The sequence below is a fragment of the Micromys minutus genome (genome assembly GCF_963924665.1).
Source record: "Micromys minutus genome assembly, chromosome: 2".
NCBI classification, from domain to species: domain Eukaryota; kingdom Metazoa; phylum Chordata; class Mammalia; order Rodentia; family Muridae; genus Micromys; species Micromys minutus.
In genome coordinates, this window is record NC_137971.1 from 83,232,911 (window position 1) to 83,377,089 (window position 144,179).

The following is a 144,179-nucleotide window of genomic DNA, read 5'->3' on the forward strand; positions in this document are numbered from 1 at the left end:
AAGAGGGAATGAAGCCTATGCTTAGGAATCCTAACTTACAAGGCTAGTTTCTAACTCTTAATTCAATATCTTTCCCTCAATCTGTGCTGTTCCATTCAGTAAACTGTTTAAATATTTGATGGTTTATAGCAAAGAATATTTTTAATGCTTTTGGGTCTTAGATCACTTAACTTTGTATAGTCATACAAATAGTCCAGGACTGTCCTCTGAACGACTGTTAATAACCGCCCCCCTTCCAGGGAAGTATGGAGAAAATCACAAGACCCTCCTCACTGAGTATCTAGCTGTTCCCACCTCCAATTATATACAACTCTGCCCTTAACTAGATATGACCTCAGAGAGGGAATAAGAGTATATATATATATATATATATATATATATATGGCTGGGGAATATGAGGAAAGGGGTTAAGGTTCCATCTGGATGCCTATGGGAAGCCCACTTTCTCAGCTGGGTAAAGGCTTTCTAGTGTGGCCTTTGTGAGTAGGAGCACCCCTGTAGGGAACCTCCCACCTAGGTGGTTCTGTATGGAAGCCCAGTAAACCCATTAGTTTCCAGAGTGAACTTAGTTTGGTGGAATCACATCTCAGTTTGTCGATGGGACCATAGAAAGGGTAGGTAAATGTTGCTTTTGTCTGTCCTTGGGAAGGGACTTGAGCAGCACCATATAACTGCAGATCTAGAGAAGCTAGCTTGTAATCTTGAACTTGAAATCATAGCACTGAAAATTGGAGTTGGTATCTTTGTTTTCATATAAGTTGAGGTGGCTACGGTTTGGAAATGAGCTATTTTATAACATGTCTAAGCTTGGAAAAGTCATTATCAGAGCAAAGGGCATGTAACTGTAACGCAGGCATGTGCTTAGACCACAGTGGATGAAATGCAGCACATGAAGACCTCCCTAATTACCAAATGGGAGCAATAGTTATAGAACAAGGGAAACATTTATTAAAAATATTTAACTGTCTAATACATTATACTTTAACCCATATTTATAGTAAAGGATTCTTACAAGGAAGAATAAACAGCTTTATGATACAATTAGTATAAGAAATATCCACATGGGGGACTTCTTTGTAGTGTAAAAACACCATACATCTGAAATGACCATTTTGCATATAAAAGCTACCAATGATGCTTTTGTGCACAATGATTAAAAAATTCAACACAAACAAAATCCAAAATATACAATTAATGCAAGCTATCCACAGCTAGCCCAAACTCAATGATGAGGAAACACTGGAGCAGGCTTAGTTCCACTTTGTCTGAAGTTACACATGGTAGATTGACTTGTATCAATGGCTCTGAGATGGCTTTTATGGAGTCAGTACATAAAAGCTGTTCTCTCCCTATCCAGTAAGCTTCACAGACTGTAAAACTTCACCAATAATGCACTTTGATACTGTAGCTGTTGCCAAAGCAAAATGTAGTGTCTACAGTGGCCATGGCAAGTCACTAAAGTCAACGGGACCACCCAGCCCCGCATCTGCTTCCAAGAGGCTCATGATGACAGCCATTGCTGCCTCATCGTTACTGGGACTACTTGATCCTTGGTCGTTGTCTATCATATCGATGCCTATGTGGGGGTTCTCTCCTGTGGAAGGAAGAAAGGCTTGTCAGTAAAAATACCAAAGAAAGCACACTAACAAGAGTAAGGGGCTGTTTGGGAGATTCTTTGCCTTAACTTTTCATTGTTACTACCTTTCAGAAAGAATACCTAAAACTTAAATGCAAAAGTCCTTAAAATTCAATAATAATTTGAGTTGAGCCAAGTTTAATATTTTGGTAATGAGTTAATCAGTAGCTGGTTGTAAGAACAGTGGCAACTAGGAAAGGAGAAGGTAGGGAAGCAGATGGAGAAGAGGCTGGATGCGCTGAAAGTCATTGGGTAACTCAACACTTCTGAAGCTGTGTGGGCTCTCCCTCTGAAAACCTATTTCTGGGTTGTTGTAGAGGCACGTTGGTCACTGAGTATGTAATCAGCTCTTAAACCCTCTTTGTAGTAGACGTTTTGCAAACTCATCGTCACTCATGGAGGTGAATGATAATACGACTTACCAAGAATAGAAGAACTATCAGAATAGGGATAGCCTGGGGTCTCCTGAGCCTGCCCTGGTAGTAGACCAGTGGAAGGAATGTCTGGAGTCCCTCCATTTAGAATCTGCAAATAAAAGAGGAAAATGTAAAGTTTCCCACTCAAATAGAAATTTTAATTACTACCATACGCAATGTTACTAAGAAGATGAAAGACATGGGTTCAACTTCCTATTTTCTCCCCTATCAAACAAGGACCTGTTAGAACAGTCATCATAAGGGAAAAGCCTCTCCCCTATAAACTGTTTTCTCTACGTAGTATATTTTCTCTACACAGTCCATGAAGCTAACAAAAGCTGGGGAAATCGGCTCACTAGGATCACACTGCCCATCTTTATTTAAAGCCAACATCAGTGAGCCCAGGTTGCCCTGTAAGGGAGCACACATGGCGACAGATAACCATTAAAGTATCTGAGGGCAGTGACAATATGTGAAGAGAAACAACTAGGGCAAGAAAACACTAAGTAAATCTATATCAGGTATACCAGAGGCACTAAATTAAGTAGCCTGGTTTTCTCTTCCTAGGATGTGATCATTGCTATCATTCCTCAACAGGAGAAATCTAACTGTCTTAAAATCCCACGCCACCATCACCCCCCACTAGCAACATCCCAATCTGGGCTGCCAAGCTTCCCTGCCCTGGGCTAAGCTTCAGAAAGCCTTGGAGAGGTATTTATACAGGATAAGGAAACAATGGCTGCTGGGTTTCAGAAACACTGGTTCCAGACCTTGCCAGCAGATGGCACTACAACTTGGTTCTTTACAATTATGCAGGATGGGGATCCCTGTACATTCATAAAAATGACTAAGTCACCCCCACCCTCAAAATGTTTTAGGTAGGGTTCATTCATATAAATAACATGACTTTTGAAATATAAACTATGTATTAACATGAATAGAAGTATTTTAATGAAAATAATCACATTACAAAAATACTTTAGAAGTGTGTTAATATTTCATAGCATTACAAACATACAAACTGGCTTAAGAGAGTTCAGTTAGATTCTCACACCTGCCCCATTCAGTCTGTGTAGATGTAATTGGGTATGTATGATGAAAATTTTAGCCCCCAACAGATACGTGGTTGTATGAGGTCTCCCCTTTTCACCAATTTTAACATTCTTTGATGATGCCTGAGCACTTAAATGTATGTCTCATAAATGGTCACTTTAGTGTGGAATCCTGTTGAGTGCCTACTATGTTAAAAATCCATGGGTTTCAGAAAGGATATTCCTTCCCTTCGGTGATTTTGAAAGTCTACACTGATCACTTAGAGTGGGTTGATCTTTGGTGACTGTATTGATCACTTATAGCAGCCTTTCTCAACCTGTGGCACCACCCCTTGAGGGTCGACTCTTTCACAGGGGTTGACATTAACAACCAGTAGCGGCAAAGTGACAGTTATGAAGGCTGAGGGCCACCACAACATGAGGGGGAGCATCAGGAAGGTTGAGAACCGCTGACTTAGGTATAGGTCAGTGAGTTAGTAGATGTTTCAAGGTAACATCACCCTGCCATAGTGCAAACTCAAGGAAATGGTTAAGCTCCACGTAGCAAGTACAAGCTTTCTGAACTTCCCAGTCTTCACTGAAAGCTCAAACTTATCACTGCCACTTGTTTTCCGTGCAGTGGCAAATACATGGAAAAGTGCAGCCAGTTTAGCTTGTGATAGAACCACACAAACACACTTCCTGAAGCAACTACAACAGTAGGTATGCAGTGAAGCTCCGTCTTTTTTCATTTTAATAGTCTTTTCAATTTTTATGAGTGTTTCGCTTGTATATAAATATATGTTAAGTATATCAAGTGTACAGTGCCCATAGAGGCCAAAAGAGGATGTCAGATCCCCTGGAACTGGAGTCACAGACTGTTGTGAGCAGCTATGTGGGTGTTAGATCGAACCTGGGTCCTCTGCAAGAATAGCCAGTGCTCTTAACAGAGTGGAGCCACCTCTCCAGGCCCCCTGTCAGTCATTGCTGAGGTCTCATTGAAGACACTGTGAAGCTGGCTTACATTTCATTGTGTGTGGTGGGGAAGAATACAATGGTTTTTTAAGAGTTTGGTGACATGAGTGACAGGCTTATCAGTGCTAGAAGATACACAGTGAGAACAACAGGTAACTTTTAACACTCATGAAAATAGCTTTGACTTGGCAAATCCTTGAAAGGGTCTTGAGGGTCTCTCAAAAGGTGACATCTGTAGAATCCTGTGTAACTGAACTTGGCTTGGTGCCGCTGCTTGTCCTAACTCCCCCGGGGATCTACGGTGGCCCATCAGGTCTCCCCTTTTCAGCTTGATCCGCATGAAGCAATTTCAGGCTAAATGACAAGACTGAAATTGACTGAAGGGCCACCTCTGCCCTGATTTGCTGAGCCACTTAATGCTGCAGTTATTTTTAACTCAATCATGCTTCCTCATGAGTCCTGTTGCCAAGGACTTTTACAAAAAAAGATTCCATTTTTATCCTAGACTCATTTTTAAAAGCCAGTGAAAGAGGAAAAAAAAAATTTTTTTCAGAAACACCTCAGAAACACTTCAGGCTATATGATATGGGGTGTGGTAGCTGCTGCTGATCAAAAGACAGATTGCTAGAATTCAGGAGAGCTTGGATTTCCCATGTGTGTGTGTATATATATATGAAAGTTGTCCCAGGGATAAACACAGAATGTACCAAAAAGCCTGAAACTGAAAGGAGAGTTAAGTCAAAGGGGGGCAGGGACCAGAGCTCAGAGCTCAGTGGGGAGGCCCTGGGTTGGCAGCCCACAGTACTCTGATGGCATTTTCTTAATCACTCCCAAGAGCCAGGCACTTCCACAGTCACTGTCAGAGAGAAGAAGGTTAGGGACAGAACACGGCTATCCTACCAGAATCAGCCTTGTAAGGAGCACAGAGGTGGGAGCAGCTGCATAAGGAGCACATGGCAAAGCCAGGCTTCACACCTGCCATGGCTTCACACCTGCCATGGCTTCACACCTGCCATGGCTGTGCTCTTACCCACAATGGGAAACTTTCAATTTCCCAGAGGAATCAACACCCTTTTCAAATCAGTTGTCCTTCTTGCTCTCATCTCAGCCACCCCCTCCCTCACCCATCCTGACAGCACCAGACCTGGTTAATCTGAGCCTATAAGGAGCCCAGTTTTGAGGAAAAGCTCTGCTTTGCTTCTGGTATTTGTCTCTTGAGAATCACACCTGAGTTCATTCCTGGTAGTCTCTGTATATGTCTAGGGAATAGTGGAAGGAAGATTTCATGTACAAAGTCCCTTGTGTGGTCCTGATCCTAGGTGCTATGAATGGATTTTTAACTTACAATTAGTGTAATTTACATAGATTTGCAAGTTCTCTAGTAAAGAGGAAAATAGGTGTTTTCCAAACCTCTAAATCTATAGTGTCAGGGTTGGTGACTGGTGAAGCACTTGAGGCTGTTACTATCACATCATGGGGACATGTTTTGGTGACAGATTTCCAAGTGTTCAGCTCTAAAGCCTGCCCTGACTTTGGATGTGTGGCTAGTGCTTTGCTTTTACTAAACTGATATCCATTCACTTGAAATTCCTGGCAGTAAAGTTCCATGGGTCCTTCCTAATCCTTCCCTCACAGGAAGTCTTGAATTGTTCCCTCAGTGACTGACAGTCCCCCTTTCCTCAGAATGTTCTTCCTGCTTTCCCGAATGTGCACTGAGTACAACCCCCCTGAACAAGTCAGCAAGCCTCCCTGCATGCCAGCTGCACACAAGGAGGAAAAGAATGGCTTGACTTAGAGCAGAGATCCCAGCAGTTCCGTAGTGCAGTCTAGCATTTCAGGATGTGGGCAGAGGCTCTCTTAGTTTAAGCCATCAGCTTACCTTCTTGCCTCCTGGAGAGGAGGCATCAGGGGGAGGCGTACTTGTGATGTTCAGCGGGCTGGAGCCACAGCTAGAAGGCGATGACCCTCTTATCCTGTTGGAGAAGAGCTGGTTACCCTAGTTACAAGGCCTTTCAGGGTAGTGGGACTGGGGAGATGCTAAGGAGTGAGGATAGGGAGAATAAGGAGCTAAGGTAAATGTTCTGTAGGCCAAGTAACTCGGTTCTGTAAGCCATACTGTCTCGGTCACAGCAGTCGCACATAATATACAGGTGCAGCTGTGCTCCAGAAAAGCCTCATTTCCAAAGCTGGATTGTTCTGAGTGTATCTGATCTGGAACGTAGAGTCCAAAAGCAGTAACTGCCAAAGCCTTTGGGTTAGAGTTTGGATTCAGGTAGATTAATTTTAAGTGGCCAGCTTTATTTCTTCGTAACATACAGGTGAGCTGGAGACCTCAGAGTTTAGCCACCATCTTTGCTACCATGAATTGGATATGAGAGCAAGAGATATGTCCTCTTCTCAGCAAACATTTACTAATGAGTGTCCCTGGGAAATGGAAGGTAGCGGTGTAACCCAGGCACACCTACAAGGGAAACTAACAGTCGGCAAACAGTAGCAGTCTTCTTGGGTAGTGAGTAGTTAGAGATGGAGCTGGGACCTCTTCGACTATCCCACCACAGTAGAATAGGAGACTCAGAGCTGTGACTTCCCACACCTGTGAGGCTGGCAACCCTGGGGACAGAAGCTGTGGCTTGGAGCAGGAGTTTTTGTGCTAGCTGTGCTCTTAAGAGTCCTTGCTCCCATCTGAGCTGGAGGCGGAGTGTAGGGGATATGGAGGCAGTTCTGTTCCCACCAGGCTTTCTGCTCCTCCATAATGAATAAATACAGCCTGTTTTGGGACACTATGCCTCAGTCTCTATGTCTAAGAATTGGCTCCCTGCCTGCACTGACTACTTGTGAGAAAAATTTTCTGTCTCCCAGACTAGAAACTCCTCAAAGTCAGGTACAGACAGCTCTGTTATGGACAACACCAGACATGCAGATGGCAAGAACCCAGAAACTGCTAACTTTCATCCAACACTGTCTCCTTAGGACACAGGCCTGTGAAGCCACCTTTCCCAGGTTCCCCACACTGGAACCGCCTTTTCCCCATTCCTCATTACCTTCAGCACCTGGCTCTAGATGCCGATTTCTCTCTAGGACAGAGCTGGGTTAGGAAGCACACCCACCTTCATCTATCCCGAATCTGGTGAGCTCCCAGCAAGCATAGCTTAGCATTTTGGATATCTGCTCAGTATTCCACAGTGGGATTATGCATTAGCAGTCTTTAACCCTCTCCCTTTAAAGCTCTACACTTCCTTCCTACAGGAAGTCTGGCCAGTTAGACTGCCCTGAACATCATTCACATGCTCACAAGCTGAGCAGTCCTGACATTTTAGCATCATTTAGCTGAGACCAAGTTCAAAGCCCTTACTTGCTGGCCTCAATTTGTGAATCCCTATTACCACAAAGAAAATATACTTCTAAAGAATATTAAGATCATTTTCAATGAGGCTCTGATACCATGTTCCAATGGTTCTGCATAGAGACCAGTGGCTGGTCTGAAGCTGATCATGCTATTTCCCCATCTCCCTTCCGAGGTGGAATCAAGCAGCCAAACCCACCTCTGTAGACTGGAGGAGAACTTACAAGCATGGAACAGAAGCCCCTCTGGCTGACCAGAAAATGGACTAAGTTGGTGGCTGCAGAGAATATTGGTCTTTCTGGGTCCCCCACCTCTTTGCTTACAATTATGTTCTATTAAAATTATATTTTTAAGTATCTGGTTGACACCTTCTTGATTCTCAAAACTCAGGTGGACTTACTAGAAAGCTGCCTCTGTTGATAATTGAGCTGCTTGGCCTCTACTACTAACTCTTCATAGCCTGAAGAAGTGTTTTTGTTAAGGCTCAAATCACAGGCTGCTCAAAGACTTACTGCAGTCCTGTAATGTACAACCATCCTCACAAGGAAGCTCCTTGGGATACATTCAAAGTCTCAGGAACTGGGCTTTCCCAAGAGTGTTCTTAAGTGCAGGCCTGTTTGGTCTAGCTTCTTTATTTAAGACATGGCTTATATTTTAGACTGGGCCAGAGGAACAGAACAGTCCTGTGTGGCTGATAGCAGCATCCCTGGCTGACCAGCAGCAACCTTCTACCCAACCGTGATGACACAACGTGCCTCTACACACTGTGACGCACCTGAGAGGGTGAGTGCAGATGCTGAGCCCCAGCTGGTTGGAGGGGCAGCCCAAGGGATTACTTGCCTGTGGATTTCCATGATTTCCTCAGCAATCATTCGACCTATTTTTCCTGCTCCAGCTCTGGTTCCCCCTGGAATGCCTGGAACAGTGGGATGAGTCCTCTTTGGGCCACCTACAAGAGAGGAATCTGAGAGTAGGAAAGGAGAAAAAGGAGCACAAAATGCTATCGAGTGTTAGATGAAAACCTCCCGACCCACTTGAAGTAGAACGTCCAGGTTTTACCTTGTCAGGAAAACAGTTCTAGCCAGAAAGGCTCAAGGGTCTACTCGGCATCCAAGGACAAAGTTTCAGATCATGCACTACTGGTGACATCAGACAGGATCCACAGGAGATAAGGACCAAGGGACTTAGCACAGAGAACACACTGGCTGCAAGGTGAGTTATTAAAACTCCACCATACAGAGCACGAGCTGCAGTTACGTTCCACTTAAATGACAGGGATGCACCTGATAAATGTGTCCTTAGATGAATTTGTCATGTCGATCGAACCTAGACATAATACCCTATAGGGTATAAATTGTAGGCTATAGGGTGTGGCCTGTTGGCCCTAGGCTATCAACCTAGATTACTGTGTTATAGGTGACCACATAGGTGGCATTTGTGGCTCTAAACAAGGTTGGGGGCAATGTGTTACTGTAGACATCACAATGATTATGGCATCAGAAGGTAAAATGATATTTGTCACTTACGTGGCCCGATGCTAACCAGAATGTTGTTGTGCTGTGTGTTGTGTAGAATGGAGTATGGACTGAGAGAGGCCAGTGCAGAGGCAAGGGGTGAGTTTAAGAGACAGAAAGGACAGAATGGGGTATTTAGCTGCACAGAGGAATGGGAGGAACCAATAATTCTGGCTTCAGTGCAATCGGATGAAGGCAGTACAGAAGATAAGCTTGGGTTATTCTTTATTTCTGTGCCTCTGTGGTTCTGTCTGAGGAAGCAGAGAGTAGGCGTGGGAGTCGAGAGTGGAAGGGGTCGGCTGAAACCATGCGAGCAAACGTAGTCCAGGAAGGACAAGTACAGAGGAATCAGTGCTGAGCCACAGGGAAGGAGCCCACTGGGGAGGGAATATTCTCAATGCAAATAGACAACTTGCTCCCAAACGCAGGAGCCAGTGAGTCACCAAAGATCAAATCACAGCCCGTGGGCAACAAGGAGTCAAAGGGGAGAGCGCACAGAGCCCCAGGAAGAGCCACATGCTTTCACAATATCCCAGGAGCGTGGCAGCAGCTGCTCTGATTGGGACTCAGCACTTCATGTCAAGGTCTGCCCCACAGAACATGACAACAGGACACCCTGAACACTGGATGGGAGAACACCTGCTCATAAGCAGCTTCTTATAGGCAAGCCCCAATGCCCAAGCAGGACACAGTTACCTTCTCCAGAGGGCAGCATGCTGTCCATGCTGTGGGGGGATGCTGTAAGCTGCGGGAAGGTTGGGTCCCCGCCTTCCAGGACATTGGCTCTGTGAACATCCCAGCAATAAGGAAACATGAGTCAGGCTTGCTCAGAACCGTGCACCTTTCACCTTGGCCAAGGAGTCCGGTGTCCACTCGGGACCTGGACAGGCCAGAAAATGAAGTGTCTGTCTGAGTGTCTGAACAGGTATCCTCACTGTGCTATGACATGACAGACAGCATCCTGGCTTTGGACTCACTGCTTGCCTGGGTCTCCCTAATTTCTATGCAATACAGTTTAGTAGAAGTGGCTGTAACAGTATCCCTACCCTCCGCGCCCCCTGCCTACACTGCTACAGCATTTTTTCTCCTACCTGCCAACAGCTCCAGGCCCCTGTGTGCCTTTAACCACAGGTGCATGAAGGTGGTACAAAGAACCTTGTGCAAGAAGGTTCTTCCCTCCCCCGGCTTACTTAGCAGGTGGCAGAAGCCTTTGAGAGAATTCCTACCAAGACTTGGGGTATAGCCATGAAGACCCGTCCATCCTCAACCGAGACCAGAAAGAGCTCGTACCTATGCAACTAAGTCTTTCACTGATGGTTGACAACCCCCATTCCCTAGCCTAAGCTGACACCCATATTGGGGTTAGGATTTCAAGAATTGGCTCTTTCCTGCAGCAAGTGTCACCAGTGCAGATCACGTGGGAAGACAGCCGAAACCTGTCCTTGGTTAACATAGCTTCCTGGCTTCCTCCCATCAAGAAACACTAGTAAGGTGACATTGAAATGTGGATGCTGCCTATTACCTGCACCCTTTGTCCCAGGTAAGGATCCCAAGGCACCCCCCCCCCCTTTGAAGCAAGGGTATAGCTCAGAAAATACTCACAAAACAACAGTGTTGGTTGAGACAATGTATTCTACTTCCTTGGTCCACGGGTTCATGAAACTGAACCATCGACTTCGTAGTGTGATAAAGGAGCCATCTTTGATCTTAAACTTATAGCAGTTAGTCGTGATCTTTTCTCTTGTCTGTAAAACTGAGAATGCAGAAGACACAAGTGTTGTCCTTTCCTCAAACCAGTGACTATGTTAAACAGGTCACCTGACCCCCAGATCCTAAAGGTGCTCCGCTCCCATGCCATCACACTGGGAAAACCAAGGAGGCATGTGGTCAGTGCACACACAAGTGGCTTCCAAGGGTCTAACTCAGGCAGGCACAGGTGACAAGGTCACAGATAGAACAATCTGGGAAGTGAAACCAAGGAACTGGGTCAGGGCCAGGAGATTTGAGTTGGGACGTTTTGAATCTTGTACCTATCAGAAGTGTTTGGGTTTAAGTCTGAATATTGGTATATTAAGCAGGGATATAATATTATCGGGTTTAACCTTTTTAACAATAAATGAAATAACCACAAATGGTGGACCCAGAGTGAGAGAGGAAGCAGGAGACTTACAGGCACAAGTGCCTGAACCAGAATCAAGGCAGTGGGTGTGGTGAATATGGGGACTCTTCATAAATAAATGCCTGCAGCAACAGAATAAGTTCTGGTAAAAGGAAGGGAGGGGCTTCATAGGTGGCCATAATGTCTGTGATGGTCAACTTTGTCACCCTGACACAACCTAGAGTCACTTGGTAAAAGAGTCTCAATGAGGGGTATATTGAGCTGGCCTACAGGCACATCTATAAGAGACTGTCTTAATAACATTAAGTTATATGGAAGACATAGCCCACTGTGGGCAGCACCATTCCCTAGTTGGGACCCTGAACTGTGTTAAGAGTGGAGAATTTAAGCTGACCACAGCAAGCAAATGGTGAGTATATAAGTATTCACTTTTTCTTTGCTCTAGACTGTGGGTATATGACCAGTTGTCACTCCTGCCACTGTGACTTCCCTCTAGGACTGTAACCTGGAATCATGAGCAGAAATAAACTAAGTTGCTTTTTGTCAGAGTATTTTGTCACAGCAATAGAAATAAAACCTGGGTATCATGAGTCAAGAAAATTACAGGAGGCAATGCAGCCAGGTATGGAAAGAAAATCAGAGAAGTCCAGAACATACGACTTCTAAACAGGCTCAGAGTAAAGCCTAACCAAGAGATGGCTCTATAAGAAATATACCCTCTATAAACCCTCATGCAATGAGTGGGGGCTGAGCATCTGTAAGGGGCAAATGGTTCCTGGAGCCAATAGTCTCTTCTCTCACATGTTTTGTCCTGAAGAGTCCTGGGATGGCTGAGTCCCACACAGTAGGGGCAATTTTCTCTCAAAGACCACCTGGACCAGTGCAGAACAGGATACACTTTATAACATCAGACTCTTCCTATGGCCCAGCTTACCTTGCCTGTGACATTCTGCAAGGTGTCCTATGTCATCTTGATGAAAATACTCATAACATGATGTACCTAGAAGTTCCTGTGGTAGATAGGCCAAAATAGCCGTCGCCCTAAGAGAGAACAAGGGCTTTTTAGACAAGAAAAGGCCATTCCTAGGATGAATGATAATTTGTGGATGAGCAGCCTACTTCTCCCCACCAAAGCCTCCAGGACATCAAGGTCAAAGGAGGTAAAACAACTAGGTGCTCTTCTCTGGACTGACAATGTGGATGACCACCCCATGCAGTTTTCCCGACTTGAATCAGAATTATGAAAACAAAGCAAAGACAACTTAAAGGGCTTTGGTCAGAAATCAAATTTCGGGAGGTCTTTAAATGACAACCATATTATTCAGGTAAAAGTAAGACAGAAATCTAAATGCCAGGACAGGGCCGCTCCTTTTTCTGATGCTTGCTTATATCAGGACAGCTAACACGCAGAGGTTCCTGTAGCTCAGTCCACAAAAGCCTTAAAAAGTAGGTGCCTACTCTGCTGGCATTCTATGGCTGTCTCTAGCAGCTGTCAGCCTGTGAATATTCCTAAGAGAGGGAGCAGCAGTGGTGAGTTTGGGACATTTGGTTTACGGTCTAGATCTAACACAAATTAGCTATGAGTGGAGCAGGAGGTGATTCATAGGCTAGAACTCAAGTCCTCATCTGTAAGATGGAGAGTCTGGGCAAGAGCCGTTCAGCCCAGCAGAGCTTTCCTCAGTAGCACAGTCCGTATGCTGTTAGCCCCGTGTAGTGACTAGTGTGTGGCTGCTAGTGCCCTGGGAAACTGAAGTTCTTATTTTAATTAATTATATCCAAATTTAAACACGCAGACAAGTCCGCCATGACCAACTTTACTGGGATGCTCAGGTCTAAACAGCTGTTTGCATGTCTTACCAGCTATTCAGTGCCATGACCCTGAGACATCTCATAGCTGAAGGCCATACTTGTTTCTTTTCAGAGCTGCATTTTATACCACCCACTTAACCATCGCTATATATCAAAGTATACTCATAAAACTCTGTATGTTTCCATGACATCCCAGTGAGCATGGTTTTTAACAGAGACCTCCCTCCCTCGCTGTATGTAGAGATGTGCAGTCAGAGGCGGGGTGTTCATAAGAGGGTAGGTGAGGCCTGCAGCCATTTGTCTCAATTTTTAGAAAAGATTAGTATTATTCATTTCATTATTTAAGACAAGGTCGTATGTAAGCCAACGCTGTCCTAAGCTCACTATATAGATGACAATGACCTTGGACTTCTGATCTTTCTGCATCTACCACCCCAGTGCTGGGATTTGAGGAATGAACTACCACATCAGCTACATGTGATGCTGGGAACAGAACCCGAGGCTTCGTGCACTCGAGGCAGGCATTCTACCAACTGAGCCACATGCCTGGCAGGAATAACACTCTTAGAAAAGCCATCTGACCACCAGGTCTTCTCAGCTTAGGGCCCTGCTGCAATGGCTCTCAAACTTCCTAATGCTGAGACCCTTAAACACAGCTCCTCACAGGGTGACCCCCAGCCATAAAATTATTCTCTTGCTACTTTATAACTGTAATCTTGCTACTGTTGTGAAAGGGTCATTTGTTCCCACCCACCCACCACCAGCACCGGCACCACCCCTGCCAAGGGGTCAAAACCCCACTGGTTGAGAATCGTTGCTACTGTATTGCTGAAAGGGGAGACCTAGGGTCTTACCTCTGATCTACAAAAACAAATTTCCCATCTATTGCGTGTCGAGAAACGTACTCCATAGATTTCACCCGTATTTCCCCGTTCACTGGTTGTGGAACCATGTGTGAGTGCAGCCGCCCGATTGCAACGAGGCAGCTGAGGTTGCAGCCCTCGTTGTCTGGCTCGTTGTCTTCGTCCAGCCCCATCTTTGTGGGTGGCCAGCTTTTCAGATAGCCTGTGCTGTGGATTGTGCAGAAGCTCTTTCGATCTGCTGGAAAGCAAAAGCCCATGGTGAGTGTCAGTGCTGGGTTGGCAGTGGGATTCGGTCTCACCCTCCAGAAGGAGTCACCTGGGGAATGGGGCAGGCAGAAGTGATCCAGTGTCACATATGCTTAGCAGAGTCATATACCAGAGGCAGAGTCATATACCAGAGGCTGAGTCACATAAAGCACAGCAAGGAGGAACAGACCACAGAGGGAGAAGACTCCTGTGATGGTTTGTGTATGCTCAGCCCGCAGAGTGGCAAAGGTGTGGCCCTGTTCTAGTAGGTGTGGCCTTTTTGCAGTAGGCATAGCACTGTAGGTGCAGGCTTTAAGACCCTCATCTTTGCTGCCTGGAAGCTAGTACTCTGCTAGCAGCCTTCAGATGAAGATGTAGAACTCTCAGCTCCTCCTGCACCATGCCTGCCTGGATGCTGCCATGCTCCCACCTTGATGATAATGGACTGAACTTCTGAGCCTATAAGCCAGCCCCAGTTAAATGTCCTTATGAGAGACATGGTTGCCTTGGTCATGGTGTCTGTTCACAGCAGTAAAACCTTAAGTAAGACAATTCCCTGGAACCAATGCTGGAGGTTAGGTGAGAACATGAGCACTGGCCAGAGGAGGGGGAGGGCTGGAGTGCTGATGGAAAACAAAGGCGCAGATGAAGAGACTGCTCACTGGATAAAAACACTTGCTTTGTGTGGGGCATCCTTATCTTAGCATTCCTACATCAAGATGGGAGGCAGAGAGACAGAAGCTCAGAGGCCAGAGTGCAATGCTGCAGCCAGAAACAAGAGAGACCCTGCCTCAAAATAAGGTGGAAGGAGAGAACCAACTCCTGGAAACTGTTCTCTGACCCACACACACATACACGCCACACCACACACACACACACACACACACACACACACACACACACACACACACACACACACACACACACAATAACCCAAAGAGAAAGAAGCCACGAGATGAGAAAGGTAGGGGAGACAGATTATAAGGGCCTTGAGTTATTTGCTAACAGATGTGTTTAGCAGATAGGAAATGGAGGGTCTCCAATGGAATTTAAATGCAGAAACAGCAGAATCAACTGCTTTGGGTAGTCTAGCAACAGTTATGGGGATGAAAGACAGTAGAAACCAGAAGGAAGACGGCTCAGAGGTACACGGCCAGACTCAGAAAAACAGCAAGGATGGCGAGAACTGAACAATGGCAGGTGGACAGGGAAGCAGACAACATCTCTAGACTTGCTGGGATTTGGTTTGAGTGACAGACAGGAAGATACAGATGGCTCCTCTACTTCAGGGTGGCTTGGCTGCTGCTGCCACTCACTGACTGAAGAATCCGTGAGTCTCAGGTCAGAAAGGACAAAAGCTTTTTTTTTTTTTTAACTTGAGACACACCCACACTGTGGACGTCAACACTGAGCAGCCCCATCACAGAACATTCTTACCAGTAGAAAACCTAATCCAAGCTGCCTGGTAGCCAGGAAGGCTGACTTTATACAACCATGCCAAATAATGGGAAAGGGCTAGAAAGGAGGGCTGTGGGTACCAAAGAAGGAATGAGCTGTCTGTCTCCAGGGAGAAGAAGTCGAAGAGAGCCCAGCAAAAGGAAAGAAATTCCAATCAGAGGCAGAGAGGAGTGTGGAGGAACTTGAAAGGGGCTGGCAGCACTAGGGGAAAGGCAGTGTGGCTCAGATGTACTGACGTGCCAAGGACCTTGTTTGCATCATATGTTAATCATCATAATTCTTCCATAGGAACAATGAAGCGTTTTAAATGGGGAGGGGTGGGGGAGGAAATAAAAGGACTCATTGTTAAAGACCACACCACAGCTTGTACACAGTCTACATAGTATCGACCTCCTCAGACCTGGAGAGAGTTGAGGGTAGCTGGCTCTAAGAGGTGAAACAAGCTCCTGGAAGCTGCCTGGCTGAGAAACCGGCCCTTCACTGGGCATACCAGGACCGAGGCAGGATGACTGCTCGACCTCTCTGCCTTTGATTTGTGTTGTCTCCTGTACTTTGACCCTGAGGGGGACAGTCCACCACAAAGAAGGGTGGTTACCCATGTGGGAAAGGCTGTGTCCTGGAGGTGACTGTATCCCAAGCCTTCCTTGCACCTGCACATCACAGGATGGATCTGGCCCAATGTTTAGGAAGTGAGCTGAGACAGTGTTCAGCCAGAACATGCCCAGACTACAACTAATGAACGAGGCTTGACCCTTGCTCCAATTATTCCTCTACTTCATCCTAAAACACAGGTCAATTCCCCAACAGACAGACTCGGTGTAAGGAAAAGATGACGGGGCACCAATGAAAGGAAAAGTCACTGAAAGGAAGAGTCACAGGGCACCAATGTTGTGAGAGGATAACGATCCGAGTCACGGCACCAATGTTAGGGGAAGGATGAAGAGAGTGGGGGGCATATGGTCCATGGAGGTGCGGCGAGGCCTGTGGGCAAGGGAGATGCCTCTGGGGGGTCCATGTTGGGAATCCCTTCCCTGAGGGACCAGCCACACAATGGTATAGTACAGAATAGAGTTTATTCAGGTCATGGAAGGATGAGGAGAGTTAAGAGGGTGGTAGAGGCAGAGAGGGGGGGGGGAGTAGAGGAGTAGAGGCTGGCCATGAGCATGTGGGAGAGAGGGGGGAAGGGAAAGGGAGGGGTAGGAGTGGGAGAGCAAGGCTGCAACAGCACAAGAGCAAGAGAGGCCAAGAGAGAGAGGAGGGGGCAAGCAGCTCCTTTTATAGTGTCAGGTCACTGGGGCGGAACATACCTGGATACTGCCAGGCAATTGAGGGGTGGGGTTTACAGAATCCCAACACTCGGGGTCACGGGACCCTCTTCTATAAGTAGCTACACTGAAGACGTCCCTCTCTGTCATCCTCACCTGTCTAAAGGGACATGTGGCCTACCCTAGCTAATCATAGCTGCTGGAGCCTAGGCTTTGGTCCTAAAATGTTTGGTTCTATGACTGGAGAGACAGCTCAGTGCTTAGGAGTTCTTGCTGCTCTTGCAGGAGAAATAGGTTTGGTTGTGAGGACCCATACGCTGCTCATATCTGTACCCACATCTGTAACACCAGTTTTAGGAAATCTAATGCCCTCTTCTGGCCTCACTGGGTACCAGGCAGCACGTCATACACAGATATTACACACAAACGAAGCACTCGAATACTTAAAATGAAAATAAATATTATTTAAAAGTCCCTGGTTATACCTGGACATAAATAAAAACATTCAGTGATATTAGCAGATGGTACAGGTCAGGGCCCAAGTGGCCACTCTGGAAACGCCCCTGAGGCTTACTAAGAATCTACTAGGAGTTCAAAAGAAAAGCTGAAGTAGGAATGTGAACTTAGAAGCTTTTGACCTGTGGGTGAATTTCCTATCTACGCATCAATAAGGACGGAGGAGAGTGGCCCTAGGGCAGAGAGGAGGGGAAGCCAAAGGGCCAGGGAAGAAACACCCTCCACCCCCCCCCCCCACACACACACACACGCAAGAAAAAACCATGAATGGGTTCAACAGGTGAGGTCACTAGGGAAATTGGCCAGGAGGGTCCTAGAAGGGTGGGTACTCAAGAGACTGAACAGTGGCTGACTGTGTTTTCCCCCTAGGCCACATCTGGCTAAGCAGAAGTTATACACAGAAAGCCTATTCATGAATCTGTCTCCATGGCAACATGTCAGGGCTCCCCCTGCCCCACTCCAGTTGCCCAAGGCGAGAGGCGAGGCGGCAGGCCAGGGAGCAGATGCTCTGGGGAACAGAAAAGCAGACTCCAGGTAAGCCTCCCCTAAGGCTGTAGACTGTACCTTTTTTCTTTGAACACGTGGAGGCGAAGTCCTTATCTTCCACCTTTACTGAAGGCCTGTTGCACTTCATCCTACAGAAGAAAGAGCGCCGGGCTCCAGAGCATAATCGGGAGGGCCCAGGGGTGATATCCGTTTTAACCGGAAGTCCAGCTGCAAATCAACACAACATGCGGTAAACAAGGGCAGAACTGTCTGGAGGGACAGTGCGACCACAGCACAGCCTTTACTGCCTCACTGTTCTCTCGGGGGCCGTGTTCACGTGGACGGGTTACAGATGGGTAGGAAGTACAATAGCGCAAGTGGCATGAGCCGTCTAGGGGATGAAAAGAAACACACAAAGTGTTCCTGCCCATCAGGAGCAGAGGAAGTGAGGGAAACGGAGACATGAGAGGTTGCTAACAGGGAAACTTAATGATCAGTGCCAACTGGCAGACACTTGCTTCCCAGCAAAAGGTCTGGGGTCCTACCCGAAGGATGCACAGGACTGAGATATCGAAGTTGGGGTGGGGGACACAAGATTGCCTTGAAATTTCAGCTTAACTGGAGTTTTGGTCCCTTGGGAGTCCTGCTCAGTCAACCTCGTTCAGGATGTGGGACAGCCACTAGCTTCACGCTGCTACTGAACACAGAATATGGCTTTTCTGAGCTGAAAGGGGTTGCGAAAAAGCACATGCAGGATTTCAGAGACAGCCCCAGAGAAATGTTAAAGAATTTTAACTCTTTAGTAATAATTACACCGACATAATATTCTAAACTGGTTGTGTTAGGTGTGATGTTATAATTAGTTTTGCATAGTTTTGCTTTTGAATCATGGGGCTACCCAAAACCCCAAACTAGACAGAAAGGCTTGTGTTGGGACTTGTGGTTTTAACCATGGGACTGTGGATGCAACCCTGGGCCTTTGGCACATTCGGTAAGCACTATACCAAGCCACCGTTCTGTTCTGCTGTGCTAGGCTGTGAATTTCCTCTCTGCGGGTAGAGAGGCTCCTGGAAGCTCCTGGGTGACTGACAGACATCACTGGAGGAGCACCGCAGCCAAGCAGTGGCCACTGCCAAGGTCCTCTTCCCACCGCCTTTCCCAAACTGGCTCTGTTAGGTTCTCTAGAATGCCAGCCCAAGCCACATTAGCTCGGCGCCCTTCACTGTATCTTTCTCCCTACTCATTTTCCTGTACAGGCAGCAAACGGGTTCTGGGATGCTCCACACAGGTTCCTCTCCATAGGCTGTTTCCCCTGCCCGTCCCCCTTCCCTTCCTGGTACACATTAACTCATCTTTTCAAACACACCCCCATGCCTGGCATACTGATGTTGCTGCAACTATCCTGCAGGGCGCTGCCTGTGTTGCTGTCTCCTGACCATGTGGGAAGAGCCTCAAGGACAAAGTGCCATCCATCTTTTTCTCCGTCTGTCACTAGAAGGTGCTGAAGCCAGCTCACAGAGGTAACAGGCATCAGGACCAATGTCTGCTTATATGGAGAAGCGCAATTTCCTGAAAGGTGCCCTGTGGGGAGTTCTCTGACATCATCACCATCACCAGTCAACATGGAGAACTGAGCAACAAGAAAGCCATACGCCAACTGCTTTGAGCCCAAGCAGATCCAACACCAGTGTCACACTGGGACAGTGCCCATGCTGGGAACTGGCTACATACTCTGTTTAGCAAGTCAACATCGTTACACTTTTTAACTACCCAATAGGATATGTATGTTTTACAGATGAGGAAACCGAGGCACAGAGAGGTGAACAACTTCCTCACAGCCACACACCCAGTGAATGGTGGGGCAGGATGTGTACCTAGCCAAACACAGGATCAGCTCCTGGGTTTTGGCCTGGGAATAGCTGTGGGAGACAAGGGCTGGGGCCAAAGTAATGCTGATCCTAGGCTGCAGGAAGTAAAGAACCTTGTAAGGAACCAAGAAACAACAGCATATGGGCAACTCAGCAAGACAGAAAGAGACAGAGAGATTTGTTCTGGGAGAACAGGACTATGTGAGCCTTTTTCAACTTAAGAATATACTATTAGAAAGTTATAAATTCTGGGAAAAAAATTATCCTGAAATCAGACAGAATCTAGTCAAAGTGGCTCTTCCCTGAACTAAGTTTGACCATTGAAACCTCTCTCCTTTAGGTAGTCCACAATGCTAACAAACTCAAGTGAACATAAACAAGTCCAGTTGGCCACAGCAAGCAGCAGTAATGGAAAAATATGGCGGAAAGGTAAGAACGGAGAGGCTGGGCCCTAAGAACCTGTCTCTGTCCCTGGGCAGTGTCTGGCAGCAGGGCAGGGAGGAGAAAACACACAGCTTCCCCTGCACTCACTCTTCGCGTCAATGAGTCGCTCCCGGGGCGCAGTGTCCGAGGAAGACAGCTGTTCCTTAACTTTGGCGATATCTTTTGGATGCAGGTAGTCAAACAAACTCTGGCCAATAAGGTCATTCTGTGGGGATGACACATGAATGGACAGTCAGCATGGCTGAGACACACGTGATGCAGCTGCACTCAGTTTATACAGCCCTGACCTCTACTCTGCCTTCTTTCATTTTAAACATTTATTATTTAATTTGTGCATATGAATACACTATTGCTGTCTTCAGACACTCCAGAAGAGGGCATGGATCCCATTACAGACGGTTGTGAACCACCATGTGGTTGCTGGGATTTGAACTCAGGACCTCTGGAAGAGCAGTCAATGCTCTTAACCGCTGAGCCATCTCTCCAGCCCTACTCAGCCTTCTTAACCCTGAACATCTCAAACATTCATGGGACACTGCACACATGTCCAGACTTTTGCCTGGACAGACACTAGGATGCAACATTGGTCCACCATCCTCGAATGCCCAGTAGACATTGAGAGAAAAAGCTGCAGAGAGTGGACTATCTTTAGCCCTGACATTGCGCCCCTTGGTTCATTTCTGAGGGGTACTGTTTGTTTTGACACAGGTTTTCCCTATGACCCCACCTTGCCTGTGTCTATTCAGGTCATGACTTTCCTGTCTCAGCCACCTGGGCACTAGGGTAAGCGCCAACTAGCCAAGTCGTATCTTTGTGTGCCATTGTCACCAGTGTCTGCTCCCAGAGATAACAGACTTCCCTTTATGAGTGCCCTGAGAAGAAAAATTAAAAAGCAAAACATCTTGGAAAAGCTAAATTTACATGAATTCTCATTTTTAGAAATGGCATTTTTACTAAAGACTTCTGCCTACCAGGCTTCCATGCAATTACCAAGACGTGAATGAGTGAATGAATTAACACAGATTCTGAGGACATAATAGGTGAGATGATTATTCTAGAAGCTTTCATACACTACTCTTATTTAATCCTACAGGCAGTTCAAAACAACAATTAAAAAAAAACTGTATATGACAGTTAATGTGAACAGAATTTAGAATCCTCAGGAGGAAGGGGTGGGATTGGGCAAATGAGCGTGCTGGGTATGGGGGTAATCTCCATCAAGAATTGACGTGGAAAGACCCAACCACTGTGCTAAGCACGGTTCCCAGCCTGAAATCCTGTATAAATCGAGGAAGGGAGGTGGGCCATTGGGTAAGTTCCCCAGATTCCTATTCTTGGGTATTGAGTTACCTGCCTACCTTTCTCTCCCTTTCAGACAGCTTCACTCCCCATCCCAGTCCACAGATGTGGGATCTTCATTTTGTAGCAAGAAGAAAACTTAAGCTGCTGATTAGGTCACAGTCAGACATTCCAGTTGGGGGAAATACAGGACATGTTAAAATTCTTCCTAAGTTTAAATTCATTTCTGTGTTAAGAAGTGAAGAATTTTTGGAAAAAGGATTTCACATGTGACCCATTTACTTTAATTCTTCTAAAAAAGAAAAAAAAATAGGTGCTATTTCTGACCACCATGAGACTGCCCACCACTAATAGGAGCCCCGACATTACCTGGCTATAATTGAGGATCTTGAAGACAGACTCGGAGACAAAGAGGATCTTCCCTCGGTCACATCCTACGACAAACAAAAATCCATCTGCTGCCTAATCAGGAGAAATGGATAATCAATTTATCACAGGTCAGGACACAGTGATCTGAAAGCAAAGCAGGGATTCATTTTCTAAGTCTCCTATGTATTGGGTCATGCACTGACACCTTCACTGGGGTTAGAAGAAGAAGGTGGTTACAGGCAATGCTATGTGAGACCAGCAAGACTCTCTCCCATGTAACTAATGATCAGAGGGAAAATGCCAATTAAAGAAAGCTCTGTTTCCGAATGAATTCAACTTAAATTTAATTTTCTGGTTCTATGACAGGCCAGACAAATTACAGTTCACTGCTCTAATTACAGTCCCTCTGTGCTGGTTAACTTTAGCTCTCAACTTGACACAGCCTAGAACCACCCAAGAAGAGAGTCTTAAGGAGGAATTATCTAGATCAGATTGGCTTATAGGCATTTCTGTGGCGAAATGTCTTGATTTATAATTGATACAGTAGGACTTAGTCCACTGTGAGCAACACCATTCCCTCGGTAGGGGGTCCTCAATAGTGTAAGAGTGGAGAAAACCTGAGAGCAAGCAAGCAAGGACTCGTGTATTTATCCTCATTGTTCCCGACTACAACTTGCAAGGATCCACCCTCTTTCACTGTTCCTGCTTTAAGTGCCTGCCTTGACTTCCCTGTAATAATGGACTGGGTGAATTGCAAGTATGAGCCAAATAAGCCCTTTCTCCAGTTATGTTGCTGTTTGCCAGGGTATTTTAACAAAGGGACAGAAGTGAAACTTGAACTGCTACCATGGAGAACATAGAATCTAAGCCTGCAAGGGCCATTTAAGATCAGAATTCCATCTTTATTATCTCTGCTGCCACCTACCCTGAATTTGAACCCCCTCATTTATAGGTAGCAATTCAGACCTTCATGCCTCAACATCCCAAGCGGGGTCATTTTGACTTTTTCACTTTTGCTGATGGCCTGGCAGGGAGGTGGGTCACTTGAGTTCCTTTAAGCAGCACCCCCACACACCTGACGCACAAACATAGTTCAGATGTATGCACATTCAGAAAATACTGTCCTCAACCATTTAGCTCTTCATTCAAGCTAAGCTATCTGTGTTGTAAGAAAAACAAAGCAATAGTGGTGGCGAGATGGTTGTGTGGCAAACATGAGGTCCTGGGTTCAAGTCTCACTTCCAAAAAACAAAACTCTTCCGACCCTTTCTTTAGTTTAAGTACATGTAAACTCTAAAGTGCCAATGAAGACTAGACTGGGAACAATACATCTGGTGGAGAGATGGGGGCAGTTGGTGACAGAGACAGGAAGAGGCTCTGTCGCTTTGTCTGCATGTGTCTAAATCCTACTGATGACCGACCAGTCTTATAGGAGTTTTCAGATGATGTGGCGGGGTTCTCCCCTCATGCACTTGGCCTTAAGACTCTGCTCCTGAGTCCTGAGAGATTCTGAAAGCCAGGCATGGTGGCCCAAGTCTGGGATCCCAGCACCTAGGAGTCTGAGGCCTAGGAGGACTGCAAGAATTTGAGGTCAGCCTGGGCTACATAGCAAGTTCTAGGCCAGCCTGGGCTAGAATAAGATCCTTTTTAAAGGCACACAGAAAAGACACTTGCACTGGTGACAAGGGGAATGAGGACCTGCTGCTGCTAATTACTGTGACATTTGTGAGTCCTTGACAAATTCTAAAAAAAAAAAAAAAAAAAAAAAAAAAAAATCTGTTCTTTTTACAAATAAGGACTTTTGGAACATAGTTTAATTCTAAGAACTGGGGCATAAATTCAAGTGCCAGAAAGAAAAAGGTCAGCACAGGCAACTGTCCTAGGATAAGAAAGGCCATTGCAGGTGACTGTCCTGTGATGTAAAAAGTGCGAACAAGAGGGGCAGATCCATTCACTATGAGAACCTGTCAAGCCACCAGCCATGGGAGACTCGAGTCCCTAGGCTGGGCCAGGGTGAAGGATGACAGTGAGGGAAGTAATTTTCCTAGCACCATCTGCTAGAAGCCTCATTATGTCAAAAAAAATGGATATTAATAACTTCCTCGTTTGCCTTGCAGACAGTCATATCTCCCAGGAGAAGTGTGTCAGGGGTTTTGCTAAGGTGGAAATGGAGCATGAAAGGGAAGAAAGGCTGACAGCCTGGTGGTGATGCTGGGCAGACGCGGGCTTGACCCGGAGATCCGAGCGGAGGCTTTCTAAGGCAGGCAGGACATTCAGAGTCAACATGGACACAGCCGGCGCTGCAGGCTCCAGACGGTGCTGCCCTGTCTGCAGAGCAGACAACAAAGCAAAGGGGCTGGTCCTGGGGGACAGCTTTGTGAGAGCACTGTCACTCCTGAGGGCCACGCAGATGGCCAGAGTTAGCTCCTTCTTAGGAGAGACGGTTGCCAGTGAGCAAATGACTGGGCAGAGTCGGCCGAGGGTTCAAAATGCTGGACAGTGGAGTCACTGAACATTACGGTACGATCAGATCGGCTGATCCTCACACTCTGTTCACGAGATTCTGAAAGGCAGGCATGGAGGCTCAGGTCTGGGATCCCAGCACCCAGGAATCTGAGGCCTAAGAAGACTGTTAAGAATTGGAGGTCATTTTGGGCTACATAGTGAGTTCTAGGCCAGCCTGGGCTAGAATAAGACCCATAGTAAAGGCACACAGGAAGACGCTTGCACTGGTCAGAAGAGGAATGAGGACCTGCTGCTAATTTCTGCAGCAGCATCTGAATCAGCCCAGACAAAGTTCATTGATAAATGCATGAGGGGTGTGTGTGTGTGTGTGTGTGTGTGTGTGTTTGTGTGTGTGTGTGTTGCAATGGAACCTTTTATTCGGTTGCAAAGAGACTAAAATTTGGTCATTAGTAGGACCATAGGTGGGATCAGAGATCATGTTAAGCCAGACTCAGAAAGATAAATATTACATGTTTTCTCTCCTTTGTGGAATCCAGACTTATAATGCACATATATATGTATGTGTGTGTGTGTGTATATATATATATATATATATATATATATATATATATATATATATATATATATGTATGTATGTATGGCATGAACATAAAAGGAGGAGAAGGGATCTAGGGAGAAATGGGGGAATGAAGGAACTGTAACCCCACCCACTAAAAACTAAAATAACATTAATACCATGTGACTGAACCCAACCTTCTGTTGACGCAAGTTCTTACTTAGCAGAGAGACACTTGGAAATGGTAAGGGATAGTCCCCAACATACCAGAGAATCAGGACAAGTTAACAACCACTCAGACCTGGCATAGCCCCTGTTATATCGAATAAATCAGCCAGCGTGTTCACTTAGCCAGCTGTGTGAGCAGGGAGAAAGAGTGTGGTTCTTGCAGCCTTCCACAGCCACCCCGGCAACTCCACAGGGCAGCTCAGAACCAGTCACATGAGAACCGGAATCCTATCTACCCATCAGGTCTGTTCACTGCGGACGAAACCTTCTGACTCAAAGCGGCTCATCCTGTGCTGACAGGCCGGTACAATGTGCCTGGAACAGAAAGGAGGTGGGAGCCAACCTGGGCTTTGCAAACTTCTGCTGAAGGACATGGCTACAGTGCTGTGTGTCGGCAGGCAAGGTTGGCCTTGGTTGTGTGTGGGTAAGGCTGGGCATTCTACCTCTTAGTTACAGTTTTCTATTCCTCCTGCCAACACTATGCCATCGGCATGCTTCTAGATGTAGGTTCTTCTCCTTTCAATTTCTTAGTTCATCTCCCTCTGCCCAGTAGCATGGCTGGAGCCTGAAACAGACCTCCTCTGTGGGAGTTCTATGTTTCCATGGTACCAGCTTGACCGTCTATTGCAGAGAAATGCAAGACAAAGAGAGCATGAAAGCCAAGCAGGTGAAAGCACATCCCCTTTCAGGCCTCCTCCTTGGCAATTCTGGATGGACTCAGGTATAAAGATTTAGATAGAGCTTTGTTAGGTTAGAAGAGAAGGAAGGCCCTCACCCATCGCCAGAATCAACCCGCTCTAAATGCTCCATGAAGGAATTCTTTTATTTCATGTGTTTGAGTGTCTTGCCTGTGTGTATACATGTGCACCATGTATGACTGGTGTCTGGGAAGGCCAGAGAGGGCACTGGAACCTTCAGAGTTACAGATAGTTGTGAGCCGCCATATGGGTGCTGAGAAGCCAACCTGGGTCTTCTGCAAGAACAACAAATGCTCTAAACCTCTGAGCCAACTCTCCAACCCCTCTCTCCCCTCTTTAACAAAATCCTTTTCTAGCTGACAAGCATACTACCATAGATGTCCCCTCTACTGCTTAAGTAAGGTGATATGAGAGGCAGGTGACTGGTTATGTGGAAGGAATGTGAAATGTGGCCAAGACCAAGATAAAGTGGGGGAACCAAGAAAGGAAGTGGGCCCAGGGGATTCAGTGTTCAGATGACAGATTCCCTCAAGCCATACTTACTCTGAAGCTTAGTAAGAAACCAATGCAGTATAAAGGGATCCCCGTAACTGCCACATACCCTGAGAATTAGGTGTTTCAGTTCGTCATCGGATAGAAACGTTGGCTTGTAGTTTGCTTCTGTGTATGGGTTGGTGGCACCTTAGGGAGAAGAAGAAAGAGTGAGATGGGTAGGCTTTCCTATTTGGACAGCATTACACACTCCCCTGCCTACACCCAAGGCTGAACCCACTCCTGAGATCTCTCTCTCTCTCACCAAAATTGCTGCCCATGGCAGACTCCGTTATTGGAAAACAGGCATGGTGGCTCTCACATTCAACCCCAGCTCTAGGGAGACAGAGGTAGGCAGACCTCTGAGATTGAGGTTAGCTTGGTCTATACAGTGAGTTTCAGGCTAGCCAGAACTATAGTGAGATGCTATTAAAAAAAAAAATACCAGAAGTGGAAATCCACAAAAGACCACAGCTCTTTAGTCTCCTGGGTAGGTTTCAAAGTCCGGAGTGAGCAGGCTGTCCCCCAATCTGCCGAATCACCACTTAGCAGCTGCCGGAAAAACCATCCAAGCTGTCTGGCCATGGGCGAGTCAATACGCTTGGCAACCTGGGGAGCATGTTATTCTCACCCACACAGTTCAACCCCAGGACTAAGGGGACCAGACTTTGTTTAAAAGGCTTTTGATCTGAAATTCTCCAGAGCAATAGCTTAGCAAAGCCAAGTGCCAGCTGCAAGGGGCAGGAACAATCAGAAAGTAGCCCAGTGAAGGGCTCATATGAAGCCCACTTCTAATCCAGGGTACCCTAGGGAAGGATGCTCTTCACAGCACTAACAAGTCACACATCAATCTACATCCCTCAAGACTTTCTGATCACTTGCTAATGATTAATTATAACCCATCTCTTCATTACTAAAATCACATTTCAATATCACCCTTCAAGCATGAGGTTCACAGTGTTTCTGTATTTCTGAATCGTGATCAAAAGAACAAAAGGAACTTTCTGTCTCTAGTGACCTTACACAGATACAGAGGCATGCCTCTCTCACCATGGAGGTCATATGGGGCCAAGCACCCTTCCCAATTTTGTCCTGAAGCCTAAAACTAACTGGAAAATTCCAGGAACGACATTCACCAAAATGGGTGATGTATTTCAGATTCCTTCTGCAGTTTGGCAAAGTTGCTCCCAGTTTCCTGCCTCTGTTTTCTCACCCTCCCCACACTTACCAAGAAGGAAAATACTGCCTCCCTCACAAAGAGTCAATCTAGTTCGGGAAAATTCCAAGAAGATGAAAATATCATCAATGTTCATTTCTAATGATAAAACTCTCCACCTGTGACTCATTCATCAGCAGAACCAGGGTAAGTTTTTCTCTTAAAAGTCAGAGGCTCTTTCCTGCCTCCCTGTGTGCGCCTACATTTCTTGATTTTGATCATTGTAAGGGGTGAGATCCAGGCACAGGCAAGAGGTGACATGAGAGGTGTCTGTCCTCTTTGAGTGACAAGAATGTGTCAATGTACATAGGCTATGTACATAGGTGTCTGAGCTCACGTGCTTATATGCTCTGGGGAGGTATGAATGCAAATTACATCTTAATAATACCCACATCAGCTCGTTAATAACCTGATTCAGCCCCTCATCTGCTCCTGAGATGTGCAGGCATTTCACACAGGGCTGCATGTTGAAAGAAGTCGCCCTTTGTATCAGGGACAGTACAGACAAGAGTAGGGTCATACTTGTAGGCAAGGGCACAGGGTAATACAGCCTGAGATCTCACCTCTCAACGTTTTCATGTGCTGAACAGCCATCCTTAGCACGGTGAGTTTATCTAACTTCCTGGACATCGCGTTGCATGTTGGTACCAAAGAAGCCAATTCGTCAATGAAACTGTTCATTTTGTCCCGACGCCTCTTCTCAATCTGACTGTGGGCCTCCCTGAACATGGAAAAAGAGAATGACTTCATTTAAGATGTTCGCCAGCACCGAGGAGGCAACATTGACAAAAATAAGTAAGTTGTGACTGCTTCCAATATTCTCTGACGTGGGACATTGTAGGCTTTTATACCAAAAACCACCGCCCAATGGTCTCAATGACAAGTAAGAATTAGGTAGCTGATTTGTTTTTCCATTTATTTGTTTTTGATGCTTACCCCATCTTTTAAGAAAAAAAAATATGGCAACTGTCCTTTCACAAGAAACTGTATTGTTTATTTTTCCGGATTGTTCTTCGGATTCTATTCAGCCAGGTTTGGGGGTGTGTACTGGAGGAGGAGGAGAAGTAGAGGTTTCGCATACCTCAGCACCCAAAACCAGAGTACCCAGGTATCACAGCCTGTGAGCAGCCACTGTATGGCCTGCTGAGGCCATCACTTCCGTCTGGTGAAGGTAATTAGTACTAACACATTCTTGGATCAACCTGGACCTGGCTAGATGTAACAGATTTTTGGCCTGTCCCTGGGCTTCCTTTGAGGGATGGCATATCATACTCCAGCCCTGGGCTGGCTGCCTATTTAGGTAGGAGGACACTTCCCTGTAAGTTCTCTCCTTGACATAAGTGCACCTGATGCTTTTTATTCATCTTCCCTGTTAGGGCAGCATCACCAGTGGTGAGGTAGATACAGAACCATAGACTACCTGCGTAGGCCTGTTTGCAAGAGAGAAGCTAGACATCTCAGGTCAGTCAGTGTCTGCAGCTTGCTGGTTCTGTGTGCCACAACACAACCTCAACTACAGTTGTGATGGCAGGGGGCATGGAGACCCAACAGGCTAGGAGAGTAGGAATGGGGATGCCCAAGATCTGGCCTTCAGCTGCTCTGTGCAGCACAGTAAAGGCTCCTGTCAGAGGTGAGGCTCCAACTGGAACTGGCACTTCAGCCATATGTCTTCTGGAGGACCAATGAGTAAGAAACCATCTGGGAAGTCTGGAGAGAATGCCAGCCTGGAATGACTTCCTCCCTTCAAATCTCCTCCAGGTAAAATGAGCGTAGACAGCAATGAGTTTAGTCCAGCTTGATATAGGGGCTATGGGGGGGGCAGACACTTAAATAGCTGGAACCCCCTTATTTTCCTAAGGTACCTGAGAGAACTCTACAGACACAAAGCAACAACTCCAACCCTATTGAGGAAAGTACTGTTTTGTCAACAGAATCAGAGGTTGAACTTACCTTGCATTCTTGATCCTTCCTTGGTGTTCTGCATATTCTAACCTGGAAGGGAGGGTGAGAGAGAAAATCAATCCCCTAGATAGGACTGGGAGAGTTACACATTTCCATTTTCTCCCTGCCTGACCCCTGATGCCTCTCCACAGACACACAAGGATTCTTCGTTATTAGCCACACTAGAGACAGGGGAGACAGGAGCAGTCTTGAGCTCACATTCATCATATCAAGAGAATGGCCACAAGAAAACTGAAGTTCAAGTTACTAGGGTATGATACCTTCCATGAGGGTCATCTTTGTCTGTGTCCATACTTTCTCTGCAAAAGCAAGGGGAGATGGCCACGTCAATACAGATGTGCAACATAACATCATCATACAGAAGGCGCTCATTTATCCAGAAAGCTCAAATAACCGTGATATATGTATGGATATGTATAGATGTATAACAGTAACACGAGCAAGCACAATCAAGTGGGCACTGCTATAAAGCCTAGATCAGCACTCCACATTACCAAACAAAAGTTATTAATAGTCTCCATAGGGTATATGTGTTAAATAAACTAGTTTATATTATAAATGCTTGAGAATTGGGGAACTACAATGTTTATGGAGACTCTTAGTTCACCAGAGTAGCCAGACATCTGTACCACCTCATTCCTTGGCTGTTCCAGATAAATGATAGATGAAGTTTACTCCATTTCAAAATGTATCAAACACCATTACTACTTCGTGAGTCTATTTGTTGGGGGTGGGAAGGGGCTGGTGAGGAGGGGCTAAAGAAAGCCCATGAAGAACAGAGCAAGGGCCCCAGGGAGCATCGCAAAGGTGTTGCCACCGCAGGCTGCTCCTGGGCCAAGTGGGCAGCCCAGGTTTAAGAAATTGAGATGAAGAGGAGAGGGGTTTGAGAGCTACAGAGGGCCCTAGGGTCACAGCAGGGCCCACCTCTTTCTCACAGACCCCAGAGAACCCAAATTTCATGGCATTTAGTGGTTCAGTAAACAGAGACAGAAATCCCCAGAGGAAAGAGTTCTAGTCTCTCTGCAGGGTCAGCCTACTCCTTTGTCCAACTCAAACACTCATCAGGAAGGTAGTGACTGCCTCCTGGGCATCTCTCTTGTCTCCCACGTCTCCCAAGAGAAGGACTGTGATTCTTCAAACAATATAAACTACTTTCTGGAATTCTGGATTCATTATGGGCAACCTAAACAGCTGCTTCAACTAGATACCCTGGGTATCTTCATAGGCAGTTTCTCTAGCTACTACTGGGACTTGGCGAGGAATCAAAAAGACGATATGGCAACATGCCCCCTTTGCACCTGGAATCGTGTCTACTGCTGTGGTCAAGCTCAGATCTTAATATAGCAAAACTACGGGTGGGGGGTAGAACTATAAATTCTAAAAGGTAATTGGCAAGAATTTGCAAAACTGGGGTGCACGAGAGAAGCTTGAAGGTTGCCGGGTGACAATGAGGCTGGAAATCACAGGTCTAATAGAAATCGTTGATGTTGGCTCTGTCAGCATCTGCCCAAGACAAAGCTTCACAATGACCTGGTCTTTTTGGATGAATGAGCGCTGAGGCAGAAGCCCTGCGGTCCTCATGCCCACTTTCTCCATCCCCTGGCAGGAACTCTCCATGATCTGGGATGACATTAAACATAGCATCTCCTAGGGGGCATCTGAGCTCCAGCCTCTGTGTTCCCCAAATCCAACCTGTAGACTTCAGCAGAAAGGACATCTGCTACGGGGTGGGGTCTACCTCCTCAGAGATGGTTTTTTCCACTTCATTCAGCAAAAGAAAAGCTCTTCAAGCCCACACAGCTGCCTCAGCGAAATGAAACCTGTCTCTACTCTGCCTCCGTCTCTAGCAGACTACGGGCAGGGGGGTAAGGAGTGAGGAAACTATTTACTCAAAAGCAAAGTCATCACGTCTAAAGAGATACGGAAAGCTACTTAACGCAGGTGCATGCTGATTTAAATAGCGTCCATGTCCCTAACCTGTTGACAAGCTGGTTTCTACTCTTTCCTCAAAGAGGCTCTCCCTGACACTCTCCAGATTGAGTTCTCCTACTCAAAGAATCAAACAAAAGCCAGGACCCTGTGACATAACATAATCTGGGAACAGTAGGTGACACAAACCCCTCAGCAGTGCTGCTGGCCCTCTTTGCTGGCCATTTAGGAGCAGATGAAGCTAAAATCAAATGTGTAGCATTTGGAGGGGACCTTAGCTTCCCTCCCCTTCCTCCGGGGACAATGGCGGCTGAGGGCAGGTGCTCAGCACCCACACTTTGGCATGAGCTGCCGGTCCCAAGGGCCTTACTGGTAGTCAGTGGCGCTGCCTTTCCTCTTGCGATTGCAGTCCACACCACTGGTGCCCAGGGAACCGGAGAGCAGATCAGTGGGGCCCGGCGACATGAAGTCACTGATTGTGGAGGAAATGTCCATTCTCTGGTCCGCCATCGGAAGGAAGGTGCTGAAAGGATTAGGAGAGAACACTTACTTCTTTTTAAATACTTTATTGTTAAAAGCTTTGTTCTCTTTTCAATTGTGTGTGTGCTCGTGTGAGCATATGAATGTGAACGTGGTGCCTGCGGGAGCCTGAGGCTTCCAGTCCCCCTAAGTGCTGGAGCTGAAAGCAGTTGTGAGCTGCCCGCCTGTCATGCGTATTGGAAACTGAGCTTGGTCCTCTGGAAGGGCAGTGTGAGCCATCTCACAAGGCCTGGGAGGGTTATTTCAATATGCTCTTCTGTGGTGGTGCAGGGCCTGGGCACACTGAGAACATGGGTCACTGCGATAACATCCCCCACCCAGCAGCCCAGAAGAGGGCAGACAGGACTGGGGAGTGGTAAAGCATCTCACTCATCTTGAGAGTTTTACTTTGTAATCTATTTAGACATTATGCCTTTGTGCAGGAGTCCAAGTTTAGTGGCTTCTAGGACCTGCACTGGGGGAAAAATAAGCCAGGCAGAGACTTGGGGAGGTGACCCCATGTCCCATATGTACTCAGACACCGGCAATTTCATTCCTCCTGATTAACAAATATATAACCAGTGAAGCCAACGTGAATCATAAGGATGTTTGTGCTTTTGCTATGATTTTTGCTTTTAAAAAGTTGTGGGGAAAGCACAAAATACAGGTGGTATGTAGAAGGCAGGGCATGGTGGCACACACATAGTTCTTGGGGAGAGCGGAAGCAGAAGAAGCAGGGGTTCAAGACCGTCCTGGGCTACATTAGTAAGGCCCAGTATCAACTGCCATTCCTCTCCACAAAAAAGCATAAGTCCTACCATGGAGTTATGGTAGCATGGTTCCTCTCTCTTCCTTATCAAGCAAGGCCTGCCCAGTCTTCACTACCCGACCCTGCCCCACCCTGCCCCCATCCCACCCCTTTGATCTCAGTATTCGCTTACATAATTAATTTCATTAAGTACAGGCCATTTCCAAGTTCATATTTTGCAAGCATGGTGTTAAAAAAAAAAAAAAGTACCTTGCAAGGGACTCTAACTTCAAACCCTGGTGAAGAGGGGTTGCCCAGTGGGTCTCAAAGGGCTCCAAGGTCCACAGGACTTGATTGGGGCTGTCACTCCCACCCTCTGGGCCCAAATTCCCACATCTGCAAGAGAGTAAGGGTGAGAACTGTTTCTCAGAGTCACTATTTTGCCCTCAGCCTAATGCCAACTTTTACATACACTTCTTGAATCTACGTCTTTACTATCCATGTGTCTCCATTCCTTGCTTCTTACAATTAATTTCTAAAAGCAGGACAGCTAGTGAGCAGATCTGGTCATTTCTATCCTTTAAAGAGCTCCTGCCAGTCTCAAAGGGAGACCTAACAGTTTTTCACTGCTTTCCTTATTCTGATGCTTGCTCGTCTCTCTGTAGGCATTCCTCTCCCCAGATAGCTATACTGGGTCCCCATCTCTCTGCCACATGCCTTCCACCTGATTGCAACTGTGCACTTGAGAAAGAGAACACTTTAGAGGCCTGCAGGGCTGCCAGGCTTTCTTCACATTCCTGGACAGTGTTCTTGGGACATCCTGTTGTTTCTCCTGTCCAACTTACAACATCCCCCCTGTTCTTTCTCACTTTAGGTGATAATTTTTCTCCTTTTTCTCTCTCCTTCCCAACCCACCCCCACCCCAGTTCTGGAGTCTGAAGCTAAGGCTTCATGCACGCTGCCAAATGCCTTACCACTGAGAAACACTCCCAGCCCTGCCAGCTAGGCTTCTGTAAGTCAAATGGTGGCTGAAAAACACATCTTTCAGCCTGTGTGGGGATTGCTGTTGAGGATGCTCACACCCTAAGGCCTGCTCTTATCTGACCAAGACTATTGCCAGCCCCCTCCTCCTGGCCAATCCTACATCCGTGTTCCCCACACAACTGGATCATTCTCACTGGGATAAACATGAGTCACATAACTACATATTGGAGGGGAAAAAAACCCAACATATTTTTTTCTACAATGCAGGGTATGGAACCCAAGGCCTTTGCTAGGCAAATGCTCGAACTTAGGACTGTGCCAGCCCCTAGTCCCAAATAAACTGTTTGGGACACTGTCTTCCTACTGTCCCATTTTCTGTCTCTAGTGTTTTCTTGGTTTCTCCATATAATCTAACTCGGGTCAAGAATTTTTTTTAATTTAATTTAATTTTAGTTTATTTTATGTAAGTGAGTGTTTTGCATGCACGTATGTCTATACACCCACGTATGTACTATACATCATTACCTAGTGCCCACTGATGCCAGAAAGAGGCATCAGGTTCCTTGGATCTGGAGTCACAGTGGGTTGAGAGCCACTGTGTGGGTGCTGGGAACTGAACTCCAATCCTCGGGAAGAACAGTTAGTACTCTGAATTTCTGAGTCATCATCTCTCTAGCCCCCAGGTCAGGCATCATCCCTTCAGGACATCACTACAATACTGCAGCTGCCCTTGCTAGTTCAACAGGGACCACCCTTCCTAGAGCAAATGGCTCCCAGTGCATCAGCACAGCTGATCTCTCTCCTTGGATGCTGTCTCTGGCTTGGAGGGGCTATTTTCCCATAATTACCCTCTTTAGAGATTTGCTCTTGTTTGGTTGTTGCTGTTCATTCTCAACCTGGCTTTTCATCTTCTTTGCCTCAACAACCCAATGGGTACTTTGGGACCCTGACCTGTCCATATTCAATCTCTAGAAGCCCCTACTTTGACTGTCTCAAATGCCACCCATACTGTGACAACCTCAATCATCCATCTCCAGCCTGGCTGTCCCCAGAATTCTAGACTTGTACAACCACTCATCTCCCCCATCTCCACCTGAGCATGCAGCAAAGACTCCTTTGACACACTCATGTTCCCCTTACACAAGCCTTCCAGGCTTCCCTATATAGCCAAATGGCCTCTATTCTTCTGGCCCCAGGCTCGGAGCCAAGAATCCATCTGACCTCTCCGTTTGTCTTCTTATTGGCACCGAATTAAAAATACAGAGCAGTGCACTACTAAATGTCACTTCCTTAGTGACACTTCTTTGAGGGACCATAAGCATGAATTCTGCTGACACTCCTATTCTATAACTCTATTTAAAATGTTCCGATGCACATTTCTCCTATAACAATCTCCTTTCTATCCTCCCTAAGAAGTGGTCAGCATTGAAAAGCAGAGGCTCTACTCTACTGACTGCTCACAGCTCAGTGTGCAAAACTCTCTCTGGCACACAGAACGTTCTGGCAGGAGACTGGGCATGAATGAAATAATCTGCCTATGACAAAGAACAGTTTTTTGATTATCACAAATGTAAATGCTTTTTCTTCCATTATCCATTATCCTTTGACTTTGGATTTTTAGACATAGCATTAAAATATTATAAAAATCATAATGTAAATATTCTTCTTTATACCAACATTTTATAGCTTTTAACTAATTGACTAACTAATTAGTTAACTTATTTATTTTTTAAGACAGGACCTTGGTGTGTAGCCCAGGCTGACCTGGAACTCATTGTGTAGCCCAGACTGGCCTCAAATTCCTAGTGGTAAGATTACCAAGCTGGCTTATACTTTAATTCTACTGTGTGTGTCTCTCTGTGTGTGTCTGTGTGTGTATATACATGTCCATGTGTGAACCTATGTAAGGATGTGTACATTCCTGCAAGCACATGTGTAAAGATTGAGGGTGACACTGGGTGGCTTTTCCAATCACACTCCTCATTTTTTGAGACATGGTTTGTTACTGAACTCAGAGCTCGTAGACTGGACTAGACTGGCTATTGGGGAACCCTACATATCTACCTGTATCCTCTTTTCCAGCACTGAGTTACACCACTGCCCCAGCACCGGGTTACAGTGTGTCCATTTCCCCAGCACCGGGTTACAGTGTGTCCGTTTCCCCACTACCGGGTTACAAGTGCATGCCTCTATATTCAGTTCTACATTTTACATTTTTAAAGACTTATTTATTTTTATGGTTGTGGGTGCTTTTGCCTGTATGTGTATATGTAGTATGTACATACATATGTATATGTACCATGTGTGGCTGGTACCCTTGGAGATCAGAAGAAGGCACTGGATCCCCTTGAACTGAAGTTACCACATGTTGTGAGCTGCCATGTGGGGAGGGGAGGGGCGTAGGAACTGGATCCAGGTCCTCTGGAAGAACAGCCAGTGTTCTTAACCACTGGGTCATTGCTTCACACCCCCTTTTTAAATATTTTTAATTATATGTATGTGTATGTATGTGTATGTCTGTGTACAGGAGTACTGGTGCACACAGAGACCAGATGTATTGAATCCCTTGAAGCTAGAGTCAGAGACACCTAATGAGGGGTCTGGGAACTGAAATCAGGTCTTATACAAGAGTAGTGTATGTTCTTAACTTCTGAGTCATCTCTCCAGCCTCTATACCCACTTTTTTATATGGTTCCCATGATAGTTTGTGTATGCTAGGCCCAGGGAATGGCACTATTAGAAGGTGTGGACTTGTTGGAGTAGGTGTGTCACTATGGGTACAGGCTTTAAGACCCTCCTCCTAGCTGCCTGGAAGCCAGTATTCTGCTAGCAGCCTTCAGAAGATGTACACCTCTCAGCTCTGCCTGCACCATGCTGCCATGTTCTCACCTTGATGATGATGGACTGAACTCTGAACCTGTAAGCCAGCCCCAATTAAATGTTGTCCTTATGAGAGATGTCTTGGTCATGGTGTCTGTGCACAGCAGTAAAATCCTAACTAAGACAGGTCCTGAGATCAAACTTTCCCCATGCTTGCCTGACAAGTATGTTGTCAACTAAGTCTTCTCTCTAGCCTCTACTTTTATTCACTTTTTAACTTACAAATCTAATCCTCCTGACACATCACTTATAGTTAGACATTTCTGAACTACTATCCCAGCTACTTAGGTCATGCTTCCTGTTTCCAAAGACCAAACGTGGCGCCTCTGAGGACTCTCCATGTTCACTCGTCCCTTTTTGTCCCCTAATCTGGTTCTTTTAATTCTACAGTCACATCTTAACGTACAGCAGGACAAACTAATCCCCTTCACTACTCTCATTTTTCAGAATTGTCTTGGCTATTCTGACTTGTTCTTCAGGAAACATCATATAAAGTCACAGTGGGTGGCCACTAGTCACATTCATGACAGCCTTCAGAGAAGCAGAGGAAGGGCTGGATCACACTCCTGTCCTCCAGGCCTTGTGGTTTATAGATGCTTGGCCCTTTGCACATGTCAGACCTAGGGTGCTACCAGTGTCTGCTGCTCATCTTTTTCCTAACATCCCAACCTCTGAAGGTCCCCAACAACCATCAGCTACCAAGGGCTTAGGGTAAAGGGGTTTATTTATTACCTGAAGTTACAGTTCTTAAGCTCTGATCCAGCGTGTGAGGTGCAAGGGGCCACTATACTTGCTGGTCACCTCAAAGCGACTTTCATGTTTTGTAACCTCCTTCCAGGCTGTCAGCTTCTTCCAAAATCCTACAGTAGAGACCAGAGAAAAGAAACCCTGAGGGTCACACAAGGATGAGTAAATCCGGGAGTCTCTTCTGAGCTAAGAGGCATGGGGGAACTAGCCCCTAACACACGCAGGACAGGCTCTCAGCCCATCTATTGAGACACCCATCCATCGCCACACCCACTGGCTCAGCAAAGGCCATCTTTGACATCCCTGTGACATCTGAGCTTCAAATGTGTGAAGGGATCTGGCAGATGCTTCCTGTAAAAACCACGTCTTCTAAGCAGACATTCTAAGACACATCCTTAGGAAAGCTAGGTACGTTTTATTGCCTCTTTTACCGGGTTATGGAATGTCTGTGAATGTTCAGTTTTTATTTTACATCAGACACTTACTGACTTAACGTGGGTTAATGTATTTAAACTCAACCGTCATTCTAGGAGGCAGATACACTGCTGTATGCATTTTACAAAGGGAAGATCCATGGACCTGAAAGAGTGAATAACTAGCCAAAGCCACACGGAGAGTGCTGGGCCACCAGAAGCAAATGACAATAGTGTTCAATTCTAAGCTGGGAGTGGTGGCTCTTGGCTGTTATCTCTAAAGGTAGAGACAGGAAGACAAGTTCAAGGTCATCCTCAGTTATACATGAAGTTCAAAGACAGAATGGCTTACAGAGAGACCCCCATCTCTAACAACAGTGGGATGTATAGAAGTTGGGAGCTTGCTGCTCTTCCAGAGTACTTAAACTTAGTTCTCAGCACTCAAGTCAGATTCCCCAGAACCACCTGTAACTCCAGCTTCAAGGGACACCGTCCTGTGGACACTGTATTTGTAAGCACACATACAAACACACACATACTTTAAAAAAATTAATGGTTTTTAAGAAGTTGCTCAGCTCTCAATGCAAGCGAAAGTAGTCACCTGAATCCAGAGGGTCAGAGCAACAGAAAAAGACAGAAGCCATTTTAGCTCAAATGCCAGCAAGACCAGCTCAGACATTTAAAGAAAATCCTTGTGAACACCGAAATGTCTAGACACACCCAAAGCTAAGAGAGACACAAGTCTACCAGGGTTCTTGCCAGCCAAGTGATAACAACGCCACCTCCTGCCAGAACACAGGTCCTACACTCTGCCCTTCAGATCGCGTGCAGCTTTCTGTATTGGAGAGGAGCCGATGAGGAGGGAACACAGGGGCCTCCCACACCTTCGCCCATGCTCTCTGCCTGCAGCAAGCAGAACTGCAAATGCCAGTGCTGTCCTGATCTTCTGAAGCAAAGGAGCTGCTGCAACCATGGCTGGCCCTCGCCGTCTTCAGGAAATGCTGTCTGCCCTGATGGTCCTAAGATCTTGGAATGACTCTCTTCCTCTCCATGGACTCCCGTCTGCCACCTGGCTCAGACCCTTCATGGCCCATCTCTGCTAACTCTAGGCCAGGCACATGCAAACGTTGTATCTGGAAATCTGGCTCCTCTAGCCCCTAGACCACAGTTGATAAAGAAACAGCAAGAACTGATGCCGTCTCCAGGCTTAACACTTAACATATGACTTTACAGCTCTGTGTGATTCCCTGTACACGGTCTTCTCAACTCCCAAGTCAGCAAGGCCTGCTCCACCCTGGGCCTGAATGTTCATGATCTCCCCCCTCCCCCTCCCTCCTTCCTCCCCTCCCTCCCTCCTTTTCTTTCCCTCCCTCATCCCCCCCACACACAGTCCCAAAGCTCCTCTGAGGGATAGATATATCTACTTCCCAGCATGCCCTGCCAATGCTCTGTCAGATGCCCTCCAGATCCACCCCCTCCCACTATGGCCAGTGAGAGAACACCCTCCCCGCTTATTATACTTGAAGCTTCATTTTTCCTTAAGCCAGAAAAATTCCAAACTCCCCAGCAGGGTGTATTGGGCCTCATTCTGTACCAGCCCATCCCTACCACCAAGAGGAAACAGAGAATCTAGGAGACTCCCTAATGTGGAACCCACTCTGTTCCCTGTTAAGGTCTGCATGCTATTTCAGCTGCCTCTCTTCCCTGCTCCATTAGGACCCTGCAGACGGTGCCTCGATTATGGGCATTTGTAACTGTCCCGTGCCTTACTGTCAGTGGCCTATGACCAGACAAGCCCAGATCCTTTCTCCCTTCTGTCCCTTATCAACAAGGTTTCTCTGGATTTATAGACCCTTGGTCCACAAGAAATGCCTCACACTGATTGACTTTTCTAATACTAATTTTACTTTATAGACATTATAAATAATAATTGCCAAACTTAGATGTTGCCATTGTCTACGGAAAACAAAGCCGTGACGGTGTTTCTTACATGTTAGACAAGGTGAGGAGGCTGAGGCAGATTTGACATTATTTCTGGAAGACTTTTCTTTCCAAGAAGGTATTCTTAGACAGAAGAGCAAAAATTGAAAGTGGGGAGCAGAGAGAAAAACAGCAACAGAGACGAAAATCCCAGGCTTCTGTGTTACTTTCTTCTGAGGGGCTCAAGGCAAGGCAGAGAGGGAGCTCCAAGAGACGGTAGGTGTCTGTGGAAGGGACCTTTGCTGGCAGGGGCCTCAAAGAACCTGCTGCTGGCACAAACATGCAAATAGCAAAGGTCATTCTTGGAGACTGACCCGTGTCTTGCAGTCCAGGGCCATATGTAAACCCACCTTTGAGCTAGAAAGTCCTAAAGGTAGAGAGGGCGTCTCACTGAAGAGCCAGAGAATGCAGGACCAGGAATCCTGTGCCGTGCGCCTGGAAAGAACACCAGGTCTCTCCCACTCCCTCCCTCAGAGCACAGGGACCCCCGAGCTCCATTTAAAGAAGCAGAAGGTGGAAGAATCCACACAGCCCAGCCTGCCCTTGCAAATGGTTACAGCAGCTGAGAAGGGCAAAGCCACTAGTGGGCACCTAACGGAGACATGGTGCTTCTCTGAGCAAGGCAAGACAATGCCCAACTCCAACAGTCCGTCCTACCATCTGCAGGAGAGACAACCACATCCAAGCCCTCAATCCGGACCACGGTTCCGTGTCCCTATGTTCCTATCCTTGCCCCAGGACCCCAGAAGGCTACCTACAGATAGGATTTATGTTCCAACCATCAGCTACTTCATGCTAATGAGACAGAAGACGATGTCTCATCTCTCTGGGGTCAAATCACTTTTCAAAATCTGCTAGCAATGGAGATATGGAGAAAGTTCAGTAACACAGCACATGCCTAGCATACCCGAGCACTGGGTGGTGGGGGTGGAGAGAACACTAACTTCTAGCATTAGTGACCCATCCTTCTTTAAAATAGGTTTATTTACTTATTATATAGTACACTGTAGCTGTCTTCAGACACACCAGAAGAGGGCATCAGATCTCATTGCAGATGGTTGTGAGCCACCATGTGGTTGCTGGGAATTGAACTCAGGACCATCTGGAAGAGCAGTCAGTGCTCTTAATCAGTGAGCCATCTCTCCAGCCCTAGAGATACATTCTTATTGTCAGCACTCATGGGGTTCATTTTCCTGTAAATAAGCAAAGAATTTGGGACACTGGGCAAAGCTTCCTAATTGACAGCTTTTAGATGTTCTCAAGCTTCCCTGGCCACCCTGAGCAAATGGGCAGCAAATATGGTGAACCAGCACGCCGGATGGCTATAGGCCAGCAAGGGCTCATTGGAACACTCCCTGGATGCTTTGAGGAAATGGCAATGATGGTTTCTGTTAATTGCTCTGGATTCTGAAGGCACAGCTCCAGCCAGGACAGTTCCAAACAATGTGTAGCAGGCTTTTTGCTATTGCTAGCCTCAGTGAACTCTAGGTGAACCTACAACCATTTCTGTCTAAGCCGAGGAAGGAACACTTCCGCGGTGGCCAAGCAGTGCAGCATTGTGACTGATGCGCACGTCCCTGGAGTTTACTGTGATGGGTACAAACACCCTTCTCCAGCCACAGAAGACTGACTGGTGAACAGACAGACACCCCGCCCGCACCTAGCATCCTGCACTGTCTCTCTTGGTCTTACATTGGGTCTGACTCAAAGCCCCCCTTCAATGGTCGTTACTACCAGCTTTTAGTAGTGACTAAGCCGGTACCAGGCGCAGCAGCAACAACAGTGGGGTGACAGCAACAGCCAAGGCAGCAGAACGGAAGCTGGCACGCCAAACCAAAGAGCAGTGGAGTGGCCTATCTGACAAGAGTCAAACAGCTGAGTCCTTAGCAGGCCAAGCTGCAAAAGCAACACCGGAGCTCACTGCATGGGGGTTCACTGCATAGGGGTTCACTGCACCAGGGCTCACTGCACCAGGGTTCACTGCACCAGGGTTCACTGCATGGGGGTTCACTGCACCAGGGTTCACTGCACGGGGGCTCACTGCACCAGGGTTCACTGCACGGGGGCTCACTGCACCAGGGCTCACTGCACCAGGGTTCACTGCACGGGGGTTCACTGCACCAGGGCTCACTGCACCAGGGCTCACTGCACCAGGGTTCACTGCACGGGGGCTCACTGCACCAGGGCTCACTGCACCAGGGCTCACTGCACCAGGGTTCACTGCACGGGGGTTCACTGCACAGGGGTTCACTGCATGGGGGCTCACTGCATGGGGGTTCACTGCATGGGGGCTCACTGCATGGGGTTCACTGCATGGGGGTTCACTGCATGGGGGCTCACTGCACCAGGGTTCACTGCATGGGGGTTCACTGCATGGGGGTTCACTGCATGGGGGCTCACTGCATGGGGGTTCACTGCATGGGGGTTCACTGCATGGGGGCTCACTGCACGGGGGTTCACTGCACCCGGGTTCACTGCACCAGGGCTCACTGCACAAGGGTTCACTGCACCGGGATTCACTACAGGGGAGCTCACTGCATGGGGGCTCACTGAACCAGAGCTCACTGCATGGGGGCTCACTGCACCAGGGTTCACTGCACGGGGGTTCACTGCACCAGGGTTCACTGCACGGGGGCTCACTGAACCAGGGCTCACTGCACGGGGGTTCACTGCACCAGGGTTCACTGCACCAGGGCTCATTGCACCAGAACTCACTGCACAGACAGCTGCAAACAAGGCAGGGCCTCAATCTCAGCAGTCAGCAGCAGAAGCAGCAGCAAGAAAGGCCAAAGCTGCAGCCCACCAGGACACCTGCCATAGCAACAGGAGGCAGCAGGGAATGGGGGCGGGGCAGTGAAGGTAGAGCGCTGACCAATCCATCTGAGTACTGAAATGTCTGCATCCCAGCAGACCCTTCTGTCCCAGAAAATCTAAGAGTGGGTTCCATTGTAAGTGCAGCTGCATGAAGCTACTAAGGTCTTAGAGCCACGGGGAAGCCAGGCCTGGACAAGACTGACCTTTACAACAACTGACTCATTCAGCTGGCCATGACCCAGCTCTCCAAGGAAGGGATAAAGAACTGACTGATGCAGCGTCACCTTGCTCAGTATGTATAGCCAGGAAGTGGGGACTGAAAGCCAGAGCAGGTCTCCGGCTTTACCGACCGCTGGTTCTTCTGCTCAAACCCATCTCCAAAAGCAAAATTCAAAGACAACGCAAACACTGCAACAAGCAGTCCTGGGGAAGGGAAGGGGGAGCTTACAACAGAGCGAACCTTGGTTCAGAAAAGCCACTGGGAAAGAGCAAACGTCTTCTCTCTGAGCTTGCTGGCAGCCAGGGCAAAGAAGGAAACAGCCTTGGGTGGAGAACACCGGAAGTCTATGAACTAGCTCATTAGGACAGGCCCAAACACAGAAGAGCATCTTCTGAAACCAGGCTGGAGTGATGTAGGATGCCCAGTGCTCCTGAGGAAACAGGCTTTGTAGAAGAGCCATCTCTCTTTAAATAGAGCCCAGTGAAGGCCCAACTTCCTCTTTTCCCTCAGTGTCTCCCACAGAGTGACTGCTAAGAGATGTATAAAGCAACTTTTGATGATATGGTCTAATAACAGGGTAGGATGAGTGCCGTGACTACCCTGTTCACACAGCATGGAGCGTCTGAGAACAGCCTCGTTCACACTGTTACCTCTGCATGCCGACACTAAAGGGAGCCGAGCCCAGGGATACTGTGTTCTGGAGGGTAGCCTTCCCTCCCTAGCTGGAGAGCCTATGCAGTACTGCATGAGATGTCTGCCTTGGTACTTGCTCAGTTGCTCTGATATGTCCAGAGGCTGGGGCTGTGAACAGAGGCCAGAGGCAGATGGGGCCCTATCCCCTCTGCCAGTCCCTCACCGTGTGCCCCACCCCCACACCCTGACACTGACAGACTCTGAAGAGAAACCTTGCTCGGCAACCCCTAAGTTCAGAGAACACTCACCAGTTGAAGCCAGTGCCCTGGGCCTAAGCTAACCGACACCTCTACTTGGGTTACTCAGCAAGCTGCTCTGTCGCCCCTGGTGGAAGCCAGGCCAATACAGACCCAATGGGAATCTAAAGTCATTGCACTCAAGACACTTTCAGTGTAGCTGGAAAGATGGGCTGGTTAAATAAATGCAGGACAGCAAGCCAGCAACAGCTGACCAGCAGCACAACTAACTACAGGAGGGCTGGTGCACTTAGGTGCCATTACAACAAAGTTCCAGCAGGTGGCAGTCCAGTGTCTTGATTCCTCATGAGAATGGAGGAGAAAATAGCTTGGGGTGTGTGTGTGTGTGTGTGTGTGTGTGTGTGTGTATGTGTGTGTGTGTGTGTGTGTGTTGTGGTCGGGATGGCAGGTTAAGGGGTGGGGCCTAGGACTATGTGTTCCAGGTGTTGACTGGGTGGATGTTAAGGGGTACAGAGTAATTTATCCCAAAAATCATTGGCTCTGCAGGTCCTGGGGGACAGATCGTTTCTTACACTTAGATGCCCAGTCCCGCCAACAGCACGAAGTGCTCAGAAACCCAGAGGTTGCACATGAATGAGATCATACTTGGAGCGATGGGGGTCGGACTCGTGAATACAGGGCTCTGTGTGCAGAAAGACAGGCCTCCCTTTGTCAAAAAGCCCTCGGATACATTGGAAGAAGGAAAGTTCACAGAACTCCACTTTTGGATGATGCTGAGGGCTAATCCAAAATGCCAGGGCTCTCGGGAGAGGCGGCAGGCTAGACTGGCCTCACAGAACAGTCTGGTCTATCTTTTCCTGCAAGGCATACTCCAACAGATGTACCTATAGCCTTTGCCTTATTCCTCCCTGACAAATAAAACTAAAAGTAAGTTAAGCTATAGTTTCCCTGCCCACACCCCAGCTCCCCTAACCACCTCACCTACCCTCACCCACCCCATAATACTCCACCCCACTCCCCAGTCTCCCTAAACACTCCACCCTACCCTACCCCACCTCATCCTAACACCAGGCACTTGGAAAGAACTCCTGGTCTTGGCTGTGGACACAGCCTTCCGAGGGCATGGGTGTGGGAAGCTACCTGTCCAACAGACAGCTGAGCAGCTGCTCAAACTGAGCAGCCCAGGATGAAGGTGGAGCAGACAGACTGCCACATGAATAGTTGAGTGGACAAGCATCGGTACAGGTGACCATTTCCTTGGTGTGAGAAAAGGGTCCACAGAGTCTTAGGAGCCCCAGTTCCCCTTCGAGTATCCATGAGCCATCCAGAAGGGCACTGCCTTCTTGTTTCAGGGGTGCTATAAAAGCAGGACTTAAAGTCTATCTTCAGATGGGAGAAGGTAGTCAGGTTTCGAAGCAAACCTATCAGACATTTGAGCCATGGGTTCAACACACACCAGCAACATAACGCTGGGCACAGGGCCTGTCCTTTGTGTCCCATGGCCTCCTGACCTGCATGCCAGGAATCCCTGCCTCTCCTTTGTGTGAGCTGTTTCTTAGTTCCTCCATGGCCATCACGAAAGCTAATGTTCCATCCCTGTGCGACAAAGGAAACTAAGATGGAGGGGTAACCTGACAAAGGCTGGAGTTTTACAGATGGTCAGTCCTGTCTGCCGTGTGGAAGAACTGGATACTACACAAGAAACTGTGAGTGGGGTGCAGAGATGGCTCAGTCAGTCACATGTATCCTGCACAAGCGCCAGGGCCTGGGTTTGGATCTCCAGTGCCTGTGTAAGAGGCCAAGCTAGTCACACAGTGATAGTGAGGGCAGAACGAGGGCAGGCAGACCCTGGATTCTGAAGTCAGTCTAGCCAATCAGTGAGCTCCAGGCTGATGAAGAGATCCTGCCTCAAAAATTAAGGTGAAAAGAAATCAAGGAAGACATCTAAATACCAATCTCTTACTTGCACATGCACATCACACACACACACACACACACACACACACACACACACACACACACACACAAACTTCTCCAAACCAGCCCTGCTGGCAGGTCTACCACAGAGCATCTGTTCTGTGGGATGCTAATGGGATGCTTATATCTTTAAGGTCCACCTTCCTTAAGGTACCCCCCTCTTGAAAGTGTCCAGACTGTGACATCCAAAGAGTTTCTACTATTCCAGATATATGCATCCACAACTGCTTTATTTTTGGTTTTGTCGGTGCAGCTGTTTAACAGAGCCCCCTTGGCTGTCCTGGACTCAATTTGTAGTCTAGGCTGGCCTTCAACTCAGAAAGATCTGCCTGCCTCTGCTTCCTGAGTGTTGGAAATCCAAGTTTTTTGTTAGTTTGTTGGTTGGTTGGTTGGTTGGTTGGTTGGTTGGTTCTTTTAGATAGCCAAGGGTTTGACAGTACACACTGAAAGAAACTGTTCAATAAACCACTTGGAGTCCACTCCCAAGAAATACCACTTGTCAGCCTTGTGGCTGCTCTGTTATCTTTCAGGCTCTGACCTTCCAGCCCCATGAGTTCACTTGAGGGTTATCTGGTCTCCCACTCTGGTAGGTATGATCCTTGGTCTCTGGGTATTTATGCACTCAGCCCACTCCCCGTACATCTGGAACCAGAACTCTGGTTCCTTTTCTACCACAGCCTTTTCTACCAGCCTGGACCCCAGATTCGGCCTGTGCTCCCTGGAGAATATCAGTGGCATGAAGATGAGAAAATGGAGCTTTTTGGTGTCCTGTTTTCCACATCCCAACGCCTGGTGTGAGTAGACACCTATGTGTGCTCTGTCAGCTGCACCCCTCTATCCCTGCCACCTCCTTTCTGGGAAGAAGCTACCCTAACCCAGCCTCACCATGCCTCTGTGTTCAAAAGTGGCACAAGGAAGGAGCCCACGGTACCATGGAGAGAGCATGAATCATGTTCGAGGCCTACTGACTGAAGACCTGCCACCTGACCCCTGCATTTTTTTCAATTGCAGTCGGTCTGTTGCTTTGTTTTTGATCACTGCAGAAGGAAGAGAGCCTGGTTCTAAAGACTCCAGGAAAAAAAGACTCTTCACTAAAAAAAAACAAAACAAAAAAAAAAAAAAAAACTTACTGCCTGAGGTTGAAGAAAATTCTGGAAAACATCTGCATCTTGTTCTAAGGAAACAAAAGAATGCAATGCTGTTATTGGATGGCACACGGGAGATGAGGGAGAGCACGTGGACAAGTCAGATGCTGGCCCTCTCCGTCTCAGACCGGTGGCTGCTGCCTGGCAGGTGGGCAGGGTTGGGTCTATCAAACACTGAGACTTAGACAAGACAAGGCACATGCCTGCTGTGAGGCACATCAGAGGGATGCTCGACAGAACAGGCTTCCCTGGCACAACCTTCTGCTTTCCACCATACATAAAGTGTGTAAGAGGGTTTCTGAGGACAGGCTGGAAAAGGGCTTGGGGAGAACTGCAAAGCAGAAAGCCCCCTGGGACAGCAGGGCCCAGGCGTGCATACAGGGCAGGTTCCTTTCCTGGCTCCTCAGCATGTGGAAGAACAGGAAGTTGTAGACCCCCTTCTGAACTAGACCACTGTAGGGTGGGAAGGGTACAGGGTCACCAGATGCTGAGTGAGGGGGGCAGGAAAGAGGAGACAGTAAGGAGCGTGGGGCTCCTGAATCAAACCTCACCTCTAACTGTCAAGCGTGGTGGCACGCACCTTTAATCTCGGCAATAGGGAGGCAGAGGCTGGAAGATCTCTGAGTTCGAGGGCAGAGAGAGTCCAGTCAGCCAGGGCTACACAAAGAAAGCCTGTCTCAAAAATAAGCATAAATATAAATATCTCATCTTGGCCACTTGAGGGCTGAGTGATCGCTAGGGGTGTGGTTCCTCCTCTGGGAGTGCTCCCCCCTGTGGCTGGCTGGGTTTAACATAAAAAGAGCAATGGACACATCTGGCTACCTACTTCAGCAGAAGGGGAAGAGCTGGGGCTGAGTAAACAGAAGGGCGGAGGCTGGGGATACTTATCATAATGGAGACCCACACTGGAGACTTCAGGAAGAGGCTCAGAGGTGAGAATGGAAAGACGGGGGACATATGGCTCTTAAAGCAGAAGAGATTGGGGACAATGATGTCAAGAAAGCAGGCAGGAGCAGGTGAAGGCAACTGTGGGGAGGCTGGAGACAGGAACCTGGAGCTGGTCAGCTCTTTACAACAGCATTGCAAACACGGGGTACACCTAGAAACATAGGAGACTTTTCAAACTCCCCTGAGTTTGTCCGAAACATGGACAGAAGCCCCAAAGGCAAAAATAAGGAAGCTCATCAGTGGGTGGTGGCTAACAGGATTCTGTAGTTGTTCAAGGAGAGGAGCTAGAGACAGCAAGAACAGTGGATCCCTAGAAAAGAGGGGCCAACAGGAATGGAGGGAGGGAGGGAGGGAAGGAGGGAGGGAGGAAGGAGGGAGAAAGGAAGGGAAGAAGGAAAAAAGGAAGGAAGGTAGGTAGGTGAATCCAGGAGACTAATGGCTGCTGTGTGGTGAGCTAGACCCTCACACACAGTGGGAGGAGCTCTGGGATATGCAGCAGCCCTATGTTCAGGAAGTACAAGGTACCTCATATCCCATCCAAGCACCCCCGAAACCTTCCAGCAACCCACCCTATACACTCCCGGTCACCTGCATGAGCCAGGTGACTTCTATGGTGACAGGTTTGTTAGAGGAAGCAAGTGTCCCCATACATACTGCATGTGGCCCCCAAACTTCACTTTGGGGTGATTCCGTAACAGTGAAGACACTGTTAGCAGCAGGCTGGACCACGATCACTCAAACTCTCAACAAATATTTGCTGAAAGCATCCAAGTGCCAGGAACTGTCCTTCCCAGCAGTGCTGGCACGGGGTGGGACACCACCGCTTGTCCTCATTTGGTATACACACTGGCCAGGACCGCAGGCAAAGGAAGTGAGCAGTTAATTATATTGGGTGTTGGGCTGTGGTAAATGTGCTGAGGGTGGGGGCTGGCATAAGGGAAGAAGGGCAAGACACTCTGGGGAGGCAAGGTAGACCAGAGGGGAGAGGGTGGCTAGGGTGCTATAGAGGGGGGACACATCATTGGGTGAGAGAGAAGCATGTAGTTCTGCTTAGGTTTGGGGGCCAGGTGGGGGCTTGTTTCGATAGGGTCTTATTCTATACCTTAGTCTGCCTTGGAACTTACTCTGAGACTGAGGAAGAGGTAGTAAGGTGGGTTTGGGGGGAGAGACTGGTCTGTACATTTCTATGCTTGTGCTAATGACAGACTGTGGGTAGTTCCAGGACCAGGGGCTGAGTTCATAGTAGGCTGGTGACTTCCGTTCTGTGAGTATTCCCAAGAAATGAGAAATATTATTATTTCCTGAATATCCAGATACAGGACAGGGAGACACCCAGTCTTTGACCTGTACTGTGGCTTCCAGCCAAGGGGGATCCTGGGAGTGAAATCCACCCTGAACTCCACTTGCAAGAACACACCTACATGAAGGCTGGACGAAGAAGAAAACTCCCACCATGCAGGATTGCAGCCACTGGTTTCATCTGTTAGAAGCCTGTGTCTGGGCTGTGCCAAGAGTGCACAGTGCTGTGTGGAGCTGAAGCACAGATACAGGTCTCCCGCCACTCTGAACGGTCTCTACCTCCCATCAGGAACAACAAGTGGGTACCAGGGCCATGGTCAGCCCTGACATCTCACCGGGCTCTTAGATGACCCAGAGATGGTACTATTTATCAACAGCACATAAGAAGACAGCACTGTAACAGAGAGCTAATAGCGACCGGCCTGGAGCAGGAGCCCGGACATGCCCAGCAAGCAACACAGCCTGGACCACACAGGCTGCTTCAGTGACTCAGCAAGTGCAAGCTGGGGAGAGCTCTGTCCCAAGTGGCAGAAGAGGGCAGGGCAGGGCAGGCTCACCCCCACCTCTGCCCATGTTGCCAGGCTGCCAAACCCGGGAATTAACTAGGGCACTGGGGAAGGAGCAGACCTGTCTGAAGGAACAGTTAACCAAAGGTTAACCAGATTAGCTTTCCACCTCTACACCAGCAGAACCTTCCAACATGCACTGGGCCTCTTGCCTCCTCTAAGCAGGATGTGCTCTTGACCACTTAATCTAACCAAGACGCCAGGGGTCTCCAGTACCAACAGGTAGGTCTCAATGAATCCTGACCCTGCTGAGTTCTTAGCAAAGGAAACAGTAACAGCCTGCTTTCCTTTGAAAGAAATGGGGGGAGGGGGGAGGACAAAGACAGCTCTTGCAATTTTAGTTTCATTTTTTTCTGAGAGTTGGTCACGGCAGGAGAGCATTCTGGGTCCAAGGCTCTTTCTGGGTTGTAGTTTCAGAGTGTTTTTCTGAGGAAGTTGAACACGGGATCACAGTAACTGCCTTCCACCCTCTCCTGCTCACCCAGGGGTCAGCCTGGCCTGAAGAACCCTCTGTGCTCTTTGCTAGGCATGTAAAAGGAAAAAGGAAAACAGGCTCTCAAGTCTCCCAGGAAGCTTCAAAAAGGCAAAAACCTCTGATGGGAAAATAAGCAAAGGATCAGAACAGGAAATTACAGATGATAAAATGCAAGGAAAAAACCAACAGGAAAACACCTCCAGCCCCCTCAGGTCAAACTGAGCGAAGAGCTCGCTGCTTTTATGGTTGTTTGTTTTGACTTTATTTTTCCGAGACAGAGTTTCTCTGTGTAGCCCTGGTTCTCCCAGAACTCACTCTGTGGACCAGGCTGGCCTCAAACTCAAAGATCCACCTGCCTTTGCCTCCCAAGTGCTGGGATTAAAGGCGTGTGCCACCGCCACCAGACCACTTTCTCTGTTTTATTAGCAAAGGCTACATCTTAAAAGGATGTCTGGGGTGGCAGTTTGGAGCAGGTGCTGCCCTTGCAGCCCACATGGGTTCCAGCAGCTCACAACTGTCTATAACTCGGATTCCAAGGGACCCAACCCTCTTCCAACTTCCATGGCCAGGCAATGGGACATCTAAAATTTTAAAAAAAATTTATTTTGAAAAGCAAGTCAACCCACCATCAGACAGAGTGTAAATTGTTATGGATGGTTGGAAAGAAATTTGACTCTACATGTATACATCAACCTTTAAAAAGGGTTATCCCAAGCTAGGTGTGATGACACACACCTTTAATGCCAGCACTGGGAAGCAGAGGTAGGTGGATCCCTATGAGTTTGTGTTCAGTCTGATTTACATAGTGACCTCTAGGATAGCAGGGGCAACATAGAAAGAATATCTCAAAAACAATAAAAATGGTGTGGGGAGGGTAGGAGTAAGTATATAGTGGTGGAGGTGGTGGTGGTGGTGGTGGTGGTGGAGGTGGTGGTGGAGGTGGAAGTGGTGGTGGTGGAGATGGTGGTGGTGGTGGAGGTGGTGGAGGTGGTGGAGGTGGTGGTGGAGGTGGTGGTGGTGGAGGTGGTGGTAGTGGTGGTGGAGGTGGTGGTGGTGGTGGTGGTGGAGGTAGTGGAGGTGGTGGTGGAGGTGGAGGTGGTGGAGGTGGTGGTGGAGGTGGTGGAGGTGGTGGTGGAGGTAGTGGAGGTGGTGGTGGAGGTGGTGGTGGTGGAGGTAGTGGAGGTGGTGGAGGTGGTGGTGGAGGTGGTGGTGGTGGAGGTGGTGGTGGTGGAGGTGGTGGTGGTGGAGGTGGTGGTGGTGGTGGTGGTGGTGGAAGTGGTGGTGGTGGAGGTGGTGGTGGTGGTGGAGGTAGTGGAGGTGGTGGAGGTGGTGGAGACACTAGTGTGTCATCTGTTTGCCTAAATAATTTCTCTTCAGACAAGATCTCACCTTGTGGTTCCAGCTAGCCTGGTACTGGGCCGGCCTATGATTCACAAAGACAGACCTGCCTCTGCTTCCTAAGTGCTGGGATGAAAGGTATGTGTCACCCACCACACCGAGCTCATCACAGGTAGTTTATATTTAAATCTTCTGTTCTATCTAAAGATATCACACGGCACATTGTATTCACTTAGTGAACACACATCAATGGATGTGCAGGGATTTTCTTAGAGCCTTATATAAAAAAATAACCAAAAAACATCTAAATAGCCACAAAGAGAGAAGTTAAGCTTTGGGTTCCGCTGTTGGAGAGATGGCTCCCATGACAGGCAGCTTATTGCTCTGATGCCCTCTTCTGGTCTCTGTGGGTACTACACAATATTTAATGAAATGGGTATATTTACGATAAAATATTACAACAACTATTTAAAGTATTCTTAAGTGTATAAAAACTGGAGAACCACTCCTGTAAATGTCAAGTTTAAAAAGGACACAAGATTACACAAACCCTTCTAGCCTCATTACACAGCTAAAGAAGACGCGGTGAGCGGCACTGGAACAATGACCCAATTGGTGAGATGTTCTAATTGTTTTGTTACCAAGAGCTGACTTTCTATCTCTCTCTGTGTTAAACATGAATTATTTATGTAGTAACATTTAGTAAAATGTGGAACTATTTATGTAGTAACATTTAGTAAAATGTGGACAGGAATTGTCCTTGGGGCTGAGATAGTGAATACTCGTCCATCTTTTGGTTTTCTGTCCACTTTGAACCTTTCTCTAGAAAGCAGAACAATATGCCTGACTGTTACGTATCAGCTGCAGCCTGTTGCTGTCTCCACTGAGTAAAGGAAAATGCAAGATGGAGCAACGAGGGACAGAAAATCCTCAGGACTAGCTCCATCAGATGGAGGCCTTGTAGAAAGTTCACTGCAACACATGCTAGAGACCCCAGGCTTCCTGACAACACAGGTCTTCTGGACAGAGCTGTCCTCAGGCAGCCGTGACCACTGTGCTGGGATAGGCGTGGGAGCCCACGTTCCCTTGTGCAGGCACACAGAGTACGTGTCCATCCAGACAAAGAGAGAAAGAGATAAGGTGGATCTTCCTTTCTGGGAGAAAAAACAAAAACCGAAAGACAGCCCTCCACGCGGTTGTTACAGCATGAATGTGAAGAGACAAGTCAGGGATGACCAGATGTGAGGCTGGGGCTGTTCCGGGCTGAGACCATATGATTGTAAAGGGTCAGAAAATATCAGAATATCTTCTCTGACAAACGACGGGCACCACCAGGTGTTCGGAAACTCCTGCATATCCTTTGTAACAGGACGTTTCCCGGAGAAATAACATTTCTTTGTATTTCAAGTGTGACCTAAGGCTTCCCCGGTCACTTCATAAACCCTGGTTTATATGTTTATATGTTGTGGACATATGAACACAAATGCTCATTCCTTTTCCGCTTTCAAAGAAGCCAGACAAAATGTGCACGTGTGTTTGTGTGCTTCTGTTTACTTTTTTATTGAGATAGGGTCTGACTATGTAGCCCAGGCTGTCCTGGAATTGTAATAGCCTGTTTTTGCCTTCCAAGTGCTAGGTAGGATTGGCCACACCCGAAATTCCCACAAACATTTCCCACATGTCTTTCACTTTCCTGAAACAAAATCTATCAGCAATGTACCCAGGAGAAACTTATTTACAGTCAGTAATATTCCCTGTCTGTAATACAAGTGAAAAATGAATTAAGGTTGGCCGACAACACATAAGTTCATATGTAAACACATCTACACACGAGACATTACCGACGCACAGCAGAATGAGACCCTGATAAGTTTTCATAACCAGTCGCTACTCATACATTTGGCAGTGGTGTTCTTGAAAATTCGGTAGAAATGAAAACCATACAGAAATGATTCACTTCTGCGTAACATGAAGTTGGGCTCCAGGCTCAGATCACAGACAGGAATGCCCACTGCACGTTCGGCGGCTGTGTGGATGGACAATCCTGCCTTCTGGAAGGGTTGTTCTTCCCACAGAAACCCCTGTCTGCTCACAGGACCTACCAAACCACTCACTCATTTCCGATATGTCCTCCAGGGGGCATGTAGCCCACTGGGAGCTTCAAACAACAGCACTCTTTTTTTTCAACTGACAGGAAAGGTCTAGACATTCAGATATTTACCCAAAGCCAGATAGAAAACCCAGTAGCCGACAGGATTAGAGGAGGAGGGAGAGGAGGAGGAGAGGGAAGAGGAAGAACTGGTAGAGGAAGAAGGAAGTCACCAAGCAAATATTTACTCTGAGAACCAGAACCACCAGGCACTGTGTCCAGCATGTTCCACTGTATGAATCGATTTCTGCTGCAGGGTAGCCCCTGTCCATCCATCCTTCAGTAAAAACACAGCATTTCAGGGAAGTTACTCCTCTCTCTCCTCTGGGATCCACTGTATGCACTGCCGGGCAGACCTTACCCAGCCCTCCAGGACGTTTTCCTATCCAGGCCTCAGGTCCCTCAGGACGGCCTGATCCTGTCCTGTCAGCCTCCGATCCCGAGTACAGGGAATGAAGCTCTCTGTGAAGTAACAGGTCAACTGTGCCTGCACTCCGACAGAGCCTGAGTGAGCGGATAAGTCATTGCAGGAAATACACATTTAACACCTGCCTCCCAAGTTAAGGAATGTATGGGGTTGGTGGCCGTTAAATCCCTCTGCCTGGACACAGCCAGGTTGCTGTTAGACAGAACGCTGTGTGAGAGGTTTGTAGACACTGTTCTCTGCTGTCTGATGTCAGACACTAAAGCTCTGAGTAGCCGCTATAAGGGGGCCCCTGCTCTACATCCCACACAGCCCATATCGGTCAGCTCAGAAGTCTTATGAGACCTGCCTGAGCCAGCGGCAGCCTCGGCCCTTGCAGCCCTTTCTATCAAAACAAACTCTGAAGAGGTTTCATGGGAAAGGGCTCAACTCTGGCTCCTGTCATCTGACTTCTTGCCAAAGAAGTTAAGCAAGGACATCCCAAGGCTAATCATAGACTTATTTTGAGCATGACAGACAGACAGGCAGGCAGACAGAAGGCTGTGGGATACTGGAGCACCGGAGCTCATAGCATAGGCTTGGAAGTCACCACCAGGGGCCCAACTCCATCTGCCACTTAGTTATGTGGCTCTGGAGTAGCTCTGATCCTGTCTGTGCACGCCCAGGGCCTCCCTAGTAAACTGAGACTCCTGACAGTGTGTGCAAAAACCTGATGAAGACTCTTAGAACAATGACTGCACAAAACAAGTGCATACTTACTTACCACTTCCGTGTTAACATCAGACTGATTGCAAGTCACCTGAAGAATGGCTAGAGGCCTGTACCCATATACAGGCATATATATGATAAGCCATCTTCTAGCCTCAGGCACACACACACACACACACACACACACACACACACATACACATATACACACACACACACACACACACACACACACACACACACACATAAATTTTTTCCAAAGGGATTGGAGAGATAGCTCAGCAGAGGACCTAAGTGTGATTCCCAATACTGGGTGACCTGCAGCTGCCTCTAACTCCTGAGGATCCAGCGCCCCCTTCTGTCCACTACTGGCCTCTGCACTCACATGCTCAGACCCACACAGAGGTACACACACATGCAAATTTAAAACAGCCCATGAAGGAATGTTTGGAGAGACATAAGAATAGAGAAAGGAAGGGCCATGAGTCTAAGAGTCGTGTTTTCCTGCTTGTGAAGTGGAGCTGGGCCATGCCGACACATCTTTGTTCTGTGTGGCTACTAGGGGCAAAAGTAGGTCACCAAGGGAACACTGGTAATGCAGATTGGAGGTGAGAAGAAAGAAGAAACTTCTACATGCCAGAGGTGTCCGGAAGAGGGAGCGGGATGTCTGGTGGTTAGGTGCTTGAGGCCAGAAGATGGCTTATCATGTGCCACACAGGCAGGCCTGCTTGTCCTAGTCCTGGGCCAGAGAAAGTGACCTAGGATGTCCCTTCCACTGAAGCACCTACTTCTTCAATAAACTGCAAAAGTACTGATAGCCAAGGGTGTGGCTGGGAGGCCTAAGGAAGAAGGGTGGACTCTGGACTGGCGGTGGCACCCACAGCCCTCGGGACTTTTACTTTCTGCAATCACAGCACCAGCTGGTAGTGGTGGAGGCAACAGCAGTGACCAGCTACGGTCCAAAGAACCAAACACTTAAGTAACCACTTGGGTGCTGGGGCAGCATCAGAGGGAGGACTGGGCTACGACATCACTCTGTTGTCTTTCTAACCTTGGGGCATTTAAAGTCAGCATCACTTACTACTGCTGGTTTGATGGTGGAGGGGCTCAAGTACTGAGCAGCAGGTCAGCCTACCTCACATGCCATGATGGGCCCTGGAAGCCAGGACCCTGTCTTCACTTGTGGCATCCTCTCTATAAAGGGTCCAGGGCACTTCACCTCCTACTTTTACCTCTGCTTCATCACACAACCATAGACATGCAGCCTGGGCCTTAGCAGTGGGTACCTTCTGGGCCTGCATGCACAAGCAAGTTACGAAGACAGAGAAAAGACCAAGAGCAAGAGGCGGGAGGGGCGAGAAGAGAGTCCTACTCCAACAGTGGGCATCCAGGGAACATTACTGCCTTTATAAACTATAAAACTAAAAATAAATGTAGAACTAGGAACTATTTGCCAACAAATGTTGTTTGTATTGCAACAAGACAATTCAAGAAAGAAATACATTTCCTGAACTATAGCTCGTGGGCCATTTTCCAAGTATTTCCTGTGTACTTGTTTCTGGTCAATTCCCATAGTCTCAGCTCTGAGAACTTGAGAGTGGCTATGGGTGTCAGACGTGGAGAGACAAAGAGAAGGGAAAACCCAGGTGCTCTGTTTGCCATCTGGCAATATCTGGTGACAGTAGGAGAACCTCTGGCTAGGCTGAGCTAGGTTCTGACCAGAAAAAATTATTCTTCTGTCTGGGGTGGGGACACAGTCCTCATGTTACCCACAAGCTGTCTAACAAAAGGGCATTCCCTCGGGCCCAGGGTGCCTGCCCTGGTCCATGTCCTAGTTGTTTCTTCTCATCTACAGTCCTGTGGCATCCCCTCAGGCACCTGTAAAGTTGGGGCCCACCTCCACTGTGCCCACCGATGTCTGCACCACGCATGCCTCCTTCACATGCTCAGCAAATGTGCAGCACCTGCTCCCATGAGGAAACTTCTTAGCCGCCATAAAGCTCCTCTTCAGGAGGGGATGCCAAGGAGCAACTGAACTCACCCGTGTCAGAATTCCCACTTTTGTCGGCCCCAGAACATGGCTAATTGTGCACATCTGTAATTCACTCCAGTTACCCATCGTGGCTGTTCAACTACCTTAGTGTCTGTGTCTTCTAGGATTGTGATCCCCCAGAGGTGCAAAACTCAAATCAGTTTAATCATCAGTCCTGAGGGTCACACAGAAGGGCACTGTTGGGAGCTTAGAAAGCCCGGATACCCCCGCCCAAAGTACCAAAGTCATGCCTTACTTTAAGGCTCTAGGCAGCATCCCCTCTGGAACTCAGCATTCCACTTACAGCAGGATGTGGCTGAACCCGAGGATCTCTGTGGGTCCTCCCGGCTCTAACACACTATGAGACCACAGCCAGACATGCACAGGCTTCCTGAGACTACAGGTGACATTCTCCCAGGGCTGGAAGACAACAGCACACTAGCGGCTCCTCTGGGTGGTACAGATCTGCTGCTGTGGTGAGCCAAACTCCTGGAATGGGTAGTTAGACTATTGGGATCTGTGTGTGTGCACAGCTAAGTATGAGGGACAATGAAGAATGATTTTATCTCCCTCTGAGGACGCAGAAGCACACCCCGCTCTATATTTATCCCCTCTGCCTCCTGATTTAGACCAGAAGTTTTTTTCTGATCAGCTTTCACTTGCCAATGCTTTCGTTCTCCGTCTAAATGAAGAACCGAAGTCATGTAAGTTCACAGGCTCAATGGACAGCCGACTTACAAAGCCCTTCGAGTATGGCTGTAGGCCGACGCTGGCAACCCCATAGTTAGATTCCGCATGCTCTGCAGTGATTTTTTTTTAAACTGTTTTTTTTTTTTTTTTTTTAATAACTCAGTCTTCCTTCTGGGATGAAGAGAAAGATAGAATTTGTTAAAAATAAATTGAGATTTAGTGGCTTTTCAGCCTTCTGCTGCTTGATGCTCTAAATATTCTATAAATAAAAGAAGCCCTGCCCTATAGTGCACCGTAAACACCCACAGACACTCAGCCAAATTCTTCCAATTATGACCCTGTGCCTGTTGCCAAGCTACTGCAAGGACCTACTTGAAAGGCAGCCATCTGGGCCATTTCCTGATTAAGCTGCCCTAGAGCAAAGAATCCAGGCCTGGTGCTCTGGCCTCACAGCCGGTCCTCACCAACAGTTCTGTGTTCCTGAATTAAGCCTTTTCCTTGTGTGAGAATTACCGTTCGAAGGTTACGGCAAAACTCACTATGCGCCCAACCGTCCTTTGGCCTGGGCCGTGTGTCTGTTCAAGATGGAAGGTTGTCACACTGAGACTTTTAAAATCAGGCAGCTGAAATGCAGTCCTAGCGGCATTTCTAATTGTGTTCAACAAATCAAGGTCAAACAAAAGTAGGTCAGCTGTCAACATGACAGGTGAGTCAGAGACTGCCAGCCCTGCTGCATAGCTGCTTTGTGAACAGCAGGGGGCACCACTGCCCAGTGCAGAGGCTCAAATGGTCTTTTCAACAAGTCCTTGCCACACCCCAAGCAGGGGGCCATGGGGCATGGGGTACTGTACTGGGCTGACTGATCAGCGGTTCAAACAGCAGTTCTTCCAGGCATTCACCAGACGCACAACCCTTAAAGGACTGCCTGGGAAACAGTCTGTGAGTGCCGTTGTCACTGAGATTACTTCCAGCTCCTTTGAAACCAGGATGCTCCAAGCAGTGTGGAGCAGAATGAACTCAGGCTAGAATAGAAGCAATCTGCCTCCCAGCAGGAGGCTCCCTGCTCACTGGGGGCTCACTTGGGCGTGTACTCAAAGGGCATCATCTGAGACCAGTGAGAAGCTCTGGGACCCAGTTCCTACCCCAGAAGGGAAGAGAAAGAGCCACTCTGAATGGCAGCTCCTTAGTGAACTGCCACCTCTCAAAAGAAAACTGAGATGTGTATGTGGTCCAGCTCCCAAAACTCTAGTGTGGACCAATATAGTTACAGGGACAGGTTTTTTTAAAAGTGGACATCCAGGAATGCTAGGAAGGAGGGGGTCACAAAGCATTGAACCTCTTCAGAGGGGCCCCGAATCGACAGTGGCCATTTCCACCGCCGCCGTGACGTTTTACAGGGTTCTATTACCTCTTAACCGTTAACATGTACCTACTACTGTTTGCTCTTAGCGCCTGAGCATTAAGTCAGAGGCACTCTCTCTGCTTTGCTTGGTTCCCTGGCAGAGCCACGGTAACATCGCTGGCCTTGGTGAGTACTCTGTACATACGCCCACAGGGGAAATGAGCACAGACCTCTGCAAGGGTCTGGAACAGGAGAACCCCCATGCAATGCTATGAAACTGGTCTTTGTGCACAATGGGATAAAGTAAGGCTCAGGGAGGGTGCCGGTCGGCTCGGGTGCATATTTTGTATGGGTTTCAAAGCCAGGCATGCAATATTCCTACCCTGCTTTTGCAGTGAGCACAGGCTGCTTAAGCAGCAAAGAGTAACAACTTCTGAGGGGAAACCCACTCATCAGAGAGAACTTTTCCATCAACCACCTAAAATTAATATACGACAGGCTCAGCTCCTGCAACCCAAATCCAAGTCCTGTTCCCATCTTTCGAGAGCACTGACAACCACAGCCGGAGCAGGACAGAGAATTCTGGGCCTTCTCTCAGTGGCTGTGACAGTCATCACAGCCGTCGCTGTTAGCAACAGCAGGCTACTCCACAGTTCTCTGGAACCGTTCCAAAGAAAGGCCTGCGAGCGAGTCTGTGCCTGGCAATGGTTAGGTCCTCGGAATTTGCCTTTTCCCAAAAGAAAAACCTAAAACTTGGATAAATAAGAGGGAGAGAGGGGAACACAATTTTTAAAACTGAAATCTCCCGAGTCTTTAAGTTGACAAGTGGAGACTGGTGTCAACCTGAATTGAGAACACTAATCTCTGCAGGAGCTAAGTTTATCCCCATTATAATCTATACACCACAACAACACTCCAATCCATCTGATATTTTGGGCCGGGCACCCCCACGCACACCAGGCTGTCTGCTAGTTGCAGGCTCTGCCTTGAATTCATGTGCAAATCAGCAGGTGCATCTCATCAAAATGGCCAGGCTAGCTCTAGTATATGAATCCATTTCCCAATTATGAGAAATAAATGCAAGTAGTAAATGTCATCAGACAGGTATTTCCAAATGCTACCAGGATGTCCCACGGCCCTTAGACACAAGCATCATTCAGAAGCGCTAAGCCCTCCACAGTTGCCAAGGAGCAAAACCATCAAGACAGATGACACAGCCTGACCCTGGGCATGGAGGTGCAGCTGGAAGGGGTGGACTGGAGAGCAGATGATGAAAGAGCCAGATCTGCGGGTATTTTCCTTATTTGGGGAACATGGGCTTACAAACACCACCAGATTCACAAGGTAAGCCCCGCCCCCTCACACACATGTGCACACCCATGCACGCACACGTACACTCCCTGCAAGGATAAGGAGCACCAACCTTTTTGCTATCACTTCTGTGACACTTAAGACAACCTGCCAACATAAATGACCACCCAGGAAGAGCCTAGCTTCTCACAGCAGGAGAAGGATTGACAATGGCTAGTATGGGAAGTTGTACAAGCTCCTACGTGGACAGTCCAACCATGGAAGACTGTTTAGTCAGTGGCTACACACAATGAAGATTAGCTTGAAACCACTTCTATGATAGGGACAAATGGCGGACACAGAAAAAGAACAGGAATGCCAACGTGGGGACCCGAAGGTCCCAGACAAAATGAACTTGGGAGCAACAGTGTGGGACAGGAAAAAGGAAGACAAGGTGCTACCTGCATCCTGTGTGGCCCCAGGATATTAATGGTGATGATAATGATCGCATCTGCAATGTTCTATGAGTGACCAACAGCACAATATGTAACTCACAGTAAGCAGTATGTTATTTTCTTTCCTTTTGTTTCGTTTTTGGTGGAGGGAGTGAGGCAGTACCTTGTGTAGCCTAGGCTGGCCTCAAACTGACTACAGCCAAGGAGGACCCTAAGCTCTTCCTGCCTCCACCTGCCAAGCACTGGGATTACTAGGCATACAACCACCATACGTGGGACATGTTATTTCATTAATTTTCACAGTAAGTCTATGAACCCTCTCTATGTTACATCCATTTTCCAGACCTGGGAATAGAAAGCTGAAGAGACTTGAGTCACATTCCCAAGGGCTACAGTGAGTTGAGGTTCAATCAAATTCGTCTGGTTCTAAGTCTGCGCCCTTAAGGATGGCAAGGACTAGCAGAACGAACACGATCTGTTTCACAGCACAGTTGGCATCCTAGAAGCACTCAGATGTAGCTCCTTACGTTATCTCTGTGTCATGGGGATCAGAAGGAACGGCAGAGGCAAGAGGTGGCCTCTGTAGACCGTGGCATTTCACCTCATGGGGCTCAGCATTACAACTGGAGACTTTGGAGCAGGACCTAAGAAACTAGGATGCAGACAGACTTAGAGATGCAGGCCTGTCAGTCCATTTACTCAAGAGGCTAAGACAGGAATACTCTGAGGTCAAGACCCGAGCCACTATTAAGTGGATTAAATTAAGGGTAAGAATGCTTCCTCAGAGATAAGAGACTTTCATAAGAACTGGAGAGGACTGGGTTCTCATTTGTAGAGGTGCTTCCCAGAGTGCCCCTTGGAGTGCTCTGCACAGTGCTCCTCAGAGAGATGCTCAGAGAGCCAATAGCCTTACATAAAACACATACACAGCTTGCATTTTCATGATGAAAAAAAGAAAGAAAAAACAGCAGGGAGAGTTAGATACCTGCCTCTCTCCTTACCAGCTCATCCCACCACACTATCCCAATAAAATCGCTGATCCTCAGAGAGTCTTTTGAGTCCTGTCATCTGTACCCTCAGGCACAGACTCTGCATCGATTTCCTGGACCAATTCCGCCAGCCTTTGAAGACTTGCTGCCACCTCCCTCCCCCAGTCCAGCCCCCACACTGCCACCAGCTGGCTTTCTAAAATAAAAGTGTTGACCAACATCACTCACCTCCTGAAAAATGTCTGCTGGAACCACAACAAGGACGGAACAGACGCCATGCTGGTATATGCTAATTCAGCCACAGGCTCATCACAGCTCAACTTTAAAGCCCCAGAGGAGTGAGAATAATAAACAAGGACCCTCCTTGTGGATGTCTATTCTAGAGAAATATAGCACACACTACACAGAAAGACAAAGGAGTGGTGACTGGTAATGCAAAGTAACACAGTATAAGGACAAGACAATGGCTAGGAAGACTAAGGAAAAGGAACTTTTTTTGCTTTTTGTTTTTTTAAGTATTTTAAAAGACAGGTGAGAAATTACTTGAATGGAAACCAGACCGAGGAAAGCCTGAGTATTGTGTAACAATTTCCTCTGAGATTGAAATACTGTATCGTACAGGGACTGTCCTTAAGCAGGAAGGTAAACAACTCAAAATAGTGACAGGAAGTCCCTGAAACTAACCAGATTCATCAGGTACCTCCCCATCAGAGTAAACAATAAAAGCTGAGCCTTCCTCTCAGAAGAGGCAAAGCCAGCTGCAAAGAAAACTCAAAACAAGCAAAGCTGCAAAGAAGACTGAGCCGCTGCTTGGAAGAAGCTCAAGCCAGCCAAGCTGTCTGGAAGAAGTTTGAACTAACTGAAAGACCTGGAAAGGATGCTCTCCAACCTGTTGAGTTGTCAGCAGGCTGTGCATTGTGTTTGAGGTTCCCAGCTTTGTGAGTGGTCACCTGTGCTGGGGTGGACTTTGGTAATGCAGCTGTCTTTGAGTCATTTCTACTCCTGTAAGCTAACCCAATAAAACTCACTGGTTCACCAAGCTGGACTTTAACAGTACTGGTACTTTGGTCGGTTCCCAGGAAGAGTTTTGCAACATAATATTGAGCCAAACACAAATGTGGAAGAATAGCAAGTGAGACTGAAATGAGTTGAGTGCAAAGCCTGAGACAAGAAACAGGACCAGAGAGGAAGATAGAGAAGCAGTCGAAAAGTCAGCTAAGCAGAGGGAGCCAAGGGGTGGGACGAAGGGGTGGCAGGCAAGGGCAAGATGTTTCGTTTCTATTCCAAGCATGCCAGAGGCCACTGGAGGAGACTCTGGGATAGCAAAGGGGCAGGGAGACCTTGCTTGCCCTTGCCTGTCTGAGGAACACTGAAAGCAGTAGGACCAGTGCTGCCAATGTGATTTGCTCAGAAGGACTGGATTGGGAAGGGCTGGTACTTTTCAGGTGTGCACTGAAGGAAAATCTCTAAGAACTACTGTCAGGCAAAAGTGAGGAAGGGGAGAAGACACAGAATCAGAACTGGCCTCTACATAGGGAGCCTGGGTGGTTTCAGAGAAGATGGGAAGGGCTGAGGAAGAACAGGGCTGTCTGGGGATCAGTCTTACCTTTTTAAACCACAAATTGGGATGTCTGCTTAGCTACACTGGTCTGGGATGTCCAGAACATGGTAGAACATGGCTCGGTGTAAGATCAGGGCCCAGAAGCAAGGTCCAGGCTGGCACCAAGACTTGGGGTTGGGTATGTCTTCCTGTGGACTGTGTGTTCACCACAACACAGCAACTTGGAGGCTCCACCGCTGACCCCAGCCCCAACCATGCATCCTGTGTTTCACCATCAGGCAGATCCCTATCTCTGCCCTGAGACCTTTCTGCTCGGGATGTAGCTGGCACACTGCTACTCATCTTCTTAGATTTGCTCTGAAGTCATCTGAGAAGCCCTTACTGCCACCCTGCACCCGTCCTTGAGCCCCTGCAGAACCATGGTATCAAGCCTCTCCTCCGGGTCCCATCACCTAACCTGAAGCCTGAGCACAGAGGACATTTGGATGAATGGAGTCCTTGCTGCAGAGGCGTAGAACCCATAGCCAGCAGTGACTCATAGCCCTGCTGCTGTCTGCCCGGGAAAAGGCTGTAAAATGAGGCGCTTTGACTGAAGCACTAATAATGCTCAATGGGGTGGAATGCTTTCTCCCCTTAGGGACTTTCTAGCAACAAAGAGCTTCAAGAAATCCAAACACGGAGCATCTCAGGGGGCGGCAAAGTGTAATGAACATGGTGCCTGGTGAAGGTGTTTTAAGTTCCAGCTGCAGAAGCCCAATGTGCTGGCTAGTTTTATGTCAACTTGACACAGGGCTAGAGTCATCAGCAAGGAAGGAAACTCAATTGAGAATGTGCCTCCATAAGGTCAGGCTGTAGGCAAGTATGTAGCACATTTTCCTAACTAGTGATTGATGGGGGAGAGCCCAGCCCTTTGTGGGTGGGACCACACCTAAGCTAGTGGTCCTGGGAACTATAAGAAAACAGGCTGAGTAAGCCACGAGGGACAAGTTAGTAAGCAGCACCCCTCCATGACCTCTGCATCAGCTCCTGCCTCCAGGTTCCTACCCTGTTTGATTTCCTATCCTGGTTTCCTTTAATGATGGACTAGGATGTGGAAGTGTAAGCCAAAAAAACCCTTTCCTCCCCAAGTTGCTTTTGGTCATGGTGTTTTATCACAGCAATGATAATGCTATCTAGGACACCTAGGTGGGCTCCCATACTCACTGGTGGCCACCGGTGTCAAAAATTTACACACACCACCTACAGCTAGCTACCTTAGAAAAACTTGAGTGGGAGAGGAGGGCGTGTCATCACACATGACTATGAAGAATAACAATGGCTTTTAGATAACTCTGGGCCCATGATAAGGAAGACCACAGTGCACTAAGAGTCCAGGTTGAACCATTTAATTCTGGGAGTGGTGCTGAGAAGCAGACCTTGGACCTCTCTACATGTGAGGACAGGAAAAGCCAGATTGTTTACTGGAAGTATAGTACCAATACCTATGGATTGTATGGTACCAATACCTACCTTCCCATCAGAGCCTCATCTATGGCCTGGGGCCCTGCAGCAGGCAGGGTTTAGAAGCTAAGCCAGTGTGGGTCTGAGAGGAGTAGTGATAACTCAGGGCTCCTGACCAGCTCCTGGCAGAGGTGGGATTGAACCTTCAGTGCCAGGCTGGGCCCCTGTGTGCTCTCCCATACTCACTAGGGCCACCAGTGTCAAAAGTTCACACCTGTACCTTAGAAAAACCGTGAGTGGGAGAGGAAGGCGTGTCATCACATATGACTATGAAGAATAACAATCACTTTTAGATGATTCAGGGCCCATGATAAGGAAGACCACAGAACAGCAGCCTGCACCAAGCAGGCTGAAGAAACAGCAGCCGAAATCCAATCCAAGGCATGGATGCTCTGGTGTGGGGGTCAGGGTGGGGACAGCACCGGGGCAAAGAACCCTGGGTCTGGACTGAAGCCCCACTGTGCATACCCACTACTCAAACCTTTCTAAGCTTCCGTTTTCTTGCTCACAAGGAACAAGGCCTGTTTTCCTGAGCCGCCTGGTGTTCTGGGGACTGAAGGACAGGTGTGCGTGGCTGGCTCATGGCAAACATGGGAGGCGGGGATGGGTGGGTGGCGGCAGCTTCTTCATTGCTAAGGCACAGTAAGCAGAGAAAAGGGGTGAAAAGGGACAGCCATGGCAAAGAGCAGGTGAAACCCAAGGAAAAGGAATAGGAGTTACCACAGCATGAAGAAGCTACTCGGGTAAGAGGTGGGGATGGGGGTGGGCTGGGGCTCAAGGCTAGCCTTGGCTCCACAGAAAGTCTGAGGCTATCTAGATGACATGAGAATTTGTTGAAAATGGTGGGGTTGGGGTGTGCAGAGTGTTTTGTGTTTGTGGTTGTTTTAGGAAGGGATAGAAAAGAAGAAAGCATAATGAGAGAAAATGGGAAGAGAAAGGAGATGCACTAACTTTGAGTATATCAACATCTTGGCAGAAGGAAAGTTAACATGTGTACGCAAAGAACCATGTTGTTTTAATCAAGAGCATGTTCTCTGTCCAACTCCTATTCAACCTTCAATACCCTACTAGCATGAAAACCTTTTCCCACACACCCCAACCTCCACCCAAACAGTCATTTTCTTGTTCCTGTTGTCCTAGGCAGGGTAGAGCTGTGTGGACCTGACTGGCCTGGAACTTGCTACATAGGCCAGACTGACTTCAACCTTGTCGTGATTCCTCCTGCCACTCCTCCCCAAATCTTGGTTTATAGCACCATGCTTGATCGGGGGGGGGGGGGGGGGGGAGAAAGACAGATGACCCCTAACTAACATGAGAAAATGACAACACTATGACATCAGATTCTGACCTATGTACAGTTATTTACCTAAACTAGACACACAGCTAGAGGTTTTTGTTTGATTTTTTTTTTCATCATTCACAATACCTATCTTTTTTCTAGTCCCCGAACTGAAGCCAGTACATTTGTGTAGCAGTGAGTGAAAAGACGGACAAAGGTGTGGCCATCTGAGAGCAGGGCTTCTCAGGCTCACTCACCACCAGGGCTCACCGTCAGCAAACGCAGATCTTACTGTAGGGTATTAAATGTGTATCAGCTAAAAGAATCATTCGGTGATAGCAGCAGCCATGGGCATGCGTCTCTGTGCCAGGTGCTGTCCAGGCACTTGGCACTCAGGCTGGCCAATGTGGGTCACACAGCCACTGGGCACAAGGCCAGTAAGGGCCTGTCTGACAAAGCCGCCTCGGACAGAAAAATGAAGAGCTCAGAGTCAACATTGTAAAACAGTGCTCAGTCATTTTTGTTAATGCCAGAACGACATACATTTGCACTGACAAGGGCGCGGAGGTGTGACCAGCGATTCTCAGTGTGTTTCTGTGTCACCTCACTCACCTGTCACAGCCTCCACTGTGCTCTGAGCCGGTACAAGTCTCCACCAGGCGTCCCATGGCTACTGCTAACAAGAGAACTTCTGGGAACGATGCTTATGATAGCAGACAGCAGATGATGTTTTCTACATGCGAGAATCACACAGGACGCATCTCTTGTTACAGTGCCACCTACAGAACAGGACCAGCCTGATGGCTTGTCACAGGTCAGGGTAAAGATGACATCCCAAAGCAGGTCTGTCTCCAGAGCCTGTGGCCAGGGTGACAAGTACCCTTTGAAGGAGGCGGGGAGGCTATCTGCACCTCCAGGGCATCTCAGTCTGTAGCCAATAATGGTGCCCAATCCTCACTGTCACCCACACTCCCTGCTCCCACTGTCCCCTTTCCCTACCTGGTCAGAGGCCATTTCTGTTTTTGTTTTTCTCACTAAATAGCAGTGTGAGTCATTTGGACTTGAGCCCTAACAGCCTGGTACGGTGCCCTGGGGAACCCGGCTTCCTCTGCGGCCCAGCCCCTGACCAGCTGCTTGGAATCCTCATCAAAATCTCATGTCCCTGGACTCTGGGAGGAGGGTCCTGATGATCACATAAGCACATGGTCAGAGAGTGCCAAAGCAGGGAGGAGGGTGCCTTCAGGCTGGGCAAGGAGAAAGTATTTAGCCAAGAGCAATGATATATTATTCAAAGTGGCACATTAGTCCCCTGAGAAGCAGAGGTGTAGCTGAGTGATAAATTATGCAAGGGAAACACACACACAGCAGCAGCAGCAGCAGCAGCATGCAGCAGCATGCAGCATGCACATCTGCACCATGAAGAGGCTGCTCTTAAGGAACTGACTTCAGTTTCTCCCTTGCCCTTTCTGCAGAACCCTGAGACCACAGACACTAACTCCAGGGCTACTCTGGGTCCTGATGAGCTCCATCCAGAAGGACAGGATGGCAGGCACACAGGTCATTATGACCTGCATGGTCAGTCAGTCATCCTTGGGCGTGTATGCAGGTCCACACACCAGTTCTGTCCTAGGAGGCCCCATGACTCCGTTCATTACAGGGGTTGGGGGAGAAAAGGGGACTGGGGGATCCAGGTAGACAGAGACTACACAAAGGGGAAGACCCCGCCAAGCCTCCATGCTTCCTTAGCAGACAGCTCTACTGCAGATCCCAGGAAGTGAGGCTTGGGCTAATCCTATGGCATAGCAAAAGGAAGTTCCACAGAGCGGAGGATCCGCCAGGTTTCTTCACAGTCAGTACTCAGACAAGGGGAAGGAAGACTCCGGGGATGAGGGACCAGTTTCTAAGATTGTCAGTCAGCACCAGTGTGGGACATCTACTTACAAGTTTTAGTTACTGTTGCTATCCTGGGGCTCACAGGGGGTTGCCCGACACTGGAACAAACCACCATTGTGCCATAAAGACACAAGTAAATGTGAGATATCTGTGAGGAATGCTAGCCAGGAAGAAGAGAAGGATGGGTTGCTGGCACACATGACTCAGGACATAGAGGAATGGGCACAAACACACACTGGCAACCTGGAATATGGGACTAGGCTCCTCGCTGCCAGAGTCGCACAGTGTCCTGCACAGTGTCTTCTGGGTAATCATAACAGTACCTCTGTCGACATGGTCTTAACCCCTACATGCAGTAGCATCCCACCAAGCACTTGGGCAGTACTTGACACACACAGAGCTGTCAATCAGGGGTGGACAATGGCATGTAAGTCAGTGGTTAGACCTAGCCTTCTGAGCTGAGGAGGTGGCTCAGAACTGGAGAGCTTGCCTAGCATGTGAAGGCCTTAGGCTCAATCCCTAATACCAAAACCAGATTCTATTTCCCCCCCAAGGAAGGACTAAGCTTTCTTATCAAGGAAGGCTTTCCACTGTATTCAATGAAATGCAAGGACCTCACAGACATGGGAGGGGCTTCCATGCAGAGTGGGCAGCTGTGGAAAGCCCCTGTACAGAGAGGCAGTCTAACAGGAAGGAAGGCAGCTGAGAGCCTGCTCAGGCGCCCTGGTCAGCAAGACACATCTGGGTCCAGAACAACTCTTCTGGGAAGCCTTCCTATCTTGCTGAGAGCTCACAGAGAGTTGTGTTCTTGGCACAGCATCTCAGTTCTACACAGAAGGAAGTGAAGGAGGCAAGTGGACCCCAAGGTCTCACACAAAAAACACATACACTGATTTGCTATAAACTCAGTCCCTGTGTTCACTCCTGGATGGAGTTCAGACACCTGGTCAGAACCTTGCATGTTCCTGTCGCTTCTCTGTACACACTCACTGGGGACATCACAAGACTCAGATGTGGCAGCATCTACGTCCACCAGATGACTAGGGATCCACACCCACTAGCCAGACAGAAGTTGGCAAGAATCAGTGCTGGGCTAATTTAGGATATTTGTGATTCATCTAAGACCAAGCTGGGTGGACTTCATTCCTAAGAACTCCCTGATGGATTATTTTTCATTCCATCAACAACAGAAAAATATAGTTGAAAGTTAGAGGCAAAGAACATAGGAAATAAATGCTCCCAAAGTCCTAGGATGTCGGCAAATACAACCTCAAACTCCAGCCAGGAACAGTCTGTCCAGCACCTAAAGCTAAGTAGGGGTCTAGCCCAATCAAATCCAACCACCAATGAACTTCCAACTCCAGGTACACCTGATCACATCACAAATCTGTTGTTTACCTGTGCAAATACTCTGCTATCCACACTCTTTCAACAAACACTTCCTGAGCCAGGTGTACCGTGCTGGCTGGGAATGAAGAGGGAGGTGTGTGTGTGTGTGTGTGTGTGTGTGTGTGTGTGTGTGTATGTGTGTGTGTGTGTGTGTGTGTGTTTTCCGCCCTTAAGAAGCTCAGTTTACTGAGCATTATAGATAAGTAAGTCAACAGCTCTCCTGTAAGTTTACCTTACGCACCAGAGAACCATGCAATGTATTATGGGAGGCAGGAGGAAGGTCAGCTCCAGTTCCAGGGAGGAAATGAGGGGTATCTAGTAGGACAGAAGAAATTGGAACCTCCAAGAGTGCCTCCCTGTAGAGTCTACTCCCTAGGTGGGGAGTGGTGGTCAGCTCATTCCCAGGGGAGAACCCAGAGCTTGAAAAGGTACTTTTGTAAAGGTATTGGTGGGCTGGGCTGAGGTTGGAATTTGTGACAACGTATCAAGCGGCTAAATACCAGGTAATGGGAGACTACCAGCTCTGAAAGGGCTGTAGAGCCCTCTACCCTAAAACTATTGAGGATCTATCTCATGGAGAGGTTTGCATAGATGAAAGCCATTAGATGTACGAGTTAGAAACACAGTATAGACAGGAGGGGTGTGAACTGGAATGAGGGAGGAGAAAGACGCATAGATGATTTACGATCTGAGAGAGGAGGACACTGTAGGGAGACTTGGTGAAGTATGGTTTGTGACGCAGGTCTACAGGTCTCTGGAACAGAGGAGTACAGAGGAGCTCATCTGGGAGAACAGCAGGGAGATGAAAAGGGGGTCAAGGAGAACCTGACACTAAAGATGGGAAGGAGTGGAAGACGCGCAGGCTAATGAGGGTGAAGGAGAGCCCTAGGAGAGTAAGCCTACAGGATGACCCAGGGCCAGAACACTGACCTCAGGAGGGCGCCCTTGACTGAGGGAGCCAGGGCGATAAAATCCTAAGCAAAAGACCAAGAGGAAGTGTGGAGAGCTCAGCTGACAAACCTATAGCCCCCGCCCCCAAGAGCTTCTGTATGCTGCCCGACAGGCTCCCACTTTGCTTGTAGGAAAGGCCTTCCCTGACCGCCCTACCTAACCCATCAGCTCCTCATTCTCTACTTCACTTTACAATTTACCATGACCATTTCTGGTGTTCTAGACATGCTGTTGTCTGCCTTGTGATGACACAGATACCCCCTACCCCTCAATCCTGTGTCACCACTGTTACTGTAATACTGAGAGCAGGGTCTGTCACAAGAGGCTAATCACTGTCTCTGATGGTTTGAATGAGAATGGCCCCCATATGCTCATATATTTAAAAACTTGGTCCCTCGTTGCCGGGTTGGTGGAACTGTCTGGGAAGGATTAGGAGGTGTGGCTTTGGTGGAAGAGGTATGTCACTCAGGGTGGGCTTTGAAGTTTCAAAAGCCTATGCTATCCCCAGTTAGCTCTCTTGGCCTGGTTGTTTTGTCTCAAAACGTAAGTTCTCAGCAACTGCTCCAGTGAATTACCTGCTACCAGGTTCCCTGCCATGATGGTAAGGGACTCTATCCCTCTGAAACATAAGCCTCAAATGAAATACTTCCTTTTACAAGTCCTTTGGTCTTGGTGTTTTATTATAGCAATAGAAAAGCAACAAAGTTCAGTACCCAATATTACCTGACTCCCTGGAAGCAGCAATTAGTGAGCATGTGACACACTCCATGCCTGACTGTGCTAAATGCTGGGGACATGGTGAGAAAACAAAACTTTGTAGCTTGATGCTGGAGACAGGCAGAGACTAACACCAAGCAAGGGCAAAATAAAAAAATAAAAAAATAAATCTTAACATGATCATGAGGCAGGACTTCATTCCATTCTCACGCCTTTTGTGGCAGTTCCTCTCCAAACCCACAGCCACCACCTTCTCTAATTGAAGGACCATCTTCCTGGGAAGCTATTAACACTTGAGGTTTGATTGTCATTTCTTCTGGTTTCTCACCCTTTTCACAGGTTTCTGAGAAGTGGGAACACCTGGCCTCTGCTCTCATTGTTAATCTGACTCCATCTATTCCTAAGTGGGAGAAGAAATCCCAGACTTAGATAAAAGAAAGCAAACAGCACAAAGGTCATGCAGAGCTGGGTTCCAGTCCCTTGTTACTTTGGCTATTAAACATCTTAGTGGCTGGATTTCCTTACAGCTGACACAAAAATACTAACTCTCCCAGAAGAGGCCATGCAAAATTAAAATGAGATGGGGCTCTTGGAGGACTCAGCACTCTACTTGATACAGGATGGGGGTTCAATCACCGATGGCTCCATAGATAATCCACTGCTTCTGTGGTTTGATCTCTGCTACCTTTACACAAACCAAGCCAAAAGGTGAAAAGTCCTTCGATTTCCAACTATGTCAAGATGCACAGAACGCAAACTGGTCAGTGACCTCAGAAATAATCTCAAATCTCACACACTTGTCCAGACTCCCCCACGATGACTTCTACTTTGTCTATTATGTTTTTCTCTTTTGTTTCATGAAAATACATCTCCCCCAGCACATCACATCTCGTCCCACAGTAAGACTCCAAACCCAAGCCAGATTCCACGGTGCAAGTTGTGGCAGAGTTAGGAACACCACACCTCAAAGCTAGCCTAAGAACACAGTCAGAAGCCCAGTGTGCACACCAGTGCCAACGCATTCAGCTCCAAGAAAGGCAAGGAGGACTGGCCACAACATGCTTGGCTGCCCCAAAGCTACAGAATAGGCTCCTCTGGCCCTACCTTCTGCTTCAGCTATAAGGAAACACATTTCCTTGGCCTCTGGGTGTCTCTCACCTTCTTCTTCCCACCCCAAGCTATGCATGTTTTCTAAAACTCAGCCCTCAACTTACTTGAAACCCCTGTGTGGGGCTGGAGAGATGGTTCAGATGTTAAAGGCTAAGGCTCACAACCCAAACTAAGATGTCCATTCTACATCTCTAGACATAATTGTCTTGGCCCAGGCTTCAGTCCTGTCTCGAGCCAATGTCATTTAATTCATCTGAAAACAGTGTCAGAAGAGTAGATGAAGTTCAGTGACTGAGGACTTGTCAAACATGCATGAAGGCCTGGGTTCCATCCTTAGCATGCCAATCAATCAATTGGTACCAACATTAACTATCTCTTTCCAGCTTCAGTGCCGATACTCCTAATGATGATACTGCCATGAAACACCACATTTCAACTTTCATCTTTGACCTCCTGTCTTCAGAGTCAAGACTGCACATCAGAGGGGCTCTTCTCTTGCAACCTCCCATTGACTGTGTATCTGCCTCTGGCCACATGACAGCACTATGTACCTCTAGAACCTCCTGTCTAGCCATCAGATAAGTGTTCCTAAAATGTCACTTTAGCCAATTCTCCACTCAACATAACTTAAACAGATTCCGGTTGTCTTGAAAATAGCTGGCCCTGGGGGTCTAGGAAAGGAGTTGACAAGCAACAGACCACTGGTCAAATCCTGCCTACCCTCATCTGTAGACACAGTTTTACTAGAGCACAGTCATCCCCTTCATTTACATAGCAGCCTGGCTGTTTTCAGGCTACCCAAGTAGAGTTGAGTAGCTCTGAGGGACCACATCACTCTGTAAGCAAAAATACTCTGGTCCTTCGCTGAACAAGTGTGCTGACCTGGGCTGTCGTAGTCAGATGGCAATATATCCCACCAAAGATCTATGCAGCTTCCAACAAGGCTTTTATTCCTGTTGGTCTGTGGATAGGCCCACTTTCTTCACCACATACAGAAAATCTCATATGATCCCTAGACTCTTTCCCATCTACCTCTTCTTTCTAGAGAATGCCAAAGCACCATTTGTCTGTGAGGTCCATCCCTGAAGCCCAGGGCTTCTCCTCCTCTGACCTCTGTCTATACCGGTGGTTCTTCCTAATGCTGCGACCCTGTAATAAAGTTTTCCTCATGTTGTGGTTACCCCCACAACCATAACATTATTTTCATTGCTACTGTTATGAATCATAATTTAAAAATTTCTGATATGCAAGATATCTGATGTGTGACCACTGTGAAAGGGCTATTCAACCTCCCCAAGGGGTCACAACACACAGGTTGAGAGCCACTGATCTACGCCAACCATGCAAACCTAGAGAGAGACTTCACTATCCTTTCTGCCTATGATACAGACTTCTCCAGGTCTCATAACATCCACTGAGCACCTGCAATAACAACCTTGCTCTGCATCCCAAACACAACCCCAACTGTGTCATTTGGTAAAAAGGCATCAAACAAACTTACCAGTGAAGGCCTAGGGTTCCACATTTGAAACCTTTAAGTTTGGTTCCAAAAGCATTCACTGTAGCCAACACCACCTGAAAGCAAGGAAATACAAGGTTAGTTCTCGAAGAGAATGTTACATATCATCTTCCAACCGCTGCTATGCATTAAGTTGTGACTAGCGATTCTCCTAGGATGCCAGCTCTGCGTCTGTCTAGAAAACCCCAGCTTACTCTGCACACTGGCTTAGGGGTCTTCCTGACATCCCAGATGCCCACTCTCAGCTTCCATGAACTTGTGACATGTCTGTGTTAAAACATCACACATTGATATGACAGGATTTCTTACTTATCTGGGAGGGGGTGGAGGGTGGAAGTTTCTAGACTACAGGTTTTTAGAGAGATTTGTGGGACTCGCCCTAACCTAACCCTTGAATCCACTGTCTAGAATATCACGTGCATTTAGATGGTCCTCAGTAAATATATAAAGTGGATGGAAAAAAACCACCCATTCAGTTCATTACCACGTGTGTGGGTTCTAAAAGAACCCGCTTTCACCAAAGGAATGCATGCCCCCAGTGCTGTTGCTCTGAACAGGGAATAGTTTGCCAGAAGGATTAATGAGATTAATCTAAGGGCACACCTTGGCAATGACACACCCCTGGGCAGAAACCTTCAGAACTCCCAGAATCAAAGCCAGGATGTCAGGCCTGTACCAACTGGCCCAGACTCACATCACATGGCAGCCTCAGCTCACGTGGGTTTCCCAAATGGACCCTACTTGTCCAAAGACACAAGACAGACAGTGAATCCTCAGACACAGAGGCCCCACCAGCATCCCCTCCAGTTGAATGTCTTCTTCTACTGCCTTGACCACCCATGGACCCATGCTACCCATTACGACACTACAGCCCATGCCACGTTCATAATGCCCTCTTAACTGTGGCTCTTCCTTAAGCTGTGGCGAAATACATATAAAATAAACTTCATAATCTCAGCCATTTGGCAATACAGAGCTTGGCAGTGCTTCTATGTTCATTTACACAGCCACGGACACCATCCACCTCTGGAACGTTCTTCATCTGCAGAATGGAAATTATAACTCAGCCCCTGGGACCAGTAAGTCTTAATAAAACATGCATGCATGAATGAATGAATGAATGAGTGAGTGAGTGAGTGAATACACTGCTGAACTCTACCACGGTACTATAGCCATGTGTTTTCTGGATTAATTTCAACCCATCTTAAATCTGTCTGTCTGTCTGTCTGTCTGTCTGTCTCTCTCTCTCTCTCTCTCTCTCTCTCTCTCTCTCTCTCACACACACACACACACACACACACTCACACACCCTTGGGGCAGGAAATCAAGCCTATCTGTAAGTAAGCTAAACACATGACTATGATTTGTCCTTCAAGCCAGTAGACCCATGTTCACATCCTAACCCCCCTTATAGGGCCCTGCCTCAGAAATCATTGCTTTAGCTAGCCATTCTCCTACTGTGGCTTGCATGCCTTCTTGGTTTTCCACCCACCTCACTGGCTCCTTCCCTTGGTTTCTTTTCCCTTATCTTGCCAGGTCTTCTATCAGAGGCCTGGGGCTACTTCTCTTCTTCTCTGTCTGCTGTCATTCCCCGGTGGTCTCTCTAGTCTGATTCAATATCTCCTCTGTACCTGATGCTCACGCAGTTTTTTTTCTCCCACACCGGACATCTCCTTTGACCAATAGTCAATTGCCAGGGTCAAGTCAGAGGCACGTGCACATTGCTCCATGTGGACTAGTGGGGGCCTCAAGCTCAGCACATCTAACAGACTCCACCTTCCCTTGATTTGCTCCCGGAGGTGTCAGTATTGCAGTGTGGGATAACTTGTCCAGCTGCATTCTCGGGCCTTCCCTTTTCCTCTGTAGCCAATGCTCACCCCAACTTATTCTCACATCCATGTATTATGTGATCCATGAAGTCCATGGCCATTTCTCATCACCTCCTGTGCTGTCACCAAACTAGACCGTTACAGCTGCTTCCTAACAGGGTCCTTACTTCTAACTACAAGGCCATTCACGTTTCTAGCCTTAGCTGATTCTCATTAGAGGAAGAAGTCTGTTACTACATGAGTCATACCGGGTCCCTTTGCTTGAATCCTCCTGTCTTCCTGGTAAGGATGCCAGAGGGACAGGCATTTCTAAATCTACAGACTCAGGGGCAGGTGGCAGAGTAAGCAGGGTTTCTAGGCCAATGCCACCATCCCCCACCAATCAGTCATCTCTTTCTTGCCTGGAAGCCCTGATGCTCTCATATTCTCTGCCTTCCTGAAGAAAGGGAACATTTTGAAGGGAGTGAGAGACAGTCAGTGTCCCTTTCCAGCGATGGTGCCAATAAGAAGTCAGCAAAGGTGGCAGAAGACACTACGATACAACAACAACAACAACATCAGAGCAGTGTATACACTATGGAGATGTGACAGTACTCGCCATGAGAAAGACAGACGGGGTCGACATGTTGTCATTGCCCAGTAGGGTCAGTGGGATGCTGTGCAGCCTGGAGTTCATGCAGATGCAGACTTGGTCCCCCTGAACATGGGTGGCTCTGGCTCTGGGAAATGACTGAGGCAGGGGAAAGGTTCACTTTCTGGTGTCTGCCGTCCATGCTACAACCCCAGGCTCTGATACAACCTGAGATCCATGAGGATGCATGCAGTCTGTGACGGACTCCTCCAGGTGATGTCCTGGGGCTCTGCTGCTGTGAGTTGAGGCCATGTTGAGGTATGTGCAGCCACTGTGGGCCATGAGTGGGTTTGTGGTCCTGATAAGGCCAGGGGATGTGTTGATGTCTGTGGCCTGTGTAACCATCAAAGCCCATACAGATGTCCATGGTCTGGGCTGCTGCATGAAACCATGTCGATGTCCCTGGGTGACAGAGAGCTGGCCCTGTTCTTCTCTGGCTACCACGAGGCTCTCCTCAGTTGATGGCTTTTGGTGTGGGTGCAGGAGGAGAAATACCCTCCCTTGGGGGGCTAGCCACTAGGAATTTGACCATGCTCCAGTAAAGTATATAAATAACACAAAATATACAAAATTCTTCTTCTTCTTCTTCTTCTTCTTCTTCTTATTCTTCTTCTTCTTCTCCCTTCTTCCTCTTCTTCCTACCCCTCCTCCTCCTCTTTCTTTCCCTTAATTCATTTTTCTTTCTTTTATGGGGGGGGGAAACATGGGAGGATTGGGAGGTAAGCATGATAGGGTGTGTGCATGATAATTCTCAAATAATCAATTTTTAAAAGACTACAATAATAATGATAATAAATTTATTTTGCCCCAAATTTGTTTCTTTTTGCTTTTAGATAGTTTTTTAAGTAGATTAAACAAATATTCATTCAATAAGTAATTATTGCATTCTTGCTATGAAAAACATTGCTCTCTGAAAATTCATAATCTTCTTGAACAAGCAAGAGTAAAGCAAAACCAGAGCAATGAAGAAAAACAAAATGCATGAGATATGTGAGGTCCACCAGCACTTACAGACTTCCAGCAAACAGGCTCGCCGTCCAGGGCATGAATCCTTACTCCCCTGACCCCAAGGGAATACAAACCCTTCTTAAACTCTCTGCTTTTAGCCTCTGCCTTGTCACTAAGTCTCGTTCACTTACCCACACCCATCTTTTCTTACACCTCCTGGCACCATAACTAGAGGTAAAATTCAACTATGATCATGCAGGAGCCATAGCTAGGGTCCAGCAGCCATGCTTGGAGTCTCTGTAGTGGCCTCTACACACTCAAGTTGTAAATTGAGGCTGCCAGCGGCTGCGTCCTCAGAGAAGGGCAGGTCATCCCCAGGTGCCAACAAAGCAACAGGGAATGGGAGCCAGAAGGGCCACTGGCAACGTCAATCCCCATTCAGAGTTGAGCTTCTTTGGTGACCCCCATGCCCCTTTCCCAATTATGGATCCACTAAGTTCCCACCTACACCTGTGCTTAGAAGTGAGATTTTTGTCTCCTCCCCTCCCCTTCCTTTGCTGTACTCCTTAGGTCAAGAACAGTTCCTAGAATGTTGTAATCATTTACTAAGCGAATAAACCAAGTACATTGGCTCCAGGGCAGAAAGAAGCCCAACTGTCATTTCCTAGCTATATGATCTCAGGCAAGGTTGTCTAGCCTTGAGTGGCGGTTTAAATAGGTACAGCCCCCACAGACTCAGGTGTTTGAATGCTTGACCCATAGGGAGTGGCACTATTAGGAGGTGTGGCCTTAGGGTGTCACGGTGGGGGCAGGGGCAGGCTTTGAGATCTTCTGTGTTCAAGGTCTGCCCAGTGTGGCACACAGTCTCTCCTTCCTGCCTTTGAATCAGGATGTAGAACCCTCAGCTCCTTCTCCCGCACCATGTCGGGCACTAAGACTGGAGCTGTAAACCACTGTGACTGCCTTTTCTACAGGGGATCTGTGACTGTCACTCAGCTCTTCCAGCACTTTACCTCCTGAGCCATCTCCCTGGCCTTCTCTATTCTATTACAACTCAATTTCTCTGCCAAAGAAGGGAAACCACAGTACCTACTCAGAGGGGTTGGGAATAACTAAGATCCTGAGTAGAAATCCCTTCCCTGGAAACAGCTCAGGCTCCCCAAACGCTCTTGCTATCAACTCCAGGCCAGAGGCCCAGTGTGGCCTTTAGTGAGATCTGAGAGTTACTAGGGCTCTGAGTAAATTGCCAGAGGTCGGAGACCCAAGACAAGTGCTGGCGGTGAATGCACAGGAAAGTCCAGTGACAGTACCACCAGGTGAGGAGGGACACTGCGCCCATTGAGAGCAGATTTTCATAGCAAATCTTAAAGAGAGGAGCTCCCTACACCGTCAGGACAAGATAATAAGGCTATAAAAACAAACCACGCAGAACCCACATGGGCCCAATTTTCGAGGAAAAACAGTGATTGCCACAGCATTTGGGGTGGGGGAGAAGTCACACTTGGGTCTCAGCACAAAAACAACTCTCAAACATAATGAGGCTGCAGAAAAGCTCCTTGGGTCTGCCAAAGGAGCAGGGCTGGCTCTCATCTGTCCCCCTTGTCCTACACACTGCTTTCTACAGATAGCAGGATGGGACAGTGCAGTCCAGTGGCTGTGCTCCAAGAGTGCACAGCAATGAAGAGGCCCTGCTACCCCATCAGAGCATTGGAGCAGGGTAGCACAGTGGTTAGCAACACAGAGCCTCGGGGTATATAGGTGGGGTCTCCTCTGATATAGCTGTTCTGGATAGTTAAACGTCTTAGCTTCCTCCTTTGTAAAATGGAGATGCAGACATGGCTCATTTGAGACCCTGTGTGAATTCAATGAGCCAGTTCATTTAAAGCTTTAAATCTTGCCTGGAACCAGCTGCACCCAAAAAGAGTCACCCTAAAGTGCAAGCTGTAAACCCCAGGACACAAATTTCAATGGAACCTCAACACAGATCTTCTCCTTACACCCCATCTGCCAGAAATTCTCACCCTGCACTTCAACCCGTCCGACAAAGTGCTGACAAACATTAGCCACCTCCTTGACTCTGCTCAAGTGATGAGATCTCTCCTTTCCAGAGAGGTGGTCCACCTTTTAATCTCTCGATTAAGCATCAGCTTTAGGTCCATTGTATGTCCCACTCCCAGGTCACAAACTTCTCAGAAACATCCCCCCTAACCCCCTCGGTGTTTACTCCCTGTAACCTTAGACATATGGAGACTTAGTAAACACTGGCTGGGTTAAAAGGAAACATGAAGTTGAGAGCCAGGATCCACACAAAGAGAAACAGGAACAAGTGGCCAAGGGTGTGTAGCATGTTCAAGGCCATGGGTTCCCAACTCAGTACTAACTGAAAAAAAAAATTAACAAAACCAACCATGCAGCAGATATTGGACTCTCCCTAGCAGCCCCAAAGTCAGTGCTGAGCTCAGGCTCAACCCAGCACTGGGGACCAAGCTGTGGTTCCTGCTTGTTGGTTTCACCCTAGTCACTCCCTGATGGTCAACAGAAAGCCAGAGTCAAAGCCTCTCCGCATGTGCAGCGCCTTCCACTGCCTGCTCATGCAGAGGCAGTCTGCTCTTCCCTCTGAAATGCACTCTGCAGCTGGGCATGCATGGTGTTGCAAGCTGCAATCCTAGCACTGGGGATGCTGTTGCAGGAGGATCATAAGGCCCACAGGATCCTTTCTCCAAAAGGAATTCTTGATGTACTTCCTTGTCTTGGAGCATTTTTTACAGCACCCTTGAGGGAATCTGGGTTTTATTTCATGATTATTTTAATCAAAGCATCGGGTGTTGGGAGACAAACGCCCTCGATTTTCACAGGCCGATGGTTCCTTAAGAGGATTTATTGATTCACCTCCCCACATAGGCAAATAAATTATGGCCACCTTTTGCTTATACCTCCCTTCTCATTAGTTACCCAGCGCCTTCACTCATGAAAAATACAACAAAGACTGTCTCCAGCATGAAGTACATTTTTAATACGTTATCACAGCATTCTTTTTGCAAAAAGAAAATCTGACTCTCTGTCAACTCTTGGGCCATTGCCATTAGCTAGATAAATGCCGACTTAATGAAATGATTCTGTAACACACAAAGATGGCTTAATGCAGCCTTAGCTGAAAGAGCAAAAATGAGAAGCAGTCTAAAACCTGCTCCATTCCACTCCCCCAGCTCACAGAAGACAGTCCCTGGATGGACAGAATAGTATGCAGCCATCTTTAACAAGCAGGAGGGGAAACTGAAGACAAGATGTTGAGAATGCAAGAGACAGGACCGTTGCTGCAAAACTCAAGAATAATGAGAGTTGAGAGGAAATCTCAGCACACGTGGCTTGAGAAACAATGGCAGTCTGATAGATACTGGTGTGGCAGTGGGAGAGGCTAAGACCAGCCTTCACTGGTTGCTTGGCTGCTTCTTCCCAGGCCCTAGATGCTCTTAAACATGAGCCTGTCCTTCCCCACGGTACCAGGCCCTGCCAAGCTCCTGTTCCACGGATGACTCTTCTCATCCTCTTAGATTGCTCTTCTGTGTGCTTCCCAGTCCTGCAAGTTCTGCCCTGCACTTGGGCAAAAGCTAAACTGTTTCTGAGCTTCACTCTCTTCATGTGGGTTCAGTGGCATTGCTCTCTAGAACACAGCGCCTGCCCTGTGCCCATTCCCCTGCTCCACCCTTGTCTGGGGGCTAGAAAAGATGGGTCAGTAGGGAAGACTGGTTACTGCTCTTCCAGAAGACCCAAGTGCAGTTCCCAGCATCCATTTAGAGCATCTCACAACTCCCTATAACTTCAGGTCCAGGAGAGCTGAACCCCACTTCTAACCTTCACAGGGACACACACACACACACACACACACACACACACACACACACACACACACACACACATACACAGATACGTGTTCAGTAGCTGAGACTTCCAACCCACCAGGGGATTAAAGCATCCCTGCAAGGACTGATTTCTAGGTAGAAGTCACAGTAGGTAGGTGGGAGGGAAGGAGGAAGTTAGGAGATTCCTCCTTGGACCTCTTTAAGAGATGAATAACTTAAAATGTTCCTCCCTGCATCAAACGGGAATGAGACAAGTTTCAAAAGCTTGTTACTTTTAGGCCAGGAAAGAACCATCCCTGAGTCTGTACCAGGATGACTGTCTTATCTCCATAAAGCTAAGGGCCCAAGAGTCTCTAAGACAAGCAAATCCAAAGAGGAGGATGAAGGGCCAAACCCCAAGGTTTGTCAGGAAGGTCTCAAGGATTTCACAAGGACGCTCTGTTTACGGTCACTCACCTGGGCCTGACATCAAGCTTTTCTGGGTCACCTAAAGCTCTGCACATGGTGATTTCTGAGCACTGGGGACCAGAATTTCCGAAACAACAATAAAAATAGCATATTCTCAGTCTTTTTGAAGGCCTGAGTCTGAGATACCAGAAGAGGAATTGGGGATAATGAGGAAGTGCAGAGGAGTTCATTAAAAATAGTTCCCCGAAGGTATCAGCCAAAATCCTTGCCGAACCTGCTTAGATGCTGAGAATAATGGGAGACTATACAAGCCTGCCTCAGACAAGGCTGCTGCACGCCTTAATCTGGACTCTTACCTCAAGGCTGGCTTATCGGTCTCCAGAAAAGCTGGCTACTTACCTACGGCAGCTCAGAGGTTGTCACTTGGAAAGGCCAAACTAGCTTTTGTCCCTTCAACTTATGCCTCCACCTGCAGACCCTGGCCTGGCCATGCTGTTGAAGACCTTATTCCACCTGAGAGGTCTTTTGATCTCTACCCCAGAAGTTTTCAACCTCTGGGTTGGGACTCCCCAGGGGTGTCTTATGACCCTTTCACAGGGGTCACAGGTCAGATAACCTCCATATCATGTTTACATCACGATTTCATAACAGTAGAAAAATTACAGTTGTGAAGGCAATAAAAACAATTTTATGGTTGTGGGTCCCCACAACCTAAGGGTCACGGCATCAGGAAGGGTGAGACTCACTGCTCTGCACCAACAAGCTCAGAGGAAATGGGAGGAACCAGACCTTGGGATTAAAGTCCGGGATTCCCACGCAATCTCTGGCCCTCCAGTGCCACTATTAACAGATTTTTTTTTCCTCCTCTGGGGCCAGCTTCACAGCCTGTAATTATCTTCTTCCTTGAGCTCTGGTTAGCTTCCTCCCTCTCTCTCCCCCCGAAGCTAAGGCAAGGTCAGTGGCTCATTCTTGTACCTCGACCACCATGTGGGACAGAGACTGCCACACGATAGGATCTCCATCGATGAATGGCAGCTTGGGACTGTCTGGCTTCAGACACCAGTCACACACCTCTGAGAGCCACAGGTGAGCCTGCCATGCTGTAAACAGGCCAAGTCCCAGAGGATGGACAGCCCACTGTCCTCTCTGAAGGTCTGTGGCTACCTAAGTGCCTCCAAATCTCCTCTATCCCAGAACAACTCAGCCTACTCACCTAAGCGACAGCAAAGAGGGAAACTGTAGGGAGGTGAGGACCCCAGTGAGTTCTCTTGAGAAGCCACCACTAGAAAAATTAAACCTGAGCACAAATAGAGAGATCAGGTATAGAAGGGGCCTGGGAGAGCCAAGGGCACTCTCCCTCCATGCTGGATAGTCAGGGTGCTGTGGTACAGAGGAAGGGTTACACAGCATAGTGAGACCCTGTCTCAAAAAGATAACAAATAATAAATAAAGTCCAAGGAACAGGGTCTGTGCAGAACTGGTTTAAGTCAGCTGCAATAAAGAAGCCTATCACGGGGCTGTTGCTGGGCATCCTTCCCAATGCAGGAGGAATGCCTGTCACCAGCATGTTGCTTATTGCCTTGGTCAGGAACAAGTCTGGGAGCATTTCAGAGTTCATAGCCCAGGACAGGTGTCAAAACCAAAAAATAAAAAATAAAAAAATAAAATCTCAGTTTTAGCTTTGAGTATGAACTTGCTTATGTATAGGACTACTGTTCTTTGCCCTTTTAGGATCATGAAAGTGATACTTGTAGGACTGAACCCAGGAAGCCACACAGTAAGAACAAGAAATAAAATCACCTCTGACCTCACAAGATGAGAAGCAATGCTAATATCTGCTGCCCTCCTGTCCTTTCCTTAGTGAGAATTTAAAAGAGATGGGTGCTTACTGTGGAGAAATTTCAGTAACACATTTTCTTGAAGTAAAACCCATCCACAACTGCTCCACACAGATCCCAGCAAGATGCTCACCCATCGTGAATAAATAATAAAAAAAAAAAAAGAAGAAACTAAAGTTTGAAAAAAGGCAATGAATTAATCTGATGAACTCCAATTCCTTTATCAACAGAAAAAAAAAAATCACCACTAAATCTAGGCTAGAAGTTCTCATCACATAAAAACATGAAGCCCAGGGCTGGAGAGATGGCTCAGTGGTTAAGAGCACTGACTGCTCTCCCAGAGGTCCTGAGTTCAAATCCTAGCAACCACATGGCAGGCCATAACCATCTGTAATGAGATCTGATGCCCTCTTCTGGTGTGTCTGATGATACCTACGGTGTAGTTATATATAATAAATAAATAAATCTTTTAAAAAAAACCCATGAAGCTATTTTATATTTTCTCATCTAGATCGTCTCTTTCAAGTAACAGTTTGAATAAGCCACATTTTTTTCAAATCAAAGCAATTTTATAACGGCATCTGATTATTTTGGAGCAGGAAACCAAAACTGAGTAGCCTTAGGAAGGTCGGCGGGTTGGCCAAGTCATCTTAAAGTCTGGTTCCCAAAGAGGGACTCTACCTTCAGTTATGCTTTATTTGGTCACCCATACAGTGAGAGGTGGACCTATGACACTCAACTGAGAGATGCTCTAATGTCTGCCCTGATACCTGATGGCTAATGGGTCTTATATTGGGTTCCATGCTTGGCCAGCAAAGAGTCTTCTTCATGAGGAGAGAACTTCAGGTTGGAGAGCTCCTTTGCATATGCCTTTTTCCACCTCTTGTAACATCCACGCTCCATTCAGCAGTGGAGCCATGCCAGGCACTAGGTGGAGTACTGGGATTCAATAGTGAACAGACCAATGCTCCACCTGTTGCCATGGAGCTGCAGGTGATAAGTGGTCCTCATCTGTTCCCCTCACACAACTCTAGCAGTAAGGCAGTTATTCCTCTCTTACAGATGATATAATATTTACTAGAATGTTCTACTCAGGTCATAGGTTAAAGGCTAGTTTTAAACACAGTCTCTGACTCCTCAGCAAGGTTCTTTCTACTGTGACAATCACATTGGTGAACTTGCTTCCTCTTGTTGACAACTTAAGTCTTTTTGGATTAAGATTCCTTTCTGATGCCCGAGGACAATCTGGCTGCAGACTGTGAGCAGCAAAGTGCTCTGATCTCTAGATGGCTGTAGATGTACTGCCCTGGCTTCAATGGCTGCCGAGCTTCCGGTTCCTGATTTAGGCATTATCCAGGTTCTCTTCCACTCTAGCTCCAGATCAATTAACCACTTGCCATTGCCACAATGACTGGCTATCATCTTCCCCAATGTTCCATTTCCTCTCCACCACTGGCCTTCCTGGGCACATGGCCTCCCAACTAAAGATATTTCCCAGCCTCCTTTGCAGCTATATGTATGGGCTCATAGCACTAAGACCTGACCTCAGGGGAAAAAGAATTACTGCTTCAAGGACCTGTAAAGTGATATGGCCCCTCATACCCTGGGTTCTTTCCACTGAGGAAGATGAAATGAAGGTCTTACCTTTAGCCACCAAGTCGAAGTCACTTGTTGATGACACCAGACCTAGACCCCCTTCACTCTGGACTGGCACATAAGAAGTCACCCTCTACCTGGGCTCAGCTATTGTTGGAGTGTGGGGTCTGTGGGTCTCCCTAACAGAAGAACAAGCCCAAGTAACTTGAATGAACCCCCCCAAGCTATTACACACTTAAAAGGGGTTGCTTAGACCTACGTGTGAAAGTGTTCATTCCATGTTATTAACTTATGAAAAATAATGTGAATTAAGGCCACCAGCTGGACCTCAAAGGGAATTCGATTCCTTTGAGAAAATCGAGGAACCCCAAAAAGGAAAATCAGCTTCCTTCAGAGATAGTAGATGATCCCAAGAGAGGTAAGGCCTGCAGCCAGTCCTCTGTCTCCTACAGCAGCTTTCTCCACTCCCAGAAAAGGCACTGCAAGCCAAACTAAGGGCCAAGGCTAATGTCTCCATGGAAACAGTTATCCAGGAGCTGTGTTCCTGACCAGAACTCATTGCTCAACTTTTAAGAGAAATTATATAAACTTGGTGATCTCTCAGCTGTAAAAACCTTGTGTGGTTTCTGTTGTTATTGGTTTTTTTTTTTTTTTCCTTCCCAGATAAAAGGGCTGCTGGTGGCCCAGGAATCTGCAAAGGAGATATGCATAGTGTATATCATCTAGGGGAGGTATGTATCGGTTAAATCCAAGACAAGAAGCTGTTGTGTGATCTTTTATTTACTGGCTCAGAAACACTATATGGCACAAAACACATTAAATTAATCATTCCTGCAGGTCCCAAAGGCTTCTAAATATGGTATACAGAACACTTAAGATCAGCCTTAGCAAAGCACGGGAAAGGAGAAACCTGGGCAAGCCTGGTTAGAGCCGAAGCCAAAGTAAAAATGTAGCTTGGAAGCCTGGCTCTGCCACTGACCAGCTGTGGGCTCTGGACAGTGACTCATGCCCCCAGACTAATCCCCAGTCTGCACATGCGGATTCCTAACACCTGTTTCCCAGGGTCATGACAGACACCAAACAAGACATTGCCTATAAATAAATAAATAAATAAATAAATAAATAAATAAATAAATAAATAAACAGCTTAGCAAACTGTTTGGGAATGTGAGATGGTTTTGGAAAGGACTTTTAAGAGAAGATTCGGATGCTCACCCACCCAGAAGCCCTAGCAGACTAGATGCTGCCCAGCCATTCTATAAGACCTAGAGAAATCTCTCGTCCAACCACTCCTTATGGGCTGGGGGCAAGAGTCAGTCTCTGCACGTTCATCACTGATATCCATTTGCTCACCAGCTCCCGAGCAGCCAGAAGGACGTCAGTCATGGGCTCTGAAGAAAGGAGAACTGCAGTGAGCTGGGGCCACTGCATGGTGATATGGCTGTCAACCCCCACCCCTAAAAGAGAGCTCGAAGGCTCCACAGTGCTGTGAGAAGCCCCAAACTAAGACAGGAAACATTCTGTAAGTCATAAATAAGAAAAACTGCTGCTGCTTAAAAAAAAAAAAAAAAAGCAGGCTCTTGAGATTGGGATTTTGATCCTGGCTTTTCCACATAGCACACATCATCTGAGATATTCCTTGAATTTCATTCTCCCTAACAAGAGAAAGAGATCTATGTCGCCCAGAGTGGAACAGGCAAGTCAGCACTTAGCATGATGCTTAGTATACATCAACAGCCAAAGATCAGGCACCACTCTTAATATAACACACACACACACACACGCACACACACACACACATAATGCTGATGAAGAGCTGGCAGATCTATGCCACTGCAGCTATAGGCTTTGTAACTGGCTATTACCTGGACAGTGTTGCTGGCTCATTTATTAATCCTAAGCTAATAGAGGTTCTTCTGGACCCCTGCCTAATGCCTGAGGACAGGCAAACCATCCAAGAGTGCCTGGCCAGCCAACTGGCTAGATTCAGACACTTGTTCCTCTGGTTTGGAGCTGCTCATCACTATGCTGAGAGATATTCCCAGAGAAGACGAAATTTGCATGGCTAGCTGTATCTAACTTTTCCATCCATGTCTGGGTAGAAGGCTCTCCATCTCTGTGTATGAAATGAGTAACTGTCTTTAAGGCATGGCCCCCAGACTGGAGGTGGAGGTCAGTTGGCAGAATGCTTGCTCGGCATGCACTAACCCTGGGTTCAATCATCAGCACTGCAAAAAACAGGGTGCTGGCACAAGCCTGTGAACTCAGCACTTGGGAGTCGAAAGCGAGAGGGTCAGGAGTTCAAGGTCCCCTTCGGCTAAACAGAAAACTCAAAGGCACCCTAGGCACACGAGACTCTGTTTCAAAACAAAAACTAAAACAACAACAAAATGTTTCTAGCCAACATAGTAGCATGGGTCAGCACCCACGTAATGGACAGCGCCACATCCTCCAGCGGGGAGCTGCCCCAGAACACCTGTAATGGCCGGCACAATCCCAGCAGTAAAACTGCGCCTTTACAGCTTCAAGGCCCGCTTCTTCCATTGTCTCTCTCAAGCATCAGGTCCATCCACTCCATGAAGGGGTGGGTAAAAATTATTTTACCAGCGTAACAATCAGACTCAGTCTGAGACATCCGTGATATGCTTCAGGGGTGGTGGTAAGTAGCAGGAGCAGCCTAGACTGTGGGTTATTCCGTTTCTAACCCAGTGCTCCTTACAAACAAAAGTGTCTTCCAACATGGCACAATGCCTCTGAAGAGCTCATGACTGAGCTATCTGGCCACAGTACTATGTAGAGTCGCACACTTACAAGCCATTTGCACTGGCAGATGTTTGCACGCTCCAGAACTCCAAAGAGCAACCAATAGAAGTCATGCAGACTAACACAACTGTCAGTTAACTTGGACTTCTGGCTTCATGTCTCTCCCCACCTCCACGTCTCTTCCACTCAGATTTCTGCTGCACGTGGCCCTCTGTGCTCCCACCTAACTGCAACATTCATATAGGGCTCATGTGTGAGTCATAGGAATATTCCCACATCATAACAACGTAATTTCAAGGGATCTCCACTGCCTTCCCCCAATCTCTATCACTCTGATAAGTGTCTCTTTACTTTTCTTGTTGCTGATATAAGGAAACAAAACAAACCAACCAACCAACCAAACAAACAAACAAAACCTCGAGGCCCCAGTGAGGTGGATCCACGGGAAAAGGCACTTCTTCTGCCCAATGACAATAGCCTGGTCACCTGAGTTCAATCCTGGGACCCGTTTAAAAGTGGAAGTAGAAGAGACCTGATTCTGCAAAGTTGTCCTCTTCTACACGCACATCATAGCACGTGCAAGCAAACACGCACACAATGGTAATGGTGATGGTGCTGTTGAGTACACCGACAAAAGCAACTGAAAGAAGAAATGGGTTGTTCTGGTTTGAAATTCCAGGGCAGTCCATCGTGACAGGGAGCTCGAAGGCACCTGGATACATGGCATCTACAGTGAGAAGCAGAGGGAGATGAATGCTTATCCCCAGCTCCCGTTCTCCCTTGTACTCCGTGGGGAACATGGCAGTACATGGTAGAACACGGTAGAATGGTACCACCCTCTGTGAATGGGCCTTCCTCCCAGATGCTGATAACCCCTCACAAGTGTCCCTGTCTCCTAGGATCTTTTAGGTCCTTTCCAGCTGAAGATCAATATTAACCACCACACTAGGTGTTTCTAGTTTTGTCCTCTTGTTATGATGAACCCTTCTGGCCAAAAGCAAGCAGAGAAGGAAAGGGTTTATTTCATCGTACACTTCCAGCTCATAATCTGTCACTGAAAGAACAGAGGGCAGGGACTCAGGGCAGGAGCCTGCAGGCAGAAGGCTGCATCACACTTCCGCTTTGTATGCATAGGGATGGTCCGCTAAGATCAGTCAGTGCAGACATCCCTCACGACACAGCCATGAGCCAACGTGGTCTTGGCAATCCATCAACAGAGATCCTCCTTTCGAATGACTCAAGCTGGATCTAAATGTCACTAGGTAACCTGTGACTTACCATTGATGTCTCTTTTCCCCATCACCATGTGGGTTAAACACAGCCACTGCAGAGCCTTCCATCCTAGGTCAGCCCATCTCTGAAAGTGATCTCGTCACACCCACCTCTGTCCTTTGCTTTATCTGTATTCTTATCCATCCACCTCTGAAGGATGACCCCATCCTCCTCTGTAAATCTGTAAGTCTAGGTCCTAGATAAGGAGCTCTCATATGAAGTAAGGTCTTCATACTTGCTCATCACTTTACAAATGAGCCATTTCCCCAGTCCATGGGATGCTCTTTAAGGAAATAAAACTACAGGTTCTTTCCTGGGTCACAAAAATGAATCAGGACTGCCTCCGGGTCTAGCCTGGTGTATGGTATGGTATATATCCCTTCAGACATCTGTTGACTAAATAATAAATGTGTCATTATGCCCAAATAAATGTGCAGTAAGTTTCCTTTTAGTTGATGTGGTTCAGCCACTGCTCAGCTGTGCTCTGGAGCTGAGTAAAGACAACACACAGATGAAGGTCAGCTGAAGAGTTAACTCTGCTCTTTGCCAGCAGAGAACAGGGACACACACACACACACACACACACACACACATACACACACACACACATACACACACACACACACATACACACACACACATACACACACACACACACATACACACACACACACATACACACACACACACACACACACACACACACACTCACACACACACATGCCCAAAGGAAATGGCAGCTTAGATGTCTTCCAGAAGGACAAGTCTTGTATGTGTCCTGTAAGAGGGCGGGGACATCTGAGGGTTTCACAAAGCTCAATTCACCTGTTGAATAAATAAATAGGCATTTATTGGGCTGATGTTCTGTATAGACACTAAGTCTGTTGTTGATCTTGGGACACAGCAAGAAATAAACAGGTGACATTCCTTCGCCAAAGGAAGAGGCGCCATGCAACCCCCAGCTCCACAGTGAAGTTCCCAGCACAGTGTCTCCTTCTGTGCCTTCAAGCGAGGGGTAGAAATAAACATATTGTCCATAACCGACCGGAAAGGGGCCATGCTAAAAGTGTCCTGTCACTCCAGGGTGTAGTCCTCACTCCAGAAGGCACTGAAGGACAGACAGTACAGCGTGCTCACATCGGTCATTTTTCTCCAGCATTGCCAGCTGATCTCAGACACTAACGTCACTTAAATATCAGATGTCTCAAATGGCACAGTGACCCAAGATGCCAAAAACGGGATTCAGAGGTGGGAAGGGAGGGATGGCGCTTGGTGAAAGGGTGGCTTTTCCCCCCCACACTGGGTAAGACTCCTTCCTCCTCTGAAGCAGAACTCGCTTCCATCATCTCCAGCCTTGGGCTCCTTCTCCCCTCCAGCAGGATACTGAAAATAGATTTGCATTTAACATTTAAAGCTGTTTTGGATCCCACACTCTTTTAGCTCTGTTCTCTGCTGCAAACTCATTCCAGTCCCAGGGTTCTCACAAGTGTATTTCACAAGCAAACAAACCAGTCACCATGTTTATCCCTAAGAGTCCAAAGAAAAGGTGATTTACATAATGATATGGGGGATTAGATGACCAAGAACACACAACTCTTATCTGGACCAAAAGTTCTAGGGAAAAAAAAATCTGCTCAACTCATCTAGAGAGACAGATAAATCGAGGGTGGGGGATGGACGCCAAAGTACTGATGGGGACTAGGAGACTTAGAGATTCAAAGTCCCCTATTCCCTTGCTGTGTACTGGAAGAATCCGGACGGGGGGGGGGGGGGTTCCAAGCTGGTTTACACGATGAAGGCCATGAACCACTTTCCTGTTACTCTTGGAAAACACAGGGTTTTTATAACTGAGAAGACCCTGAGAGGTCAAAGTTCCAAGAGGAATAATCATTCTGAAGAGGCTGAGAAGACCAGCACACTGGTTCACAACCCCCTCCTCTGAGCTTCACCGGCTCATTTTTAAAACCGCACACCAACTCTTAAGGGCGCAAAGGTTAAAAGAAGAGTCCTTCCATAAAGCTTTCTGAAAGGCTGGGAAAAATTGTAGCCGTGACTAAGATAAACAGCTAAAGCCAGCAGTAAATAACCGTAATGCAGCACAGACAAGCCTCGTTAGCAGCTTAATTAATGCTAACACTGCTTTAGAAAAAAGCGAAACGATTTGGGCTACAGCTGTCCCTAAGTGGCTTTCCTGCGCTTGATGAAGGAGTAAACCATTATTTAGTTTGGTTGGGTTTTTGTTTGTTTGTTTTATTTTAATATAGACAAATTTATATCAAGCTTCTATCAACTGCATCATAAATAAACCTTTCTTTAAAAAAAAAACTTGCTTTAAGATGAGCATGCACATCAAACAGTATACGGAAGTCTATATAAATATATATTATGTATACATATATTAAAATGGTTATGGTGACACCTGTCCGCAGTTCATTTATGAGGGGACCTTTCAATCTCTTACTTTGTTCACATGTGACACCCATGTTTGCATGTGACACAGCACGTAGCAATGCCTTGGGTTTCACGAACCGCCCAGTGAACTGCTAGTTCCATGGCACATAGCTAGGAATGAATGTTTTAAGTCATATTTGCAGACCTTTGACTCTGGCCTCAAGGTTCCTGAGAAGAGGAAGAAGAAAGCTGGTGCCTGGTCACAGAGACCCATATCCTTGCACTAGCTTGTCCTTTCCTTGGCGACCAAGCTGCCTGCAGAGTCATGACCTATGCACCAGCCAGACCCTCTTACTGGAAAAGTGTTCCTGGATCTTTAGGAAGCTGAGCTCCAGTCACCTTCTGAGTGAGGTCTTCCCTGAGCACCAGCTAAATCATCTCTCTGGCAGTATTCTCCATTCTTGTCTCACTCCATCTGTTCCTTCTTAAGTCTCATTGTTTACTGCCCTCCCCCATGGGGCCCATTCTGGTCACTTCCGAGCTCAAAACTGCACTATGCACTTAGGAGCCTCCAGAGAGCCCACTGAATGAATGGACGAGTGGAAACAGAGAGTGGAAGTGAGGGGAAGACAGATCATCAAGCATCTGAAGACTGAGAGAACGGACCATCCTTCATTGGGCAGGAGATGGCAACCCGCCCACTGTGAAATACCGCTGCTTTGGAATACATGATTGGCAAGCAACTAAAGGAAGGGGTGGGGAGAGGCAAGTGGAGGGTATCATCAGAGGTTTTACTAAGAAGAGAGTTTCAAGGTAGACAGAAGACGGGAGGGAGAGAGAGAGGTCTCTCTGCTTAAGAGATCATAAGCTAGGACATTCAACAGAAGCAGCAAGGGAGCTTAGGCACAGGGTCTAGTCATGTGAATGGGAGACAGAGCAGGGATGGCCTAGAGGGCCAGAGGCAGCTTGGGAGGCCCAGGAGACTGGACACAGAACATTTGTTCTTAGAAGGCATTCCCTGGTCACACCATGTGAAGAACACCCAAAGCAGTGGACAGCAGAGCAGAAAGGTGGACAGAGGTGATGTTGATGGTCCAAGTGTGAAGAAGTAAGCAGCCTAGACCTGTGGGAGGCAAAAGTCACCAAGACTGCATCTCCTCTCCCCAAAAGCGACTTCCCACCTCCCAGCAGCACCCCAGGGCAGATCCAGGCCATCCACCTGCTCCAGATCCCCAACATGGATGGCACAGTTCAAACGGACATGCTGAGGGCAGAGTGTCACTTTTCACACTTGTCAATCAGAGGCTAATTCTGCTCCATAGAACTGATGATTATTACCTTTGGTGGGGTATATATTTGAACATTATATAACTCATTTTTTACGTAACAGGTTCTTCACATAAAACAACGTTCCCTTTGCTATCTAAATGTATTCAGAAGAAACAGTTACTGGCATTAAAAACAGATATATCTCCATCAAGGCTTGGGTACAGCAGTGGCTTGGCAGTGGGGTCAGGGGTACTGGGGTGGGTCGGGGGTTGTCTTTGGGATAAGAATGACAAAGCTGAGAGACTTTGGGAGTCTCGTCCCTGGGTAGAGCTCCTGGGTATCTATGATGTGACCAGTGTCACTGAGATTCTTCATGAAGTTCATCTTACATGGGGGATCCTGGGGAGGAGGAGACTGAGTATCAGGGGTTTGCATCAGAGCAATAACTCAGAAAGGTGGGAGAAAGCAAGACAGAGAAAATACACACTCCAGGATGTAGCAGGATGCTCACAAGACCTGGCAACTGCTGCCAGAGTAATATCCAAATGTGTGGCCCTCTTGTGCCATAGCAAGGGTACCAGGCCTGCTAGAAGGACATTGCACACCATGCTTTACCGACGGAGACTGGTTTCCCATCTCTACAAGCCCAGAGGGCTCCTGACATGAAGTCTGCTACATGACCTCTAACACCCTGACCCTCCCAGCAGGCCCTGGGGTTTATCAGATATATCAATTGTGGTCCATCCCTTAGCAGTTGGGTCCTCTTGGGCTTACAAAGCCCTCCTCGTCTGTACGATAAGGACAGGGGTGCTGACCTCACAAGATAATGACAAAGAGCACATGAAGTGAACAAGTTAAGCCAGCAATATATTTACCGGTACACAGAAGAAGGCCCCCCCCCAAATGCTACAACTGCCATAATTATTTATTCCTCCTTTTCATTTGAAGTACATCACACTCAAAGAAGCTCCACTGATTCGTCCAGGTCACACTACTGAAGCAGCAGCGAAAGGGACAAACACAGATAAACAATTTACTCAGTCTATATCCAAAACAATATTAACCAGAATATTAAATTACAGACCCATCTTTACTAAGCATGGACAAATAGGAACCTTCAGAATTCAAAAGCACAGCATGTACCCAAGTAAAAACCATGCCATTACATTCCTGCACTCACTCAGCATTTCCCTGAAGCAAGGACTATGGACATGTCATCTCCCCATCCCTACCTCACATTCTCCTTCCATGAGACCTTGTCACTCAAGGCCACATCCACCCATGACCCTACTATATTCCTCATCCTGTATCCCCAGGGCCTCTCTGCAGTGTTGATCCCCCCCCCCAACCCCTCTCCATCTCCAACTGAGATGGGCACCAGACAAATATTTCCCAAAGACCTCCTTTGCCTATTATTTGGGAGGAATCAAAATGAACACTACCCAAAGTGCTCATTCTAGACAAGGGTCCCTGGGCCAGGGTCCCAGGGACAGCCCAACGTGATACAGAATACAGCAGAACCTACAGGGACTACAGAAGGGTCAAGGGCTGGGGACACTACTGCCAAGTGTGGAGACAAAGATTGTTCCCGGAGGTTCAAGTGCCTGAGTTTGAACAGAAAGGTGGGCATGTGAGGGCGTGGACGTAGGGAGGACCAGGCCAGGGCTGGTGCATGGAGACAGTCCTGTGCACATAGCAAATGCTAGCCAGCATGTGAGCTGGATGTAGAGAATCCCCCACAACACAGTGAGGAACGGAGAAATGAGGAGTAACACCACTGAGGTACTGCAAAGTGTGGGGTGAAGACCTTCCCATCCAGTATCTTAACTCATTTGGTCCACACTGCAGCTCCAGGAGCCAGAGGTAGATCCCATCAGGAAGATACCAACATATAGATAAAAAGCAAGCCAGCCATTAGTGATGAAGGATGCAAGCAAAAGTGAAAGCACCGGGGCTCTAAACCATCTAACAAAACTGCCTGGTTGTACAGCTAGGAGAGAGGGGCATGAAGGGCTCTAGGCTCTAGGATACCGGTATGCTGACTCCGTGGAACAGTGCTTAAAGACAGAATGTGAGCCTGTAACCCCATAGGACACTGCTGGACTTAAAGCAGGAGGGAGTGGGGCCTGACTACAGGGCACTGTTAGCAGAAGGTAGATGCTGACCTTCAGCAGCAACAAGAAGAGAATTGAGAAAGCAACATGACCTAAAGGTCCAAGGAAAGGTGACTGCCGGCAAATAAAAGACAAACAAGATTAAGCTGCAAAGGGACCAAACCAAGCTGGAATTCAAGACTTAAAACGTTTCTAGAAGTCTTAGAAAGTATAAAGAAGGAAAGTAGGGAGAAAGTCCAGAAGAGGAAAATGTTCAGCTCTCGGGGAATCTGGCGTCTAATGGGGAGACACCCAGACTCAGGGGCACCTAGTATGGAAACTGCCCAGTGTTCAAGAGGTTCACAATAAATCTGTTTCTTCCTATTCCCAAATCAAGACAAAGGTTCCACTGAGACTGGTGGGGTTTCCGAGGGCAAAGAGTACAAAGGATGTTCTGGTGACAGGAGCCTGGCAGAGGTGGGAGGGAGTGGCATCTGGCACTGAGGAGAGGCTTCCTGTGTGCTAGGCATTTGACATGCATCATGTCCTGTCATCCTTCAAGAGGCAGGCACTGTCGCTGCACCAGAGGAGAAGCATGGAGGTCAAAGAAGTCAGGCACTGGTCCAAAGCCACAGGGCTCCAACTCAAGTACCAGCTCCTTCCTTCACCAGAACCCAGGGGCTCAGTGGGAAGGGCAATGTTTTCTCCCACCCGAGAAAAGGGGAGGGAACAGTGGGGAAACTGGACAGGGTGTTCTGAATGGGAAAAAGATGCTGAAGAGTAAAAGTCATGGCAGGTGGATGGAGGGGAGGAGAAAGGTTTAGGGTCAGTCTGAGTCCTCTGACGGAGTGACAACAACAGGGGAGACTGACAGGACAGGGTGTGCTTGTGTCCCTGAGCTCCCTGTTTAGCCTAGAAAGTCTAGAAACGGTTTTGTCTTTCCTAATTTCCCTGCAAATGCCTATTTCAGTTAGCATCACGCTGTCTGAAGCTTCCATGTTGTCGGGGACAGGAGCTCTTCAGTCTTCACATTCTCCTACCACCGTGGGGCGAAAGCAGCTGTCTGTCACAGATAAAGTCACTCCTTTCTGCGAGCTCCTATGTACCACCATTAATGTGGCTTCCCGTACCCCTTATCCATACATGAAGCCCAGTGAGACCCGGGATGCAAAGGAATAAATCTGAAAACACGGCCACTTCCTTTTCCTGCCCCGAGGCATGTAAACCTCTTCTACAAATAGTAGAGATACGGGTGAATCGTCATCAATTACAAATCATTTGAAATGGATCCTTTTAAACACCATCTGCTGATCTGCTTAACTGTCCCATGAAAAAAGGACTTTCGCCAATTGTTCTGACAGCTACAGGAGGTAAATGCCTACCCCCACTGAGAGGCTATAGAACCTAAGAGTGGTAGAAACCTTTGGCATCCCCTTAGTTCAACCATCTGACTTTTCATCAAGAGGTGAACAAAACCCAGAAAGGTGCAGGAACTTGCTCCAAGTGGCAAAGCCACCGGAGGAGTTCCAGTCAGGGTGAGAACCTGTTTCATGCCTCCTAACTCCCAGGTTACCATTCTCCCACACCTTATCGGAGCCTCTCCCATTTTAAGCAGCAGAGATTGGAACAAAGTACAGATTTAACTGCTGTTTTAACATCATCATTATTCACTGACAACGTCTAAGATAGAACCAAAGTGCTGCTACAGATCCAGCTTCCGCTGATACACCCAATTTTAAATCTGCCTAGGAAATTTCTAACCCTTCTAAATCTGTTCAACATCCCATTTTTAAAGATTTAGCAATAATATAAACCCAGGAACAAATAATAATCTTCAAGATTGCATTTTGTATTTTAATGTATATATATATTTGGAACTTCACTGGTATGGGAATCAAATTTAACAACAGTGATCCCCCCCCTCCCTTTTCTTGCAGGCACTCGGAGCCTGAGATTATTCAAAACTGCTCAAGAGCAGCAATGATTATTTTAAGCTCATGATTCAACTAGTACATTAATTAGAAAATCCACCAACCCAAATTGATAGATCCTGGTATCAATGGGAACTTAAGAATAAAAATAATAGTTGTTAAGCAAAATAGATTGAAAGAGGGCAGAGCAGGAAATATGAGAAGAACAAACGGCAAGCAGGGGGCATTTAATGACCAGGGCTCCTGAACAAAAACAAACAACAAAAAACCCACAACGAAGATCTTGGCAAGACTGGTCCTGTCAAAAAGTAGCTGGTCGTGATTATTAGTATCTGATTTTTGGAAGTTGGGTGAGAAAACTTGACTGATGATTTCTTGCTTAAAAATAACAGCTTCAGACAGGAGAGGAGACGGATCTCAAGGGGTCAAAGGGCCAAAACTAAGCTAAGTGTTGGGAAAGGACTGGAGAAGATGCACCCGAAACAGGTAAGGGGCGATCACATCAGCTTGGCCAGCGCAACTTGACAACAGACATACACCCGTGTCCAACGCAGTCCTTTCCCAGCGCCGAACACAACCCGCTACGCGACCCCCGGGAATGGCTGCCATGTGCGCTCAGAGTCTGCCTAAAATTCTACCTTAGACTTCTCCCAGCAAACCCGAGCTCCCCAGGCTGTCAACACTGAGGCAATCTCCAGTGAACACCTTCGTCTTCCCCGATTTTCTGTCAAACCCGCATCCGAGTGAAGGCTCGCTGCGCACTCCTCGGGTCTCTCGGACACCCACCGGGCGCAGGGTCGGACCCCACGCCATCGGGTACCTACTCGCAGACCCAACAGGGAAGGCACATCCTCCAGGGCTACCCAGGTACGGGACAGCGCGGGCCCGACGGCTGTCCGTGGGCCTGGTATATGCCCGCCAGGGGATTCCCGGGGTCGGCGCCAGCCCCAAGACAGGCCATAGGGACGTACTAGCACGGACGCCCGGACTTGACGGAGACGCCCTCCCCGCCCCCACCCGGCTCCCGAGGGGGAAGTGCAGAAGGGCTGAACAGGCAAGCGCCTCATAGCATCGTTTTGCCCCGTCCCGGCCATCCCCTCGGGGATCCAGAAGCTCCCGGGGATGCATCCGGGAGCTCGTCCCAGGCTCGGGTCATTGCTGCCACCCGGTACTGCTGTCTCTTTAAGAGGCCGCCGGCCGCCCCCTCCCGAGCCAGGTGGTGATGCCCGCGCGGGGAAGGTGGGCGCGCCCGCTGACAGCGTCCCAGGGTCCCCCCCTGTCCTCCCCCGTCCGCTGTGCAGCCCATGCGGGAAAGATGGGGGTGCGCGGGAGCGGCGCCTTTAAGGGGCGCAGCCTCCCCAAGGCTGGGTGGGGGCTGGGAGCCGCACGGGCCCTTTAAGGCCGGCAGCGGGCACGTCGGGCAGGGCTCCCAGCGGCCCGGCTGCGCCGCGGGCGGGGGCGGGGGCGGGGGCGGTGCGCCCGCCCGGGAACTCGCGACCCCCGACGGGACGCCCCGAGACGGCCGCTGCCCGCAGCCGTGCCGACACTCACCGTGGCTCGCCGCGAGCGCCCGCGCCCGCACCCGCACTCGGATCCCGCGGCGGCGGCGGCGGCAAGTCCGGCGCGGGTAAACAGGCACCTCCGTCCCTGACCTACTTTCTGCCTTCCCTAAATGTCGCACCACTAACCTACTTTCCGACCAATCCGCTCCCCGCCGGCCCAGGCCCGGCCCCCCGCCCACCAATCGCTGTGCCCAACCCCCCTTCCCCGCCCACCAATGGAGGAGCCGCGGAGCCCGGATACCTGCCTCTTCCCGATAGCCAATCAGAGCGCGCGAATGGAATTGTCTTGGCGGACAACCCAAACCAATTCGCGTTCGGCTCCGCGTTAGGCTAGCCAATCGAGTGACCGATAGAAAACCCGCTGACCAATGGAAAGACGGCAGGGCTGGTTTACCTGCTACTTTCCCTTTCACCAATCATTTGGTGCACAGAAGCACACGCCCCGAGGAGTGGACCAATCGGCGCGCTCTGTGGATTTCTTGCCCCAGCCCTCGGTTTTTCCTGTCAGGTCTAAAGCTCGCTGAGGCCACTGCGGCGCGGACTCTGCAAGCTCGCCGTCGTCCCCTGATCCTCAGTCCGGTCCCTGGCTAGTGCCTGCCTCCCAGCTCTCCCTTCCTCCTCCGTCCCCTACCGTGCTCGCAGAACACTGAGAGAACGCCGCATCTCCTCGCCCATCCCTCTCCAGCTCCATCTAGGAAACCACATTTTAGGAACACAGAGTGACAGAACCTTCCTGAAACCCCTGGCTTGCCCTAGTCGGAACCACAACGCTATTAGCTTAAGTATTTAGAAGACTTTTCCTTCCGACGACTAACCGGATCTCACTTTTTTTTTTTTTTTTTTAAAATTTGTCTTGACCTCCAAGCGTCCGGTGGAGCTGTCATTCCCATTTAAAAGAGAAGTCTCCCGGGGTTGGTGGCGTACTCTGTAATTCCAACCCTCAAGAAGCGGAGGCAGGGGGTAGTCGCGAGTACTGAGCTAGCCTGGGCCACAGGATGAAACCTGAACAAGATTGTGTACATGTTACTGACAAGGTCCTTGCAAATCTACTTTGCAAAAGTAGCAAAGAAGCGGGGGGGGGGGGGGGGGGAGAAAGTTGCAAAGTTGTTTGGTTAGTTAGCTGTCCTGGAACTCAGGCTGGCTTCGAATCAAGCTCACATAGATCCACCTGACTCTTCCTCCTGAGGCACCACCGGCTCGGAGATTTTTAAAAAGGAAACAGAGAAAGGGAGGGAGGGAGGGAGGGGAGTCGTCTTATTTCTACCTTCAAATAACTGGAAAGGGCTGCAGAGATGGCTCAGTGGTTAAGAGCACTGGCTGCTATCCCACAGGTCCTGAGGTCAGTTCCCAGAAACCACTTGGTAGTTCACAACCATCTGTAACAGGATCTGATGCCCTCTTCTGGTGTGTCTGAAGACAGCTACAGTGTACTCATACATAAAATATATAGATCTTTTTAAAAAAAGAAAGAAAGAAAGAAAGAAAGAAAGAAAGAAAGAAAGAAAGAAAGAACTGGCAAATCTTCTAGATGTTGAACTTCCTGGCAAGGCAAGGCACTGCCTCCTTCCCTCCTTCTTGACCCATGTATGTTCCCTCCCCTTAGCATCTGCTGGAGGGACCTGGGTGTAGTGTTGGGGATGGGGCAAAGACCCAGATCTGCAAACGTGGACTGGATCCATGAACAAATCAAAGCCTTTGTCAAAATGTGAATTGGCTTCAAGACCAAAGAACTTCACAGGTAACTTCCCTTTCCCCTAAGTTTCAAAGCAGATTTATTCTTTCTCTGTCCTGTTTTGTGAAGGGATCTCTTCGTGTATATGGATCTTTAATACAGCATTAGAAAAGATATTACAAGATAGAAATGCGGGCTGGATGCTGACCTAATTAAATAGACTAATAGCTAAGTATGAAGGTGCTGACTGTTGCATCCCATACTATCTCTCTACTGTGTTGTACATTTGCTAAAAGTTTCCCTTCCTTTTGTCAATACCCATGTCCCGACAACTGCCCTGTGCAGAAAGCAGGTCTTACCCCATTGTACGGAGTAAAGTGTCAGTCATGTTTTAAAGGTGTTTTGCTTTGGTTTCCACTCTAAAGACTCATGGCTCCCAGCTAGGCCCAGAATCGGGATTTGTACCGATGTCCTGAGAGAAAAACTAGGAGATTTGCATTGGTGCCTGAACAGATACACAGAAGAACAAGATGGGAACCCTAAGTCACAGCTCAGTCTGAGTCCACAGAGATATGTGGCTGACTAGAGAAAATGCTTTCCCAGGACAGTCACTGAACCTCTAGAGAAAGCAACATGGCCAGCAGTGGATTGGCTGTCTTGGTCAGTCCCCACATGGTGTTCTGTCTGTGACTAAGACTTGGCAAACAAAACTCATCACTGTGCACAAGGGTAGAGATCAGGATGTAATGAGACTAGAAACTATGTCACAGGAGGAAAGATGAAAGGAAACATAAGTTTTTGCCCCGGGGAGTACAAGGTAACTTTCTTCATACATTTGAAGAGCTGTCAAATAGAAGAGAAATTAGACTTTACTCTTTGAGGCCTGGAAGGGGTGGAAGGAAAGAGTGTGTGGGTGGAAACTCATTGGAACCAACAAAGAGAATTTTATAGTAGCCATAGCTGCTGCCTTGACATTGCCTATTACAGAGAGGGTTCACCCAAGAAATGGCTGGCCAAACAGGGACCAAGCCCTCCGTGGGCCTTGATTGTCTTCTTTGTAAGAGTTATTATTTTGCTTTTTTTCTACCATTAGTAGACAAGGATAGCTTCTCCTTGTGCAGACCTGTTCTTTTGTGGTCAGTTATATTTTTCATAGTGTTTCTCTCTGATAAACCCAGCCCTGTTTGTCTTCCATTGGTCCCACTTTGCCCTTTATTCCCTATCTTCCAGAACACTGAATTTGTCAATTCTTTCAGCCCAGCTAAAAAGTCAACATATGTGCTCTTAGTCTAGATTTCCTGAGCACGAATAAAAATCACACAACTGAAGGATAAAGAAAGGAAAAGAGATTATTTAGTGAGCACCTGTGTAACAAGTTCTTTAAAGAAGTTTAACATAATCCTCATCCCAGAAGTTCACATACCTTCTATGCTAGCTTATTTTGACTGTCGATTTGATGCACTTGGGAAGGAAGAGAGACTGGCCAATAAAAATTCCCTCCATTAGATTGACCCATGAAGCATTTTCTTGAATGCTAACTGGTGTAAAAGAGCCCAGCACACCATGGGTGGTACTTTCCTTAGGCAGGTGGGCCTGGAGTATATGAAAAGTCACCAGTGTTGCTGTTCTCTTGCTACCCAAATATCCTGACTGGGCCTGGGGGTGGGGAGAGCAAGAGCCAGCTGCCTCATGTGGCTAAGCAAAATGTGTGGACCTGAGAAAGCTAGGAAGAGCAAGCAGTGCTCTTCTGTGGCTTCTGCCTCAGTTTTGCGTTCAGGTTCCATCCCTGGCTACCCTGGATGATGGACTTTAATGGGTCAGCCAAGTAAACCTTTTCTCCCCCAACTGTCTTTGGCCATGGTGTTTACCGTACCAACAGAAAAACTACCTAGGATACTTAACCCTCCAGACTGGCTGTCTGGACTCTGTAAATCAGACTGATTACTCTCTTGGTGCTTCAGTTTATTCCTATGTGGAATGGGGATAGTCTGTTATCTACGCTACAGGGTTGATGAGGGTGGGTGAGGTGACTTATGGGAGGCACTAGTGTAGTCTTGGTGCATGGTAGAGATCTGATTATACTAGGTATCACTGCTGACACAGTGAAGTAGATGCCGCTCTGGTTTTATTGGTGAAGCAGGGGAAGATGAATAGTTTTCTCTGCAGAGGCCTCTAGTGCAGTGGCCAAAGCCATTCAAATTGCCGGGCAAGAGTCTTTGTAAAAATACAGAATACTGAAATCTAATTCAACATCTTTAAAAATCTGAGATGCAATCGGCGTTGGGAACCACAGGTATCATGGAAGACTGAATTCTGAAGATAAATACTCCAATTCAAATCCCACTTCTGCTGGGTTGACTGCAGAAGACCCTGTCAGGACCCAGAAGTCACATAAGCATGAAGGCTGGAGAGTCTGAGATGAACATGTTAAGTTTGTCTCGGGGAGACTGAGTAGGACTGGGCTGCATCAACAGAGAATGAGTAGTGTGTCATTCTAGAAGTCCATGGGTATCACCTCCACCAAGGCGCCCCCTCCACGTCCCCCACAGCAAGCCCTTCCATTCCCATCTTACAGATGCACACAGGTCCCGAAACCACAGGCTCTTTGGACAACGCGTCTCAAAGTTCAAGTTCTACGTTGCTAAAGGGCACCTTTACAGTCACACTGACGATGACCCTCCAGAGCCAGACAGTGTAGATCAAGGAACCACCAACTTACAGGTGGTGTCATGAGTCAAAGTCTCCAGTCACAACTGTGGAAGAGCAAAAGAGAACAGCCAGGATTAGGCCTCAGGAGTGGGAAGTCTTCTGACATAGGAGAGATGTGCAGAAGGGAAGGTTCCAGGGAGGGGGTGTGGGGCTTGTGGAATCCCGCAGTGAGAGAGAAAGCAAGTCCTGGTAGAGACTTGGGCTGCTCCTCAGTTTTCAGTGCTTCCCCCCCCCCCCCCCCCCCCCCCCCGCCGAGCAAAGCCTTCACGAATGTCCTCAGCCAGAGCCAGACAGAGAACAGGAGCCTAGGCAGTTCACCGATAGGGAGACCAGGCTGAGCCATGCTCCCCGAATGTCAAAGGAAGCAAGAGAAGAATTGCCACAGGAGAAAACAGTGAGAAGAGAGAAAGGAAACTAGAGGGAAAGCGGTCGGCTGTGGGAACTGCTGTAAAAAACAGCGTGGTGACGGAGAATATGCCATCCTGGAGAAAGGGAAATTGGTTGGATTCAAAAGGCGCCCACTGAGCTTACCTTCAGAAAGCTGATTTTACTTAAACTGGAAATCAGACTCAGGGATCAGGACAGACAGGAGGAGCAGACGGATGCCATGGTGTGAAGATGTTTATTGTTTAAGGGAAATTTAGAAAACAAATTATCCTTATTACATTTGCTCTGCTGACCAGGTTGAAAGTGTGGTATGTGTATGTATGTCAGAAACAGAGGAAGGGAGGTAAGAAGGGAGGGGGGAGGGATTATTATATTTTAAAAGTGAAATTGACATCTGAATATACAAAAACAAGTTTTGGGTTTTGCCACCATGCCCAGCCCTTAACATGAGTTTTTAGGCAGCAGGCACGCACAGGTTAACAGGTATTGGCAGCTCTCACAGAGGCTTCCTGGGAGGCCTTCCCTGGCTCCTTTTTGAATGGAATGACCCAGCAGCTCAGAACTGAGAGCAGCAATACCTCATTTGGAATGCATCCTTCACTGTGTAATGGGGATGGAGATCAGATCTTTCTTGCAGACGGGGCCAAGATTCTCCAGCGGCTCCCAGCGCTGCCGTGTGAGAAGGGCTCTGCCATGTGCCTGTAAGAAGGTGAGGTACCCCTCAGTGACCCCACTTCCCAGGAGCTCCACACAACACTGTCCAGGACAAGAGCGAACTTTCTGTCCTGCTTAGCTAGAATGCACAGCACTGAACTGCTCTCTCTACAACAGGAAAGAGGGAAAGCCTATCAATGGAGCAGAGCAAGGTATTTAGCCACAGAAGAGCTGTAGTAACTGAAGAACATAAATTACGTTTTTTTTGTGGGGGGATGGGTTGGGAGTATCTGACCCAGCACATTCTCAAAACAAAATATATAGGAGTGGCAATTAGCCAGGTCTGATGGCAAAGGCCTGTGACCCTAGTTATTTAGGAGTCTGGTGCAGTTATGTGGAAGGGTGGAGGCTAGCCTAGGCTGCAGAGTGAGTTCTAGGCTATCCTGGGCAACTCTCTCAAAATAAAACGTAAGAGGAGAGTTGAGGCTGTAGGCTTATGGTAGAATGCTTAGCTAGCAAGCAGGATGCCTTAGGCTCAATCCCTAGGACCACCAAATAATACAATATGCAGAAGTAATTTAAATGGTTTCATATTAGCATAAAACAGACCAGTAGATGGATCCACAAATAGACCCAAAGTGCATAAAAAGTTGAATACAGAGTAGAATTTAAATTACTTTTAGAAAGAGATGGGTTTTTCAAGATATGCTGTTGTAACAACCATGGAAACCCATGAAAACATGATCCTAAACCTACCTCTGTACTAAAAGATAACCCACAGGCACTTAGAACTTACTTTATAAGAAATGGGGCCAATGATATGGCTCAGCAGGTAAGGGTTCTTACTGCCAAACCTAAGGACCTGAGTTCAATCCCTGGAACCTATATGGTAGAAGAAGAAAACTGATTCCTGAAAGTTGTCATCTGACCTCCATGAGCAGTCCACACACTCACCCACACATGAGTGAACACACACATACGCCATATAAACATGTAGTCCACCCACATACAAGCCCCACAGACATACTGTCTACTCAGAAAGCGCCATGCACATTTAAATTCAAAGCTTAGCAGTTGGGGTAACAGCCAATGGTGTCACCACTTTATATGAACCCGTCCTTCGTACAGAATCACTTCTTAGAAAGAGTTACTCTCTACAAAGTTCTTCTGCTCCTTGGTCCCCTCTTTCTTTCAGTGTTCCAATTAAAATCAGCTTCTGTTATACCAGCACGAGGGTGGTAGAACAGGAAGAACCGAAGTTCAAGGCCATTCTCCTCTACTTACTGAGTTAGACACCACACTGGGCTAGGTGAGAACCTCTCTCAAAACAAACAAGTGAATAATGGAACAGAGCTGGAGAGATGGTTTGGCCAGTACAGTTCTCAGCATGCACTCTGGGTGTCTCGAAACTGCTTATACATCCAGCTCCAAGGAATCTGATGCCTCTTGTCTCTGTGGAACCTGTAGGCATCTGCACATACTCACTCCCCCCCCCCACATACTCACTCCCCCCACACATACTCATGACTTAAAATGTAACAGACGTTAAGAAGCAGGTAAATAGCTGGTTGTGGTGGTGCATGACTTTAACCCCAGCACGGGGGAGGCAGAGGCAGGCAGACCCAGGAGTTCAAGGCCAACCTAGTCTACCAGGGAGTTTCAGGGTCACCAGGGTCACATAGAGAAACCATGTCTGAAAAAAAAAAAAAAAAAAAAAAAAAAAAAAGAACTTAAAAAAAAAACTAAAAGAAAGAAAGAAGAAAAGGACGAAACAAAGAAAGGAAGGAAAAAAGGAAAGAAAAAAAGGAGATAAAATGAAAGGACAAAGCCTGTTTGGATCTTCTAACTTCACTCAAATAAAAACAATCAATTCAGAACCTTAAGAACTGGAGATGTAGCTGGGGCTAGCATGTGCATAGCAGCCTCACTCCCCAAATTCGATCCAAAATACCAGAAAACAAAACATCTCCTTAACACCCTTCTTCCTGTAGACAATGAAACAGAACAGAAATATCCATTACTTTTATCCACCCAATATAAATCTGATAGTCATCTGTGACAAAAAGTTTGGAAAACCTGAAGAAGAGAAATAAGACATAATTACACGAAATTGGTATAATCACTAGAAAAAATATTCACAGCCAAGTTCCTTTTGTAATTATGTATTTTGACCTAATTTTATTACCATGACATTTTACTTGTACTCTGATCTTTACAATTTAATATTTTTAAGATGGAGTTTTCCTGTGTAGCTCAGGCTAGCCTCAAACTTTTGGGATGTTCTTGCCTCAGTCTCTGGTATGTTGGAACTATAGGTGTGGGCTAACAAACCTAGTTTTATACAATAAAACCTTGTAATAAACAACTTTTATAATAAAAACTTAGTTTCCAAACTTACTTTTTAGTGATCATTCTCCTGAATTTAACCTTCCTTCTGCAACATTTGTGTCTAGTGTCTGCAGCAAAGGTTACTATATAGAAAAATAACAATCAGGAAAATACATACGTGTTTCTGCTTTGTCTTTATTATAAACTGTTCTTTTAAACCACTGTGTGTGTGTGCATGCTTGTATTTGGTACACGTGCCACAGCACACGTGTGGAGGTCAGAGGACAATTTTGGACAGCTGATTCTCCCCCAACCTTTCTGTGGCTTTGAGTATTGAACTCGATTTGCCCAGCTTTTGTGGCAAGCACCTCTTTACCCACTGAGCCACATATCAGCAGCCCATATAAACAAATTTTTTTAAATTTATGTGTATGCATGTGTCTTTGTGTGCCTACAGAGGCCAGAAAAGCATACTGAATCTCTTGGAACTGGAGTAGCAGTTGGTTGTGAGCTGCCTGAGGTAGGTGCTTGGAACTGAACTCAGGTCCTCCGGAAGAAACAGCAAATGCTCCGAAGCTCTGAAGCATGTCTCCAGCCCCATTCACACAGCTTTAAAAAGAACAGTGTCCGGAATGTCTGCACTTCTCGGTTTTCTGTCTATGGCTTGGCTCCTAGAACTGGCCCCAGCTTTTCTATCCCACATCCTTACCAGCCTCAGGGTCAGAGAATCAATTTGCAAACATGGAGATGAAGCCTACATACTTTTTCTTGAAAGGTCTCTCTCTTTCTCCCTTCTCCCCTCTCCTCCCTCGTCCCCCCCCCCCCCCGTTACATGTCATATTTAAAAACAAAAAATTATATGCATTTTTCATTCAATATAAAATTAGAAGTGACATGTGATTTGGGGACTTTGTGACCCCAAGACTGTTGTGTTAAAGAGCACTCCTGCTAGCAGAAAGGCCTGCAATGAGACTGAGTGTGTGCACAGATCTTCAGCTCGCCTGTGTGAGCAGAGTCGAGATGATGTGCTCACAGAGTTGCTGTCATTAACCCTGGCTGGGCCTCTGACTCGAATATTGCTGAGTCATGTGTTTGTGCAAAGAAATGTCAGCAGATAGCCCTGTCCTTGGCCTCGGAAGATGGACGACTTGGTGAAGTTTCATCAGCAAACGCCATGTTGCTTACCAGCTTACTGGACCCCTCTGCTTGAATACTATGTCCACCCTCACTCGCCTTGACGGGCTCATGCCTGCTTTCGTGCCGAAAGGTCACTTGTTCAGTGAAGCCACATGTTGTAAGAGTCCACCCCTTACCCCCTGCACTTCCTCTTTCTAAACACCACCAGCTGCATTTATTTGTCAGCTCTTGTCTTCCATGTTCTGTGAGGCCAGTGCTGTCCACAAGGGAATGGGTCAATCTGTACCTCCTATGGCAACCAAAATACAGCACGTGCACAAAAGCCAGTATTGTTTGAACGTACAAATTAAAAAAAAAAAAAAAAAAAAACAACAACAAGAGGAAGCAAGCACCCCAGCACCCCCTCAGCAGAAGAGACGTCTGGGCTTTCCCCTTCTAAAACAGCTGCCCTGTCATTTCATTTTGCCTTGCTATCCTCTCTTTTTTGGAGAATGGAAATCTCTGTGTCAACTAGATAAAACATTGTGCCATCCTTTGAAATCTTAACCATGGGATTGTCAAGATGGCCTGGTTTTAGGTAATCCAATGTCTTCTTTGGACTTCTGAGGGCACTCACATACATACATACATACATACATACACACATACATATATATATACATACATACATACATACATACATACATACATACATACGTACATACATAAAAAATAAACTTTGAAAATCTTAAAACTATAACCAGGAGTAGTAGTGAATGTTTTTGATCCCAGTACTTGGGAGGCAGAGGCAAGTGGATCTCAGTGAGTTTGAGGCCAGCCTGGTCTATATAGTAAGTTACAGGACAGCCAGAGCTACATACTGAGACCTTGTCTCATAAAAACTAATAATAACAACAACAATAATGATGGTGATGATGATACACATAAATGAATAGAAATAACCACAGAAAATAATATGATAATAAATGTTATGAGAAAGTAAGGTCCCTGTCATAGACAGACTTACAACCTGTCTATGACAGCTTACAAGAAGGAAGACATAAGGAGAAATCTGTAAGAACCTCTGAGGATATCTCATAATGGCATTTTATGGAAGAGGTTATGGGATAAACCTTCTGCTCAGTTGTTTATAATAATAAAAATAATCATAAAAGGAAACAAAGAGAGCCAAGTGTTCCAGAGCACCCCTTGTGTTTTCTGGCACGACTTCGTGTTATTCTGGTTTTTCTCTCTTTAAAGTCACTGGCTATCCACCCTCGGGCTGGCCAGCTCTGAGATGACTGACTTACCCTGCTATGGCTGTGTTCCCTGGAAAATTCCAAGAACTGCTCTAAGCTTCAGCGTCCCCTTTACCTCCGTAGACTGCGCGAGAAACACGAATGACCGCTTTACGAATTTCTAAGTCCAAGGTAAGGTCAAGGTCGCCCACTGTGGAGCCCGGCACTGTTACTGTGTTCAGTCAGTCCTTAGCTTGAAGACCCCAGCTGCCTGGGAGCATCCAGAGCTAAGCACCTCGACACCAGCATGTCATACTCTGTCCCCTCACTAGGGCCCCAGTCTGGATCCAAGGAAGAGGAAAACGTCATCCCTTGAAGCCAAAGACTTGACGCCTTCACGCTTCTTGAGGACAGCAGATTCTGAGGGTGAGTATAGACTAGCTCTTCTCCTGCGGTCCTGCCTCGTTCCCACATCTGCTCCTAACCCCTTACAGAGAGGGCCATGCTGTCATTTTGGAAGGTTGGTCTTGCCTTCTGTTCAACATAGTATTTAAGCATTGACTTTAAGTAAGATGATAAAACTGAAGAGTTGCAACTCCTGCATTAAAAGAAAATGCCTTTCTCCTGCCCTGCTTAAACCCAGGAATAAAAACAGACTTGACGGACAACTACTTGATTGTTCCGGGGTTGGGGGGAGAGAACATGTAACAGTCCTCACCGTACTGAGTACTTCAGACAGGGTTTTAAGCATCCAACTGTCTTTATTTGCAAGGCATCAAATATTTTCATATTTCACAAATGGGGCTGTTGGGCAACGCTCGGTGAACGGAGGCTAATGCAACTATTTTTAGTATGGTAATTGTAATTAAAGCGCAGTAGAAGAATAATTCTGCCCCGGCATGTCTGAGATCTCCCTTTCATTTCCTCAAAACAATGCTTTCTATGTCTGGCTGCAGAGACTCGTAGCTTGTTTTCCTTCTGGTGAAAAATGGGCAACACTTGACATTCTTTCTAAGCCAAGAGGAGAGTGTGTGTGGAGCTGTGGCTTGGGCTAGACTACAGAGCCTCTCTCTCCTCATTGTTCTCGTTTACTTGGTTGAAATCTCTTTACCATGTCTAGTGTTGGATGGCTGTGGACTGAACGGGCACACTTGGTCTGCTGTCTGTCTATTATCTATCTATGCCGTTTGCTAGCTCAGTTTTGAAATTGAGGACGGTTGGGTATTGCCGTTTAAGAAGAGCCAAGGTGGGGCTGGAGAAACAGCTCAGCAGTTAAGAGCACTTGCTGCTCTGGCAGAGGCTATGAGCTCAGTTCCCAGCGCTTCCATCAGGCAACTCACAACTGCTTGTAATCTTAGTCCCCTGGGGTCTGATGTCCTCTTCTCACCACCAATTTTACCTGCACACATGTACATCTAATCACACACATATACACATGATTTTAAAATGAAATTGTGTTTAAGGTGTTACTAATTCCTACTCATAAAAGTATTTCATTCCTACTTATTTTATTCCTACCATGTCCTGTGAATATTATTCCTACTTACTTTCCTTCTACAAGCAAACAGACAAAATGGCAGCCTAAAAGAATGTTCTTTCCTTATTAGAACATGTTTTTAAGCTTCCAAAATGGCAGGTTACTGACGGTTGTTTGCAGTGTGTCGCATTCGCAAGTTATAGAGAATCACGATGGAAAACAGGATCTAAAGTTGGGCACAGAGGACCACTGGAGCAGCTGGGCAGGAGGACTGTGTGTTTGAGACCAGCCCAGGAGACACAGCAAGACCATGCCTCAAACTCAACAAGAGAAAAGTCCAGAAAGAGACAGAGAGACAGACATTTTCAAGGCCAACCACATGGTGAGTTTGGGGCCAACCTGGAATACCTGGAGACAAGGGGGGAGGGAGAAAAGAGAGAGAGGGCCTGGGAAGATGGCTCAGTGGTGTAGGGATGCTTGCTCTGCAAGAATGAGGACTTGAGTTCAAGTGGCCAATACTCACATAAAAAGCATAGCATGGCTGTACCTGACTACAAGCCAAGCATTGATGGGCAGACACAGGCGGAGCCCCAGAGCTTGCTGGCTGGCACCTGAGCCAAAACTGTGAGCTCCTGGTTCAATGAGAGACAATTTCTCAAGGTAATAAGGCAGAGAATGATGGGAGGGAACACTCAACATCTGGTCTCTGCACCTATATGCTTGAACACATACACTACATGTACATGTGCACAAGCACACACGTGTGCATGCATACACACACACGCACACACACCAAAAATAGAATAGGGGCTGGAGAGATGACTCAGCTGTTAAGAACACAGAGTCTTCCAGAGAACCCAAGGTCAATAACTAGCACCCACAACAGGTGTCTCTCAACCACTGTAACTCTGGTTCCTGGGGATCTGACACCTCTAACCTCCACAGGCACCCCACACTTATGGACACATGCCCCTCCCCCTCCCACATATATACAAACACAAGCAATGGGAAAAGGAATCTGGTTTGAAACTGAAGTCATGGTCTTTTGAAAACGTAGGCAAACATTCCACTGCATTACTTAGGATGCAAGGAGGAAAAGGAGTTGCCAGGGTAATACACCGTGGTTCTTTCACTTGCTTACTTTCTAACTCTGCCCCTAACTGCAATACAGAAGCTTTTACCCTCAGCTAGAAGCTTCCGAGTCCAAGTCCCCAGAGCTCAGCTTGAGAAGAGATCTGAAGATTAAACCTCCTTAAAAATCAGTCCACCCAGATCTCGCAGAAGGCCAGGGAACAGCACATCATTCACCCCAGAGGGCTTCCTGCTTGTTGCTATTGTTATTATTATTATTATTACATTAGTAATTTTTGCTTCAGCACATTTGACGCTGTAGTTTTCATGCTCAGCATTAATAACGACTTTGCTGTGCTTTGAAATTTGCTGTCATCCTGTTTCCTGTGTGTTCCTGTTTTTGAGACCAAATCAGCAAACTACAAGTCATGCCTGCTCTGTCCTGCCCCGGTCATTAGAACTTGATTTATTAATAGTCCTCCCCCCTCACACAAGGGTGTTGCCTGTTTTAAAATATTTGTCCTTTAAAACAGCTTCGATTTTAAAATAGAAACAATGTGTGTGAGCTTTGAAAGAAAGCACTTGGAATTTTTGAAGGGAGAAGAAAGAGAGATGGAATACTCGGGACCCCACCCCAGCGGCACCACCCACGGAATTGGAGAGCAGAGACAGCTGTCTCGAGAAGAGTACCTGGTGGCACCCGCCTGGAATGTCAGCCCCTGAGAGGCAGAAGCAGGTCTATAATGTCTAGGCCAGCAAAGTCCCTAAGTCAAACCTTGTCTCAAGCGAACAAACAAGTAACAAGGACAACAGAAACAAAACAATGAAAATCATTTCTTCAAAAGCATACCTGCTACTCTGCAATTTAAATCTGGTAAACACTGGCAGCAGGACTGGAAACAATTGTTAACTGGATACATTCATTAAGGAGGTTGATGCTGACTTTCACTTTATCTTTCAGCATGATTCTTAAAAAAAAAAAAAAAGAAAGGAAGGAAGGAAGGAAGAAAGGAAAGAAAGAAAGAAAGAAAGAAAGAAAGAAAGAAAGAAAGAAAGAAAGAAAGAAAATGTGTCTGTCATTGTGGTCTCATGTTATGGACTATGAAACCCTTCCTTATCCTTAGGTACCCATTTTCCTGAAAAGAGTGTTTTAAAAGCCAGCAGAGAACCGCTAATCGGATGGCTTTTTCTTAGTGCCCAGTCTCCTTGACTTGGGAGCAGCAGTGAACTTAATGTTAGTGATATAACCATCAAAATTAATTTGACGTGTATTAAGTGATCAGCAAACAAGATTTGCTGCTTAGTCATAGACCATAAATATTAAACAAGCATTGTAAATGGCTTTAATTGATGGTGTTTAACTTCCCCAGCCCAATCGATTTCTATTTCCCAATTCTTCTTTTTCCTTTATTTCATTTCACTTAACATTTTTCTAGTGTTGGGTATAATGTTAAATGTTTTATACTTATAATTTCATTTAATCCTCACGTACGTGTGAAGATTGTTCTTGAACTGGAGGTATGACTTTGTGGTAGAGTGTTTGAATAGCTATGTGTAAATTTGGTCCTCAGCTCTGAAAATGAGAAGAAATCTATTGTCATCTTCCATTTATTGTGATAGGGAACCTATTAACTCCAACTCCGGGGATTCAACGCCCTCTTCGGGCCTCTGTCGGTACTGCACACACCTGGCACACATTTTTGCATGCAAACACTCCTACTTATTTTAAAAGGTACATTGTATGTCTTAGTATTTATTCCACACAATGCAGAGAAATTATAGGAGTGATTTATCCAAGATTACATGGCTAATGATGAACAGAGAGCACGGCTACTCTTCTTTGTCAGACAATAAATCACTTGCTTCCAATCAGACACACAGCATCAATTTTAATAGTTCTTCCCTGCACCACATATTTTAATATTCACTAAGCACACTCACTTATCCAATCAGTTATTCTGGCAGTCAATAAACATTTAAGTCTTAAGTGAGACAGAGTACAGACCTACTGATAAACGAATTCATGGCCCAGTGGGGAATATGGGTCAATACATGCACTAACAGTCCAGGGAGGTAGCGATCATAATAAAGAAATGCATGAAGCAGGGAGAAAAAATAGGAGAACTCAGTCTGCAAAAGAGAAAGAAGAACCACTTTGATGGGGATCAGATTTGAAGGAAAGGAGAGAAGAGATGAATTGAGATCCTGAGCCCCAGCACGTGAGGTCGGGTCTGCTCCCCACATGTTCACATGTGTTTCCACTCAGTATCTGGATTTGGCACTGTTTAGGGAGGTTTTGGAACATTGGAAGGTGGGGCCTAGCTGGAGGAACTGGGTTGCTGGGCAGCATGCCTGGTTTTATAGGCCCACAGCCATGTCTAGTTTCCTCCCTGTCTGATACGATAGTGTGTGAGCAAGCCTCATCTGCCAAACTGTAAGCCACTCCCACCACAAGGTCTTCCTTACCATGATGGACTGTGTTCCACCAAACCATGAGCCAAAATAAGCCCTTTCTCCTTTAAGTTGCTTCCTTGGAGAGATAACTAGCGCATCACTAAGCCTCCAGACCCCTCTATCCTTCCAACCTCTGCAGTTGATGAACTAAAATAATCCTGGCACTTTCCCCATTCAAAAAGGGCAGCACATCTTAGGGCAAAGAGGTGCAGCTTCTCCTAATTCTTTGCTCTATTCATACTCTACCTCTAATGCAAGCACTGGAGATGTGGAGGCTGGAGGATCAACAGTTATAGGCTAGCCTGAAGACAGAAACATTGCCTTCACATCCTTTTTAGTTGCTGTGATAAGAACATCTTACAAAACCAACGTAACTGTGAAAGGGCTTATTTTAGTGCAAGGCCAGGTACCGTCTATCAAGGTAGGGAAGTTAAAAAGGGCTATAGGAGCTTGGAGCAGCCGGTCACATTCCATCCACAAACTGGAAACAGAGAGGGAGGAATGCTTGCTTGCTTGCTTGCTTGCTTGCTTGCTTGCACTCAGTTCAATTTATCCACTTTGTATGGTTCAGAATCTCCTGCCCAGGAAATAGGTCCACAGTTAAGATAGGTTTTTCCACATCAATTGACGGCCTTTATATAATCTCTCAAAACATTCTCAGAGACTAATTTTAATCTAGGTAATCCTTCCCAGGAGGGTCTACATTCTGACAAGTTGACAGCACTCTCAAAGAGATACTTTCTCAGAAGGCAAACACAACCAAACGAAAATCAACAGAATAAACAAAAATAACAAGACTCTCTCCCTTTTTTCCTCTGATAATAGGCTCAGCTGATTCTCTAAGTATCAGCCTTGAACCATAAAGTAACCCTCCTGGGAACTTGGAAGTGGAAGTTTCTAGATCCCACCTCACATTTGCAGAGTCAGAAACCGTGAGTGTGGTTAACTGTATGTTTCAAATGTGTGCTCTGAGGAATTCTGACCCCACTTGAGTCCAGGAGCTCCTCCTATAAACTAGCCCCTGACAACAGTACAGAGGGAGGCTTGGAAGCAGGATGTGTGTTCTGAGCCCCACTCTCCACAGCTCTCCCAGGATCAACTCAGTGAGTGTTCGACACATAGTTGCAGAAATAGCTTACCCACTAGGCTACCTTATCTCCAATAGCCAGCTCAGCCTATACAGGAAAGGCTTCCACTGTTGGGGAGGAAAAGATTGACAGATTCTTCCACACCACATCAGAGGCTAGAAGGGCTTTGGGTCTTTTCAGGGCCTGGGTAGGACCCAGATGTCTACAGGTCCTCCCTAATTTATGAAACATATTCAGGACTGAGATGGTTCAAAGCTGTTATTTTATATGCGTAAACTAATCTTTGCTACGCAGATTATGTTTTGAGACAAGACCTCACTATGTACCCTTGGTTGGCCTGGAACTTACTGTGTAGACCAGGCTAGCCTAGATCTCACAGAGACCTACCTGCATCTGCCTTCCTAATGCTGGATTTAAAGCATGTGTTAGCAAGCCTGGCCAAATGGGTATTTTTTTAAAACCATTTATTTATTTTTATTCTCTCTTTCTCTCTCTCTCTCTCTCTCTCTCTCTCTCTCTCTCTCTCTCTCTCTCTCTCTGTGTGTGTGTGTGTGTGCAAATCCTACATATGTGCTGTGCCTGCAGAAGCCAGAAGAAGACATCCAACCCCTTGAATTGGAATTACAGATGGAAATGAACTGCCATGTGGGTGCTGAGAATCAAACCCAGTTAGAGAGCTGGGTTAAGAAGAGCAATGACTTAACCACTGAGCCAACTCTTCACCCCTACTAAATAAACTCTAATAGTTGAGATAATACGTTTTTATGGAAATAGTGAAGGGATAAATTACAAATGCATTTTACATGTATTTAGTAAGTTCTACACACCGCTGTCCTTAGAAGAGCAAATGTCCCTCCTCTGGTTTCCAGTAAGAATAGGAAGGATGGGAATGAGTGTCTGGGGAAGGCGAGAAGCAGCATTCATCAAACACAGTATGCCACAGTCTTTTCAGAGGTGTCCTAGAAACTTCACTGTACTGACTGGTTTTGTGTCAACTTGACACAAGCTGGAGTTATCACAGAGAAAGGAGCCCCAGTTGAGGAAATGACTCCATGAGATGCAGTTGGAAGGCATTTTCTCAACTAGTGATCAAGGTGGGGAGGGCCCAGCCCATTGTGGGTGGTGACATTGCTGAGCTGGTAGTTCTGAGTTCTATAAGAAAGCAGGCCGAGCAAGGCAGGGAAAGCAAGCCAGTAAGTAACATCCCTCCATGGCCTCTGCATCAGCTCCTGCTTCCTGACATGCTTGGGTTCCAGTCCTGACTTCCTTTGGTGATAAACACCAATGTGGAAGTGTAAGCCGAATAAACCCTTTCCTCCCCAACTTGCTTCTTGGTCATGATGCTTGTGCAGGAATAGAAACCCTGACTAGGACACTCACGGTGACCTGAGAGGCAATGCTGTCATTCTAGCGTGCAAGGGAAACTAGTCCCAGAGTCATGTGGCAGGTAAGCACCTTGCACTCAGGACCCTCTGGCTCCAACACTTTTTTTCTCTGCTCAGCACCAGCCTGGAACCCCAGAGGCGTCAGGAAGGGTCAGTGCAAGTGGAAAAAACCTGAGGAGGAGAGAAGCTCCATTAACTTCACAGCTCTGCACGCATTCTCACTGTCACATCTACACATTTCTTCATTAATCTTAATTGGCGGGGCGCTGTGCTAAGTGGCCTCTGTCACCTGCCAGCAGTGTTTTGAGGCATGCAGTGCCACCGCTCAGTCTGTTGCTTGGAACCCTCTTGTCCTTTGGCTCTAATGGTGGTGTAGTGTCCCGACACCATCATGCTGAATGTGCATTTTATCCCAGGACGAGTCCACCCTTCCTGTTTGTTTCCCCCGTCCTATCTTGCTTCCTTTCCTTTGTCCATCCCTCCTTCCTCCTTGCCATGGGTTACTTGTTGAATACTTAGAATATGCTGCTGACCCTTGCCTTCCTGGAAAGTTCAGTCCAGTAGGGTAGTGGGGTGGGGAGGAGAGCGCCAGATGCACTAGTGAGCAAGCAGATACACTAGTTAGCACATCTGTCTAATGCCAGGAAGTACAAACCCAGCTGTGCTGTTTTTCTCCTGATATTACCAAATATTTGAAAAGCAGGTTAAGGAGAGAAGAAGTTCTTTTGCCTCATGGTTTGAGACACAGCCCCATGTGGAAAGGAAGGCACCGCACATCGATATGAGGCAGCCAGAGCCTGAGACTGGGACTCCTGTCTCCTCCCAACTCAGTGGGACTCAAAGCAGAACTGGACTATAAGCCCCAAGGACTCCCCTGCCCCGTGGCTCACGTTCTCCAGCGAGGCCCCATCTTCCAAGCAGCACCATCAGCTGGGGACCAAGGGTTCAAATTTATAAGGCTTTAGGGAAGTGGTTTGAAACATGGGTCATAATCCCTTTGTGTGTGTGTGTGTGTGTGTGTGTGTGTGTGTTGAGAGAGAGAGAGAGAGACTTGTGATGATTGGATATACCAGTGGCATGGGGTGGGGGTTGGGAAAAGGCCGTGCAAAGCTATGCAGGTGGACAAGGCTTGCACAGTTGGTGGGAAAGTGGAAGGACCAGTAGAGAACCAGGCAGGGAAATGGTAAGGGACCCAGAGGGCATGGGAGGAGTCTGACTTCATACAGAGTGTTCTGGAGACCTTCAGAAAGACCCAGTGAGGTGTGTCTGTGATTTCTGCTGTTACAGAAAGTATGGAGAACCTAGAGATCTCCTCAGTGCTTTCCAGAGAGCAGATTGGAGAGACACACAAGAGGCAAATGAATTCACCATCATTTGCCAGTATCTCCCTGATGGACTGCCTTCCTCATCAGCACCAGTATTTTTCCTTTTCGTCAAAAGAATGAAGGTTCCAGCCCAAATCACTCTTCCACAGTGTATCTCAGAGGAATCTCGGGCATCGGGAAAGGGCAGTGAGTGTCAGTGACATGAGACAAGGCTTCCCAGGGGCAGTTGTGAGCAAAGCTTGGGAGCACTCTGTTGTCACCTCTCTGTCACAGGGAAGGAAAGAGAAATGAACGGACTTGCCCAAAGTCATGCAACTGCAAGGAAGCAATCCCCAAATAAGAGGCAATTTATACCAATAAGCACCAACAGTTATGGTTTACACCAATAAGCACCAACAGTTATGGCAGCTTCTTCTCCTCTGACCACAAATCCATTGTGCAAAATTAAAACTGTACAAAATTATGTCAGACAGGTGATGACCATTCCCTATTATTTGGCCCCTGGAGTTCTCTGTAGTTTCTTGGTCCACAAAGCAGCCAGTTGGTCCTCTCTGAAGTTCACTCAGAATCAGGGCGATGGGGCCACTTTCTTCTATCACACTCTAGGAAGTTGGTGCTGGCTTCAAAGGGAGCCACACCCATTGGGAGGGGACACATCACCATTGCTCAGAAAGCAAGGGGACAAAACCCCACCCGTGCCAATAATAACAAACCCAGTAAGAGGAGGACCAACCCCCTCCCCCAGCAACTCAGCAAAGGAGACAGATCTGCTTCTTCAGTACCTCTGTCGTGGCTCACAGAGTGTCATCAGATGGTCTCAGAGGCACAGCCCATCCCAGCAGAATGGAATGCAGGTGTCCTTTTATAATTTCAAATAAAAACAGAGGAGGCACTAATGTTTTTCTAAACCCTATAGCACAAAAGGTGGCATTCCAGGCCAGCTAGTCCACCCTCCCGGTCAAAACTCATTAGCCTTCTGGGTGAACTAGCTTGTCTTTTTTTAGGACCGGAAATCGAATGGGAAGGCTCCCCTCCTGTTCCAGGCGTGCCGGAGGAATTACTCATGCCCCTTAACCTATGACTCACACAGGAGTCTAGGAGAGTGTTTCCAAAACAGGCCGACAATTAGATAAACAAAGCAACTGATGTGTGACAGATAGGCGGCCCAATCTGAGTGGGCGGAGGTCAGTAGGCCTAGGTAGGATGCGCTTTCTCAGAGCAGGCGCTGGACTGAAGACAGCGGCAGGCCTGAGAAGTTTGGACAGTCCCTGGAAGTGGATTTTCACACTTGTCTTCAGAGTTGTGAGGGGTTCAGTTTCACTGACTTTGTGAGTGAGTGGGGTTATGGCATCTTTCTCCCCAAAAGCCTCTAGAGACTGGTCCGCCATCCCACACCGTGCTAGCTCTGGTCGTTCCGGAGTTCTGACGTCTGGGGAACTCTGGGCCTGTTCCCGGGGTCCGTGTTAGCCACTGTTGATCTGTGGGTAGAAGAATGGCTTCTGAATGACGGAGGCTTTTCCCCAAACTTAAGTATGAAGTCGGCGAGAAAGCGCAGCTTAGGAAATAGCTCGGTTGGGAGTGGATGGTCTCCAGGGCAGGTGAGAGGTCAGCTTTCTGTGGCCTCTCTGGAATGGGCCCGCTGCTTCCTGGAAACATTGGTGGTTCCAGGATCTGTATCGTTCATATTCTGCATCACGATGTCCCTTCAACCTGCAGTGATATCCCACGGACCTAGAACACTGCTCTCCTGCCCAGGCAGGGTCATTCTTCTTTTGCATGTTCCTCTCGTCACTGGGTTCATGAGCTCTGTCAGCCTTTCTGACAGCCAGTACTTGCCTTGTGCTGGACTAGTCTGTACGATCTGCCTTAGGGCAGGGGAGCGTGATGCTTCTCCTGGAAGGAGCTGTGGTTTCTCCATATTGGACTTGGGAAATGCTTACGGTGTTGAATGGCATGAGGGAGGGTCTGCTCTGTCCTATTCAGAGTTGGTAAAAGTTTAAGGGAATTGAGACAGGGCAGTCTGGGTGCCAATCTCTTTTGTACCGCTGTGGCTTTCAGGAATGCTCAGTGTACATCACAAAGACTTATTTCATTTTAAGAGGGTAACAGTCTTGGGGTGCATCAATATTTGCGTTTAAACTCAGAATAGAGTCTTCCTCCTTCCCTCCCTCTCTCTCTGCTTAGGGTAGTACTGAGTGTGTGATAATGTTAAGTAGCACCAGTTACAGCAAGCAAGCCCATTAGCTAGCAGGCATGTACAGGAGGTGGCCCCCAGGTCCCCTGCAGGGCTAGGTGGTCTATAGAGAGCCGTTAAGGGCCATTTCAAGCAGCATCCTTAAAAACAGCTACACTCTTTTAAGCCCTATAGCGTGCTCCTCTCTCTGTCTTGAAAGCCTCTGTGCTTCACTCTAACTCCTCATCAAGTTGGCACTCTGTCATCCTTCAAGCTGCAGCATAAACACAACAGTCCAGAGACACCGTCTGGACAAGCCTCGCATGGTGTACACCTCAGCGCTGGAAGTGTGGTCTTCAACACCCTTGCCAATGACTTAACGTAAGTTACCACTTCAGTTTGCCTCTCCCATAACCCTGAAAACAGTGAAAGGATCAGGACTCACCTGGGGTTTGTTTTGCACTGTGAAGTTTAAATTTTACTTTTTTTAGAATTATGTGTGTGTGTGTGTGTGTGTGTGTGTGTGTGTGTGAGCACATGCATGCATGTGTGTCCGTGCACATGCAAATACCTTGAGATGGTGGAAGAGAACATCTGATCTCTTAGAACTAGCGTTACATGTGAGTCACCCGAATGAAACCTGAGTTCTCTGCAAGAGCAGCTTAGCCCTTATAAATATACAAAATCTTGTGTGTACAAAAATATGTGTTCATGTGTATGGAACAGTACACATGTGGAAGTCAAAGTTCCATCTTGTGTGAGACAGGGCCTCTCTTGGTTTTCACCTATACATGCACCAGGCCAGCTGACCTACAAACCCTGGATGATTCATTTATCATCACCTCCCATCTTACAACAGCATTGCTCAGATTGTGCATGCATGCCGCAACACCCAGTTCTGGATATCTGAGCTCAGGTCCTCTCGTTTGATCAGCAAGTGCTTTACCTGCTGAACTATCTTCCTAACCCATGAATGAATGTACTCTTTTAAATCAGCATTCTTTATAGAGAATGGGGGAATTGAATTTTATCAAGTTGAGGACTTTTCTTGCCTCAATGGTGCCCACATGCCATTATGCATTTTTATAGATGCTGAGAGGTGTTCTGAGCTTCCTTCCAAGTGGCCATTAGGGCCACTCTAGGCCTGGGATTGCCATCTACTCTCATCTTCATTTAGCACCTTCTGGTCTACCTTGCAACCCCTTTTTATTCACGTTTCTTCCCTGACACTTTCTCCAGACTATTAACTTCTGGGATCCTAAAAGTACTTGAATTTTCTTTCACATTCTCTAGGATGTGTGTGTGTGTGTGTGTGTGTGTGTGTGTATTTTAAAGAAGAGAAGATGCTCTAGGAAACTGAAGCACACATCCCAGAGACATGCAAGGAAGAAGCGTAATCTCTCTTCCCACCTTCAGAGCACTAACCAGGAGCTCTTCTGCACATCTTCAAACATACACCAAACCTTTGCTTTTAAATTAATGAGAGTCATATACTCTCAAAAAGTAAATAAAAGAACTAGCCCAATCAAGGACATGTGACAATGCTGTAGAATAACTCATTTTCCAATTACTTGCTTTTCTTTTGAAACTTTAAATTTTGCTTGTTCAAATAATTTAGATATTTGTTCTGTGACAGGACCTTACTATGTAGCTCTGGCTGTCCTAAAACTCTCCCTGTAGACAAGGCTGACTTCGAACTCACAGAGACCCACCTGCCTCTGCCTTCCAAAGGTTGGGATTAAAGGTGTGTGCGTCATGCCCTGCCTTATTGATTTGTGTTTGAAAATTATTAATACATTTATTTACTTATTTGTATATGTGTCTGTACATATGCACGTTTGTACAAGCCACAGTGCACATCTGGAAGACAGAAAATAGCTGGTGGGAGTCAGTTCTCCTTCTGTTGAGTGGGTCTTAGAGACCAAATGCAGGTTGTCAGATTTGGTGGCAAGTGTCTTTACCCACTGAGCCATATCACTGGTCCTGCTTTCATTTTTGAGACAGTCTCAGTCAATAGCCCAGGATGACCTTATGTAGCCCAAGAGGGTTTTCTAGTTGCAGTGATCTTCCTGCCCCAGCCTCCCAGTGCTGGGATTACAGGCTGGGTCACTATGGCCAGCTACAACTTTAATTTCCTACTGGCTAATTACTGGTCTGCTAAAGCACATGTACCACGGCTTGAAATTTTTTTTTCCGAATGGCTATTTGGGTAGCTCTTATTTTTTTTAGAATTTCACATAAATTGCCTTGGTTACTTGGTGGTTACTTCTCTGGGAAAGCTTGCTAACTGTGGAGTCAGTGGATCAAATGGTTGCTGTCTGGTATTTTGATAGCTTCAGTCTAATTGTCTTCTAAAAAAGTGAGCTCATTACACTCCCACCCACAGTGCTTAGGAGCATCTAAAGCTATAATAGGGTGTTATCCCTGAATTTAATTTTTCTTATCTAATTGGTCAAAAGCTTTTATGTTACTAGGCATGGTGATATCACCCAGTATTCTGATGGAAAAGCATGAGAACCTTGAATTTCTTCTTCTTCTTCTTCTTCTTCTTCTTCTTCTTCTTCTTCTTCTTCTTCTTCTTCTTCTTCTTCTTCTTCTTCTTCTTCTTCTTCTTCTTTTTCTTTAATATAGAATAGAGTTCATTCAGGGCATGGGGAGGGGAGTTAAGAGGGTAGTAGGGGCAGAGAAAGGGAGAGAAAAGAGGAGTAGAGAAGTAGAGACCAATCATGAGCACGTGGAGGGGAGGGTGAGGAAATGGGGAAAGGAGGGACAAAGGGGGTAAGGGCAAGAGAAAAGATAGCAAGAGAGAAAGAGACCAAGGAACCCTGAATTTCAAAGCTGCTTGGTGTTCCCTTCCCTCTCCCCTTTTCTCCTCTCCCCTTCCTTCTCCTCCCTCCCCTTCCTTCTCCTCCCTCCCCTCGTTTTCCTCCCCATTCCTTACCTTTTCCTCCCCTCCCTTCTTCTTCCTGCCCTCCCTTCCTTTCAGATGTCTCATATAAACAAGCTGCCTCTAACTCTGTAGCTGAGGTTGACCTTGAACTCCTGATCTTCCTATTTGTTTATGAATAACTAGTTTTTAGTTTGGCTGCTTTCCCCTCGATTTACAAAAATGTGAAGCCTTCCATTCTAAGAACCACTGAGAAAAGGGACTTTTGTTACCATGCCAACATTTTCCTCTCTTAATCTTCCTGCCAAATCTCTTAATGGAGTGGTCCACACTGGCAGATGCTCATCATCTCTCTTTCTCCTTTACCATTGGCTTTCAGGTCTCAGTACCTCCTCTCTCTCTCTCTCTCTCTCTCTCTCTCTCTCTCGACTACATTCAAGTGAATTCCTGTTGTGTGACAAAACTTTGCCTGGGGAGGTACAACACACACACTCACCCCAGACAGGAAACATACAACAGACCAAATTATGGATACCATCAAAGTCCAAGTTGGTGAACCAGTGTGCTTTATTGGGGACACTTAACAAAAGCAGAAACGACTTTAAGACTGCTGCATCACCAGAGCCCACCCAGTGTGGGTGACAGCCCACAAGGCCGGGAACCTGGAGCATACTACACAGCCTTTCGGCAGCTCAGCTTGTGTCCTTTCCAAGAGACTCAGTTGGTCTAAGCTGTAGGGTAAAAAGCCCGAGCTCAGTTCTAGGACTTGAAATTCTATCAATCCTGTAGCTTTCTTCAGATTCAGGACCTGAAATCCGACCAGTTCCCACCCTGAAAAACTCTGTTCCCAGGAAGCCCGAAATAAGCCTTCTCTGTTGCTTCTCTCCAAAGTAGATGTGGCCACGCCCTTGTGTTTTTTCCCAATAAACCTGTGTTATGCAATGTGGCATTCCTTAGATCCCAAATGCCAGGCCACCTTTCTGCTCAGATCTGTAACACATAAATTTCTGGTAGTTAGTCTAACGTCAAGAATCCTTCAATATGAGGGGTCTTTCAGGTTTTGTGTTTTTTCTTTTGTTTTTGTGTTTTTGTTTTTGCTTACTCTGCCAGGGAGGAGCCTAGTGAATCTGGTCAGTTTCAGAAATTTTCTGAAGCTCTTTTTAAGTTTTTGCCTTTCTGCTTAAAGAGTTTCTCTGCAGGATGAAAATATTTAAATCTTAGAGGAAATTCTTTTTATGACAATTCCTAAGGCCCCATCATTTCAGCCTATAGATTCCATGTTGTTCCCCTATCTACAGTGTGCCACACCCAGCTGTATGACTGGGGAGTGGCCAGCAGCACCCTTGTGCTTGGGACACTGCCTTGCCTCTGAGTCACCCTGCATGTTGTATCTTCTTTGCTACTACTTTACTTCATTCACTCAAGTGTTCACTGAGTATCTACCCTGTACCAGAAGGCTGTCAAATGCTGGCAATACCATGGTATACTACACAGGCACTGTTACCTGCCCCCTGGGCCCTGAGCTTATAGACATCAATATATATGCATATATATTTGCACAGACATCAATATATATGCAATGATAGCCGTGTGCATTCTATCAACTACCTGCTGTGTATTATTTCATGTTTACAGATCTGCACAAGCTGTTAACAGAGAGGAAGATGGGCGGGGAAGTCAAGACAAGGAAGGACAGTTTGAAGAAGTAAGAGTCAAACCGAGATCTGCAAGATCAATCTGTGTTAGCTGGATGTGAAGGGAGAAACCCTGAATTTCCTTGTGACCAAGGAAATGAAAGCATACAGTATAGCAGGAGAACTGGGAATTGAGGTGGGGGTGGAACATGTCAGAACCATGGGCAAACATGTAGGGTCTTCTGCAGGACTTGAAGGACTTGGGGATTTACTCCTAGAAATAGTGGAAGCTGTTTAAAACCACCCCCCCCCCCATCTGTTTCCTTATTTAGACATTCTTCATGATGGGGTCTTGGGTTCTTCTGGCTGCTCAATGTCATGACTTAGTAATTAATACCTCAATAGCGGGTTCCTTAATACTAAAGACCCCTGGATACTAGACCTTCTATAGCTACCTACTAGCTGTTGGGTAGCAAGCTGGCATCTCATATGCAAATACTGGAAACTGACCTTATGTTCCTTTACAAAATTAATCCTCTTCAGCCAGGTATGCTGGTGCATGACTATAATCCCAGCATTCTGAAGTACACAACAGAGAATTGGGAGTTCAAGGCCAGCCTGGGCTACAATGGGAGAATGAAGTCCACATGGGCGACATAGCAAGACTTTTTTCAAAAGGAAAAAAAAAAAAAAAAGATGGTTTCACTTGCATCATGTTTATCCAGACTAAAATTCTGCAATCCCCTTGATGTCTCCAACTAATCTAATTATCCATTTATTATTAAGATATATAAAGGACCAAATCCTGTGGAACTTCCATTCTGACAGAGCTGACCAAGAGTCAACACACTGATGCATTATAATGTCAATTAGCAACTGCTGAGTGCTATAAATGTAAAGGAAGCCCCTGCAAGGTGCTGCCTGCTTCCGTTAGGGTTGGTCTCTCTGAGGAGTTCTCTGTGAGGGCTGGAATGAAATGAAGGATGCCATATGTGAATATCCAAGGAGCCAGGACCCTGAGCAGGGGGATAGCAAGGTCCAGAGGGGCAGGGGCATACTCGAGGCACTGCAAAGAGTGGGGCAGCTGGAACACAGTGAGTGACAGGTCGGTGACATGAGACTGACTACAGACTGTGGGGTGTGAGCAACGGAGAGGCTTGGAGAGGAATTTTAAGTGTGTACTGAAGCCACCGGAGATTTTTCCTTTTCTTTCTTTTCTTTCCTAAGTCCTTCCTCTTCCTTCCCTCTGCCCCCTCTCCACTCTCTCTTTCTTTTCTAATAGAGTCTTTAGTCCAGGTTGACCCCTGAACTCTCTAAGTACTTGTGGATGGCACTGGACTTCTAATCTTCCTGCCTCAACCTCTCAAGTGCTGAGATTAGTGGAGTGCGCCACCACACCCAGTTTATATGACCAATCCAGGGCTTGTCAGCAGAGTGCGTGCTGGGTGAGCATTCTACCAACAAGCATCCCCAACCCGTAGGAGAACTTTGGTAAGAGAAGTGATCTGATAGCCAAGCCAAAAGACTCCATGGTTCTGTGTGAAGAAAAATAGACAGTTGAACGACCACCATGACTCCATTATTGCTTGCTCCCCATTCTCCAGGTCCTGGCTACCTGTTTGCCTCTGCATCCTCACAGGGGCTATGCTAAGCCCACCTCTCCTTCCCTCCCATATCTGAAACATTACTGAGGTCTCACCAATCGTCCTCCCACATCCTGCTGGGTTGACCTTCTGGTTGCATAAATTTGAGCTGTCTTGAGCAGGGAAGGTTGACCCATCTCCTCTGCTGCTCCCTACCTGTAGGAATTAAGCACATAGCTTCGGTCTTCCATGCAGGACCTCATCCTCATCTTGCACTCCCTCCCTGCACAAACCTCAAGCCAACGTCAAACTAGACTTCTTTGCGGTACTCATGCCCAGTTGACCAACAGCTCATACAGTGGATGCTTACCACCCCTGCTGTCTGTAAGGGCAGGACTTCCTGCACCTGTCCAGATCACCCTGGGCAGAGGAGCTTCCTTCTGATTTGGGACTCTTATACCTTCCCAGTTGCACTATTTCTGACCTAAGTTATAGCTCTTTATCATACAGGTCTTATCTTCCTCACCAAACTATAAGGTCAGGGTCCAAGCTCCATATATCTGTGCACTCTGACCCACAGTGCCTAGCCCAGGTTCACAGAGGACACAGAAAGCACTTGTTAAACGAGTGGATGTGTTCCAAGTCCTAAATCATCAAGGGTGAGCACCATGAGACAATATGCACTGGAAAGCCTATGCATTTGAGTGACCCATGGCGGCACTGTGAGAAGTCAGAAGAGAGGTCTGTAGCAGGTGGGTGGTCAGGTTAGAGCCACCAGCAGTGGGTGCTTCTAGGACATTTCTCACACCTTGGGCCCCAAGCAATTTGCAGGTATTGTCTCATTCTTGGTGACCTTGTGCTACTGGCACTAATATGAAACTCACCTACAGAAATGGAAAGTGAGCACAGGAAGGACAGTAAAACCTAGAAAGGCAGGGCTTGGCCCCCCACCTGTCTGCTGGGTCAGTCTTCCCCTGTGTTTAAGAAGAAAGAGAAGGTGCTCACCGCCTTCCCAAATGGCTTTGAAACGCCCATCCATGACCTGGGCGGGGTTAGTGTCTGGGTAGGAGAACGGCTGCCTGTGGACTTTGGCGGACGATTAAAAAGCATCTTGAGCCGATCGCGTACCCCTGGTTGGATGTATGGAAGGCACTGAATGCCGAGAACAGTAGTGAGATGTCCCCAGAGACTAGGATGTTGCAGGTTTATAGGCAGTGTTGGTACCCACCTCTCTTTTAAAAACCTTTATTTGGAAAGACTATGCACCAAGCACATAGATGAAGCTATCTGATTCTCTAGACACTCTCTTGCCCTCTAAGAACCAGAGACGCCACTGACAGAATGAGGGAAAGGTGGAAATAGAGCTGAGGGTTGAGAGTTTTAAAGGATGGCCGTCACTCACAGGTTGTGACACTGGAACCAAGCCTTGACAGGATGCAGAAGGAAGGAATGGGCAGTGGTCCCACTCTCTGTGATCTGGGATTGGTGGGAAGGTGTGGCTAAGAGAGTCACACTTGAGCTGGGTCACTGGGTGGACTCTAACCCCCTGAGACTCTGGGAGAGATGCTCACTGATCCCCAAACTCCCCATACCCCTGCATGGGCAGCAGTCTGTGAGGAGAAGGAGGAAGGGCAGTGTGGAAATGTACATCTGTTATCCCAGAACTCAGGAGGTAGAGTCAGGAGGAGGATGAGTTCAGGGACATCCTTGGCTACATAGAGAGCCTGAAGCCAGCTGAGCTCCATTAGACCGTTTGAAAAAAGTAAATGAACTTAAAAGAACATAAAGGTGGAAGGGCCCTAGTGTTCTGCTGCTCTAAGAACGGAAGAGACGTTTAAATGTCAAAGGAGAAAGTAAATGTTCTTCAGCTGCCTCAAATGCCATCCAGTGTGACGTGTGCATCTTAGAGGTTTTACCCTAAGAGTTTGTCCAATGGTAGGGACATCCTCCAAACCTGGTTGGGCATAACACAACCTCTTAGGGCCACACCCCTGGGAAGTAGAGAATCAGGATTTAAGCCTACACTTGTTTGAGGACAGAACTAGTTTTAGTGGGGGTTTGTTTGTTAAATTTTAGGGAGGGGTGGGTGAACCCAGGGCCTCACATACGAGGCAAGCACTCTGCCACTGAGCAGAGGACATAGGAAAGCACCTATGTGCTGTCCCCTCGCTGTCTGCCTTATTCCTCTGAAGTCACTCCCTGAACCTGGAGCCAGGCCGGCAATTAGCAAGGGCCCGAATTCCTCCTGCTCTACCCAGTATAGTGTGGGGTTATGGGAGCTTGTGAGTCCGTGGCAAGGTTTTCTATAAATGTTAAGGGTTCAAACCCAGGTCCTTATGTTTGTGCAGCAGGCGCTATTAACCCTATTATGCTTAAAACACGCTTCTCAGCTAGGCATGGTGGTTGACATTTGTAATCCCAGTATACAGGGCACTGAGGCAGGAGGATTGCTGCAAGTTCCTGGTCTTGCTTTGTTTATTTGGGGTTTGTTGTTGTTTTGCTTATCAATAGAATCCCACTTTGTAGCCCAGGTTGGCTTGACATCCTCTCTGCTGTCCAGGCTTGCCTGAAGCTTGCAGCAATCCTCCTGCCTCAGTACCCTGAATACTGAGATTACAAATGTAGAGCACCATGCCTGTCTGAGAACTGAGTTTTAACCATAAGTCTATTACGTTTGCAACTCCCTACTGAAGGCAACATGAGGATGCATATAAACTGACCCAGGGCAACGGTAAGCACTTCATTAAAACTGGATTCACAGTCATGGTAACTATCTTCACGGACAGCTCAACTAGGGCACAGAGAACAACACCATATTCCAGACAGAAGAGCACGGGCAACAGAAGACAAAGGTAGCCACTGCAGTGTGGATTGTGGTTCTGCCCTGCTCCCCAGCTATACCCAAACCTAGATCCACTGAGAGCCACCGCCTTCTTGGAAAACCATTATCACTCTTCCCTGTCCTGCTGCCTGCTATTCATAGATGGGGGAGTAGGAGGTGCAGGGACAGTTAATTTAATGTCAAGGTTCCACAGCATAGATTCCACTTAGTCATAGGTGGAAAAATGAAAGTAGCTGCCTTCCCCTAAGCTGGAGAAGTCCTCGCATCTTCACAGATTGCTCTGCAGAGACTCCAAGCTCACCACTCAAGAAGGATGCCATCTTTAAACAATTGTCTGGTTTCATCGAAAGCAACACTAAGTGTCTTCACAGACAGGGGTGTGGATCTGCCTAGCAATGATAAAGGCAGGAGGCACAACAGTACTCGGGACATGCCTGTATAGATTCTTTTCTAAAAATTAAATTTAAGTGTGTGTGTATGTGCATGTGTGCAGGTGCCCTTGAAGCCAGAGGTCATCAGATCCCTTCAAACAGGAGTGCAAGTAGTTATGTGCCTGATGTAGGTGCTGGGAATTGAACCTACGTCCTCTGTAAGAGCAGTGCACACTGAGCCATCTTTTCATTCCCTGCAGTGGATTTTTCAACGTGAAACTGACTTGTGTTGTTTTTTTTTTTTTTTTTTTTTTTTTTTTTTTCATTGAACAGCAATGAGAAAGACTTATGTAGGGAAGGGGTGCTTGAGTCAGATCTTGAAGTATAAACTGAAATTTGCAGGTGAAGAAAGGGAGAAGGTACGGGAATGGGAGGGAACAATGGTCCCAAGCATTTCTAGGACAATACATCGTCCCTGCAATGCTGATAGTGTCTGTGGGAGGAGTCCAAAGAGACCAGGCTGCAGTCTCAGGCTGAGTCAACTCACACAGGGGCTCTGTTTCTAGAAAGGCTTCTGAATAGTGGCGGTGGGCTGGGAGTTTACAGTAAAAGGACTTTGAATAAAAGGAATCCGTTAGCTATTCTTTTAAATCACTCTTCTAAAATACTTGACTGGGCCTGGGAGAGAGCTCAGCTAGCAGTCTGAGTCCCAGCACCTATGTAGACAGCCCAGCCAGGCATGGTGGAGCACACTCAGAATCCCAGCACTGGGAAAATAGAGACATGTGGGTCCCTGAAGCTTTCTGACTAGCCTGTCTAGGCTAATCAGTCCAAGTGTACCTATACACTTACACAGATACACAGACAGAGACAGACAGATAGACAGGCAGAGACAGACACACACACACATGCTACTTGACAGAACAACATATATCTTGCTAGTGGTTTCAGTCTGTCACAGCAGGGAGGGCATGGTGGAGGGGAGCTGTTCACACCATCATTGACAGAAAGGTGGGTAGGGAGATCGAGAAAGAAAAAAATAGAGAGCCCCCCTCCCTCCCTCCCTTATCTACCCCACCCCTGTGCATGTTGCAGGCTTCCAGGACAAGAGCTTAGACTTCTGATATCTGGGTCTCTGTCCAAGAAGTCTAGACAAGGAGCTGGCTTCACTGCCTTGGGTGTTCTGATGTGAAGAGACTAGTATAATTGGATACACACAGTTCTAGTGAATTTTTTTGTTTGTTTTTCAAGACAGTGTTTCTCTGTGAAACTCTGGCTGTTCTAGACCTCATTTTGTAGACCAGGCTGTCTCTGCCTCCCGAATACTGGGATTAAAGTCATGCGCCACTATTGCTTGGCTGTCAGTTCAACTTTACTTGGCTACACACCAGAGAAACTGATTCTAGTTCCCCTTCGTTTAATTACTGAGTGCCCATTAATAAGTGTGTGTGTGTGTGTGTGTGTGTGTGTGTGCCTGTGTGTATATGTCTATGTGTTTGTGTCTGTGCATGTGTGTGTGACTGTACATGTGTGTGTGTGTGTGTTTTACTCATAGAATGTGCCTGCATGAAGGTTTCACTGGCCAGTTAAATGTGCCCATGGCCTCTGTGGAGGATGATGAATCAGAGAACACGGCCTCAGGAAGAGAGTCTTGCCAGAAGGTTACTGAACTGTACCACACCCTACCAAATCAGTTTTTTTTTAAGCCATTAGCATAACATTTTGAATCTGGGGTTCAAGTTCTTGAAGTCACATCTTTTTGAGCTCACGGAGAGAGAAGAAGAGGAGTACACCTATAAAAGGAGCCATTACATCTTCCTGCTCCTCAGTTCTTCAGCACTGTGGTAAGCGTATTTCTCAGAATAGCTCAGGGGAAGAAGTATTTATTATTCTCGTATGAAATGGACTTTAAGATCTCTCTCCAGAGAATACAGTACAGATTCCACTATTTGATTAGTCAGAGAGGCGTGGTTCATATCAAGGAGACTTGGAAAACTCATCAATTAATCTAAACACTGATACCATCAGTTACAATAAACAAACCACGGAGGCCACAGGGTCAAAGTGTCTGCACTACCTTCCCTCCAGAGTCTAGCTCATTTACTTCCCTCGTAGCTCTTGAGCCTCCCCACCCCCATCCTTTCCCCTCGGTGTCCTTAGACTCTCTCTAGGAGAGGACATGACCCTGCACCGCTCAAGTTCTTCCCTGATCCTGTGTCTCCTGAGGGGACTCACTCCTCACTAGGAATCAAGGCTGCACTGGGCCCTAGACCACCTGAACTTTATCTCCTGACAGCCCCCTCCCCTGAAACAGCCCCCTCCCCTGAAACAGCCCCCTCCCCTGAAGACAGCCCCCTCCCCTGAAACAGCCTCTCCCCTGAAGACAGCCCCCTCCCCTGAAACAGCCTCTCCCCTGAAGACAGCCCCCTCCCCTGAAACAGCCCCCTCCCCTGAAGACAGCCCCCTCCCCTGAAACAGCCTCTCCCCTGAAGACAGCCCCCTCCCCTGAAACAGCCTCTCCCCTGAAGACAGCCCCCTCCCCTGAGACAGCCCCCTCCCCTGAAGACAGCCCCCTCCCCTGAAGACAGCCCCCTCCCCTGCTGACAGCTCCCTCCCCTGCTGACAGCCCCCTCCCCTGATATAGCCCCTTCCCCACTTTCTTCTTGGTCCTTGCTTATTACCCAGAAGGACAGACTGAACTATTTTCTCTTCCAACTGGTTTTCATCAGAGTCCAGCTCAAATATCATTCTCCCAAACACAGCACAGTTGCCACTGCCTCTGGAACGCTAACAACCTCCTCCCATATCCTTGGGTTTGAACGTCCAGATCCTAGTTCCTTCGAAGACCTTCTGTGCTTGGTGTGCTAACTTGCCACAGTTAAAACACACAAGTCAAAGGCTTTGCCTTGACGCTCCACTTTCTCTACTACATGTATAGAGTCATGGTAGGCAGGTCTGTATGTGCTGTGCTGTGTGTGTGTGTGTGTGTGTGCTTGTGTGTGTGTATGCTTGTGTGTGTGTGTGTGTGTGTGTGTGTGTGTGGTGTATCTTGTGTGTATGTATATGCTTGTGTGCATGTGTGCTTGTATGTGTGGTATGTCCATGTATGCTTGTATGTGCACGTGCACACACACACACGCATTAAGTTGAATGACACATGCAAGGGAGGGGAACTGTGTTCTTAGTCCTTAGAAAGGCAGAGTAAGCAATTGCAGCTTCGCAGCCAACGGACTGTCCAATGTCTCTTGCTCATGCAGGACTTCCTTGTGCTAGGGGCTGAGGATCTGACTTTTAGAGCCATACAAATTTTGCATTTATATTTCTTAAGAGTGTGTACTTTGGGTTGGAGAGATGGCTCAGTGGTTAAAAGTACTGTCTGGTGCTGCAGGGACCTAAGACCAGTTGCTAGAACTCATGCTGGGCAATCCACAACCACCTGTAGCTCAAGTTCTAAGAGGCCTCTCCTCTGGTCTTTAAAAATGCCTGCATTCACTTGCTATTCACACACACACACACACACACACACACACACACACACACACACACAAATCTTAAAAAGAGGATCCAGCCATGGTGACATATACCTTTAATTCCAGTTCTTGGGAGGCAGAGGCAGGCTGAGAGCTGAATCTCTAAAAATCAGAATGATGATGATGATGGTAGTGGTGGTGGTGGCGATAAAAATTTTAAAAAGAAATTTCTCTCTTACAAAACAAAACAAACAAACAAACAAACAAAAATCCCATGGGCTTTAAATGCAAGAGAAGGTTGACTCCCAGGTCTGCCTCTCTGGGTACCATGGACAAGATGCTTTATTTCATGTTTTCATCTATATTGGCGTAATGATGGCCCTTCATTGTAGAATTTTGTCTTGAGAATTAGTGATATGAGCCAACACTTAGCACAGCTTCGAAAGCATGATGAACATGGGATAAATGTCACCAATTATTGACATGCTCAGAGTCAAGGTGGTTTGAGGTGACATGTGGCCCAAGGGAGTTCTTAGGAAGAAAACTCCATTAAAAACAAACAAACAACAACAACAACAAAAAACTATGTACCACCTTCCGGAAGGTTCTCTATTCTTCGACAGCTATTAAGGATGAGTCTTTAATGATCGCAAGAAGACTGGGAAAAACAGATACGTGATGTTAACACTCGAGAAAGGGCTAGCCTAGCTAACGCTCTAGGGCTTGTGGGGCATTTAAGGCAGTGGCAAGCTTCCACACTCTGGAGAACACCCCATGAGCATCTCTGCAGAGCTGGCCTCCTCGTGTCCTCCTAGAGTTGCCTGGCTGGCTCTGCACGGGTAAGTCTGGGCTCAAGGTAGTCATGAGAACAGCGATGCTGCTATCTACATGGGCCACGAGCAGTTGTAACACAAGCAGAGAGGTGCTTTGGGAGACGACTTGACAACGCCCACGGGAGAGGGTCATAGTATGCCACAGCTTCTGCATAGCAAGCCTGATCACTACAACTGGATTAAGGCTTGTGGCCTGCCTGGAGTACCAGCACTGGCTATGCTGAACAGCAAGAAGCCTTCCACTTCCTTAGGAGACCACCACTGCCTCTCATGTCCAGCTAGGACAAGTAAGACACGTGGCGCCTGCTCAGAGAGTCATGCACGACTCTTGGTGCCTAAAACATCTACAAAGTCAGAGGCCACGTCCTTGGAAACCCCCAGAAGCTTCCATAATCATAGACATTATCTAATGGATCAAATATCTGGGCACCCTAGTTCAAAACTTGGTGGGGTGCACTAAAGTTTTAGGCACAGTCGAGTTGGCCGTCTTTAGCCAACAGGGTTTGAGGGTTTGTGACCTCGAGCTCTCTGCTGCATTATTTAGACCGTGTCTTCTCACCCTCCCCAAAGCTCAGTAGGGTCCAGCAGTATGTGGCAGATGAGCAGGGCTGCCTGGCTATCGCATGCCTGTTCTGCCCGTGTGCAGTACAGCTGAGATATTCGTGAAGCCCGGCCTCCTGGAGACCAGAACCTGTGGTTGGTTGTGAGCAGGGTGAGAGAAGCCAGTGGTTACCCACTTCAAGCAGCTGCCTGCCTGGAGGTCAGCTTATAACTAGGGAGTGCGGAGGCCAGGAATCTCGTTTCTTCCTTTCCTTTGATCTGAGTGAGACAGTGCTGTGTGAGACTGCGCAATCTCTAACTTCCCCAAAGCCCATTTATTTATCTGTTTATTTCTTACGAGAGAAGGAAAAGCTAAACTGGTTTATACTCTTTGTAGAAACAAATACACACAAAAATCTACTTGGAAGAAAAATTAGAATATGGCAGTCGGGCAGCTGGGTACCTATCTAGAACCCAGCACTTGGGAAGAGGAGTTAGTAAGACTGAGAATTCAAGTTCATTTAACTACACAGCAAGATAAAGGTCAGCCACTGCTACATAAGACCAGTCTCAAAATAAAAACAAAAGCAAAATCCCAAATAAATGGAGGAAGGAAGAGGAAAGAAAGAAGAAAGAAATGAAAGTAATTAAAAAGAGAGAGAGAAAGACAAAAGCCAGCCCGTGCTCTGGTAGGTCCTCTTTCACTGGCCACCGAGATTCTGGTTCATGTAGCCAAGTGTGATTTGCAACGAGACGTTTAATATAGCACCACTCCCTTTCCTGACTCACTAAAAATGAGATCATTTTAAACATCAGACAAAAGTAAGGAACTTCCAAACTAAGTTTGGCATTTGGCTATTCCGAACTAATGCTTGTGCGCACCACATCTTCAGTAGAGCAAAGGAAGGGTCCTAGAAGGTGTAGAGAGCTGCCCAGGACAGCTCTGTGGAGCAAAGGGCCGTCACCAAAAGCTCAGTTTCATGTGATATCAGAGCTTGGGCTCCGATATGAAGGTTCTGTTTGCAGACCCCACTGTGCCATCACCCTGAGACTGATACAGGCCGCAGCATGCACCCTAAACACAGGGTGAAATCTGGTAGCAGTATCCAGCCTGAAAAGAGTGGACCTCAAACCTAAGAGTGAGCAGAAACAAAACAGAATGGTAGCGCTTCCCCAGAGGTGAGCGTTTCAGCTTCAATGCAAAGGAGTGGTACTGCGAGACATTTAAACTTAGAGACTATAATTAACGCTAAACTAGCTAAAAATGTAAAACAGCAACATGAAGATATAGGGCAAATAATACACAGAGAAAATATTTGCACCAACGATCATTCAACCGTATGGAACATGAAGAAGTACTCAAATCTTAAAAATGAAACCAATCATGGGCCCATGGGATGGCTCAGTGACTAAAGGGGCTTGCTACTAAGCTTTAAGACCTGAGTTCAAGTCCAAGGGCTCCTATGCTAGAAGGTGTGCTCTGACTTATAGCCACTTGCCATGGCACTAGCATACCCACACCCACACATTCACACTTATGCACCCACCCCCACACACGAATAAGTAAAAATAAAAGTAAGGATAAAAAAAGAGGCTTTTGTCCGCATTTGGATATTTATTGTTAAACATATTTTATGCTGTACATTTGAACAAACCTATACTGTCAACCACATGAGCTTACCTATATATTAGGATCCTTCTAAAGAATAATGTGGATTTTGAAATTAATGGTGTTTCTTATTTATGCTAGTATTGCAAGCAAAGTTGAGTTGAGTAAGATTATAGGTTATTGTTGATGCAGTGTATTTTACTATAATCTATAGTAAAAGCAGATTCAAAGTTAGCTAATTGTTCTTCCGACTGTCAATATATAAAGTTCTTACTGCTTCAGAAAAGCACAGGTTTTCATCAGCACAGCCTGTTAAAAACTAGACAGGCAGAACAACAGGTGGGCTGGATAAAGTAGGCAGGTCAGAGCTGCAAAGGGTTAGGATGTTCAGTCCCCGAGTGGAGGCATGCATCTGTAAACACAGCACTCTTAACGGTGAGAGAGGAGACAGGAGAATCATCTGGAAGCTCATGGGCCATCTAGACAGAAGCACAAAAGGAGAGAGATGGGAAGGAGGGGAGAGGAAGAGAGGGGGATGGGGAAAGGGAGAAAGAGAGAACGCCTCAGTTAACTGAAAGAAGTAAGCAAAATCCCAAAGCATTCCTCTGACCTTCAAAGATAGGTCATGGTATTCATAGCCCCCCATATACATAAAGTAAATGATAATATTTATTTAAAAAAAAAAAGGGATCAGAGAAAATTATTCTAAGCCTGCCTTTCACCCTCTCTGGGCTGCACTCTGATTTCCTGTCTGCCTAGTGGGAAATCAGCCTTGCTTGTTGGGTCCCGAGGAATACATGAGAGTCTTTTCTACAGAGTACAGTGCTCAGAACACGGAGCATGTCACCCTTGTTCCATAGGCAAGGAGCAGGCTTGCTTCTTAGAAATTTGGACTGACCTGGGGTTCTTTGAGCACAAAGAGTCAGGGCCCAGGCTCTGGGTTCAGGTCAGGTAGGCTCTGAGCTGATGACATTGCATGGTGCCAGATACATTGTTTGCACTTTAAAAAAAAAGAAAAACCCAAACCAAAAAAACAAAACAAACAATCAAAAAAACAACAACCAGGAGATGGTCATTTTGTCTAATTCAATCTTGGTTGTGGCGTTTTGCAGGTCAACCTAAGTTGCATGCCCACACACGGCAGTCTCCCAGTACGATTTCACTGTCTTCAGCTGTGACCATACCACTTTCTTAGGTGGCTTTCTGTGTCTCCAAAGCAATTCTGATGAACAGCGTTACTGCACCAGCAACATACACAGTTTTGTCCCCAGTCAGTCGGATCTGCCCTCTAAAGTCTAAGACTGCATTTTAGTACTTCAGGGAAAACTGAGCCGGGCTTGCCAGACGGCCTGGCAGGTAAAGGTGCTTTGTCTCACAAGTCTGATGGTGTGAGTTTGAGCCCATGGTGGGAAGAATGCCACACACACACTGTGGCACGGGGATGCACACATTCCAACATGCATGATAAATACAATATTTTTCAAAGGAAAAAAAAAAATCAAAGCAGTTGAGGAAGGGTACAGGGTACTGCCACTAGAGGGAGTGTACAGTCGCTGTGACAATGTCTTAGACCCTAGGGCAGGCAGTTTGTACAGCCTAGGAAGCCCTCTGCTGAGGGCCCAACAGTCCTCAGGAAAGCCTGGGGCGGTATGTTCTTGTTTGAGTGACTACTATGAGACATGCAAGGCGGCGACGTTGCACACGGGTGACAGCTCTGATATATTGAGCACCTACTATGCGCTAGGCCAGTGCCTCAGCATCACTAGCTTCCGTCCCTGGAAAGCAGGAACCGTGCCATCATTTGTATGAGTTGCTTTGTTAGCACTTTAAGAGGCGGAGTGATAGGTGTTTGAGCATCGAGGGGTCACTACTAAACCCTCATGCTTCAGACAGAAACCTTTAGGGCAATGTTCAAATTCTCTGAGCTTCCTCTTGGTTGGCAGTGTGTGGCCGGAGAAACCGCGCATGGTTCTCTCTCCTGCTGTGAACTTCTAACCCACCTCTCATCTTTCCCATGGTCCTGACCCTGTGGGCTGGAGCCCCATTCTGTCACTCCCAGACTCAGCGAGGCCACAAGCCACTTCACTTCTGGCAACTCAGTTTGTTCATCTGCAAAGTGGGGTGATACTTCTCTTAGGGACTTTGTGGGGATTCAGTAATGTCTCCCAAGTAGAGTGCATAGTCCTGCTCTGGGCACACAGAACTCAACAGTATTAACCTATTATCATAAAACAGATCATGTGTGAGCCATGATTACAGCCACAGACATTTCTACATTTCTTCTTCCTGACAGTCTTTGACAAAAGAAATGTAGCAGAGACCTAGGCATTGACAGCCTTCCTTTGGTCTCTTTGTAATAGGCTGTTTTTCTAACCCACTGGTGTATAAAGCAGTACAGCTTCTAAATTCACTGACACTGTCTGTCAGCAAGGAAATGTCAGAGAGCTTGGTTCCAACTGTCCCCATGCGGTCCTCCGGCTTTCCCTGGGTGAATGGTAACATTTTCAAATGGAGAAAAATCTCCTGGTAATGTCACTGTCCTCCCCCAGAGCAGATTTATAGCAGAGTGGCTGGCATTTCCACACGCTCAGCACTTGTCAGTGTCAGGTTTTATATGTCCCTGGGTCTCCATACATATGTATATATCAGCATCATTTAAATCCCAGCGAACAAAGGCTCTTTTTCCAACTTGGAGATATTTTAAACGATCTCTTCATTTCATCTATTTTTAAGTGTTTGTGTGATTTAAGGGCATGCTAGTATTAGGGCCTGAGGCTTAGTGGCTAAAGCTTGTTACACAAGCTTGAGGGCCTGAGTTCATATCCCCAGTGCCCATGTAAAACTGGGCATAGTGGCCCATATCTGTAACCCCCATGCCTGGGTGAGCAAAGACAGATGTATTGGGGGGGGGGCATGCTGGGTAGCCAGCTAGCTAAATCAGCAGCTCCAGGTTGAGTCAGAGACCCTGTCTCAAAATAAAAGGACAATGATAAGAAAGAGTCACAACATTAGTGGTTCACTCAGAGGTGAGCACAGCCCCTCCCTGCCTCACACAAGTCGTTTTAAATGCTACAGGGGAGGACAAAATACTCAGCTTCTAGTGGCCAGTCATGCAGGCAAAGTAGATACTTTCTAGACAACATTTTATCTATCTGCAGGCTGGGCATGTGTTCTCTTGCATTTACAGAAGGAAAATCTAAGGCTCAGTAAGATGAATTACTTGTTTAGAGTCTCTCTCTCTCTCTCTCTCTCTCTCTCTCTCTCTCTCTCACACACACACACACACACACACACACACACACACACACACACACACACACACACAGCAAGGGCTGCCTGTAATGATGGGTGTCTTCTTTTTCCAAGGGCCTTTTTCTTCCCTAGCGTTCAAATGTGAGGCAAAGATCATTAACCTGTATAGAGCACGAGGTGTGGGAAACTAGAGATATTATCTTCGATTTTCTCACTGATGCTCTTTATGGTCTTGGGCAAACCATCAAGAGTGCCATATGTCCACCTGACACATAGCACAGGGCTTGGTTATCCCTGGACCTTTGTAATCATAACGGATATTTGCTTCTATGGTAGGATGTCAGTGGGCTAATATTTATGAAGTCTCCCCCAATCTCTAAGAATTTACTAAGCTGTTTGCTAGTCCCTCCACCTACCAACCAAAGAGGTGGTGGGGTGTTCTGTATAGATGTGCTAGCCTTATGCATGTTCACATGCAGGCCAGAAGTCAACTCTGGCTATTTTCCTCTATTGTCCAATCAATCAAGCCATTAAAGTGTGTTTATTGGAAAGTTGTCACTGCCTTGGCATCCAGAGGAAGCAGTGCTCCTGGGGCTGAAAATAGTAATTGTGAGTCTCTGGCCACCCACTCTATCGTCCACCAAGCTGAGCTCGGAGGGAGTTGAGATGGCTGAGCCAGAGTGCAGGAGTGAGGTGGGAGGCAGGAAGGCCCTGGATCATACACCTACTTAAAACATATATATTTATGTTCTCTGTGTGAGCACTTGCCTGCACATATTTTGTACACTATGTGTGTGCCTGATGCCCAGGAAACAGAAGATGGTATCGGATCCCTTGGAATTACAGTTACAGGTGGTTGTGGGTTGTCATGAAAGTGCTGGGAACCAAACTTGTGTCCTTTCTAAGAGCAGCCAGTGCTTATCTGATGAGCTGTCTCTCTAGCCCTCTGCTCATGTTTTTATTGTAAAACTTTTGGGGTTGCGTATTACTGCACCTTCTCACATAGACTCTGACTACCACCTCCTTATCTTTCTTCCCTTCCTCTCATTGGTCCCCTTCTTCTCTCCAAAATAACCTCACTTTTACATGCACGCCGTCTCTCTCCCTGTATGTATGCATATGCGTTGTTAAATCTAGATTCCACGAAGGAGAAGAAATGCTATAGATTATATTTCCTCTCCCACATACTGTGTGGTTTTCCTCTGAGTAATTCCCTCCTTCCTTACAGACCTTCTACTTTCCTGTCACAGACACACAGTCAGATGAAACAGAAATGGCTAATTATAGATAAGTGATAGATACAGAGAAAGACCGTGGGTAATTGAGACATAAATGGTAGGCTGATTGGTCAATGATAGGTGACAGACAGATGAATATCTGGATGAGAGATAGATAAATGAATATGTAGATGATAGAGAAAGGGATAAAGGACATAGATACATAGATGATAAATGATAGATACATAGATACTCAGATAGATACTCAGATGATAGATACATAGATACTCAGATGATAGATACATAGATAGATACGTAGATGATAGATACATAAATGATAGATAGATACATAATAGATAAATACATAGATACATAGATGATAGATAGAAGGAGCTGATAGATACAGATGATTGACAGATAGATTAGACAGATTTATATTCTGCCATGTCTCTCCTGTTCCTGTGCCTAGTAGACACAGGCCCATTGCCTCACATAGGATCTCCAAAGCCTCCTGAGCACCCACCCCGAGGATGCAGCCAAGCTCAGGTGCATTCTATGGAGGTAAAGAAAGTACACTCAGAGAGAGCATCCTTTTGTGGGGGGCGGGTTTGGATAGGATTGTATTCAACTTGTATTTTAGCTATGACTAGAGAATATCCCCCCCCTTTTGATCCTGTTAAGTCAGCAAGAAGTTTTTTCTAAATTCTTGGTTAGGGTAGACAAAACAATCTATGCCATCACGGCCTCAGAGCATCCTTAATCCCTCCTTTCTCACCTCCACATCGAATCTACAACTCCTACCCATGGTACCTTGGTCAACCCTTCTTTCTCTACCTGCCTTCATGTCCCATCCCTTACCTAAGACCCTGTTTTAAGGCCTCTGGCAAATAGAACAAATCAAAACCCTTGTTTTCTTAACAAAATTAAGCAAACAAGTCTTTCTGGGGGCGCTGGTAATTGAACCCAAAGCCGAGCACGTACTCGGCAAGCGCTCTGCCACTGAACTACCCTCTCAGCCTCATAATCTCCAGTGGCTGCACACCAGCTTCAGAACGGAGTGCCACCTCCTCAGCCTGGCACTGTGACTTGTCCCTGCTGTGTTTCCAGCCTCTTGCTTTACTGCTTCTCTCTTCCCAGTCTCCGGTCGGCACGGGAGCCATCACACGTTCATGGAACCATCCATCCTAGAGACCCCTCTCCACACTTTCCCAACAGCCATAGCTTCTTTCTCCTCACGTGGGCTTCAGGAAAGGCATTCAAGAAGGCTTGAGATTCAGGATGGATTCCCTAATTTCTCTTTTATTGCTTGTCAGAGTCTGTCTAGCAATATGGCTTATTAAATTTCTTTCCTCTGTCAGGCCGTGGGTCTCCCTGAAGACAGTTGTCATATCTTAATTTTCTCTGTGTCTTCAGAGGCCAACCTAGTCTGCGCTTGTTTATTGAAGAAAACTGTTGAAGGGGCTCGAGAGGGATGAACACAGCGTGATCAGCCACTGCAGGAAGCTGGGGGTCTCTTCACACTGAGGCATTATGGGCCATGTTTCACTACTTGTATGACATTGAACAAATGAATGGATCCCCCCATCTATCTGCCATACCAGACAAAGCTAATCATAGTTTTTTCTTGATAGCAGCATTGTAAAGATGCCAGTGAGTGTAAGTTCGGGAACCCATGTCCCTGTGTGTGAACATCCTCTTTCTCCCGCAATCACATCCCTGCTGTTGCACTAGACCCCTCTAAACCAACTCTTTGCTTCCTAGCTCCCAGGTCTAGTCTCTCTGGTAGTATTTCCCCACTATCCCATGTCTGTAGGTAGAGCCATCACGTATCTTCTTAGACAACTCTGGCCTGCCCTTGCCATGGCTCTCATCTTTCTGTGGCTTCTTGCCTCTCACTGGGGCATCACAAACTAGAGGACACACGTGACCATTTCTATACTGAGCACACACTCAGTGCCAAGGCACTATGATTCCTTTGTGACACAGTCCTTTCCAATTCTCCCACACTGTATCATGGCCATTTGCATCTTACAGAGGACACAGTAGATTCTCAAAGCTGTCCAGGGTCACCCAGCTAATGAGTTTCAAGACAGGAATTCCGACTATCTGCAGCCTCATTCTCTCTTACAACTTACCTTGTATTTTTTATTTTTTTGAGACAAGGTTTTGTTATGTAGTTCTGGCCAGCTTGGTCCTTGCTATATAGCCTAACTGGGCTTTAACTTAGAGACTCTCTTCCTGTTTCAGATTCTTGGGATTGTAGCATGTCCTACCACACCTGGCTCCATCTTTTTTCTGCTGTGCAACACATCTCCAAAATCAACATGTGATTGTTACACTCTAGAACAGGCACACGGGCACACACACACAAGCATGTACACACACCCCCCCCCCTAAAAAGTTAACTGAGAAGGCCTTCTTCTTCCTGTCTCCCTGGAGTATCTAGAGGGAGAGAAGTTTCCTCATTCTTGGTCAACATCATGGTTTGGCCTGGAAAATTCATGCTGTGGTTAAGCAAGCTCATTAGAAACCCACGGAAGTAAATTATAGCAACAGGGCTTGTGCCAGCCTACCTAGCCACATTCTCGGTTCCTGGGACATATGGGTACCAGCTCATTTAAGAAGCATTTTTAACAAAAGCACACAAAAGAATCACTCAGCATATGTTAGAGTAGGTAGGGGTTCATGGAACCTTAACTCAACTTGCTTTTTATAGCCACTTGCAAAGGGACAAGCTAGTATGAGACTCTTTCCCCTTCAGCACACACCAAGGAGGGGCTGGGCTAGGGAATAGGTGGAAGGACCCCAATCTGTGCTGTCGATAGAGGGTTGGTGGCACCATTCCTAGTCCCCACATTCTCTCCCACCCACCTGCCACACTGTTGGAAACGCTCACTGACTTGTTCATTCTTTCCAAGGCGTATGCACCCAATCTTTTTAAAAAGATGATGTAAGTAATGCATGCAAATTAAAAAATAAGCTTAAGGGAAAAAAAATTATCCTTACACACATTTTCCTAAAGAAAACACTCTGGTATCTATCCTTCCAGATCTTTTAATCTTATTGATACTTTACATATATCACACATATACTTTCATGCAGATATATGTGTATGCACTTCCTGTGATTCTAATATAGTCCTCTTAAATGTTCTGTAAGGGACTAGCTTACAAGTATGATATGGCTCTTTCAAACTAAGAAGCATTTTTTGTTTTGTTATCATTTTGCAGTCCTGTGGTATTCCATGGCCTAGTTCATTATAATTTAACAACCCTGTGCTATTGGACAGTTGGACTACTTAACCATGGCGATGGCAAATGCCACCTCCTGGAGTATACTATGTACCACCCCGTGTCTGTTCTGCCGGTCCTTACACACATCCCAAGCATCCTATATTAAGCAGCTACAGTGCACACCTTGATAGATTAGTGTGGTCATTTTATGTGAGGAAATGAGATATAATGAGTACATGCCAGTTAAGGAGAAGAGAGAGGGGAGGCAGAAGAAGGCCCATCTGGATGACAGAGGACACACATGGAGCAACATTAGGGCTTGCTACTGAACTGGCTATCCTTCAGTTAGATGGAGAACACGCTATTACAATGCAAACCAGCCAGCAAAACTCACGGTAGATGAACACCCTCACCATCTGCTTCCTCGGTTGCCATTTTCATCACCACCCGGGGTCCTATGCACAGAGCTTCAGAATGGCCATCTCTGTGGGCCCTTTGTGAACTAGTTTGGCAAGCCACAAAAACCTCAGTCCTCCTGGATTTGGTCTTGGCATTCTGGAAATATAGCAAGAAGAGCTAATGGCAATGAAAGATAAAGATGTGTGCAATAAAATGTTCCTTACAGAGTTAAAGAATCAAAAGCCAGCTGGGCATGATGGAACCACCAGTAACCCAAGCATTTTGGAAGAGGATTCCAAGCTCAGAGTTAGCTTGGGCTATATAGTGGGTTCTAGGCTACAGAGCAAGACATTACCTACCTAACAAACGGATAATCAAAAAAAAAAAAAAAAAAAGCAAAAGGGAGAAACCCATCAGCAATTAGGTATCCTGTGGTATATTTACATGATACAATTGTGTGTAGCTATTCCGTGTTTACCAGCTGTATGGTTTTAGGGCAATCCCTTAACCCCTCTTATCTATGAAATGGGGATAGCATGTTAGTTGATCTGAGTTGACTTGACTGGATTTGGAATCCACAAGAAGACAACCTGCTGGGCACTCCTGTGAGAAATTTTCTTGATTCAATTATTTGGAATGGGAGTACATACATTACGTGGGCAGCCTGGATGAAAGCAAGGCAGAGGAAGGTATCTTTGCTTTTTATCTGCTTGCTTTTAAAGGCTCTCACCAGCAAGCAAGCTCATCTTCCCGGCTGCTCCTGATTCCTCCACTGAACCAGCTTCCTCTGGCTTCAGCACAGACAGGATGGCAACAGCTCTGCAGGAATCCTCCAGGCTATCAGTGAGAGATTGGAAATGCAGAGACATCTGTCCCCAAGGACCGAGTCACTGCTAGCTTCTGAGCCTCTCCATTGTGGATAGCCTTTGTCTGACTTCTTAGACCTTATCATGAAAGCCAACCTAGTCAGTCACCTTTTAATATGTATAAACTCTACAGATTTCGTTCCTCTAAAGAACACCGACTATCATGGGGTAAGGAGTGGGGGTGGGTGATGATATTTATTCTCACAGACTTGTTAGGTTGCAATGACATAATGCAATCAGCCATCTGAATGCAAAAATTGCTACACCTACCAGAAACTGAAAGCAGTTTCAAAAGGCTATTCTGGCACACACTTTTAATCACAGCACTTGGGAGTTGTATTGGATGTAGGACTCCTATAGAGTTAGTGTCAAGCATATGAGAAAATGTGCATAGGTTGTATACAAATTCTTTGTCTTTTTTACTGGTGGTGATGAGCATTGAACTCAGGACCCCATGTTCAGTAAGCAGTTATTCTACCATTGGGCTATACCCAGACTCCCACTTTTGACACTCATATAAAGTCCTGGGACCAATCCCCCGTGGGTACTATGGTAGTGAGTCTTGATATCAACTTGACAGCCTACAGAATCACCAACAGGGGTGTCTGTGAGAGTATTTCCACAGAGGATTGACTGAGGTGGCATTTCTTCCCTCAGTGTGTAGCTCCTTTTAAAGAGTGGCCCAGATACGGACAAATTCAAAGCAAAATGCTTTTCTGAAACAGTGTCTGTTGATGCCACCACAGCATTGCCATTCTCCACGAATATCAGGCTCTGCTTCTTTGGCTTCC

General features: G+C 47.0%; 1 protein-coding gene and 1 long non-coding RNA gene across 4 annotated transcripts; one reads left to right on the forward strand and one right to left on the reverse strand.

Annotated features, from left to right (window-relative positions):
* Positions 1–1,001: 1,001 nt before the first annotated feature.
* Positions 1,002–97,665, reverse strand: BMAL1 (basic helix-loop-helix ARNT like 1). Of its 3 annotated transcripts, none has more exons than XM_080913245.1 (20): positions 97,565–97,665; positions 73,167–73,240; positions 37,107–37,234; positions 32,781–32,906; positions 31,614–31,766; positions 29,575–29,613; positions 29,303–29,344; positions 27,916–28,073; positions 26,207–26,286; positions 21,658–21,750; positions 20,077–20,194; positions 17,756–17,905; positions 13,698–13,941; positions 11,969–12,075; positions 10,518–10,668; positions 9,612–9,700; positions 8,242–8,350; positions 5,938–6,031; positions 2,059–2,161; positions 1,002–1,594 (listed from the first exon to the last, which is right to left on the reverse strand). In XM_080913245.1, the coding sequence occupies exons 5-20, from the start codon at positions 31,751–31,753 to the stop codon at positions 1,434–1,436; spliced, it is 1,878 nt and encodes a 625-aa protein (XP_080769371.1). In that variant the 5' UTR covers positions 31,754–31,766; positions 32,781–32,906; positions 37,107–37,234; positions 73,167–73,240; positions 97,565–97,665; the 3' UTR covers positions 1,002–1,433. The 3 variants fall into 3 exon arrangements, with proteins under 3 accessions (XP_080769371.1, XP_080769369.1, XP_080769370.1); XM_080913243.1 differs by having other exon boundaries at positions 13,698–13,944; XM_080913244.1 differs by lacking the exon at positions 32,781–32,906 and having other exon boundaries at positions 13,698–13,944.
* Positions 97,666–108,071: 10,406 nt separating this feature from the next.
* LOC308416647 lies at positions 108,072–111,037 on the forward strand. Its single transcript, XR_013974927.1, has 3 exons — positions 108,072–108,105; positions 109,337–109,538; positions 110,825–111,037. It is a non-coding gene; the product is annotated as an uncharacterized lncRNA (long non-coding RNA).
* The last annotated feature ends 33,142 nt before the right edge of the window (positions 111,038–144,179 follow it).

What these genes read in the sequence shown, in the direction of transcription:
- BMAL1 (XM_080913244.1), bottom strand. Translation starts at nt 31,753, where the DNA reads ATGGCGGACCAGAGAATGGACATTTCCTCCACAATCAGTGACTTCATG. An exon ending in AGATCCTCAATTATAGCCAG is followed by an intron (nt 20,195 to 21,657) that starts GTAATGTCGGGG and finishes TCATCCCCACAG; the next exon opens with AATGACCTTATTGGCCAGAG. An exon ending in GCGACTCATTGACGCGAAGA is followed by an intron (nt 17,906 to 20,076) that starts GTGAGTGCAGGG and finishes GTTGATTTGCAG; the next exon opens with CTGGACTTCCGGTTAAAACG.